The sequence below is a fragment of the Clytia hemisphaerica genome, unplaced genomic scaffold (assembly GCF_902728285.1).
Source record: "Clytia hemisphaerica strain Z4C2 unplaced genomic scaffold, Clytia hemisphaerica genome assembly, whole genome shotgun sequence".
Classification (NCBI taxonomy): domain Eukaryota; kingdom Metazoa; phylum Cnidaria; class Hydrozoa; order Leptothecata; family Clytiidae; genus Clytia; species Clytia hemisphaerica.
Window position 1 is genome coordinate 332,372 of NW_027104053.1, and position 124,966 is coordinate 457,337.

At 35.4% G+C, this 124,966-nt stretch overlaps 5 protein-coding genes and 2 long non-coding RNA genes across 7 annotated transcripts in view; 2 read left to right on the forward strand and 5 right to left on the reverse strand.

Annotated features, from left to right (window-relative positions):
• Positions 1-2,050, forward strand: part of LOC136811973 (uncharacterized) — a 7,956-nt gene extending 5,906 nt beyond the window's left edge. Inside the window, exons 5-8 of the mRNA XM_067068580.1 lie at positions 66-315; positions 972-1,040; positions 1,515-1,604; positions 1,827-2,050. Coding sequence (XP_066924681.1) covers positions 66-315; positions 972-1,040; positions 1,515-1,604; positions 1,827-1,877 — 460 coding nt within the window. The 3' untranslated portion in view covers positions 1,878-2,050. The remainder of the gene's footprint in view (positions 1-65; positions 316-971; positions 1,041-1,514; positions 1,605-1,826) is intronic.
• A 28,678-nt stretch (positions 2,051-30,728) lies between these two features.
• On the forward strand, positions 30,729-32,258 carry LOC136811956 (uncharacterized). Its single transcript, XR_010847307.1, has 3 exons — positions 30,729-30,840; positions 31,838-31,916; positions 32,157-32,258. It is a non-coding gene; the product is annotated as an uncharacterized lncRNA (long non-coding RNA).
• Positions 32,259-57,926: 25,668 nt separating this feature from the next.
• Positions 57,927-59,414, reverse strand: LOC136811945 (coiled-coil domain-containing protein 89-like; the record flags this gene model as incomplete). Its single annotated transcript, XM_067068553.1, has 2 exons — positions 57,927-58,082; positions 58,544-59,414. Coding segments are annotated over 2 exons (969 nt in total), but the record flags the coding sequence as incomplete, so codon positions are not given.
• Positions 59,415-88,624: 29,210 nt separating this feature from the next.
• LOC136811946 (uncharacterized) lies at positions 88,625-90,961 on the reverse strand. The gene has a single exon (XM_067068554.1). It carries the CDS (start codon positions 90,959-90,961, stop codon positions 88,625-88,627), a length of 2,337 nt encoding a protein of 778 aa, XP_066924655.1.
• A 180-nt stretch (positions 90,962-91,141) lies between these two features.
• Positions 91,142-94,321, reverse strand: LOC136811947 (uncharacterized). The gene has a single exon (XM_067068556.1). The coding sequence runs from the start codon at positions 94,319-94,321 to the stop codon at positions 91,142-91,144; it is 3,180 nt and encodes a 1,059-aa protein (XP_066924657.1).
• Positions 94,322-96,107: 1,786 nt separating this feature from the next.
• Positions 96,108-96,793, reverse strand: LOC136811974 (uncharacterized). Its single transcript, XR_010847313.1, has 3 exons — positions 96,729-96,793; positions 96,380-96,468; positions 96,108-96,214 (listed from the first exon to the last, which is right to left on the reverse strand). It is a non-coding gene; the product is annotated as an uncharacterized lncRNA (long non-coding RNA).
• A 22,757-nt stretch (positions 96,794-119,550) lies between these two features.
• Positions 119,551-121,045, reverse strand: LOC136811948 (uncharacterized). The gene is made up of 5 exons (XM_067068557.1): positions 120,979-121,045; positions 120,615-120,760; positions 120,256-120,495; positions 119,665-119,821; positions 119,551-119,573 (listed from the first exon to the last, which is right to left on the reverse strand). The coding sequence occupies exons 1-5, from the start codon at positions 121,043-121,045 to the stop codon at positions 119,551-119,553; spliced, it is 633 nt and encodes a 210-aa protein (XP_066924658.1).
• Between the last annotated feature and the right edge of the window lie 3,921 nt (positions 121,046-124,966).

A 124,966-nucleotide genomic window follows, 5' to 3' on the forward strand; every position in this document is an offset into this window, starting at 1 on the left:
GAAGAGATCTTTTTTCCGGACACACTGTAGATATAGCCCTATCAATAACTTTCTTTCCTCCATAGATTCTTCTTATACGACACACGAAAGAAGTTTCTACGTCTTACTGAACTTTGTGGTGATTTTGATGATATGATGTCATTTCTGCTTATGTTTTCCTATCTTCTCGACATCGTCATGATTTGTCTTCTTTTACGTATGGTCGCATTTTCATACACCGAAATGGTATCACGACTTGTTACTTCAGCGTGGTTGATGTTACCTATAATGTCTTTGATGATATTATCAAATAAAGCGTCAGAATTGTATGATACTGTAAGTAATAACCCTTCAAAATCGAGTGACTTTTAGGACTTTTATAATCGTCAAATGTGGGTTTTGTTTGTGATCGATGCTGCAAAGTGCTAAATGAAACCAGAGCCAAAAGTAAAATATTAAAAGATATCTTTCATCACAGCAGAAAGTAGCACGAAACTCTGAGTAGTTTACTTTTTACTCTCTGTTCGTTGTGATGAAAGATATCGTTTAATCTTTTTATATTTCATCCTCAAAATTAGCCAACATACCGAGTATTAGGCTATATCTCCTGAGTACTTGGTTTAAACGGACATAAACTATATATCGTAATAAACTCTTAAACTGTAAGATTTTTATTTTATGCTACTTTTTTTACGATTTCAAAAAACGAAGGCTGAAAACCTTCACAACTTTCAAAAACTGTTGCATGCTGGAAATGTTAAATTTACAAACATCCTTATCACGGTGGTCCAGACCTCCTTCCTACTTGAAAATATGACTCCAAAGATTTTCGAAAACAAAAATAAAGAATAAAAGTAAATTTATGTGCGAATTTGCTCAGAGCCATTGATTTACTGTTTTTCAACGCATCAACTTCTAGTAGCTGTAACCTTCAAACCATATTATGATAGTATAGGATGTTAATGCCACTCAACCTTCTTTGGTAACCGTAGGGACAGAAGATGCAACGTTATATCCAAGATATCAAAATTGATAGCATTGACCTTGACACCAAGACAGAGGTATGTGATCTATGATCTACAAGTTCTTTTAAATAATTTTTTTCATACTTAATCGAAAGATACAGCCCAAAGCTTATTGACCTAAAAATCATCAAAACACAACAAAGAGGAGCCTATTTCATAGTCAACCAAGCAGAAAATTTGAGCTGTTTTTTTTTACTGTAAAGATATTTTTAAAATTTTTTTTCAAGATGATAACCCTCTAAGATTGAAGATTTCCTAACATGATCGATTATAGGACAATTCTACTAGAAGCTGTCATTTTTTTCTTCTTCATTTTTTGAAGTTATTCTTCTCTTTCCAACATACTCATACACGCCATGTCATTCAAAATTATTTCAAAAGTTACAGCCTTTTTGTGTCCGCTGCAGATTTTATTAAAACAGACTTTATTGCAGAAACTGCAGCTTGATAGAAATTTCATTCATCTCAAAAGCAAATTTCATTGAAAGATTCACACTTTTAATTTTCTAGTTGGATCTACTACTCTTCCACATGAGTAGTGAGCCAGTTGTCATGACGATTTGGAAAATGATCCCACTCAATCGATCCATTATCGTTTCGGTAAGACTAAAAGTTGATCACAAGCATAACAAAAAACATAATTTAGATCAAACCTTACACATTATTTAGAAAGGGCATCTTTCCAATATCTTTGAATTGAGAATACGGAATCTTGTCAGAATACAATTCCAAGAAACTTTCATATACTGTATGATTTTAGTTATTTAATTACTTTGTTTCTCATCTGGTTCTGGTAGATCTTTTTTTCCTTCTTTTCTTTAGATCTTTGTCAGCATTGTTACATACTTTGCAATGCTTATTTCCTTCCTCTAAAACATCAAGTCAAAAGTCAAGTGCAAGGACGATTGTGTTATTTTTCACCAAGGATGTTGATTTAATGTAGCCTTCAACAAATACAATTTCAATATTTCAAGGGAAAAAGGAACACTTTGGATTTAGATAATAGAAATATTTTATTACAAAACACACACGCATTAACCATTTAACGACTGTGTCTTTTTATTTTTCCGTGTATAAAATACCACGGCTTTTCACAAGCCGTACCAAAAAGACTGAAGACGGATTATCTCGTCATAATCTTGTTTGAGGTATTGCAGACCGATTGACCAAATTTGTTGGGTGGACACAACTTGTGTACAAAATTGTTTATACACATTTAATTTGAGATTTGTTGTTTTCATGACATTATTCATTTTAAGCATGATTTAAAGTTTTATCTAGGTCATTTTGTCTATTTGTCTACGTCATTTGTGTTGAATTTTGTTTCAAACCGAATTAGATATGAGATCTGCCGTCATGGGTTGTTAAGAGGTTTATTGATCTTTATCGAGTTACAGTATTCACCCAGTTCTGCCATTACGCCTTGGTAAAGAATGCAATACCAAAATATTTAAGAAGACACAGAGACAAAAGTTCAGAAAACAAAGCAAACAAAAAATGGTTATGATATTAAGATGAACGAAAAGTGTGGTGTGATGTAAAGACAATTGATTTGAGACAAATTATTTATGTTGTTTTTTGATGCAGCCATTGAATAAAGAATGCAAGATGAACCTTCGTCGGAACTGGTGGGCTTTGAACTAATAAATTAACGTCAATTTGTCGTCGGTTTTTGTTTGAGGGTACTTGATATGGGAGAATTTTCCAAAAATGTGCTCGATGGGTGGCATATAATGATTTTTATCCTTCTCTTTTGTTTAACCCGTTTGGCCGGGTGGACTAGGTTTGCGAGATGAAAGGTATGTCCGAGCCAAAATTCAATTGCTTTTTAATGATCTTTGTACCCCTTTGAGGGACTTTCGAGGGTGTGAAAAAAGAGCCTTTATGGCTCACACATACCCGCATGGTTTCAGCCCTCCCTTAAAATAAGGGGGACTTGAATTCTGGGCAGAATTTTTGGGAAAAACTTTTCCGTTTCTTGAAATAAACAAATATTGTGGAGACGTTTCGATTTTGTTTTTTATTTACTTACTGCTTGAGAAGAAGGGAATCTAGTTATTTTGAATCCAGTTTAAAATGTTTCACTAACACATATCAGCAGATATCAAAAGGGATGTAGCATTAGACATTAGTTTATCAACTATTGGAAGATTATTCTTTGTCTTCTAGAGTCGGTTATGCTAGAAGTTGGATGACAAGAAACTTCTTATTCTCTTTTTTGTTATGCTTATGCTGTGATTCTCGTTTAGAATATAAGATAACAATCAGTAACAGAACGATAACAAGTTATTTTTGAAAAAGTGGCAAAGATACCTAGTTGTATATAGTAAAAATGTTGATGAAAGTAATCCACCACTAGCTAAAAAGAAGAAAACACAGCAAAAGAGAAATGTAGAGACTGGCTTTGATCATCAGACGATCTTGGATACCCTGAGTATCAGAGGTTAAGTTTTCAAAGAAAGTAGTAACCTCTGAAGACAAATAATATAAATTTTATCGCGCATGTGTCAATCTAATCACTGTAGAAAAAATCAAAGATGGAGAGCAAATATTACCATATTAATGCCTAGCAGACTGTATCAGTATGCAGTTTACTATTTACGAATTCCCCAGAAACCTCCAAGTGTAGTTGAAATGAGTTTATTTCGAAAGAAATCTTTTACATGATCCCCAAATGTATAACAGTAATTACTAAACTTTTAATTATGGAAATGTCACTTTAATTGAATCGAAATAATAGACAGACTTTATGTTATGATTCTCTATCACTGACTCTTTTTACAAAGCATTGATGACTTTTTGTAAGTTGTGTTTTCAACGACGGGAATAAAAATATCGACTATGACGCTCATCCAAGATCTTGGATGGTCGTCATGGTTACTTTTGTCTTCGCTGATTGCGCGATGAATAGAATCTCGATTCGTCGGCACAGCGTAAATATATGATTTTGAGCTGTGCTTTTCACGGTAGATCTTGGATAGAATAAAGAATATGAAGACAAAAAGTGAATCAGGAAAGTGAAAGACATTCAAGGAAATTACTATCAATTACATCTTGATAAGGGGGTACTTTAGACATGTAGAACAAGATTTAAAGGGGATTGGGAAATAGGACACAGTAATTATGGAATTCCAAACTGACGGAATAGATAAGGGGTAATTTACTGTTTAAGGGGGGGGGGGGGCTGGAAAACATGGATGAAACCATGACCCGGCACCCGTTCTGCCTGAGTACCCCCGGGCCTGTTTGGCACGTATGTTTCTGTTTGTTTTGCCAAAATATGATACAGTTATTTTATAAGAAACAGACGATGTCAGAACGTAAAGTAAGTCAACGCAAAAATTCAAATCATACAAATAAAATCTGCTTAGATGACATATCTTCAACCATCTCAAAACGTAAAAAAAACATCAAGTTACCCGCTAGTTGGGACACGGTCAAAGAGTACGTACAAGACGAGCCCGCCAGTGATAGCGATGGCGATAAAAAGATGAGACAAGCTTAAAATCGACCGATAGCGAAGTAGAAGCAGACCAAACCAAGGTCCAAAACCCAAGATCAACGTCTTTCAGCCAAATCTGTTCGGGCAACGCTTTCAAAGTCAGCATTCATTTGCTGAACCCTCGTTTGTTTACCAAGTGCATCAATTGGCATCGATCAATCCACAACCACAATGTTTTCTTTCCACAACAAGCTTCTTTGACGAGATTTCCGATGCATCATCCAAGGAACACGTGCTTTCACTGAGGACAGCCTGGACATTAGAACTAAAGGAAAAGGTATACAAAATTATTGATACTGAAAATCCCACTTACAAAGTCAAAGGGAATTTAATAAGGCAAATAGGGTTTTGGGAAGAAACTTTACAAGCCAATGACTTTATACTCAATATCAGCCGAGATGGTTATCGCATTCCATTTAGATATTTGCCTCCTTCATATGATTTAGCAAACAATAAGTCTGTTTTTAAGGAAATTTATTTTGTCGAACGAAGGCTCTGTTAAGGATTTAATTATAAACATAATTTTGTTTGGGGAAATAAACCTTTCTTAACTAGTCCTTTGTCAGTTGTCTAATACTTCAGGGATAAGAGACGATTAATTCTTGATTTGAGTTATCTTAATCAATACATTTGGATAGAAAAAATTTTATTTCATAAAATCTCCGTCGATGTAATATTGGATACTTCCAAGCTAACCGACTCGGTACGACTGGAACCTAGTCTAACGGCCTAGTCCCTAGTCTAACGATCTCTTTCAATTTAGATCTCGAAGCGACAGAACCTTTCTTCAGAAAATTTTCGATCTTTTTAAACATTTTCTGAATCCTGTTATATCTTTTCAATAAATGGCTGACGACCAAGAAAATACTAATCCAATGGAAACAGTGCAACCCTCACACACTGAAAGAGGGAAATTTTTTGGAGAAATCGACCGAAAAGCCAAAAGAAAGAAGTCGAAAAAGTCGTCTGCTAAGAAACGGAAACCCAGCCACAGACCTATTTGCTTCCCAGCTTTATCATCAGCTACAAAACTACCTCTCATGGAGACCAGACCCATTTAGCAAGGGAGTAGATGCATTGCAACACAATTGGTCAATCCAATTGGGTCGAATATTGTACGCTTTTCCCCCTTTCTCACTGCTGCCAAGAGTCCTAAGCAAGGTTTTGAGGACCAATCACAAACATGGTATCTAAAACTTTTGCAACTGCAAGTTGCAAACCCACTGATTCTTCCTCAAGTCCCAAATCTTCTTTTGAACTCAAACAAGACCAAATATCCGTTAACAGAGAACAACTCTCTCAGGCTAGCGGCTTGGAAAACTTCAAGCAATCCCTTTTCGAGACAGGGACATCAGAGTTAACTACCAATCTTATTTCCAACTTGAGGAGAGCAGGTACGAATGCAAATTATGACTCATCCTGGGAGAAATTTGCTAGCTGGTGTTCTGGGAAACAGGTTGATCCGTTTCACTGCCCTTTAAGTGATGTTTTGGATTTTCTATCTCACTTATTTGAGTCTGGACTGCAGTATCAAACAATAAGTTTGTATCGATCGGCTATCTCAGCTTTTCACTCTCATATTGAGGGAAAACCAGTAGGACAGCAGCCTCAAGTATGCCAACTATTGAAAAGGAGTATTTGATATAAAGAAGCCTCCTAAACCAAGATATGCTTTTATTTGGGATGTCCAAACTGTACTTGATTTCATTAAATCCAGATGGGGTAGCTCAGAAGATCTCTCAGATAAGGATCTCACCTACTCCATTGCCTTAAGCTGGATTTTATGTATGAGTGCCTAACTTATGTCAGGTTTCGATTCGACAAACTTCATAAAGGCTGGAAAACTAACAAAAGTTCTCCAGAGGTGAAATACTACAAGTTTGAGGGAGACTTAGAACTTCTAATTTAAATGTTTACAGGGAACGTTCAAAACCCTGGAAGAACAATTCGGATCAGCTATTTCTAAGTCATGTGAACCCTCATAAAGGGGTTTCAAGTAGCACTATTTCCAGGTGGATTAAAGATGTTCTTAAGTTAGCAGGCATTTTTACATCAATTTTCAAAGGGCATTCAGCTCGTTCTGCCTCCTCCTCGAATGCGGGACTAGCTGGGTCTTCAGTCTCAGACATTCTTGAAATGGGGGCATGGTCAAATGAATCTACATGGCAAAGATTTTACAATAAGCCTATAATTACTGCTAAGGAAACTTTCCAGCGTAGAGTATTGAGTAAAAGATCGGATAAAAGGCTTTGAACAGAGGTCGTTAGACTAGGTTCCAGATCTCAGTTGATATAATACTGGATTCTTACAACCTAATCGCTTTTATGTAGGGCCTCATCATGAGGCTCTGAGTATGATAATCTACATAAAATCCCGCTTCCAACAGTACCAAGAAAGTTTAAGCGGAATCTTTTCTACGTTCACCCCTGTTTTATTGTATTTCGGCCAGACTAAGAGGAGGAAGTCGTGGAACCTCCAAGGAAGAGATTCAAGATAACCTCAGAAGAAGAGGAAAACGCCTGAACTTTACCAGAGGAAATGCTCGAATATATGAACGAACAATTTGAAAACTACATAAAGGAAAAGGATCTGAAAGAGAGTATCCTGTCACTACATCCTATTCCAAGCAATATGAGGAAAGTGAAAAAGCTTGATATATTCCTCCAACTAACTAAGAACTAATGAAGGACGCAAGGAAGAAATGCCAGTTGGACCCGGAGACAATGTATGAGGAACTACAGCAAAAGCTGTTTGCTGTAATGGGCCAGCTTGGCCGGATATGGAGAACTGTCGATCAGCAGGTCAGGGGTATAGCTGCGGAAGAGGAGACATTATCCCTTCCCGAGGCAGCAGACCTGCTAGTTCAATCCGTATTATTGCTAGGTCAATGCTCGAACACTATTACTTACAAGAGAAGGAAGAATGTCCTCTCCTCTATTCTGACTGGGGGCTCAACCCAAGTATCAGCATTGCTGAAGGATAATAAAGAAATTCTTTCCAAAAATGAGGATGGTATGCTTTTTGGGAAAGAATTTAAAGACCAGATCATGGAATGTGCCAAGGACAAGAAGAAATCAAAAGAGGCTATCGATAATTCAACCAAGCGCAGTGGAGCCACCTCTGCAGGAGGTTCAAGTTCAACTTTCAGACATCGCCAGCCCTTTCGTGGGGGCCCTCCGTCAAATCAATACAAAACCAGCAACAACAGAGGTGCCCATGGAGGGGGTACCAATCAAGATATGGCAAAAAGCATCAGCATGGAGCCTATGGTAAGAAAGCTTTTTCCTTTTCAAAAGCACTCATTTGCAACAAAAATCTGAAGTAATCATGAACTTGGAGGGATTAACTCAAGTTCATCCAGCAGTAAAAGGGATGTTTCGAACAGAAATCCCAAGGGTGCCACTGGCAGGAAGATTCAACCACTTCCTAACAGCCTGGAAAAAATTAACAGGCGACAAAGAAATTTTAAACATGGTGGAAGGATTAGAAATCCCTTTTGTATCAAAGCCTTTTCAAATAAAAATTCCTCACCAGATAAAGTTTTCTACACAACAAGAGGAGCTGGTGCAAAAGGAGCTTCAGGAGATGTTGCAAAAGGGTGCAGTAATACCTGTGACACGCAAAGAAGGGGAAGACAATATCTTGAGCAATATCTTTCTAGTCCAAAAGAAAGAAAGAAGGTCTAAAGGTGGTGAACCAGAGACCGGTGATAAATCTCAAAGAGCTAAACAAATTTCTAGTTTGCGACCATTTCAAACGGGAGAGTCTAAACTGCTTAAAAGATATTCTTGCACATGGACACTTTATGTGCAAGATAGATTTGAAGGATGCATTTTCAGCGTACCTCTTGCTCAGAACTCATGCAAATTTGTACGTTTTACTTGGGTAGGAAAGCTTTACGAGTTCAGATGCTTATGCTTCTGATTGGGCCCAGCACCAAGGTTTTTCACAAAGCTTTTGAAGGTCCCTATTGCTCTGTTAAGACGCTTAGGGATGCAGTTAGTCATTTATCTGGACGATATTCTGATCCTAGGCTGCTCCAAGGAAGAAGTGTAGCAGACCAGGAATACTGTCATTTTTGTATTACAGAATATAGGCCTAGCGAAAATAGTCCCCAGCTAAATTTTAAGAAGGTAACCTCGTCTTCACAAATCAAGATATCAAAGAAATTTTGCATGCAAATGATATTATACAACAAGATGTCATTCCAAAACAATATTACAAGTTAGCTCGGAAGTGAAGAGTGATATTTTATTTTGGACACTCTGTAAGACTATACACATTAACCAATGGTAAGTGAAAAATGAATAAAGGCGTAGAATACCTTCTTCGTTAGCCACGTATGGATTAGATTCGATGTTTTCACGTGGTGGCTCATTTTCTCTTTTGTGGTAGCTGTGATCACCAATCGCTTAAATTATAAAAGAATTAGGTATGGTGTTTTCAGACAAACTGTTGAAAGTTCGACCTTTCAAAAGGTTGTCCCAAAAGTTGTGTGGGACAGCAAAGATTAGAAGATTTTATATGTTATTTGACTGAAAATATAAGTTCAGTTGCTTAAGCCATTAAAACAATTTTTGCAAAACTTTTGACCTTGCGCCTGAGTTGAGTACTTTATGGTTGCAAATTGAACAACCTTGAAAAAGGCACAATTTGCAAAAGTCTCTGCAGTTACTAAGTCAAAAATATATTTTTTACTATAGAATTAGAATGTTTCAGCTTTAAATTATTTGAAAGACTTTGGGATAAATCAATAGAATTAATTAATGCGGAAAAAATTAATACAAGTTTGCGTAAGACTAAAGATAAATTTGTCTTTTTCCGTCGTTTCCATAATTTAATCTGCATATTTTACCAAAAGCTCAAAAAATGTATTTGTTGACATTATACTCTCAGGTAGCTAACCTAATAAACGTACATGTTTTTTATAAGCATAACGTTTATAAGCATACTGAGACCTGGATTTGATGAAAAAATAAGCATATCATAAGCATATCAGTGAGCATTGGTCATTGTACTTAGAAAGATTCATTGTTCTTTTCCATTTTAAATGGACCTTGGAAAAATTCAGTGAATGAAGAGTTTGCTATTTGCTAACTCAATTTGGTGACAGAAGAATCTACAGAAAAGTTCAATCTTATTTTTTCCGGAAAAATAAGCATACTACAAGCATAATTTGAGCTAAGCATGTTTTCCAAAAAACAATATGCTTATAAAAAAACATATCCCTCCCTAATTAATTTTTAGAAAATTTTCCACCCAGGACATTTTTATCCCAAAACCCTGATTATTAATTTTTGGAAACTTTTTTTTTGAAAGGATCCTTTAATTCTTTGCCTCCTTCTCCAATTTTTTCACATGGGACATTTTAATTACAACCAACCTGCTTATTGAGTTTTGAGATTATTTCCATCCCCTCCCCTCCCCCCCCAAGAGTTTTTGTAGGGAGGAATAGGCAGGGGGTTACTACTTTGAGAGAAAATAACCCTGGAATAATCACTTGCAAAATTAAGGACGGTCAGGGTAATCAAGATTTAGCCAAATCAAATCCTTACTGTCCCTGTTGCAGAAAGACACAGTATAAAATGCTTTATGGATAATATTTTAGGAAATATCCCTTACACAATTAAGTACAAAAGAGTAAGAGTTGAAAGCACGATGGCAAGAAATTTGTAACATTTGTTGCATATTATTTGGAACATGTTAATCATTTTTGCATTGATTAATTCTGCCAAACATGAAATTTTTGCTGGAGGTTTCGCGTAAATTAATTATTGCATTAATTTATTCCCTGAAGGTAAGTAATAATCTAGCAAAATTTAGAATACTATTTAGTGCGGCATCACCCCTTGTATTTTGACTTATCTACTGATCTTGATCAGAAAATCAACGTTCTTAAGGTATAAATTTATAAAATTAAAAATAGTAATTTAAATAAAACATGTATTTTTAGTTATTTCAATTTAAGGCCCTAATTGTAATTTTAAGGCAGATCTTTATGGCGCATTTTAAAAAAATGACAAAAACACGGGATAAAACTGGATATTGGAGAAAACATTTGAATTGAAACAAATTAAAGGGGTCTTAAAGTAACATTAAAAACAAACAAACACCAATCTCCTAAACCAATATGAGATATGATTTGATAAGATATTTTGACCAAACTATTGTTAACCACCTACTTCTATTGGATCCCTCCTAAATGCTCCAACCCTTCATTTTAATCGGGAAAAGTTATATCCCATCTAATAATAATTTTCTTAAAAAGTTGGATCCCACTTAAATAAGGGGGTTCGCACTTTGTGACGTTGAGAAGATTGACAAGGAAATTTAATGTTTAGGCAAGTTATGACAAAACAAATTATTAAAAAACTTTATAATTTTAAATGTTTTGCAGGATATAACCTGTTTCATAATCACAATATGTTATATTTCATTTTTTATAGGACACACGGTAAATGTTAAACTTTGAAAATCAAACGAAATTAGAAAACTTGGAAAGATTATTTATTAGATATAATCAATATTGAAAAAAATGTAAAAGGAAAAGGTATTCACCAGCCAGATATTGTTTCCAGTCACCTTGAGCGCAATACTTACGCTGGAACTACATTCATTTCATTATCATCACTTGATTTTTCTGACCTATTTTGGTCTTTTATAAATGACTTGGCAAAATCAGTGTCAATTTCACAACCAATGCACTTGGTAACATATGTTCGGTTGCATTTTTTACATATTTTCCTAGAAGAACAAAATATTCAAATTTCAATCAGAGAGGGGTACCGTGAAGTCGGTAACTTGTATCAGTGGAGGGGAACGTGCATAGCCATCAAATGACTGACCAATCAAAGCAGCGCAATTTCAAATTAAATGAACTGCGCAGCTCCGCTCGCAGCTCTACTCTAACTTTTTTTGTTTTGATTTAACTTTGTATTTTAATGACCAGACAGGTCATTCATTTGAGGGCTATGCATGTTAGCTGATGCAAGTTACCCGATCTCACGGTACTGTGTTTAATTTGCATGATAACTAGAAAATAAAAACTATGAACTATGCTTACTCAAATGCTTTTATACAAATAGAGCAAATCTAAAGTTTGGCAGAAAATGAATTCATGAATGTTGAGGGGATTTAGGGGATAATCTTAATTAATCCCCACCAAAATTAAAACATAAAAAAGTAATACACCTATTTACTAAATTACGTCAGACAAATGAAGGTTGCAGCTTGTAGGTTTGTTTACTTTACAAAAACTATTTAATTTTATTTTTATCGTTCTTTTTTTTTGAAAAAACGGCTTTGCATTAGCTGAAAGTAATAATAAGAAGTTTCCTAAATCTATATTCACACTATAAGTGGATTAATTTTCTCGAGAAACAGAGAATTTTCACAGGGATAAAATTTTGCGAGTCAATCTTTGACCTAATCACTTTGCTAGGAGTTTTGGCAAAAATCATTAATTAAAATTTTTCGACAGCATAATATTTTGAGAATTTCGCGTATTCAAAGATTTATAAAATTGCAGCGAGCATTAACTTTGGGGAATATTTGAAAAAACTTGCTAAATATATTCCTTGCATTAATTAATCCACATAAGATAATTGAGAAATTGCCCTTGTCTCATTCATATCATCAGGAACAGGGTCGCATTCTTCAACGACTACGTAGTCGATTGATTTTGACTTGAGGAATTCAATAACTTCATTTGTTTCTTTTTCATTCTGACATTTTGCAATCAAAACCATCTTGACTTGACAACGCTTTTAATTTTTTCTTGACACAAATACACACTACTCACACTCATTTACGCGACAGTTCGAAAAGTTACTCTCCAACAGATGTCATTTTCATTCAATTGTTTGTGTCCTTGGCGCCGAATAAAAAGGGGAAAAAAAGAAAAAAAAAGACATAATAAAAAAAAGCAGCCACGGTGAAGAGCGTTCTACAGTGGACTTTCCAAAATATAAATGCCTCTTGTTTTCGGGGGGTTAATATCCTTACATAGAATGTACTATTATACTATTGACTCCATGAATCTTTTTAGTATTTTAGTGTGTTTTATAGATACAAAAACAAATTACAAAATGGTAGTTTTTCTTTTCTATTCAGGATATAATATACTGACTTGTCACTTAAAGAAAAAAACTCAAACCCCCTGAAAGATTACACCGAAAATGCTTTCTACATATTTTTTAAACGGTCAAGTGTATGGTGTTGCAATTTGGCGTTATTTCTGTGAAAAATCTTATTTTTATTTTTTGGTAATTTGAATTCGTATCATGCTTGTGAGACTAACTTTCGATACCGTTTGCAAAGGCTATCATGAATGCGGCTTTCGTGTTACAAGGATGGATAAATTTATTTTTCATAAGACCAATCGAGGGCATGGCGATAGCATTACAGGAATGGATGACAGAGGAATCTTGGGAAATTTGGAGAGGAAACTTGGAGATATTTTATTGTGTTTCCCGTACCTAAACATTAATGGGTATACATGTTAAACTCTTATCGATATTCAATTTTTCCGAGCGGGCCACACCACTTCAGCGTTTGATGTCGGGGTGTAGCGTTGCTAAAGATTCTTTTTTTAATCTTAAAGTCCCATTTTAGCAAAAATTGGAATTTTGTTCCTTCCAGCCTAATTAGACTACAATTTCGGACTTAATCAGGTCATCGTAAGGTTAGACCACAGATCTGTAAAGCCCGAAGGGCTAGATAAGGAACTTTTATCGAAAAGTGAAGCCAAGGTTTGGAAGGATTTCCTACTAAAGCCACGTGACTAAAATATGAAATTTCACCGGTTTGAGAGATGCGAAATAGCGTTTGCCACTTGATCTTGCGCTTCAAAAACAAGCCGTATATGTATAAAAGTTGCGAAGCGATCCAGAGCCTCCCTCAATTCGCAAGTTGCAAGCAAAACATTTTAGACACACAAACACTGTATATTCAACAACATTTTTGCAGTTTTCCTTTACATTCGCTCTAGTCTTTCCGAATATCCTATCATTTGCAAATTTTTTATAGTCCCTCTCTATAAAAATGACATCTGTAGTCAGTGTAGTATTATCTCTCATTGATGAAAATGAAGCTTCAACCGTTCTATTTTTCATTTTCTAAAATAAATAGCAACAAGCAACATGCTGAATGGACCTACCTGTTGATCAAAATCAGATAAAAGTAGGTTTTCTACATTTTAATATTGGTATTAAGCAAACACAATAAGTTTTAGAACAATGCAAAAAAGTCTGATTTATTTTCTTTTATCATTGTGTAACTTGGTCGTCTTTTTTTGAAAAGTTTATGATGAAAAAAAATATTCCGAAAAAAATTACTTCAGCCACATTTTAAGGTACCTTGCACTCTATCTTTCTGACAAAAATCAGGAAAAACTAATGAAGCAATTTTGCACCAAGTCCAAAAAACCTTATTTTTAGGTAGTTTTTTGCCCAAATTTACCCCAAATTTTTTTTTCAAAATCGGGCTCCGTCACTTTTTAGGCATTGCTATTTTGTATCATTGTGCAAAAAATTAAAAAAAAATAATGAGCCGATCCCGAGAAAAGCTGCTAACAGGAAAATGGTAAAACAGAATTTCCCCCAAAAAAGAAAATTCGTATTTTACGACGAAAAAAAATTTTCCGAGAAAAATTATTTCAGCCACATTTTAGGGTGCCTTGCACTCCATCTTTCTGCCAAAAATCAGGAAAAACTAATGAAGCAATTTTGCACAAAGTCCATAAAACCTTATTTTTAGGCAGTTTTTGGGCCAAATTTGCCCCACAAATTTTTTTTTCAAAAATCGGGCTCCGTCACTTTTCAGGCATTGCTATTTTGTATCATTGCGCAAAAAATTAAAAAAAACTAATTAGCCAATCCCGAGAAAAGCTGCTAACAGGAAAATGGTAAAAGGGAATTTCCCCAAAAAAACGAAAAGCCGTATTTTACGACTAAAAAAAATTTTCCGAGAAAAATTACTTCAGCCACATTTTAGGGTACCTTGCACTCTATCTTTCTGCCAAAAATCAGGAAAAACTAATGAAGCAATTTTGCACAAAGTCCAAAAAACCTTATTTTTAGGTAGTTTTTGGCCCAAATTTGCCCCACAAAAATTTCTTTCAAAAATCGGGCTCCGTCACTTTTCAGGCATTGCCATTTTGTATCATTGTGCAAAAAATTAAAAAAAACTAATGAGCCAATCCAGAGAAAAGCTTGTAACAGACGAACGGACAACGGTCAAATTAAAGGACCTCCCGGTAGGTCCAAAAAGTTTAAAGAAACAACATTGTAAGAAGTAAGACTAAAACACTAACAAACTCAGGGCATTTTGAATTTAGAAAATAAAAACAAACTGTACCCTTATAATCATAAAGGTTGGTGAGTCCAGTCAAAACACAGATTTCATCTGCAGCGTCACGTTTACAAAAAGGAGGATATCATAAAATGAACCAAGGAAAATTTCATAATTTTAAAAAAGAGTCATTTTGCATAGAACTAATAATGTTAAATAAGGATATAATTTCCAACAAATTGCAAGAGGGAAAAACATCTTTTGCAAAACATTTTTGTAATCTGAAAGAATATGCCCAGAGGGAAAGAAAACGTATGCGGAAGAAAACTTCAAGGCGACAACAAAAGTTTTCCACATGAGACAAAACGTTTCCAAATTGACAAAAAAAGCTTTCCACATTTAAAACACAATTATATACCGTGAGATCATGTAACTTGCATCAGTAGAGGCAAACATGCATAGCCCTCAAATGAATGACCTGTCTGGTCATTAATATACAGTTAAATCGAAACAAAAATGGTGGAGTTCATCTGTTTTGAAATTTTGCTGCTTTGATTGGTCAGTCATTTGATGGCTTTGTAAGTTTCCCTCCACTGATGCAAGTTACCGGACTTCATAACAAGTTTTCCACATTTGAAAAGTATGCAAACAAAAGTGAGAAAAGAGACTGTTTTAATCTAACGTTTCCAGACTATCCAAAAAAAAACAACAAATAACTATTTAAAAGCAACAAAAAAAAGAACGACAAACCCTAACTATCAAAAAACAACATATTTTGCCGTCCCACAACCCCGACCGAAAGTGACTGTACCACCCCTACAGATTCATTATTCATCATTGTTTGTCACAGGAATTAACTACTACATGAGGTTTAAATGAACGCAAAATTATGCTTACGTATAAGTCTCTATTTGGGTGAGCTGGAAGGATTAGATGATCTACCGTTAAAAAAACAAACTTCCTCGTAACTTTCTCGTGTCCATCATTAAAATTTTACAACTTTATTACGCTTCCAGTCACATGATAAAAATAATTTGGGCACTTACCCTGGTTTCCCCTTCCTTATTTATCGAAAACACACGCTCTAGGCGCTAAGAGGCCGCACGCCGTGATGGCCAGTACCGTAGGATCGTCTAATATCGACATGCGTCTTCTAATTTCGACATAGCTGTAGGCTGGTCTTCGAAATAAAAAATCAAACATAAACAAATACATACCAAAGTTATCAATCAATCACTAAATTGTACTCTCCCTATCACGTCACAGATTGTTGAAATGTAAGAAACGTGAAGTGGTTTTTTTTTTAAAAGAAAACTTTAACGATGTAGTCACTAAAAAACTAATTAGCATGCTTTCAACGAATATGCCCAAATCACAACAACATTTTGCACGCGAGGAATTTTTTAATAGACCTTTTTACCGTGAACCGAAAATAATTAAAAGAACCCTGATGAATTTGAAAAAGGGACCGGACACGTGTGCTAGGTGCGGCGCCTAGAAGTTTAACGCGGCCTCTTAGCGCCTAGAGCGCGTGCTTGCAATAAACAATAGACCTTTTTTCAAAGAGGCCACCCTGTTGAATAATTATGTAGTCCAGCAGAAAAACAATGATAAAACCATGCATAATTATTACAATATGCATATTATTACAATATGCATGATACAGTAATTATGCATGGCTCTATCATTGTTTTTATGGCTGGACTACATAATTATTCAACAGGACGTCCTCTTTGAAAAAAGGTCTATAAGGACGGGAAACCAGGTCGACTAAGCGCGCAAATTATTTTTATCCACGTGAGTTGAAGCGTAATAAAGTTGTAAAATTTTAATGATATAGACACGAGAAAGTTACAACAAAGTTTGCATGCGTTTTATGTGTTGTGTAAAATTGCTTATAATTTGGCTGCTTTTTTTTAAATTAAAGGATTGCAATGTTTACTTCTAGTTTGATGGATGAACTTGTTTGATAAGAATGATACCAAGAATTTCAATCTTGCATGTTCATAACCTGGCAGCTCAAAATATGGCAATAATGGGTATGTTTCTAGTGGGGCATCAGAGAACGTCATAGAAATAAATAAGTGTTTCGTCACATTTATAACTGGATCATTTTCAGCACTATTTTCATATTGACAAACAAACTTCCGAAAGGCATCAACTGGAATACAATGCTTGAATAACAGAATTGAGGAAAACACACATTTCGACCAAAATTGGTAAGCCCTGTTGGACAAATTCTGTCTGGAGAAGCTGACATATTATTAAAATAATCAATTTTGCAGTACAGTAAACACGGCTAGCAAAAAATAATTAATTCGGTTGAATGGCAAACAAAAGTTGCTTCATTCAATATACGGTATCTTTTAAAAAGAAGGGCAAGCAAGGAGGATATACTCGAAGACCAAATGTAAAAAATGAGAAGTAATTTTAAAATTGACTTTCCTGATCTGAAGACCAACCAGTTACATCAAAATGCCTCGAAAATGTCAATATGAAAATTGCGTAATCAGAGAACGTATGTCTCGCTCATTATAAAAAGGCCGAGACAAACTTTCAATAATTGGATTGTAACATCGAGTTAAGTCTCTTTTGTTAAGTCACCAGGGGGTAAATAAAACAGACCTTGATACATTTATCGTTCGTTTCAACTTGACCATTTGTTTAAAACTCAACCTCCTAAATATTTGGGGTAGGTAAAATATGTACAAAGAAATTCATACTTTTCCAACCCGGCCAATCTTTAAAGAAGAAGCGAACAATAAAATGTAATTACCCTTTCCAAATAAACCTCTTCGGTGGCGAGCGTAGTCTACTCTGACGTAATTGTAAAATTTATGTAATGGGAGTTTGACATAGTAATGTAATGTTGTTTGGGGAATTATGAAGTTCTCTGGGATTTCGATTGCATTTATTCAGGTTGATTTTTTATGACTTCTAATGGTACTTTTTCTAACGAGTTTGATTACTCTGTTCTCACACTTATGTCTTTTTTTTTCGCGTCCTTTTCCGTGATTACTTTTATTTATATTTTTAAAGACAGGTTAGAAGGCATATTGATGTAACTGCCAACCAAACAAACCAATAACAGGCCAGTCACCAGTGCCTTCTTTCTTTGCTAGGTCGATTTGATTGAAATGAAAATCGAAACCAAGCCAATGACCAAAAAAGAACGATGCCAATCAAGGATCGAAGCCAAGAAAAACAGGACAAATTATAGTAAATTGTAATGATGATAACAGAAAGTAATGACTCAATAAAAATTCAAAAAAACAGCGAAGCAGTTTCTCAGAATTGCGATTCAGCCAAATTCGGAGATAAAAAAAGAGAATATCCATTTTGATGATAAACTGAAACCATGACAACGCATCTGTAGAACCAATCAGTGTCAAGATATCTCTATCGCCGTGACGTCAAACAGGATAGGGAGCATAATGGCATCACTTTCGTTTTGCAATAAATTCAAATATAACAATTTACTATAACGGAGGTAATTTGTTTTATCATTTCCCGGGATATTCTTCACGTTTGTTATCTCCTAAATATTAACGTCACGGGTCACGGAGGGTTGACTCGTTTTTCGTATCATTCTGACGTATACGTCAAATTTGATATAACGGAGGTAATTTGAGTTACCATTTCGGTGATTATCCTTTGTATTTTATCTCCTTTATATTTTGGTATCGCGCAACTCAGAGATTCGAAACGTTTTTCCCATCTCTTGCCTTATAGAGAGTTGAAAGGAATGGATAGTTAAAGGTACGCACACACGATAGCAAAACTGCTTCGCTCATGTACATTCGCTTCGCAACAATTAAATGCTAGATCCTATCCGCAGGCACGAAATTTATAAAGTCCATTTTTCGCTTCACTTTTTTTTTGCTGGAGAAAGCTTAAAATTGCATATCTAGCCCTTCGGACTTTTCAGATCTGTGGGTTAGATCAGAATCTGCTAACATAGCCTAATTTACAATAGTTCCTGACTGAAAAATCGAAACCAAACCCTAGGGCCAAAATCCCGCAACCCGGTACCCTACATAGGGACCCAAAATTTTCCAAATCGGGATATCGGGATAGAGATTGGTGTCGTGGATATGCGGGTGGTAAGAGTTAGGAAAATTAGGAAATTAGGAAAACATGATACCCCCTGGACTTGCTTTGATACGAAACATTCGCAAAGTTTTGTTATTGAGCTTATTAATGTTGATTTTATTCTAGTTATGTCACTGGTAACCACTTGCCGGATCCTAGAGGCCGATACAAGTATGGAGGTGGTTTGAATGTACCAATCAAACTAGAAATTTTAGTTGGAGAAGGACAAAGGGCATTGAAAAACGAATTAAGAAGAGCGGGGTACAATTTTCTAGAAGAAGTTGTATGAAATATATATATAGTCCTATATATAGATAAAGAAATTACTTTGTTCTTTTTCATTGGTTCTCATCCTCACAAATTTTCTTCAGCTAAAGCGGAATTATTTGCTTCACAGGACTCTTCTAAATCGAACAAATTTTAGTTTCGTCTTAGTTTACAATACTTTATAAATTCTACTCCATAACTTGTAATTCCTTAACTCGAATAAATTTGTAACCCCTGTTTATAGAAACTCATAGATACTTCACTGTTGTATATATTTCCAGTAGAGTAATATTAAAATGTTAAAATAATCGAATCCAGATGGATACTTACGATGAGGAAATTTGGAAAAGTATAACAACTTCTTTAAAATGCATCAACAAATCGAATGATATCAAGCTACTAGGACGATTGACCGACCCAACGTTTTCAATATCATGCAGATGTATGAAAACTCTAATTACAAAAAAAGAGGTCAAGAGTCAATGGGCCATATTGAAACGACACGCCGATACTAAATCACATCAATTGAAATGTGGCTGGACCTTAACAGCAGATTGGACGACAGGTAAAAAATCTTTTATATACAATAGAATCTTCATAACTTGAAAGTATGAGTAAAGAAATGAACGGTTTTGATGCAATGTATAGTTTTAGTGAAGATATTTAGTTTTCCCGTGTCAAAAACCAATTACTAAACGATTTCAGCTCCACTGGGAAATTACTGGAAATTGTTTTTATTCCCTTTGGAAATTCAAAATTGCGCTCCGATAACATCCTAATTGATATTTTGACCCAGGAAACAATGGCATTCCTACTTCCAAAGAAATTTTGTAGAAATGTTCATCCCCACTGTGGGAAGAATGTGTTGACCATCACAATCAACAGATAAATTTATATGTGTTCTTTATTTGTAGGAGCTGCTGACATTAGAGGATTCTTCAATCTCGGAAATGGTTCACGGAAGGCAGAAAGTACAAATGAAGATATTTCTCCAAGCCTTACCGATCAAACAATTCAAATTGAAGCACACAAGGTAAGAATCTTTAAGTTGTCCTTCAAATGTACGTTTGGAGCTCAACCAAATCGACCAGATTTTCTTTGGTGTCATCATTTGATCATTCATCATTCATCCACTTATGAGTGGAAAAAAACAAAGATTAAATTTTTGAAATAGATAAATTCATAAAACCATTACCGCCTTTGCAGATATAAAAGAATTTCGAAATTTCGAATAAAGAAGAATATCTGATTGAGGTGGACATTTACAAATCCGCTAAACTTCCCTCCTTGTTGATTAAGAGTGTGTCCCTTTTTTTGTTTCAGATGGCGAAAAAAATGATGAATTCGTCCAAATTAGAGAATGCATCCAATGAAGTGAACCGCCATGAAGTGGAATCGAAAGAAGCTCGATCATTAGAAATTGAATGTCAAATCGAACAGGTCGAAAGATTTCAAAAAGAAAGAAATGATCTCCGTTGTATCGAAGGAGCTAAACTTGAAGCAAAGATTTCTGAAGAACATCGAATATCGTTAGGCAGAGAACACAATAGATTGACAGAGAAAATAATGGCGATGACTCAAGATCAAAACAAGGTTTGACTATCTATATAAAAATAGCCTTACATACCTGAAGCCTTTTCTGCAGTGATTTTGTTTCGCTAGCGATTTCAGTTTTGTTTTTTCTTAGTGGGTATTGTTTCATTAAAATGCAACAGTTTTCTGTCTGTTTTATTCAAAATACAATTATACGACCCCTTGTTGAAAGTCGTAAAGACGGTACAAAATTAATTGCCGAATAAAGAAAATCAGTATTACTCTAAACAAGGCCTCGTGAAAATTCTAATCTACAATAATTGAAAACGATAATTGAATACAATTATGATTTTTTTTTCAGTTATTCGATCACGAAGCCTTGCAAAAATCAGTAGAACAAATCACACTTGTTCTGGACATTAAAGAAAAACAAGCAAACGATGAACAATTGAAACTTATCAAGTCTTTGGCCCTTATATATGAACAACAGGTTAACCTCTTATATCATAATCTACATAATTTATCAAAAATATACAAACTTTGAAGGACTCCGACCACAATTGACCTCTTTTGATAGCTTTGCTCGTAAAACAACCATTTTAAATTGTCCTTTGGTTGTAGGGGTTTTTCCCCTTTGAATGACAATTACTTCGAATTATAGAAACATTTGAATAATACAGTAGAGTTTAAATTAGTGAGAGATGACAACTTATAAAAGTGTTTGTTTTATCTTCCATCTTCAGAAAATGGTATACGGTACCAAAAAACTTATCCTGGGAGTCGAAATTAAAGAAAGTCTAATGATCAACAAAGGAGTCGACAAGCCTTACAAGAAAGACGTCATTGAATTGGCCTCGAAAATAACCGCCATAAAGTCGAACCCACAACACGAGACACTGTACAATTTTGTTCGAGACATTTTTTACAATTTGGAAAAGAAAACTGGAAAACGCTGGACCGAGTCAACACTTTTTGCCACTGTCTTAAATTATGATGGTAAAAAGATAGCTACAATCCTTTCAAATGAATTAAGTGGACCCTCGTCCCAGACCATGTACCGACAAGCAAGAATGTCATTTTTACTTCCAATGAGCATTGAAAATAGGGCTTTTGCGTATGCCTCAAAATTGTACCAGCTATGGGGTTTTCCAGGGCCTTTCATTTTAGCTGTGGATGCAACAGTCATTGTACCAGCATTGAGAATAAGAAATAATCAAGTGATCGGTCTTGCATCTAATGAAAAATTTATGGTAACGACTGCCGAAGATATCATGGATCTGTTGCACGTTCGAAAGATTGGAAAAGCAAACCAGGCCAACCTATTTCTCTTGGTACCGGTAATTGACAATATTCCCTGGTGTATCATTAGCATTCAACCCGTTGTCAAAGGTAAGAAATATTTCACCAACGCGTTTGATTTTAATACTAAATACTCCTAAATACGAAACTCTATAATATACTAATTGGAATTGGAATTGCAATTTCCCGTCAAAAGTCCCATATATCTTTCTCCTTGGAGGAGATTACTTTATATGCTTTATGTAATCTAAATCATCTTCAGACGGTAAAGAATTCGATTTTGTTTTACTCTTTTGAAATATTGATTTATAGGTGAAGATTGGAAAGAAGTCAAAGATTGGTTCGATTTTTCACCAAAAATGGCAAGAAATCACCAAATTGATATCATTGGTTTAGCGGCAGATGGCGATTCAAAGGTATATAGTCTTACACAATTCATGAATGAATAATCGATTTTTTTGCATGGAGAAGTCACAAAGTTGTTGCTAAAGGATTCCTGAATTTTCATTTTAGTATCGGAAATATTTCATAAGTACATTCTCCGCACTGCGTGAAAAGGCAACACTACCGTCTCTTGATCTGATGATTCAAACAGAAGAATCACTGGCTCCATACATCCCGTTCTCGGATTGGAAACATCTCATTAAAAAACTTCGTAACCAGTTACTTAACATGAGAAGAACATTAGTGCTTGGGAATCATTTGGTTTTGCTAGAGCATCTCATGCAATGTTTTGAAAAGTAAGCACAGTATTTTTTATTTTTATATAATATTATTATTGTTATTTTGATTGATAGAAATAAAAATAATGAATAACATCTGATCATTTGAACCTACAATCTTTCGAGAAATACATTGAGATTTAAGTGCATTTTAACGTTTTTCAGAATTTGGAGTTCGGGCGAGAATTGCTATTTTAGCACTTCAACTATCTTCCATTGAACATTTCGATTTTAGATGGGTTTAGTGGCTTCTAGACTAAATTCCAAGCCTCATTGCAAATTTGAGCTTTTGAATCCACAGATCCTAAGGTCGTAAGTCTTTTGAAGTCTAATGTTTGAAACCGTACTTTAAAGCACTTAAAAATCACTTGTGGTTTTAAAATTCCACCGGGAAGTCCCTTTGTCTCATATTTTTCTTGAGAGACTGTAGAAACAAGAGTGACATTCAAAAGTATACTAGTACAAGGTCAACTTTCTTATCTATAGAAAGAAACTTAAATCGGGTTTATGGAAAACATCTACGTTCGGGACAAACAAAACGTAGACGCTGCAAAACGAATACTGAATCCAACCGTCAGAAAAACACTTTCAGAAGAAGAAAATGCTGGGAATCAGAAGAATCTTGGAGCGAGAGTTTACCTGAAGATTGGCGCAGGAATCTTAGATGCATACAATGACAATAAGCTTAGCTTGAAAGAAAGAATAAAGAAAGCATGGGCAGCTGTTGTCTTTTTTAAGTAGGTAATTCGTCCTTTGAGCAGTTAATAGTCAACCCAGGGGGAGGCACTTAGGCAAAATGGGTGCCGCATATGTGCGAGCCCAAGGATCCCTTTTTCAGAACCTCGAAAGTATCTCAAAGAGATAGAAGGACCATTAAAAAGCAAACTGAGTCTCTGTAAGAGTCCAAAATTCACAAAAAAAATCTAAATTCCTATCCTTGCATTTTGAGAGAATTCCCAAATTAACCATTTTTTTTAAATAATAGTTTTCTATACGGTGGTTTATACTGGTACAAACTCCCAGCTGGCACAAAACGGGTCCACAGAACGTTCTTTAATCTAACGTCCATGTAATGTTATTTGAACGTCGAAACAACGTTGGATGCTAGCTGAGACGCAGGTGTATTGTAGATTTTATTTCAATGAAATTTGAAATAAAATCTTTAAATACACCTACATTGCCTGAACTTCACGCCAGCATAAAACACCGTGTAGCAATTGATGTATACTTATATTATTGAACTTGTAATTTCGTATTTATTAGATTGTGGAAATGGTGCTGGTCAATGCAATGATGGAATCAATGGTGCTGGTCAATACAATGATTGAAACAATGGTGCTGGTCAATGCAATGATTTGACAGCTTTAGTGTATCAATGATGTTGGTCAATGCAATGATGGAATCAATGGTGTTGGTCAACACAATGCTGGAATCAATGATGCTGGAATCAATAATGGTGGTCAATGCAATGATGGAATCAATGGTGCTGGTCAATGCAATGATGGAATTAATGGTGCTGATTGATTCCATCATTGCATTGACCAGCAGCTTTGATTCCAGCATTGTGTTGACCAACACCATTGATTCCATCATTGCATTGACCAGCACCATTGATTCCATCATTGTAATGACCAGTTACATTGATTCCATCATTGCATTGGCCAATACCATTGATTCCATCATTGCATTGACCAGCACCATTGATTCCATCATTGCATTGTCCTGCATCATTGATTCCAGCATCATTGATTCCATCATTGATTCCAGCATTGTGTTGACCAACACCATTGATTCCATCATTGCATTGACCAGCACCATTGCTTCCATCATTGCATTGACCAGTACCATTGATTCCATCATTGCATTGACCAACACCATTGATTCCATCATTGCATTGACCAGCACCATTGATTCCATCATTGCATTGACCAGCATCGTTGATTCCAGCATCATTGATTCCAGCATTGTGTTGACCAACACCATTGATTCCATCATTGCATTGACCAGCACCATTGATTCCATCATTGTATTGACCAACATCATTGATTCACCAAAGCTGTCAAATCATTGCATTGACCAGCACCATTGTTTCAATCATTGTATTGACCAGCACCATTGATTCCATCATTGCATTGACCAACACCATTGATTCCATCATTGTAATGACCAGTTACATTGATTCCATCATTGCATTGGCCAATACCATTGATTCCATCATTGCATTGACCAGCACCATTGATTCCAGCATCATTGATTCCAGCATTGTGTTGACCAACACCATTGATTCCATCATTGCATTGACCAGCACCATTGCTTCCATCATTGCATTGACCAGTACCATTGATTCCATCATTGCATTGACCAACACCATTGATTCCATCATTGCATTGACCAGCATCGTTGATTCCAGCATCATTGATTCCAGCATTGTGTTGACCAACACCATTGATTCCATCATTGCATTGACCAGCACCATTGATTCCATCATTGTATTGACCAACATCATTGATTCACCAAAGCTGTCAAATCATTGCATTGACCAGCACCATTGTTTCAATCATTGTATTGACCAGCACCATTGATTCCATCATTGCATTGACCAGCACCATTGTTTTCGTCATTGCATTGACCAGCACCATTGATTCCATCATTGCATTGACCAGCACCATTGATTCCAGTATTGTATTGACCAGCACCATTGATTCCAGTATTGTATTGACCAGCACCTTTCTTTCCATCATTGCATTGACCAGCACCATTGATTCCATCATTTCATTGACCAGCACCATTGATTCCATCATTGTAATGACCAGTACCATTGATTCCATCATTGCATTGACCAGCACCATTGATTCCAGCATTGTGTTGACCAGGACCATTGATTCCATCATTGTATTGACCAGTACCATCGTTACCACTTTTAGTAACAACGGATAATTGCTGGTAATACAATCATATTGACATCGATTCTATTCCATCGGTACTACCCTGATGTCAACTACAATTTCCAACTACTCGGCTCAGATGGTTGTGAACAAGTTTTTGCAAGACTCCGTGGCTTTGTCCGAGGAAAACCAGCATTTACGATGCTAGAAATGTTGGATTTTGCTGCCAGGTAGATTTCTTACCTATATAAAAAATAGTGCGTAATTTTAATTCGCTGCCAAGTGTGTTTCCACAAGCCAACAAGAGTACCACATCGTTGACCATCACATCTAGTATAATAAAAAGAAAGCTAGTGTTTTGTTATTTTTGCCTGCTTTTAGATTACAACGGTTAAATGAACTAAATGTGAAACCGATAGCTGTAACACAGAAAGAGAGCCTGCCAAATATTGAAGAACTGATCAAAGAGGGTATGAAAGAAGCAGAAATCGAGGTATTTCTGAATGGTATTAATAACCTTTGTTCCTCGTCTCCATGACAAGTGCCCTCTAGAGACCTAAAAAAGAGGGAAATATATTGATATATCAAGATGAGGATTCCAACAACTTAGAAATTTATATCTTCTACAAGTACACAAAACTGTTAAAAAGAAACGGCCATTTCAAACTTTTTATGAAAGCAAACTTATACTTTATTTTTTCTAAATTGTCAAGGTTGTATCAACTATAAGAAGCCTTGGAATGGTAGAGGATCTTATCACTGGCCGCTACTTGTAAAACAAGGAGATGACATACTTCTGAAAAACATCACGTATCATGGATGGAATATCAACTTATCAACGCCTGATCAGCCAGACGAAAACGATGTTATTGATTTTGAAATTGATGATATTGATGATGAAACCATGGAAGCCCAGGATAGTATTGTGGAGGATTATCTAGAAGATTTGGTCACTGTTGCGTCAGAACTTGTTATTGATGGTAGGCAAAACAAATCTTCCATTTGTCGTTTGTGCTATAATTATCCTAAAAACGAGAAGTTGGATATCAGACTGCATTCAAAGAAAAGTCTATAGCCTTTTCTTATTGTTGTTAGCCAAAGATTCTTTTAATCAATTTCGCATCGATTAATTGATTTCAAACTTTGTGAGTTATGAAACATAAAAACCCTTAGCAAAATTCAAAATAGAAAAAAAACATAACACATTTTTCTTTAACGATATTTCGACGCTTAGGTGTCTTTTTCAAGTTCAATTACTTCTAGTTGGGCACATTTGTCACAAACACCTAGACTTGGCTCAAATAACGGAGTATTTTTAAAATTAATTTTTAGCAAATACTGAAGAAGCGAATAAGCCTTCTCAATCAAACGAATGTTCACTTGCTACTAAAGACAAATACCTTCATGTGATTGACGAAAAAATAAAAAAGAAAGACGAAAATCAATTGGATACAATGTGAATTCCCTGTGTGTGCGAAATGGTATCATTATGAGTGCGTTGGTATCAAGTTTAAACCGAATGCTAATTATCACTTTGATTGTCCCGAACACGACGGAAACAGTAACCAATTGTACAGAGTGAAGGTTTCTTCTACAGATGTGAATGTTTTGGCAGATGAAAATGAATTCACTTCTCATTCCCTGCAACGTGAAGTATCTGGCAGGAATAAAGGTGCGTGGCGTCCACGATACGTATTTTGGGAGGGGAATTATTACCATATTTCAAGATTTCTTTCACTACAAGCTGATAAATCGTATACACCTGCCGCTTCTAGAGCAGAACGCTAGAAGTCAACAAATACGACCTCTTATTTTGATAAGCTTGGCATTGTGCATAATGGTTTGGGGCTGGGTGAAATTATCGTGTACCGCAAAGACAAAAAAACTTGCGCCGTTGGTTTTGTTGTTTCGGATTGCTCAGAAATTTGGTGCGAAGGCAATTCACCCGACTCTATCTCTAGAGAAAGAAAAGAAACTCGATAAAATTATTTTTACGTGCCACGGTATCGAGTTCAAAGGAAAAAAGGCCATTTTTTCAATGCCCCTTGTGAAAAACATTGTATTAGTTAATGGCCAGTCATTTATCTCTAAAGTAAACTTAACAATGGATGCTGTAATAGAAAAGAAAACTCTAACTTTGTTAAAAAAGTACAAAGTAATTTGAATACTTCACATACTGGAGTCGTTTATAATGCATGTAATATAGTAGGCATTATATGATAATACGATTATTGTTACGGGATTTAGTTTGTATAAACTAAATACTTCAGTGCACTTTCGCTAATTCGCTAATTCTTTTATTTGAATCTCTCTTTAATTTGAATCAAATTTCAGTCGGAGAAGAGATATAAATACCGTAAAGAGATATCTTCGTAGAATACTTTCGATAATTCGAATCTCTCCGTATTCGGACCAATCAGTCCGGACCTATGAGATTAGCACCCGTTTGAATGCAAATTGGCGAGAATCAACTTTTATTATTTTGTTAGCTGCATAGATACTTTTTGATGGTTTAAATCGATTTAGATTTTAACGTTTTCACTACACTGTTTCTAATCCTGTAAATTTTGTTTAAAAGAAAACTTAAATGAACTCTAACAAAATAGTTGAAAATACTGAATATTCACTTTATTTTTCGAGTCCTCATTTTATCCCCTCTATTCTAAGGTCCCACCACCCCGCTTCTTAATTTCGGAATTTATGTTTGTGACCCCTAAGGCCGATGGTCGTCGAATAATGCTGAGTCCAATCGGGAAAATCCCTCATTTTACTCTAGCCTTTATTTTAGCCTTAATTCACATTATCAGGGGCTTTCATCGAGTTTCAAGCTCGTAGGGCTAGAGGCGAATCTTTAACCCTTCTCAGGCAACATAAATTGAACCACTTATTATTTCCCATCCAAAACTCATCATTAAGACGGATTATATCTAGTGGTTCCTTTGTTTTAGAGGACTACGCTTGTTGAAATCCAGCGATAGATTTTAGTTTTAATCTGGCGTTTGTATGAAAACCACGCGCGGGCGTTTTGGATGGGAAATAAGTGGTTTCATTTCCCATCCAAGATTCTCGACTCTCCCTTTTGGCTAGAACTCAATGAATACCCAGCCTTCTAATTTGTTAACAAAATTGGTACCTCTCCTATACATTTGTATACCTCTTCGGGTAGCTTATTCTTACATTCCGGGATTCACTGAGGAAACAAGACGCTAATTATAACCTCGAATAAGGACAAAACGATGATTTTTGGCACTGCAAGCGATCATATAGTCTGTACACAAACCCGATTTCTATGGATATTTTCAAAATTCATTGTCGTACTACACGTCTTTTTTTTTTTAAGAAACACACTTTTAAGAAACATGAGGCTCAGAATGCCTAAAAACTAAGAAACATCTAAGAAACATGCTGAGGCTGAGAATGAGAAAATAACATTTTTTAATTCGTTTTTTTTACGAAACTTCCAATCCAGCCTTCCATGAGCGTCATGCTGATTATGTCAAAAAGTTTAGAAACATGTAAGGAACATTTAAGGCTCAAAAGGCCAATTTCTTAAGAAACATCGAGGCTGCTTGGTAGAACTAGTTTCTTAAAAAAAAAAAAACGTGTACCTTAAGGGAAGAAATTTTCACGGAACAAATTTTCGCGGAATTTAATTTCGCGGTTTTTCGGCAAATCCGCGAAACACGACTATTTTCAGGATTTAAAAAAATCACCCGAAAATTGGTATTTTTAGGGCAAAATAGGCCATATTGTGAACAGAAAATTCTCTCAAGTACCGCGAAATTAAATTCCCGCGAAACTTCAGAATTTTGAGCTGTGAACCGCGAAAATTTCTTCCCGCGAAAATTTCTTCCCTTAAAGTACGCTACGATATTATCGTGAGATACACTCTGCACGGCAGTTTCGTAAGCGAATCTTAAAATCGGGCGTGTTTTGACTTTCGATTTTCATAATGGCGGCCGCCCACGTTCGCGAGGCTATTATTTAGCCATGATTTTGAGCCATGGAAAAGGAAATGTTTTCAAATCACCCGAAGAAACGTGAATGATTCTTTTCAAGACATCACTTTCCTGTGTTCAGAAGCAGAAAACAGAAATTGAAAAGAGCAAGTCAATCTGGAGAAAATCCAATTTTATCAGAGTACATTTGTTTGGGCAGAAGAATTGGAGCTTCATTGACCATTTTAGATATGGAATTGTTTAAAACAGCGAATTTTCCTGGCTGGGTGTCATACATTTCTGGAAAGAAGAGACATGAAAGCAACAGCTGGAGAAAAAATGAAATTTGTATCATTTTTTTACAAGAAGTCACTGGGTTTGGAAGATAGGTAACTTTCCGCCAAACTTATGGTGAGTATTTAGAAACTCCTGTGCAAGCTCAGTCCTAACAAGCCTCCAATCTGCTCCCAAAAGTTAACTGAGTCTACTGCAGATCATTTAGAAATATTAAGATAAGCTCCAAAAATGTTTTGAATACTTATCTGGGTAAAATTTAGTACTTTAGAGGTCATTTCCCTTCATCGCTATGCGATTCTTGTACCGGCGATGCACCCAAAATTAGTTCTTAAGTTGAGTATGACACCCGGGACCAGTCCGGTACTTAGACAAAAGGGGAATATAATGTATAATGATATGTTTAGAAAAACACACACCTTTCATGCTATCTATCAACTGTTAGTTGATCAATATTTTGATAATAAATACCATCCAGCGAAACGATGGGTCGAATACCGTAAGTCTAACCCTCGTCTAATTCCAACACCCTTCTTTAGAGAAAGGAATAATATTAAAGTTTGAATCACTAATTGAAAAAGGATTATTCCTCTCTGACCACTAAGCAAAGATGACAATCAGGCATTCACTCAATCAAAAAGTAAATTTTCTCTTTCACGCAAATTTTTAATTCCCGCATTCACAGATTTGTTTTTCAATTTCCATGCGTTCACGCAACCAAAAAAAACACATTCACAAACTGCTGGGGACCCCTTAAGCCACACGAGATAAAAACATTAACTAAAGGGCCTCCTTATCCATTGAATATTTGTGAAGGTACTGTCTAATTTTGGTTATCAAGGATAAAGTGAATAGAAAAAAGTCAGTAATAGTAACTTTTCCTTCTTAGGCTATGGATGTAAGAAGTTACAACTCCACTTTAACCTAAACTAACAACCCATCACGTCATACGTTATTCAAAGTCTATCTGCAAGGATTTTATCCTTGTCTTAGCAGTTAAGCAATACCTTTTGGGTAAGAATAATTTTGAAATTATTTGAAGCTTATATTATTGCTGTAAGTTTTTTCATTTTGGGCTTTTTTCTCTCATGTTCGGTCATGTACAAAATTCTGATGTTTATGATCAACAAGAAGCCCAGAGGGCATGAAGGCCCAGCGAATAAAAATATGAACTGACCAGAGGGGATTGGAACCGGGAGCCGCTGACACAAGCCATAGACGCCTTAGACCATTCGGCTATCTCTTATTTACAACAATGTGAAATAATTCATAATATTTAATCTTATATACAGAGATGTTAGTTTTTTTCCTAACACGTGAACAACTGAACTGTTCACATGATAGAGAAATGTAAAAACAACTTTTTTTTAAAAGAACATCTTCCTAAAGAGAAGAAGGTTTGTTACGGTTATTTCTGTGTAAATCACATTGTTTTTCTTAAAACGTACTACATCTGTTATATTCTTATAGTTTTAATAGTTAATTGTATTTTCTCCTTTTATGTTTTTAACCAATAAAGACGATTTCAATTGTTTTTTACTCTGTCAATCATGTTCTAACAGCCAATCAAATCGTTCACAATATGTACTAGCCTGTGCTGTGTTTGAAAACGCGTATCGCCTAGTAAATTGTTTCACACTGACACCGGGCAGAATGCTAATGAAAGGCCCAGTACGCTAAAGCTAGCTGGGCCAATAATTATGCATTCTATTTCATAAAATACCAAGTCATTTTTACCAATTAGAAGGCATTTCTTGAATTTCAGATTACTTTTATATACACAGATGTGTTCACCTACCTCTATCTATCTATATATTTAAGTAGTAACAACATGTTCGATAGAAAAGTGTGCAGAGCAGAGTGTCTGAATCTTATTTGAATAATATAGCTTCTTAAAATGACAGGATAGTGATTTTAATCTTTTATTCATATTTCAATGGAAAAAGTTCCGGTGTGGATGGAAAGTTGTTGCCTTGTGTAAAGCTTAATGCAATTCATATATTTCTATCAGGTTTGATCTTGATGCATCTACAATCGAACCAAGTGGAATCAATTTATTATCGGTCTGCTACACTGACAGACAACAAATGGTAAGATTCCTACATTTTGTACTAAATTTGATCTCTAAGTATGGTTGGTTTGTGTGCCTCCTCTGTAGCATGAAAATAGCACAAAAATTGGTTGGAAGTGGTGTCAATGATTTAAAAAACGACATTATCTTTTATGAACCCCCCTGGTACATATGATTCTTTAAAAGGTTACCCCACTCTTTTTTCATTTTGTCCTCACTTTTAAGAAGCTTGTGATAATTTCATTTATTTAATTTTTAGGCTTTCTGATGAGCTACCATCTACCACATGTGGAATCAGAAAATATTTTGGTGTTTTGGAAGAAGTTGCAATTATAATAAACGATTTGAATCTTGACGAAAATGTTATTCATGTTATTGTTCTTTCTGTATATATCTAATTTGAAATATCAATTGCATGAAGAAAAAATAATGTCCTTTTATGTGTCACAGTACTTGCCTTCTTACCATCAAATTGATTTCTTTCTTTTACCACAAACGTCCTACTGCATTCGTCTACTTTCCTGATATTTTTGGATATATAAAAGTTCGAATGATAATTCTTATCTTTGGTAAGATTTAAAAAAACCTTCTCATTTTCTAACCAATCAAATTTATCTATTATTAATCCAGAAACAGAATATTAAGGCCACTGTGTCCATTGTTTAAGTTTCATAAAAAATCATAGTTGACTCACTATAGTAGTTTGAGATAATGCTGCCCTTTTTGAAAATGTTTTCGCCTGCAGACCCTTTTCATCCCTGATTTCTTAGTTTTTTATGATTTGGCTAAAACATAAGGAAAATATTTTTCTAAAGAAAGTATGTTTTCGCCATGTTTCGTAAGAAAAGTGCTGGTAGTGGGTATAATTTATTGGCTTTAAGCCTGAACCCGAGTCCTGAAAAACTGCAGATATGCACCTTACACCCCCCTTGATTATTAAAAATTCACAGTTTTCTCCTTTTGACTCCTCATCCTCACCCTTCTACACTTTGTATATGTTATGAGGTATTTGATTAAGTTGATTTGATCAAAAGATCTAGGTAATTGAAAATAATCTGTGCATTGTTCCCTGGTAAACCTTTTTTTTCAGGTGTTTCTCAACCCCCCCCTCACTGATTTGCTCTTCACTGGCTGCTCCGTGTATTTTGCTTAAAAGTTCCACATTCATATTTTGAGGGCAAAAGTAGCAGTTTTTGGCTCATCTTGTAGGTTATTGTGATAAATTGTGGGGGTTAAACCAAAGAATAATGCTATTTCAACGCGATTTGAGTGGGTTGCGGATCAAAGAAGCCGTTGCAGTGCCACATGTAAACAAATAAGGCGACAAACAGTGGAATCTTCTGACAAAACTTTCGTGTTTTTATTGAAATGGTTGGTGTAGAACTTTCGAGATAACTTTTAGAAAAAAAATGATACAACCCTAATTCTTTTTGCAAAATGCAGCTAAAAGGATGGTCTTTCAGGAACAGTCAACACTTTTCCCAGGAAAATTCGCTTTTTTTCTTAATCGGTCAGGAAAATGATGAAAATCGGCTGAGCGCCCATTTACGTCACTTGTTAGCAAATCCTCAATTTCCAAAGGAAAAAATGAGAAATTTCCAGATTTTTTTGCATATTATCATGGCTAAGGGCTTTAATTATGAAAAGAAACAAAAAGATTTGCATTTTGGTTTGATTTATAGTCTTTTTTCCACCAAAGTGGAGGGTAAGTTGGCGTGACAGCCGCCGGTTTTCGAATGAAGTCATTGCATTGTTGTTTACATTTTGAAATACGCGCGAAATTCTAAAGATTCGCTCCGCGCGAGTTTTGAAACTGCCGTGGGTACACAGAGTAGCGATCATACACATACAGAAAATTAGCACAATCGATTTTCATCGATGACAATCGATTTCAATCGATGGCTAATCGATAATAATCGAATTCAATCGATGAAAATCGATACCAATTGATAATAAAATTTTACGTTCCTATCGATTGGCCATCGATTAGTAATCGATCGATCATCGATTACGAACGACTTTTATCGATTGACATCGATTAAATCGACAATCGATGTTATCGATTGGGTACGCCTGGAATATAGGCATTAGACCTTTGAGATGATCGCCATAGTCTCATACAGTTAGTCATGACAAATTTTGGTTGGTTCATTTTAGCTGCTGTGCGTTTTATTTTGTTTCAAAGTCTTGCGAACTTGATTCAGGTAACTCTCATCCTTGCTGTTGCAAATACATCCTGTAGATGACTAGACAGGAACCCGTCTGCGTATTTTTTTTAAATCTGATGAATACTTGACGGGTCAGAGTTGTGAGTCCGATTTCGGACTCAAAAAAATTACAGCGGGAAATTCGAATTTAGCGCTGTCCTCACTTACTAAAATAAAAACCAGATTTTGGAACTTGCGCTTTCTTTCGGAAAGTGTGATCAGTGAAACAATAACAGGATTTGATTGGCTGTGTTTTCAACCGTCATTGGGATATGGGAAATTCAAACTGTCAGCCCATACCATGCTATATATTTCGCCATCAGTTTATAGAATAAGAAATCATAGCATGGATCTCCAGGCTAGTAGATGACTGATGTTGTTTTTTCTGAAAGCTAGATTTCCTAGTGTGACTAACTGTCATAATAGATAGACACAGAAAATCTTTTTGTTTTGGAATATCTGATCCTTCTCTACTCGAATAAAAAAAATTACATGTTTACAATCCGATTTTGCATCTTTGTGGAACTTTTCATCCAAAGATGCTCATTTTCCTTTCCGTTAGACCAAAAACACTGTTTTTGACAAAAATTAAGTGTCAGGTTTTCGCCAAAAGCGTAAAAAACACCGACATAAACATCTTACAGTTGACAACCAACAAATTTAGCGAAGAGGTAAAGTGAATTTAAAGAAAGTTGAGAAATAAGTGACGCTCAAGCACATTCTAGAAGAGAGAGATTAGGAAAAAAGATGATAATCGGAAAGTTTGAAAAGTTGGCCTAGAGCCCGGTTCGGCGTGCCGTATCTGAGTGGCCCCGAGACAGTATAGTTAAGTTATATGCACTGAATAATAATTTAGCCTCTGATCCAAAGTATTCAAATGAGATTCTGCTTCCGTGAAATTCCTCTTTCGTTTTCCATGATTCCTGCGGAACGGACATAATTAAGAGCTTGAGAGAATTCCTTTTATATTTTCTCATCAATTGTTTTAATAGCATTGTTTTCTTATACATTTCAATTGTTTGTGACATCAAGACATCATCGTAATACAACGTCAAAGATGACAGGTATAATTATGTAATGTTGAGGTGAAACTATATTTAAACTTAGTTCATTTACTTGTAGCTACTACAAGCTAATTATACAGAACATTGCCTTTTACAGCTAAGTTTTAAGGCATGACATTAAAATATTTCAGAACCAGATCAATCAGGTCGTTCGTTCAAGGTGTCAGACAAGAAAATGATAACAGAATGAATCAAATAAATCAAGCGCTAGTAGAACAACAAAAGAAGGTGGACGAGATTGAAAGAGCTGCAAGCACAAAGCAGGGAAATAATATCCCAGAAGGGGTTGCCCCAGTTCGTGCTCCGCCAGAGATTGTGACCTTAAATGCCTCAGAGGAGGCTTCACAGCTGGCCCTCCCAAACGGCGACAATGTGTTAATTTCAGGATCAAACAGATGGTTTGGATCTATTGATGGGCGACGCCCTTCGAGCTCTGAGGGAGGATCATTTTCTCAAGAGGGAACATCAACTCTTCGCAATGGAGCCAGCTCAGAGAAGGAAGATGTCCCGGTCGTTGAAGAAAGTCAAGAGTTTTGGCAACAGGCTGCAACAAAGGGTTATGAGGATAAATCCAAAGCATGTGGTCAGGAGATTTCCTCATCACTGGCTTGTGCTGCCAAGGTGTTTTGGCAAAAGCCTATGGTACCTGAGACACTCAAAGAGATTTGGTCAAACCTCCCATCCTTTACCAGATCAGCTGATGTTAAGCTACAGGAGATCCAGAAGACACATGCTGCTGCAACCACAATGATCCTTAGAGCAGCATCAGACATTACAGAGGCTTCAAAGCAAAAGGCTGATCTAAGCTCGGCGGTCATGGACATTATTATCACTCTCAAGATTAATCGAGGTTGCAGAAAGCATAATGAGCCACCAAAGGTCTCTCAATGTTGTACTACCTCCTCCAAGGAAAAGGAGACATTCAACCCCAACACAATCTATTTTGAGCAGTAAAAGTCCAAGGGCAATGGCAAGTGCTTATCCCATTTACACTGAGACAAAAATTGAGTTAACACCTAACATTACAAAGTTATCAATGGCTAGCATCTTAAAACCCTTGAAGGAGGATATTCAAGCATCCCTTTCCCCAGATGACAACGAAATTTCTCCTTCAGTCAACATATCGCCAGTGAATACATCAATCTCCGATGAATATGAAGCTTTTTTTTAAATAGGAGCAAAAGTATCTGTTCGTTGGGATAAGATCAAGGTTGGAAAACGTTTTGCGCTTAAAGTAATATTTTTTATTAATTTCTTTTTTAATTTAGGTATTGCCTCTCTTAAGACAATTCTGCAACATCACAACTTGCCCACACAAAAAACTGAAGACCAATTAGTATTGGATGTATGTCTACTCAGGAGTGGCAGAAAACATGTGATCAACAAAGAAAAGAAGCTACCACTCTCAAAATTAATCGAGGTTGCAGAAAGCATAATGAGCCACCAAAGGTCTCTCAATGTTGTACTACCTCCTCCAAGGAAAAGGAGACATTCAACCCCAACACAATCTATTTTGAGCAGTAAAAGTCCAAGGGCAATGGCAAGTGCTTATCCCATTTACACTGAGACAAAAATTGAGTTAACACCTAACATTACAAAGTTATCAATGGCTAGCATCTTAAAACCCTTGAAGGAGGATATTCAAGCATCCCTTTCCCCAGATGACAACGAAATTTCTCCTTCAGTCAACATATCGCCAGTGAATACATCAATCTCCGATGAATATGAAGCTTTTTTTTAAATAGGAGCAAAAATATCTGTTCGTTGGGATAAGATCAAGGTTGGAAAACGTTTTGCGCTTAAAATAATATTTTTTATTAATTTCTTTTTTAATTTAGGTATTGCCTCTCTTAAGACAATTCTGCAACATCACAACTTGCCCACACAAAAAACTGCAGACCAATTAGTATTGGATGTATGTCTACTCAGGAGTGGCAGAAAACATGTGATCAACAAAGAAAAGAAGCTACCACTCTCAAAATTAATCGAGGTTGCAGAAAGCATAATGAGCCACCAAAGGTCTCTCAATGTTGTACTACCTCCCCCAAGGAAAAGGAGACATTCAACCCCAACACAATCTATTTTGAGCAGTAAAAGTCCAAGGGCAATGGCAAGTGCTTATCCCATTTACACTGAGACAAAAATTGAGTTAACACCTAACATTACATAGCTATCAATGGCTAGCATCTTAAAACCCTTGAAGGAGGATATTCAAGCATACCTTTCCCCAGATGACAACGAAATTTCTCCTTCAGTCAACATATCGCCAGTGAATACATCAATCTCCGATGAATATGAAGCTTTTTTTTAAATAGGAGCAAAAGTATCTGTTCGTTGGGAAAAGATCAAGGTTGGAAATCTGGCTGGTTTGTTGCATTTGTGCAGGATTATGATATGATGAATGATTGGATAAAGGTTGAATATGCAAGTGAAGAAGGACATTTATATAAAATCGAAGTATCACAGTATCTGGAGAGTAAAGATTTGAAATTGAAAAGTGGTGTTTTTTCAAAATAAGAATTTGAAAACTTTCGGATGACATTAAATCAAGATTTATAAATGATACGTAGGATAAAAGGTATAATGCTTCAACATATAAGTGGATTTTAGAAACAAAAATTATATCTCTCCATGAGAACCATATTGTTTTATATAACAAGTATACCGTCAACAGCCCTATCTTTTCATTTCGCTTCCTAACATTTCCAGTGTACTTTACAGAATCTTGAAAATAAATACTTTTAAAAAACGAAACGTTGACGGTACTTTTTGTATTTTGGAATATAAACAAAATCCTCCCAACTTTAAAATGGAGGATTTATTCTTACCTTATTGTAGGCTACAAATGTGACTAAAAATTATACCGTAAGATGCTCCAAAACCGACCCCTCTGCTCTAAATCCGAACGCTGAAAAATTTTTTGTAAATTTTTGGAAATATCTTGAAATTCAAGGCATAAATGAAAATTTCAAAACAAAAGCAAGTACCAAATAATTTTGGCAAGAAGATAATTGTAAACAAGCTTTAATTTACTTTGTAGAGCATATGTCGGAATTTGAACCTGGGAGTCGGTATTAGAGCATCTTACTGGATATAACATTCGTTCAATCAAATTCTAAATCAATTTGTCATTTAAAATAGGTGAATTAAAACCTTTTGACGCACAGTATGCTTGCTTTAGTTATCATGCACGGTGACGGTTTAAAAAGGTTCATTATATAATTTATATCAAAGTTTTCATCATTTTGATGATGAACAGTCTCAATGCAAATCTATCATTAAAAAGGGAAAAAAAAACTGTCAAGGCAATTTTTGTTGTAAATCTCAACAGGAAAAGATTATTTTAAGTACAATTTGCCCATCAAACCTTCACTGTTTTTAATTCCATGTCTGTTTGTTTTAGAGCTTTTTCTAATCATAACAAGCTGTTATAGTGGATAGTGTCAAAGGCCTTCATCCAGATTTGGAAAATGATGAAATCGAAAGTATGTTTTTACATATCAAGTTTATTAATAGTACTCAGTAGTACTCATATTTTAATCAGAAAAAATTTAGCAAGAGAAATTTTAACTCTTCATTACCGACTCATATAAATCTTGATTTTGCGTGGATTTATTTTAGCGAATTGCTTTTTCGAAAAATTTAGGGTGGATTAACTTTAGCAATTTGTCGATTTGACATGTTTCAGCAAAATAAATTCTAGTAAAAATGGCACTAAACGCTTAAAATTTCTCCTGTCCTTACTCTGCTTTTCGGCCACCACCATCACCACTTTAATAATTCAAAAAATGTAGGCTCCTATATTAAAAAAAAACTGCTTTGCCCCCCAGGAAATTGATTTTTTCTTTGTCTTCTGACCTATAATCTTAAAATGCACCTGAAATTACATGTGGTCAATATGTAATTAATATTCATTTTAGACACCAGCAAAGTGAATGCTACGAATGTGAAATTATTCTATTTAAAACTTAACAAAACTTTATTCTATTAGATGCTGTGGGAATCAATTTCTGCTGAGAAGACCCCAAATTATTTAGCAGATTGTGCCAGTACCTCAAGAAAAGAAACGGTATGGATATTATTTATCAGATAAGGATTCTTTCTGATTTGTCGAACTTGTAGAGTAATTTATTGTGCTTGTAGCAAATATTGATATCCCAAATACGTGAGGGGATCTAATTTTGTTGGGAATTAAATTTGGAGATTGTTGAATGTTTTTTAAACTTAGAATGGTTATAAATTCAATAAAATATCAAAACTTCTCCCAAGAATATGCCTTTAAAATATTTTGTAGAATTTAATTTTGTGATTGATGGCGTAGTAATCTCATGGGTTAAATTTGCCTGGAAATGCTTTTAGAGAAATGACAAAATATCTCCTCTATATTTTTATCGTATTATGCTTGATATTTTCTCTTGTGTTTCATTCAAAATCTTTCTTTCAAAATTTTTTATTTAGCAATTCAATGATGTCTTCCTTTCTTTTGTTTTTAGAAGCTTAATAGACGCTTGATGACCCTCAAGAAATTTGACGTGGATCAGCCAACGAAAACGGCCATCCAAACAGTCTTGTGTCCAGCAATGATGTCGTCTGAAGACGAAGACATACAAGATGGTGAAAAATCCTTTATAGTGAGAAGGCCATCTTGGAGGGCGGAAGGGGTGGCTGGTGTTTTTGAAAAACTGGATCAGTTACACAAAGACATTCACGGTACAGATCCTTAAAACGTTGTGATGGTCCTCCCTCTGACCGCCAGGAGCCTGTGTGGTCAGATAAAATTAAGAAAGCGATAGATTATTTTAACTAATTTTCAATTAATTAAAACAGTCTATTGTTTTCTTGATTTTATCTCGATTTCAGGTTTTCTGAACGGTTAGGGAATATACAGTTTTTGTCAAGGAAAAACATGAATTTCTGAAAACTCTCTACATCACTCCTTTTTGAAGTACTTTTACCTGGGATGTTTGGACTGACTGTTCTTGTGTCAAATACCATAATGGAGCTAATTTTGGCGAATGGGAAACTTAGGCAATTTCGATAAAAAGAAAGGTGATTTTGGTTTGAATCTATAAAAATTAATTTTGGGGAGAACTAATTTGGCGAGTCAGCAAATTTTTGAATTCGGTGAGAACTTAGTTTGGCGAGGTAGAGATTTTTTTAAACTTTGGTGAGAACTAACTTTCGCCAAAATTAGTCCCCTTAAAAGGTAGACTTTTCTTCTGCAGAAATATCATATGAAAAATAAAAATATGCTAAAAGAATATCTCGCCCTTTATAGTTTGAGCTAAGAAAACTTCACCCTCTGCAAAAAGAAACACTACTCTGATTAAAAAAGCCTGTACGTACTCGTTTTGGTTGTTTTCGTTGCGTTGCCCACGAGTATAACCAAGCCAAGCTTGGAGCTAACAAAACTAGGGGTATCTCTCTTTTCTCTCTATCCTAGAAATCACGGGTTATATTAGCTTTGTCAATGCCAATATTATTAAAATACACTCATTTTTTCTATAAGTATAACGTTTATAAGCATACTGAAGCTGAAATTTCCAGAAAAATTGAGCATACCTTGAGGCTCAGCCAAAGAGATTTTTAGAATCATAATTTCCAAAACTTCAGAAAATAACAGAAGAATGAAGACAAATTGCACACAAAATTGGTTTTATTTTGTTTAATCTCTTATAAATAACACACCTTGGTCTCTAAAGAATGTACACTTTCTAAGCATAGGGTTAAGCATAAGTCGAGACTCAAAATTGAGCTTTACTTAAGCAGTGAGCTTCAGCCGAAATTTACCGTATGCTTATAAAAAAATGAGTGCACCTGGTTTGTGAAAGTTCCTTTCCTTTGTCAATATTTTGAGTAATGTTACTGAACGTTTTTTTAATTTAAAACATAACGCTTATAAGCATAACAAGACAGGGACTTTGACTCGATTACAATGGATTAATTGTTATAGAACAATAGCAATTTTAGCATACATGTTTTTTTATAAGCAAGTGTATGCCCCTTGGTCAGGCTCGTGTATGCTTAAGTTCTCAAAGCATCCAGGCATAACTTATGCTTAATATATGCTTATGAATCATGCTTATGATTCACCTCGAGCAAAGTTTTTAGTGAAATTTCAGAAGTTTTGTAAAAATTTGTTCAGAATTTGGGAGCAGTGGAATGTAAGAAACCGTGGACAGTCTTCTTTTCACTTGACCTCTGCCAAACCTTTCCAAGCAGATAAAAATGACAATTGGAAAAATATTTCAGGCTGACGTATATGCTTATGTTATGTTTAGGAATTCTGCAAATCTTAGCCTTCATATGCTTATAAGCGTTATGCTTATAAAAAAAAACATGTATGTCAAACCTCGGCTTAAATTACCTTTTGCTTAAAAAGAAAACACGTGCAATTCATAATTTGTCATATCTGTTATTTGTAAACGATAATTATTTAGTATTATTTTATTTATAAAGTTCACATTCACGCATTTATGTGTAATTATTTTCAACAAAATTCATAAACTATTTGATAACATTTATTCATAAATAGAAAACTTTTGCAAAAGAAACATGCATTTTGAATTAATTTTATCCCGCATTTTAATACTACATTGTCATTCTAGAAATAATTACCCTAAGGGAAGAAGTTCTTTCAAGTTAAATTTGATAGATAGATCTCACCGATGACATTGTTTGGAGTATCAACTACTAAAAGAGCAAATTAATGCCGAATCCGATTGTATATATCTGAGTTATTTGAACGACACCGAAAATGAAATCTATTCTGAAAATCCAATATCCGATAATCCAAATTTATTCCTTTCCGAATACCGTAAATGCCATAATCCCCGAAACCGATATCCAATATAGGAAATTTGTAAATAGCCAGATATCTGCTATTCCGCGTGTATTTCTTTCCAAATACCGTAAATGTAATGTAATCGTCGAAACCGATACTCGACGTAAGAAATTTGTAAATATGCACTACCGAAATTGCAAGATAAGCTATAAATTTGACAACCGATATTTGAATAATCACAGACTCTGATAACCGATACTTGAATAAACAGGATTCCAAAAATATTTTCGCATATTTTCGCAACATGCGATAACAGCCCTTCCCGGAATCAGAAATGTTACATTTACGCAAACAAAAAAGAAAGCGTAAATATGAACTTCACGCTTTTTTTTATCGTATAACAGACATCCGATAGAAACATATTTTATGCAGTGAGACCTTATTTACCCCTAACCCTAATATTAAGAAACATCCACGAAGCAGTTAGAGAAGGGGATGGAGAGCGCTTGATGAATTCATACAAGATGTCGCTATTATATTTCAAAGCTACAAACCATTATAAATATGGCCTTGCAATCCTTAAGCTACTGACGACTATCGAAAACAAACCGGAAAAAGCTTTCAAATTGATATGGGGTCGTTTCATAAATACGCGTGGGTATCGAGGACGCAATATTTCGAGGGATCTCCACCTCGAACAACTCAATAAGTTCCTTAAGGAGCTTATCAAACCACTCGGTAGTAACATCAACGAGAAAAATGCTGCCCGAATAGCATGTACAATAAAAAATTTGAGGGAAATTGTCACTAATTTTGAAATAAACTTAAAAGTTAAAGAAAACAGAGGCTCTAAACGAGCAAAAGCTTCAGTAAATGACATTAAACAACTAGCCACGGTATACGATGAGGCTGAGGTATTTCGTAGAAAAGCTGGCAGGGAATATGAATCATTCCCAAAATTTGACAAAAAAATCCTTTCAAAATTGAAGGATAATTTCATGACCTGGGTTTCACGTAAACAGAGAAAATGTTTTTGTATTCAATGATGAGGAAGAAGAGCTCGAAGAGGAGGACCAAGACTCTGGTACTAAAAATGAAACTTCTGATGGCGAATTTACTGATAGTGACACCGACGAGGAGAGTGACAGTGGTGATAAAATGACCTTTTGTCATATTGTAAGAATTTGTTGGGAAAATCGAAAAGCTTAGAAAGTCTTTTTGTACATATTTTTGTAACTAGTATTGGGATAACTCATTCGTGCCTAATTGTAACAGGGTCTTAAAAGCAGATGTGTTAAAAAAATAAAATAAAAAACGTGGGTCATAATAAAATAAATTTTCCAAGTGATTATCTATAGAAAAAAATTTGTTGTTTTGACTTTTTTGGGACAAACGGAAATAATCAAAATTTCTTAGTGCTAAAGACACCTCTACAGTTTTGTACGAATAAAAGGGTTAAACTTTTCCCTCTTATTTTTAATATTGATAAAACCAGTATTTCAAAGAAGGAAAAAAATCAACTTAATTCATTATTGTCCCTATCTTTGGCATTTTCACTTTTGGATATTTTCTGTATAAAAGATGGTTTGAGCTTTTTCAATTGATTTAAGTTGAATAATAAAATATAAAAAATTAAATTAGCAATACTAAGTTAAAAAAAAAACACTTATCATATAAGTCAGCATCACTACTTGTATCAGTGAATACAGCAGAGGCAAGGGAATCGTTGTCAGAAAAGTACCTCTCTGTTTCTAACAACATTCAAGCTCCAAGTCATTAAAAACCATGTTCACAATTTCCAAAATTTTATTTATTGTTTGGTCTCCAATTATTTCAAGACTTTGTTTCAAAATTTGCTTTGAACCAATAATTTCTAAACTTGCCACAATTTTTAGAATCTTTTCATTAGTTAACCCAGTTGCTATTTCAGGGGGGATGCACAAACCAGTCGCCATACTTTCTACATAGCCATTTAACAAATCTTTCACCAAGTCTCGTTCCTCCTCAGATACGTTTCGAATTTTTTCTTCTGTTTGTCGTTTGATAACGTCTTTGACCTGAGTAAAACAAAATGCAATATTCCATATTATTTGATACACCCAATAAATATGTCGCCCACCATGGCGAAGAAAATTTTCGACTTTTCACCCTTATTTCACCCCTCTAAACGGTATATATAAGATTTTTCAAAGTAAAAAAAAAATACTTTGCAAAATATTGGGGGGGGGGCATGGCCCCCCTGGCCCCCCGGTGACAGGAGCCATGTTGGCATAGCGAATGGCTGTCTCCACGACGAGAACATCTGCGTCGCCCTTACTTTGACAAGTATGGCAATCTAGATGACTTTGATGAGCCTGTCTATATTGGATGGATTCGAAAGAAACAATTCTCTGTTATTAGTGACCTTTGCCTCCTTTGAAATTGTAACAGTTGCTGCGGTTTTTCAAGAACGACGATTGTGCTCTTGTGTTTTGATTGACATATCATCTTCGTAACCATCGAATACAGTACGTCTTTTTCACGTAATTTATATATTCGTCGATATGGCTTCATAGTTTGTTGTTTGTCAAATGACTTTGTGTAGTAGGGCACCACCATCGATAACACAGACATCGTGAGACTTAACGGAACATGTATTTTCCTTCTTGATGAAATGATTCCGTAAAGTTGACTTCAATGGTTTGCGCATCATTCCCAATTTGAAAATTATTTGTTTGAAAAAATGACCCTGTGACCCCACCAAATCTGGACAACCCTCACATCTAGACATTAAGAGAGGCGTCAATTTAGAAAAAAAGACTTTTTCAAAACTGTTATTCTTATAGTCTGTTTACGATAATTGTGCACTCTAGTTCCCTATCACGTGGAAACCACTGTCAAGGGAAATACACATGAAGACCGAACGGATTGCGTTCTTATTATATCGTGAAACATATAAGAATCACTATAAAAGTAAACTTCTCTTATTTCAGTTGAAGACGGCGAAGACGATGATGCAGAACTTCTTATTGTACCATGAAAACTGTCTCTCCTTGACGATTTCAAAACATTTCCTGAAGGTCCAGATGGTCTTAAAAGTCTTAAAAGCAAGCGTCAAGGAGAACAGCACAAAAATCAAGTTCAAGTTGTGCTAAGAGATTGCAGTAAACAAACATGCAACTTCAAAGAATTGTTCGATCGCCATAAAATACGGGATAATTGGCTGGTACCCTTTGCAGTCGAAAGGAAACCGGGGACAGTCAAATCTTATTTATATTTGTTGAGACTTTAATTTGTGCAAACAGAGAGGCTAGAACTTGTTTTGAAACACCTCGATAGATGCCAAGAGTTGATCGACACAATGGACAGCTAGATATCAACTTATCGGAAAAAAACAAAAGGCCAATCAGTGGAAAAACAAACTGAAACAGTTTCAGGTAAGGCTACGGCTATTTACATTTACGTACTTTAATCATCCCCTTTGTAGTGACATGAAATGATCTGTGTCTATCTTGCGTTAGCTGTTTTAACTCGTCGACATTCAATTCATTGTCTTCCTCGATAATGGCCTCTAGTGTCTGGAAAGTTCTTCGTCATTGGGGTTCTCAAAATAGAAGTTGAGAGGTAACTTCGTTCCTCCTTCTTATGAAAAACTTGGGATTTTTCCATTGTAGACAACTGCGATGGTTGTACCTTAAGGGAACTTAAGTCTATGTACGATAAGTATGCAATCTGTTCGGCTGTGGAAACCATGTTAGTGTATTTCCCTTGAGAGTGGTTTCCACGCGATAGGAAACAAGAGTGCACACCTATCTTGAGCAGACTTTAATTTTTGCAGAACTCATTTTTGCGGGTAATAATTTTCACGTTTCGCGAAAATTAGCAATCAAGCGGGCAATCAAAACTAACTAGCCTGTTAACTTTGACAGCGACTGTTTCATCTTTTTTTGTAAAAGATTGCTGCCAGCCTAAGTTTTCATGTCGAAGGCTTTGGCTGATATACCCGTTCTTGTAAGCATAATGCACTTACAACCATACCAAAGCTAAAAAGATTAATATATGCTTTAAAAAGTATGTATTTGATTTAGATGATTGCAGTACATTTCAAATGGTTCAACCTTTTATATTCTAAGGTATCAGTCGTTAACCACAAAACACTTGATTCAAATGGTCCAGCAAATCTAGTGTTTATCCCGGAGCTGTACCACGAAACTGACAACTACATAAAATACACGCGCAATTCCCTCGACGGGATTTCGAAAACAAAGATATGTCCTGTGTTCGTCAGCTGGAATGGCAACACAATTTCGTCCAGCATGGTGACGACACAGATGAAGGTTTATTGGGGAAAAAGTATACGGTTCACGGAAAGAAACCCTGAATTCAGTGCCACGAAGGCAAGAAAATTTGCTGTGACGAAAACACATTAAAACAAGCCAGAAATGAAATCGAACCTAGCAGTGTTGATGTCCCACAGCGAGAAAACTGCTGCTAAAGTTTATCGCTTGAGTGAGAAGAACATAAATGCTTTGGAGACATCAACTTCTCTGAGAAAATTAATTAGGGAGATTCCTTTAAATGCTAACGACAATCTCAAAAAATGTTTTGAGAATTTTTTTGACAAAAAAAGAGCAACATGGGCGCTCATTAGAGAGGCCCGTGAAAACCTTCTTGAATGGTTACGTAAGCTTAGTGACCACGAGCTTCGCAATAAAGTCGGTTAGTGTAAAACGCAGGTCACAGGTTGCAGGTCACAGGTCGCAGGGCACAGGTCAACAAAGTGCAGACCGGAAAAAAGATAATAAGATCATAACATATAGATTACATAACATCAATACAAAAAAGTAATGCATGTTATCTATATATTATAGAATGACAATTGAATAGAATAACAACCTAGTGACACTTACTTACAAAAATAATGAGAAAGTCATAAAATATGATGCCTAACAAGACAAAAACACGAAAAATATTTATTATACAAAATGTGATGTTGATAGTGTGAATGGATGTAAAATGGCACCAATCAGAAGCTTGTGAGGTCCCTAAGAGATTGGTTTTAGAAGGATGAAATTAATTTTTCATTCCATTGTTATTTTAATGACTTAATGACAATTTTTGACAAAAATATTGACAGAATCACAAAAATCATGTCTTACAAGAGGAAAACACCAAAAATATTTAGCATACCGAATGTGATGATAATAATATTGCTGGGTATAAAATTACACCAATCAGAAGCTCGTGAGTTCTCTGAGAAGTTAGTTTTATTATATGTAACCATCATATAACATTACAAACATTACAATATGTAATATATTTTCTGGTCTGCGTAATATCAAATAATTAGCTTGATTTTCTTTCCAAGTTTCCATTTTTTGTACATTATTAATGAACATCAATGCATACATTTGAACTTGCAGACTTGCCAAGTACGCCATCATAGTATAAGAAAGCCTCGGCTTTCTTATACTATGATGCCATTATTTTCAGCTCACAAATCTGCTCAAGTCTGATGAAACATACAAGTAGTAATAATTTTTTATTGCAGACTTTCAAGTATGATTTGTCTCAAATACAGACTTGATCAGACTTGGCCAGACTTCAACCAAGTCTGCTGAAATCGAGTTTGCACTTCCGAATACTAAATCAAGTCTGAAACTTTGAGTATGCATTTGAGACAAATCATACTTCATTTCTCATACTTGATGCAGACTTGTGCATACTTCAGTTATTTTCTTAAGGGATAGCGCTTTCACAGCATTAATCTTTGATACGCATTTTGGCGGGACGCTAGTGTGACTAACTGTCCGAGAGTAAAATTTCCCCCAAAAGTCAAAATTTCCAAGGCAAGAGATAGTGAAGTTACATGCACTGAAGAAAATAAAACTAGCAACTAACAATGACAATCTGTAACAAAAACTTTGGAAGAAAGAAATGCACAAGACTCAAAAGGAAATGATAAGCTGAAGACCAAAGTCTGAGATCAGGTGTGGTACTTTAAGCATCTCCTGCCACTCTACTAGAGTCACCCGTTAGCTTAACAAAAGGAAAGAAATTAGAACATAGGCACAAAGTTAAGTACAGCAGAAAGGGAAATGTTAAAAAGTCGGCCTAGAGCCCGGTTCGGCGTCCCGTACCCGACGTACTCAAGCGGCCGCCCCAAAGAGAAGAGGGGGAGGAAATGACAAAAATGGACAACCAACAACAAAAAATGAAATAAAAAATGACGAAAAAGGTTAATAAACGACAAGTCCAATATTTTTTTGTAATTTTATTTGTAAATAAGGAAAACTTCTGACAGCTGATTCTTACAGGGGAAGAATAAGAAAAATCAACATAAAAGGGCTTGCGGAACGAGCGTTCTGTTTTCGCAAAGCAAAGAAGTTTCAAAATGTTTAAGAAATCGACAACTCCATTATCAATACATAATTTAAAAAACAAACTAATAAGACCTTTACATTTCACCAAGAATTTATTGCCAGTGAGTCATAACAATAATTTCAAAGAAGAGGATGTTGAAAAAATTAAAAGACAGATAAAAAAGTCATTTGTACTAGATTTTGTACGACCCTGCCGATTCACCGGACATTCCGGTGTTGTTTGTCCGGTTTCAAAAAAACCGGAAAAATCACCGGACACAAGTGTGTGCATCGGAAGGGAAGTTCTGTGTTTGCCGTGTGATTGGTTAAAACATGACGTTTTAAATGCCAAGGCGACTTTTGCACCTTGTTGCATTGCGAACAAGTTAAATCCTGTGTTTTCTTCTTTTGAATACTTTTCCTTTTTTCTTCGATAACATTTCTCTTTGTTGTTGTTTTCGCGGGCTCGTAATCGCTATCCACCTCTACGATTTCGACTTCTTGTGGCTCCGTCACCTTAATAAAATATAAAACAAATGAAAATAAAAGTATTTCTGAACGTACCTTAAGGGAACTTAATTAGCGGGAACTAATTTTGGCGAATTTGGCGAATTTTGCCTAAATTCGCCAAATTCGCCAAAATTAGTTCCCGCTAATTAGTTTCCGCCAAAATTAAATATTTTGGTCACTCGCCAAAATAAGTTCCCGCCGAAATTAAATTTTTTGTTTCCTTATCTAAATAACCCCTGAAATTCATCAAAATTGCTCAAAATAAGGCAAATGGAACAGATTTACGCTGCCATTCGCCAAAATTAGTTCCCGCCAAAATTAGAAAAAATCACTATTTGCCAAAATAAGTTCCCGCCAAAATAAATTTTTTTTAAGATTTTCGCTGCTCGCCAAAATTAGTTTCCGTCAAAATAAGTTCCCTTAAGGTATGTTGAATTTTGAATCAAATGTTAGTACGGCGTATAAAAGAAAAGATTTCCATAGAATTAGAGTGTTGCCTGAATATCTTAGGGACATCTTAAAGCCATTGACCTTTTACATAGTTATGTTGATTCAGCAGATTGAAAATAATTTTGTATTGAATAAAGAAAAATGTAACGTAAATTTAACGTAACAATAATAATTAACTTTTGGAAATATAATTTAGCTTACTTCTATTGAAATTTCTATTTCGACTTCTTTTGCTTTGGACGATCCCGGTTTGTCTGACATTTTCTTGCTTGTACGTAGAAACTTGCTGTCTCCTTTGAAAGGGAAAATTTAGGCATGTACGACATGACCACAGTTTATAGTTTAGTTCGGTTTTATCTGTTACACCGGTACATGTGAGATGGAATGGATGGAGATGATTACCTATTTTACAATGAATGAATTGATTTGAGGTTATATCTTCATTACATTCATGACATGGTTGGTTAACTGGTTTTTTATAGTTTGAGTTAAAAGTCTCTAATTTTAGTTGGTTTGGAGTTATATTGAGAAATGGAAGTTCATGGGATAAGCAAGCTTGACAAAAATAGGGAAGTGGTGAGTTAGCAAGCTTTTTATAATGTTTCTGGTTAATTTTAATGCATTTTATGTGTAGCCAGGTAAAACAAAGTTCACAAAAAACTCCACTATTGAAAACAAGAAGATCACACACATGACATACTGAAGATTCTTTCAAAAAAGAATTTGAGGGAGGGTTAAAGGCCATTGGGTCCAGGGGAGATGCATATTAAATGGTATCTATTATAAGTCAAGTATCTCATTTTTGTCCTGCCTTTTTAGGTACAAGTTCATCAATATCAACTTCTTCTCGAAGCATAAGCTTTTCACTTTTATGCTCTTTGTTGTAAGTCTTCCATGCGTAAGTAATGCCATTTTCGGTGATAACTCTATCATATAATTTGGACCTTTTCAATCCGTCCCATGCTTTCTTGAAAATCGAACGATTATACTCAGTGAGGCTCTCGTTAAAATAAATAGAATTGTTAACATTAAACCCAATATTTGAAGTTTTCACATTTTTTAAGTTCCATCTGGCATTCCAAGCACCCAATTTTATCGTATTCCATATTTTCACCTAAATCACTGTCTTTGAACCGACGGGTACAAATTGTAATAAAACATAATGCATATTGCATAATGCATCATAGTATTGTTTAATTTACAGAACGATTGTATATTTTCTAAAACTCTCCTTTGCAGAGGCTAAAACCGCGAAAACCTCTTTAGAAGAATTTTTCATATTAAAATAGTTGTACGAAAAAGTTTTAAAATGTTTTCCTAAAAAATAATATTTTTCAATGACGACATAAAAAGGAAAACGGTTATTAAATGAATTAAAAGATTTATTAAAAGTGACAATGAATAGAATTATTTTCAGGAATCGTAACCTCTTTGTTAAAGTTCTATTTTTCGATTTCCATTACGCAATCGAGAATTTTCAACATTTTTCATCAAACAAAAAACAGTTTGCAAAATATGAATAATATACCATTGATTTTCTTGGTGATAAAGAGATATATTTTAATAATAGGTTTACGAAATTTTACGTGATTGAAAAATATTCTAGGACTTAGATTCCAGGCTTCGAAGAAAAATCTTTAAAATGTAAAATTAGGGTCCTGGGTACTATTTTGGAAATGAAAAAGCATGGAAGAGAAAAGCATCATCATTTGAACCTAACAAACTTCACTTGGACAAGGAAAGAAGATCACGACCGTCATGTCCATTTTTAAAGAATACCAAAAACTATTCGAAAGAATTAATCAACAAATTTTAGAATTTTTGACCAGCTTGGTTTCATGAAAATTTAACTCGTCAATTTAAGGTGCACCATAAATTGACGAGTTAATTAACTCGTCAGTTTAAGGTGCGCCATAAATTAACGAGTTAATTAACTCGTAAGATTAAGGTGCACCATAAATTGACGTGTTTTCCGAGCCTCTTTCACAAGACATAATATTTACTTTTCGAATCCGAACGAAAGAGAAAATATTCGAATCATAACAACAAAGGCTTTTCCGTCAGCATTATATAATAAGAAGATGCTTTCTCAAAACACAAACATTCGAATGTAAAAAGGTTCGGAGTCTATTTTCTTTGATCTAGCTTCCGGATGAAGACAGCTCTTTAATTTACATTAGCATTCACTTGGTTAATACTTTGTAAGAGGGAAAACCCGTTGAAATTTATTAGCAATTGTTCGTAAAAATCTCTAAGAAAACCCAGAAAGATCTTGCTTTAAAATTTACGTTTTCGAGTTAGAAAAAGTACTTAATATACGGAGGAGATATTTCCGTGTTTTTTCTACATTATACTACGTTCTGTAAAATACAACTGTGAAAATTAAAATGGCGACAAGCATTTTCAGTGGATCATGGATTTTCTTCATCATCCAAAATTCAAATTTACAGCTTTCTACCCTTTATTTTCTTTAGAAAATGGTATATTTGTTATGTTGAAAGTATTGTTTTTCAAATTGTCCTTATTATAGCTTCTAAAATTGACATTTTTCAATTCATGATGTCATCAAGCGTCTGACATTTCGAACTTAATACGTCATTCGAATGTGCTTTTCATATCATATCAACTCCTTATGTGAATTGCCCCAATATCTCGAGATAAATTTAATTTCAGTTACACGCTTTTTTTATAAGAATGTCTATGACGAAAATGAACAAAAAATTAAAAATACGGCTAAGAATATCAAAATCATGGAATTTGGCTACTAAAGATAAGAATGCTATTTTTAGAGCATTTTCAATAATAAACTGTCAATTAACCCCCGAGGAAGGCTCGCTCCTTTCACAAAAATGCTCTTTTAATGCTTGAGACGTAACCACTCCTACTATACATTTTCAGTCTTGCGACACATTAAAAATAAAAATCGAACTTGTGTTTTTGCTTAACTAAAAATTAAATAAATGTACAAAATTTCTATTATAAGATTTCAGGAACATACATGACAAGTCCAACCCTCAATTTCGTCATCTTTAATGCCAACACAGCATTTGTGGAAAATACGGACCTCGCAAAGTGGATTCTGACACTTAACTATGGAGTCCAAATTTACTTTTTGATCACAAAAACATATCGAAATGGTATCATCACGGAAATCGTCAATACACTCGTCACAAATCCACTCGCCAGTTGGAACAGATTTGACTTTAGCACATGTGATGTGATACCATCTGATTGCACACAATTCTTCTCTGCTACATTCAACTAAGACTTCGACCGATTCTGAAACAGAACAAATTAGATACCGTAAAGATTCGATTAGGCGCCCTGGGCGCTAATTAAATTTTTGATTTTTTTTACCAGGGCGCTAATTGGAAGCGGGTGCTTAATAGCTGCTGGGTGTGAAATAATTTTTTAACACACGAAGCAAATAAAAAAAAAGTGATTACGATTTTATAATGTTTTTTCAAATACAAAGACAGAAATTTCCTGTTTATACATCATAGATTACTTTATTAAAGATAATAGAAACAATGTCTGTACCATGTTATACCGATGTTCTTTATTTTTAGAATGAAACGGGAAAATTCTCGAATACGCACCCAGTTTCTCGGGACCTTAAGTGCCAGTATTTAAAAATCAGTTTGACAGATGCCAAAAGAAATCGATATTGGTAGGAACATATTTTGGCCAATTTATTCTGCCAAATTAAGTTCCCGCCAAATTTTGTTATTTAAGGTAAAAACTTACTTTTTCTCCCGCAGATACACAAATGATCTTTCCCGAGGCAACGTGGACAACGCCATTCTCTTTGGGTTCTTTCTTCAAATTCACACAGTCAAGATGATACCAAGATATAGGGCATGTGGGTTCGGCACATCGCACAAAGTTACCCCCAAGTCAACCAGGTTCCCGACAAAAGCAATATCTTTCCATGTCACCCTGTTCATCTTCCACATTATCCTGTGGCTTTACACCCCTAGGATATTTCGTTTTGACCCTTACGTGTTTATCTTCCTCTTGATACCAAGTCTCAGCAATGTCAACCTAAAATAAATAATTGTATCATTCAGGATCTTGAACTCTTACGTTCCAAATAAACGAGGGATTGGAAAATTTTAAAAATTTTAATGAAAGGGGAGGGGGAGACCCCATTGCCGGGGGTTCGAAATTGTAATTCTTGAAACCCCCAAATAAGGTAAATATATAGGCTAAAATCATGCTATTCACAGCAAAATAAGGGACCTTCTCTTAAAAATTAATAAATGGGGTGGGTCCTAACAAAAAATCCCTTGAACCATCTTTTTAATTCTGTCGGGGCAAAGGTAACAAAAAAATGAAGAAATTTTCCCCAAGGAATAATCTATAAAATGGGGTGGGGTGAGCGTAAGCAGTAAGTGCTTATATTTTAATTTTTTCGAAGAACTTCAAAAATGCTCGCCAAAAATTTAAAAATTTTCAAAAGACTTTTGGTGAAATATTTTTGTTATAACTGAACGAAAAATAAATAAATTTTTCTCAAACCAAAATTTGAAATTATGTTTTCCCTAATTATCGTAATAATGTTCTCAACGATTGCTGACCAAGTAAATTAAAGGAAAATCTCTCACAAAAATGGCTTTCAGTCGCTAATAATTGCAATTTAGGGTAACTTTGAGCATGTTTTTTATAATTTCATTCAAAAACAGGGGTGGTACCTAAAAATATTATTTGAAAACAGATCATGAATGTCTTGTAGTAACTGCGTGCCCCCTGACTTAACGGGACTTAATTGGTCATTGCACAATGTATAGACCTTATTGCATTTATTGATTTTTCTAAAAAAGCAAGGCATTGTGAGATTATAATGGGAGTATTACAATAGAAACCTCGAGGGGATTCTATTGTAATCCTTTGGGATTCTTTGGGAGATTTGACCTAAAAAGATTAGCCTGTCTAAAATCATTGACCTTTGCACCTTTTTTGATATTTATTAGCCATCCGATATTTTTTTAAAGCCTTGAGATGTTTATAATTGTATGTTGCAAGTAATGAATTTCGGGATATCAACACAGATGATTATTTGTTTTAAAATCAATGTATAGTAATGACTTAAAACTAAGAAACCTTTCACTATCAGACAAAATGTTTAGAACAGGAAACTATCAAAATATGAATATATTCTACCTTAAATAAAGGATGCTTGGCTAAAAGACTATCCATCCCAAGCACTTTGAAATCGTTTATTATGTCAGTGTCAACTTTTTCTAGACGGTGTAACAAATCAATCAAGCTCCAATCGTTATCAAATAAATTGGGATGGGACTTCTTTGTTGGAGTCTTGGGATGATTCCAACGACTTGCTTTTGGCTTATTTCTCCTGTTGGAGATGTTACCATTGTTCTCCACCTTCTGTTGAGCAATAAGTTTTGAAGTCCTGTGAAGGTATTCGAGGGCTGTAAATTCATCATCGTTACCAAATAAAAACCTTAAAATAGATTTAGTGGTAAAAAACAATATGGTGAACACATAAAACGCAATTGATCGATATGGTCATAGACCTTTTTAAAAAGGGGGTGGTACTAAAATCTCAGACATAATGACCTTTAGTGACATTGTGGTACTGCAAAAAAGCTCAAAAACTATTTTAGTACCACATGTTACTAAAATACCAAAAAAGGTGGTCCATCGAAGAAATTTTTGAAATTGTTTTAGTATTTTGTACTAAAATCAACCAAAATGGAGCATTTTTTAACAATTTTGGAGAAAAAAATTCGATTTCTTTTCGGAATTTTTTCCAACTTTTTCTATGAAAAAGTTTTGGGAATTTTTCCAACATTTTTTATGAAATAGTTTTCAAGATTATAACAATTTACTAAAAAAAATGGGTGGTATCTATGTTAAATCTGGTTAAATTGCTCTAAATCATTTTGTACCTGTGTACTAAAATAACACTTGAAAAATAGGTGGGGGTATGTCAAAAATTAGTTTTGAAAACAATATCTTACCAAACAGAGCTGTAATAATTCTCAACTGGATATTCAGACCATTTCCACGGCATGAAGGGTAGACTTGGAAGAAAAAGCTTGAACGTCAGGGCAAGATGAATCATTGATGAGCACTTGACCAGTGTATCACGATAGAGTTCAAGAGTAATGGAACACGATTTCTTTGTCAGCTTTGATGATTTGATCCACAAATCCCATAGATGTAAAATCTTTAAAAGATGATCAAGGATGTTTTAGACATTTTTAAACCTTAATTTTCAGCTCCATTTTCTTCCCTCCTGTAAATTCATTTTTTCCTCTTCGTTAATTTGAGGCTTCAGAATTAATTTTAGAGGTCATGTAACTTGTCTGAACTTGCTCTAAATTTTCAAAGGTTCCAAAAAATCAAGGTAATAACTTATTAAATGAAGAAACTTTTGCAGAAAGAATTTGGCAGATTAAATTTTTTGAAATTACGATTCCTATTAAATTAATATATATTTGTCAACCACAAGTTAAAATAAGTGTTGGGAATAATATACCTTACCTTGCAAACATAGTAACAATATGCAATTCGCTCAATTGTACATAAATCATGACGCCACCAAGCTTCAAACCCCAATTTCCCAACATAGAGCAAGAAATATGTGGCTTTGCCCCAATGAAGTGCTTTCAATCCATTCAAACAATTTTCTGATATAAGCCTTTCTGCAGAGGCCTGCTCTGTTTTGTTGTTGATATCGATATCTCGTTTTAAAAGGCCATATTCGGGACCCATTTCATAAACATCAACTATTGACTGGAAAGTTACAACATAATTTCCCAAACGTAGAGGTTTCGTGGACAACACAGATGACTTTACCAGCTTTCTCAACCAATGCATCTGGTCCTGGGTTACAATTCTTGGCAAACCACCAATGAACGGGGCTGACATTGAAAATACATCAGTAAGGCATGGTACAGTGAGGTAAAATTTGATACCAATAGTTTCATCTGGGCAAAATGTTTCTGTTGGCTTAAAAGGAAGATGTTGGCACTATTTTGATCGTACAATATCTGTAGACTTGCGTATAAAGTGGCATATTTGAAAATCAGTAGGTCGTTTTACAGCCCAACCATAACTTAAGGACTCAGCAAGAAGGTTCTCACCGACACCAGCAAACTGGTCTTTCATTTCGTTTTGTCCTAAAAATATATGCAGAAAGAATTGTTACACTGGGAACTAACAAATAACAAAAGACATAACACGTAATAATAATACATCATTCACTATTTTCCATAAGAATATAATTTATAAGCATATTAATTTTATGATATACTTGCGTACATCTATCATACTTTCACTGATTGTGTTAAAAAACCTCTGTTAATTTCAACCTGACTTAATTTTACAAAATAACAATACAATGACTCAGGTAGAATGTACTTTAAAAACAAACAAACTTTTGCACTCAGATTTTCTTGAAATTAATACTACTGATAGTAGGCCTTGTGGGTGGATCACATACTCAAAATTTCAGCGTTCAAGTCCCAGCGTTTCAAAAGTTATAGCCTTTTTAAAAATGTGTAAAACGCAGACCAGCAATTTACAGACCAGATTTTCAAATGCTAATAACTCTCTCTGTAATGATGGTATTAGCATGAAATTTGGAAACTACTTCCAAATCATACTTAGATTTTGCTGAAAGTTGAAAAAAAATATTTTTTCTAATAGATTGGATTGGATTTAAATTTTGCAAAAACTGTCAAATTTCCAAAAAAGAGGTCTTCAGATTCTAAAGTGTCATACACCAAAAGAAAGCTGAGAGTCTCCTCTATTCAACAAAAAAAAAAGTTTCTTGGACATATTTTCCTATCTCATTCTATTACGTTTAAATTTCACCAGAAAAAGCCAATTTTCCTTAGTAACCGCTGCTATTTTGCCTAGGAACCCCTATTTTGTAAGCTTAAATGATTATTCAGTATCAACATCAATATATAAAAAGCTGATAATTAATGTGGAGTAATTTTTTATTCAATAAAGCGCCGCGTTCACCAAAACAAGTATTTGTGCCGAGATTTTGTTCAAAGAAAATCAAAATAACGCAAGCAAAGCTGTGATAACTTACTGAAAGAAGGAACATAGCCAGCCATGACAAGCATCTACCTTCTAAATCGCGAGTCGCCATCTGCTACAAATTGAATAAGTGGAACTCCATAAAAATTTAACATTTTCATGACATTGTTTGCCAAAAATTGATGGTCTTGGTGTTGAAGGTAGCGATTGTTGGTGCTAATTAAAGCCACTTCTTGAACAGGTAGATTTTTACAACAATTTGAAACCATCATAGAGTAGACATATGTTGAAGTTGGTCTTCCAATGTTTTGTGCCTCTAGAAATATCTGATCAATACACGCTTTAGCATCGGCCAAGTTTATTTTGGGGTTCGGTTCGATGATCTCCACAATGATGTTGTCAGTCCCCATTGATAGTCCTAATTTCCAATCGGTGTATGTTTCAAATTGCACGAAACCAATGTACCCTGAGACAGTTTCTACAACACCGTAGACTTTTTGATTGGTCTTTGTGTCCTTCTGAATCTTAAGACCAGAAAAGAAATTTGGAATGTCAAATTGTTGATCAATGTTTCTCAGCATGAGAAATCGAGGCATTGCCGAATATCCATACACACATTTATCCTCTTGATTGAATTGGATCGATGGCTCTCGTCAATCATACAATTTGATACAAAGCCAATGTCCTCTAGTTTTGATACTGTTGATGATGATCATGGGATTGAATGACTTTTGAGGATAGGATCAATGTCTCGGATTGTCATCATATTTTCCTTTTCTAACATAAACCTGCAACTTCTTTCAACAGTTCCTTTAGAAAAAAAAATCAAAAAAATTTTACATTGTGTTGTATAGTCTTTTGAATAACTAATTACTCCGCAGCAGTTACCTAGAGACAAGATCATTTATCAACTTTTTTCTGGCTGAGGGCAGATAATTTATGTGAGTGGAGTGGTCAATAGTGTTGTGTTCACCTAAATAACTAAGGCCTAGCATAATACTACAATGAACTAACATCTTGCATATTAAAGATGAAAAAGATATGTCATAATTTGTTTTGAGTTGTATGAACGACTGATTGATTAGAATAAAATGTTATCTTGTTTACCTTTGATTCGTTCTCCCTTAGGATGAAATTTTTTTTTGGCATAAGTTTTATCGGGAATGAATACAAATAAACTCATGGAAATGGACCTTAAAGGAAGACAAAGGACCTCCATGGGGAAGTCCAAGAAATTAAAAAAAATTTCTAGCAAAGAGAGCATTACTTACGCCAAGAAAGGTTGAACGAATTTCTTTCAGTTGGTCCTCCCCAAATTTCTACTGTTGAACGCCATGGTCCATTTAATGTTTCGCTAATTCGATTGAAAACTCTATGTGAGCAATTGTGGTACATGTCCAACCAAAAATCTTGTTCCAATACAGAAAATGATTTCCTACCACTTGTTGAATTAGAAAGCATAGATTTGATGATAGCCTTTCTCATGTTGTTCAGCGAATGTTCTTTGGCAGATAATGCAACCAACAAGTCTCTCACCAAATCATGTTTCATGACATTGTCCAATTGAGTCTTCTGTTTTTCCAGTTGTTCTCTGACATATCTATCACTGTCTGCCAATCCTTTCAATTTTTCTTCAAGTTTTAGTATTTGAGCTTGGAGTGATTCAACTTCTTCTTTTTCTGACCTCTTCAAGTGCAACACTTCAAATCTTAGGTCCAAATTTTCTTTACGTAAAGTCTTTATTTCTCCTTTAAATAGAGACTCTTTGTCTTGGGAAAGCTGGGATTGTTCGTGTGTCGATTGTTCGTGTGTCGATTGTTCGTGTGTCGATTGTTCGTGTGTCGATTGTTCGTGTATCGATTTTTCGTGTGTCGATTGTTCGTGTGTCGATTGTTCGTGTGTCGATTGTTCGTGTGTTGATTGTTCATGTGTTGATTGGCTGGTTGGATGAGAAGAAACTGGCTTTGGAATGGATCTTCCATTCAAAGATTGAAAATATGAAGTCACACATTTTCGTTTCGGGTTTTGGAGATTCTTCGTCTGCTCTTCTTCCAACTTCTGCTTCAAGGAAGGTCTACCACCTTTCTTCAGCTTTCCTAAATAACAAGAGATACTTTGATGGGTGATACCTACCTGGATATAAAATTAAATTAACCCCTAAGTCTATTTTTGCACAAAATCCATGGAATGAACCCCCCAGCCTGCAGGGGGGGGCTACAACCAAATTCTTCCTGAAAAAGGCTGGGGGCTGGATTTTTTTTAATTTCAGGGGGTACCTATGATCTCGCACTTTTTTTATCACATTAATTTAAATCTTCACATTTTAGTCATCTTGTTAGATGTTTTGAGTCGAGAGTTCTTGCAATATAGTTTTTTGTTCAACTTGGAGAGGGAATGTTTGTAAACATAGAATTTTTTTTCATAGCAGTTATTTGTGGGGGGGGGGGGTGGGTTTAGGCAGGGCTGTAGGATTAGGGACCACTCACGGTAATACACGACCCACAGCATGTCCGGAACATGATGGGGCCAGTTCGGACCCTGTTCAGGTCACAAAAAAGCATGACTAATAAATTGGCCCAAACATTTGATTGAAATAAGACAGCAGTGTTGTTAGAAAACTTTCGAAAATCTAGCCCGAACATGGTCTGAACAAGTTCGGGCCTGCGCGGGCCATTTTTCAAAAAGTATTAATCCAGAGGCCTGAAAATGTTCGGACCATGCTGTGGGTCGTAATAATACAGTATAACTATTTTCAAAAAAAATCACCCCATGTATTTGCCCAATGAAATTGAGGGATTTGTTTTGACAACTTAGTCTCTAACTCTTCTAGCTCTGGTCGGTGGACTTTTGAAAAGAAATTTTAGTAAGTTTTCTCAGAGGTATATAGGCTTACCATTCATAAATTTTAAAAGAGATATGACTGGTGTAGTTATCAAAAATGTGATTGATAATTCACTTGCCTAAATTACACTCTATGCTATTGAATGACAAATTATTCCACATAAAAATTATCCGCCCTCAGCCAGTAAAAAAGTGATAAATGATCTTGTCTCTAGGAAATTTCTGTGGAGTAATTAGTTATTCAAAAGAACGTTGCGTTCCCCAAAGCGACTATTGCCTACCCACATCAGTCTGTCTGTGCAAAATCAAAACATTGAAACCTAAAATTTTCTGTAGATTATACATATAAGAAAAGGGCAATGGATTCGGGTTGATCATCATAATGATTAGCCAACATGCATATCCTTATATCCTGAAAAAATTTGGAAAAAGACATTACAACAGGGGATAAGAGGAGAAAATGGAAATTTTTCTTACCTTTTCCAGGTATCATTGTATTTGCCTGTATTTCTCTATTTCTCTCCAACAGAAAACCAATATAATAAATAACATCATTCACCAGCAGAATATATATAATTGCATTTTAATATTGATGTTTGAAGTCACAAAAAACTTCGCAACATGCAAGTGGAAATGAAGTGGTAATTTCAAAAAACTAAGCTTTGGAAAGCACGACGTTTCACCTTTCTCAGTTTCTCGCCGGAGTTCCTTGGTTGTAATTACTCAGATAAAATATCCAGCTTTTCGAGACTTTAGAAAACAGTGCTCGTGACCACGCATTAGCGTATTCATTTTAAGAAAAGGCCGTGTGGACCGCGCGGTACCACGAAAGCCCGCTGGAAAAGTGCGCACCGGACAGTCGGGTGTAGTCCGGTGCGCACTTTTGAAATTTACTTAAAAAATCACCGGACACAGGAAAAACAACACCGGAATGTCCGGTGAATCGGCAGGGTCGTGATTTTGTAATACTTTTGTAGTAGTTTCAAAAAATCTTCCTGGAAAAAGTATAAAGATATCTGCTCAATACAACTTTTCACAAGGTAAAATAAAAAAAAATAAAATAAAACTGTAAAGAGTAACATCGTAGCATGGACGTGGACTTAGTAACATAGGGGGTTACAGTGGTATTTAAAAGGGTAACACAGAGTATTTCATACAGAGCTTTTAAACTGAAAATAATTTGATGAGTTTTAAAAGATCCTTCTAGAATTTTTCAACAAAGGTATCCTGTGAAAAAAAGACCCTATTTCAATCATGAAGTCATAAAAACAATAACATATTGATGTGTAGTTTTGTAATAATTTAGTCTTTCTCCTCATTGTTTTGATTCTATAGTTTTGAAATATTACAATAAATGCGGACTTTTTGATAGTTTAGGATGTCATAACTAAAAGTGGTAAAGAATAAAATCCATTTTTACAAAAATATCACTACTTAATAAATTAACTACTAGTTTTCATTCATTCATGCAATCATGCAATGACTTCAAACCCCTTGAAACATTCCAATATTTAAACACAAACAGTCCTCCCGAGGGGAACCAAAGGGGTTGAACAGAGACATGACATATCAGTGATCATATCAGTTCTTCGAAAAATAGTGCACACGTAAAATAGGAATAGACTACGAAAATAAAAGGTCCAAATCCAAGTGCGTAGTGTAAAAGAAAATAGATATATACAAGATGAAAGACTAAGAAGAGAGAAAATCTGAGAGCGTGCGCTGGGCATGCAAGCGCTGCGACAGAGGCATGTGGAGGTACAGATATATAGCATCTGATTTCCAGTCACCCATCACTGCAATCGTGTCAAGTGGGATCCCAGCCTCTAATGCAAAAGAGGCTCCTCCATGCCGAAAATTCCTGAGACGAGGAAAGCCCAATGTTGGAGAGATGGTTCCGGAAAGAAAGCATGAAGTCTCTGTTGGTGAAAATCCTATTTGAGCCATAAAACGAGTCCCTCCAACAAAAGGCCTGAGCTTGGGGTCCCGCCCCAGGGGTCAACTGAAAAGTGTGGTTTACAGCCGAAACAGGACAAAGGGGAGAAGACATGGCAACCAAGGGTATAGTAACAGTGCGTTGACCCAGCTGCATAGTCTTGCTCCACCTGACCCTGATGTAAACTGTAGAAGGATCCAGGGTGAAGTCAGACCTGACAAGAAAGGTAGCAACCTCGTTCCCAGGGCCTGATTCTCACTTTTTTATAATTTTGATGGTCGTTTCGAATCGCCCTGGCAAAAAAGGATTGAGATTCGCTGACGTCAGCGAAAAAAAAGTTGAATTTCAACTATTTTTTCGCAAGCTTTCATTTTCTGGAAGATAATTTTTTCCTGCTGTTACCGTGGTTGCATTGACGTCACAGCTACTAAGAACCAATCAGAGAAGTAAATCGATCAAAACATTAGCTCATCGATGGTAGATGTGTATAAGTTTCTGTTCATGCATTTTTGGCCCTCCTCTAAAACGTTGAAAAAATGGCTGATGCCAATGGTAATGGAAAGATTGATAAGCCAGGCACCAGGCTGATAGAAATGGGAAGAAGGAAGCATACAGGTGATAGATGGTTCATATAAGAAGGTAAATGCTTTTTTAAAAACGGGATCCATTCATACTTGAAGTCAACACTTTTCATGTCCATGTATGATATTGAAGGTGGTGAAACTATAACCTTTTTGTACAACAAAAAAATAACAGGAGTTGGAGACTGTTAATTTGTTCCTCTAAAAACTTGGAGATTTCGTGTGAAAGCCATGTGATTTTTATTTTTGAGGAAATTGTTAAAAAATTCCTAAAAACTTGTAGAAAATGGTCTGTTTGTTTAGTTTAAGTTTAAACTTTCTTGCAACTGACAAAGGCTATGATATCTATAAAAGGTAAAATTTTGGGAATTCCCAGTACTTATCCCTGTAGGTTTGTTTTTATACAAAAATTTTCAGATTGAATTTGTTGTGATCTTAAGGTGGCAGAAAAACTCTGAGATCTGGAGATATGGTTCAAAACTGTGAGCCTCACAAGAAGTTTAGATTTAATTAGTTAAGAAAAATGTAAATGAACAATAGATTACTCGTAAAGATTTTGGGAGCTGATTTCTGATTTTTTACGTCTTTATTAAATGTTTCACTTTTATCTCAATTCAAATTGTTTTGACTTGGGAATATGGAAGATTTTTATTGCCAAAAACTGATAGTTTGATATCTCTGATAATACAGTAGAGTAATCCATTCTTGGTTTTCTTGTAACTACATTGCTTGACCAAATCTACGTGTATTTCTTCTGAAATCAAGAAAAAGTACCAGAGTTTGTTTGGCAATTGTTTGTTTCAATTTATCTGAAAATTATCAAGACAAGGTGAAGCTTGATGCTGCAGATCAAATCTGTGTTTAGACTGGACTCACCAACCTTTATGATAGACGTTAGGTGATCAGGATGGTCCATTGAATAACTAATTACTACAGCACAAATTACAGCTACTGTTGCCTAAAGATGAAATAATTTATCCTGTTTTGACTAAGGACAACTCGTGTATATATGATGAAGTAATTTCCCTTATTCAATAGAACATAGTGTTAGCCTAAAGGTCTATCATAAGGGTACAGCCTGTTTATTCTGTTATTGAAAATCTATTTTGATCCAAAAGACGCATCAACGTGTAAGTGTATTTTACAAAGAGGCTTACAAATTTTGTGTCTTGACACTTAATTGTGTTGTTAATTCTAGTGATAGAAAGAAATAATTTTCAAAATATTCTTGATACGAGGTTTAATCTTTTTTCACTTTTTATCCTATATTATATTACAAAAGGATATGATGTTCATAATTGGGCATGTAAATTTTTTCTGGTGCTATAAAGGGCCTTTTAGAAAAAAATCAGGCAGGTTATTTTGGAATATTTTTATGTGAGTCAAACTATTTCTACAGTAGGAGAGAACTTAGCAAATCAAGCACATGCATATGTCAACAAGCTCTTTTCTGATCTTTGAAATATCTTACTCCACTGTTTTCATTCAGAAAAATCTTTTTACTTCTCCAATTCTCAGAATTCGAGGAAATTATAACACACTGTAAACTAAAAGAGCCCATATATTATGGATGAATAAATCACTCTGATTAAGAACAAGTTTAATAGCAATATTTTTCGCAGGAACTATGTGGAACTAATGCGTTTTTCGGTGTCTACTCTTGTGTCTAATTGTAGGGGTTGTTGGAATAAGCAGGGGAGTTGGTACTTTGGGAGAAAATCCACAAAATGGGGAGGTCAATATTAAGGGATTTTGGGGTGGTTTTCCCAAAAACCCCTAGGAGAATGAATGTTTTGGTTTGGGACTTTTTCAGGAAAATTTCATAAAATTGGGGTTCATTATAAAATGATTTTGGGGGGATTTTTTTCCCGAAAAATTGCAAAGTGACCTCCTTTAAGCGCAAAAGAGTACTGCAAAAATTAGTTCCACGGAATACAATCTTTATACTAAAAATCCTCAAAAGCCTCTAGGAATATGAAAGGGTTTGAGCAAAAAGTGGGTGGCAACAGTGAAAATCATTTCCGCAAAATGTGCCAAGTAAAACCTCAAAGTATTTTTTTGTAATAACTTTCCGAAATTGAGGTATCAGAATTTAAAATTTTTTTAAATGGGTTATTACAGGACAATAGAAGGATCCCACATGCCAAATATTACAAACCATCTGATTACACTTATTATGGATAAGACTCTTCCAAATAGGCTAGAACTTTGTCTGCAAAGTAGCTATTTTTTCTGATAAAGAGCTTAAATTGCTGGTTTCAATTTTCATGCAATGCTTTGAAATAAACTGACTTAAAAAATAATATTTGCGAGCAGATTCTTTTTAAATGCACACATTTGTTATGCTTTTATCAAAGAATTATTGCAATACAGACTGTATCTTTATAAAGTTAATCATAAAGACTGGTGCGTCCAGCCAAACACAGATTCGATCTGTAGCTCTCACTGCACCATATTAAAATTATCCATGCCACATTGTTAGCTTTTTGAATTATATAATATTAGTGAAACGGGGACTCGGTCAGAAGGCTGTTTATGCAAACATAATTTGCAGAGACCCCCTTTATACCCATCCATCCCCCTTTCTGTGAAGGAATTTTATCCCCCCTCCCTTTCTTACAGAAAATCCGTTTTGAAGGAAACTTGCTCTATGCACCACCAAAATTATTTAAAGAGTACAAAGTATATGCAGCCATTACAATGAAACTTTGCTAGTTTTATCAACCTACACTTTTGCCATCAATCACATTTATTCTTTTAAAGGGACATAAAAGTAGTAAAATATAAACATTGTGCGAACCACGTGTCATTAAAGAGAACAATTAAAATCACGTGTCCAAAACAAACTTGTAAAACAATTGAACAATCAAAATTAGCCATATTTGGTTTGATTTTTTATTTTGACATGTGACATTTGTTTTCATTTTGTATCCGCTGCATACAGTTTGTTTACAAATTTCGCAAGTCCTGTAAGTCCCTTTAAACAAACTGACCATATTTGTATATAATCAGATTGGCCAAAATTTTCAAACCCCCTTTATTATTTTATTTCCCTAAATTCTCACCCCACCCCAGTTTTTTTTGGCAAATCCTGGTACTGTGCCCCCTAGAAAAGACCCCCTGGAAAGACCCAAGAAAAGTTGGCATCCTCTTTTAATAGGGGGTAAAAGGGGGTGCAAACTACGGGAAAATTTGAACATGCAAAGCCCAAGAATGTTCAATTGAGATTTATTGTCATCTCATAAAATTGTATAGTCAATAGTGGCAGTAGCTATTAGTGGCAGTGGCCCAAAAAGAAGCGTGCTTGCTGTCAGAAAGTTCCAAATGCTGCCGGATGCGGTAAAGAACATCAGTCGTAATAGGAAGTCTAGGCACTGGATGGGATCCGTTGGTGCGTTTGATACCTTTGAGAACCGAGCTCAAAAACCAATTATCTGCCAAGGAATTAACCAAACCATAGTCCTTGTGGAGTAGGCCAACATAACTAATGTAGACGCAAACTGACTGGGGCAACAAAAATCGAGCCAAGTAGGCAGCATACAAACAAAGATGCACCGTAGAAACAGGAGCGGGTGAGATGTTCAGCATGGAGCAAAAACGGAGGTAGGTCTTACGGTGAGTACGATAGGCCTTGTGTGTATTGGGGGCTAATGTAGCCTGTCGATAAAACAAAACATCGTTCAGGAGCGAAGACGCGATGTCTTGCCCTAAAAAACAGATGAGAAGCAGAGTCTAGAGTGAAGCAGCCCCACCAAAAAGAAAACGAGCAAGGGGACATGTGCCCCAATGCTGCAAGGTTCACAGAGTTAGGACCGTACCAGTAGAGCAAATGTTGAGCAAAGGCCTGAAGGTGACAGGGAAAGTGGAGACGTGAAATGTGGTCCGCAAGGACATTAAGTTTACCAGGAACATGAAACACCTTGATACTAAAGTTGAAAGTAGCTAAGAGCCAAAAGGCGTCTCTCAGGTGGGACATCATGTCTGGATCCTTAGTGGTACCTTTGTTCAACATTGCTACCGCTGCTGTGTTGTCGCAGTGAACGTGGACCACCTTATTCTGAAGAAGGGGAGCCCATCGTTTCAGGGCAAGGACAACACATAAGGCCTCCTTGTAATTGATGTGAGAACCAGAAAAGGGAGGAGTAGAACCAATCTCCTTGAAACTCAGCTCCGATACCCGTTGAGCTTACATCAGTATGTAGGTCAACAACCGGGCGGGGGTCATGAAAACGACAGAACCCATTGAAGACCTCCAAGAACTGAAGCCACCAATCAATATCCTTGAGAAACTCCCCACTAAGACGACACTTTGCAGATTGCTTCGGCAGAGTGTTCATCAAGTCCAGGATCCTACGAAGAAATGTCCTACCACCAAAGACAACCTTACAGGCCCAATTTAAGCGTCCGGCTAACTGCTGGAGTTGTCTTTTGGTAGTCCTCGTTTTTGATCGAAAGGACTGCAAGAAAACCTTGAGGTCGACAAGTTTCTTTGCGGAGAGAGAAAGGGTTAACTTAACCGGATCAATCTCTACTTCCAAGAATACTAATTTCTGACAAGGGGGTACTAGTTTGGAGGGGCTGAGTGTAAATCCCAGCTCCAATGAGAGGCTACGTAAGGTCATATAAGCTGCCTCACACTCCTCTTGGGTTTTCCCGATTACAAGAAAATCATCAAGATAGACAACCACATCCTTGAAACCACGACGGGACATCATGCGGCGGACCGATTGAGTAAGACGATGGAATATACCTGGGGCACTACTGCCTCCAAAGGGTAAGCGAGTATCAACAAAGTAGGTAAAGTGACCATCTCCTGTGAACTTCCACTTTAACCCTAGAGCATCATGGTTGGCCGGGTGTACAGGAACAGACCTGTAAGCACGACGAAGGTCAACTTTGGCAATAAAATAGTCCTTCCCTATCAGTTTGGTGACATCATTTAAGATTTTGAAAGGACTGCTTTTCAACAGAAATGTAGGAGTTAACTCCTTTGCCCGGAGGCATTGAACAGTCATGAATAATGCGAATGTCATCAGAATCTGGCTTTGGAACAGCTCCAAGTGCACTGACAATTGATGGCTTAGAATTAACAGCAACATAATTACCGGCCACAATCTCCTCGAGGATACTCTTTAAGGATTGGACCAGTGGCAGAAGAATAGTTCTCCATCTCCACTGGAGTGAAAGAAGAATCTGAGGGCAAGAGCTGAAATCCATTTCCGACCCCTTCGAGAATGAAGGCCCGATCTGGATCATCCCTAAGTTCCCTCTCCCAAACAGAAAGGACAAGCGGAGATGAAGACAAAGACAACGGAGAAAGAGGTCATTGGCCCGGAGGACCTACCTCTAAAGACGAGTGAAGGCACCCTTGGTGATTCTTCCCACAGGCCTGCGAACCAACTTTCCGGTTGCAAACATGGAAGTACTTACAAGGGGACCTTTGACAACCTTTTTTGCTGTTGTACAACCTGCATATTTCTTCCCCGTTTGGAAGGCGTGCAACAATGAAGGATTTCGAGTTGCTCGACTCGCCGGGGTTATACGATGAGTTATACCCAGCCCCTGACGCAGTAGATTTCGCAGCCCAGCGCGGAATAAGAAGAACTTCGTGTAGGTGACTATGATCAGTACTCCATGGGTAGCCATATGTGTGCTGCAAAACTCGAAATTCATCATCATAATGCAGCACAGACTGCCACGAGCATTTAGTCGCCATTTCAAGAACCTTCACAGAGGCAAGGTATTCCCTAATCTACTGCATGGAGGGAAGCTTACTTGAAAACAAAAGTTCATAAAAAATTCTAAGGTCAGCTATGTTAAATTGTTCTACTGTAACAGACGACAGTTTCGGTTTTGTATCTTGCAGAGAAAGTTTTAGAACACAGTTATTATCACTTGCAAACACTTTTTCTTCTTCTGAAGGACGTAGCCTCGAAACAAAATCAACTATACGAAGAGGCTTACCACGAGTTGGATCATTCGTTCTTGTTGGACGTAGCAGGATCTCGCTTTGGTTGATTGTTGGACGTTGAGGATGGAGAGTGGATTGTAAATCGAGATTCTGTTGGGTTCCCACTAAAGGTGAAGGACGGATGTTGTTGTAGTTTGGGGAATCCGAAGGAATGCTTGATCCAATCCAATAGACGTTTGGGAGATTCCCTGGCGGGCGGTTGATATGGGCGCTAATTGTGGAGCTGATGAAGAAGGGAGGGCGTTTGAAGATTGGGCGGTTGAAACTCGAGAGGGTGCAGCTTGTCTACTGGCTCTCAAACGAAGAATTGCCAGTCGTTTGCTTTCAATTTCTTCGGCCGACCTTTTTTCTTCCTCCTCGATATCATGCCTGAGGGTTTGTTCCTCATTTTCCAATAAAGATAGTTCTTCCCTTAGCATATCAATTTGGCTATGGGCGGCAGGAAGTCCACTTCGCTCATCCAAAATGGCAGATCTTCGTTGTAGCTGCCGTGAATCCCTTGTTTTTGGACTGGATTCAGGCGTAACGTTCGGTGGTGAGGCTGACATCCCTGTGCAATTTGGTCCAGGTATGCCAAAATCATGTCTTACTCTTTCAATGTGACACCCAGGGCATTTTGAAGCTCTGGCAGATCTGGATTCAGTAGACTTTGGTGACAGTTCAGTGGAAGACATATTGATGGATACAATTAAGGATTAGCAGCAACTAAAATCAGTAAGATTGTGATGATAGTAGTTGATAAAGTTAGCAAATTATAAAAACAGCAGTACAGCAAAATGAAGAACTGAAAAGGACTGGCCAGGTACCCTGTTCTGCTATATGTATGGGAGTCTGAAAGAGAGGCTAAATGGGAAATCTGAGCCCAACAGGGCAGATACAAATCAAAACAAACTGATGTATCTAAATTCTGATATACCTACATATATCAGACACTATAAGGCAGCTATCACGAACCTCTCCGGATGCATTTCATTTTGCCAGTAACATGTTCAAGAATTTTGAGGAAAATGCTGTGAAAGAGCTTATTTCATTTTGAAATTAATTAAAGTGTTTGAACTGAATAATGACCACCAGCAGCAGTGAATTTGAAATTTTCTACTACTGACTTAAAAAGATTAAAAATAAAATGGAAGTGTATTTTCTGATTGCTGCCTAAGCATGTAAAATTTAATGTCATTAAGCATCACATGTCACACACAAAACATCACATGTACCACCAAAACATTCACAATTTGTCCCCCTTCTTGTGTTGCATTATATTATACGTAGCTACATAATATTAATATTGAATCTTGCTGGGAATCTGGTAATGTTTGCGTTTGCTTGATCTCAAACTACAACATCGTTGTCGTGTTGAATAATAGACCTTATTTTTCTAAAAAAGCGATGTGTATTAAAATAGAATTTCCTCGAGGAGTTCCTAAGAGATATTATTTGTAATACACTCGAAACAATCCCACAATGCTTTTTTAGAAAAGTCAAAAACTCTGATAAGGTCCATTAATAAATAATGTGTCTGTTCTTCGCAGCATACCTCCTCAACAAATGTTACTGACCACAAACACCCAATATTCGATAGCGTATGCATGATCTTAAAAGCATTTACTCAAATACACTTAACCGTGTATAGACAACATGACAAAAAAATCATTGTTCGGCTGAATGTAAAGTTTAACCATGGCATGGCATTTCCAATTTTTCAATAGTTTTCGATGAGATCAATTGATGTAGTAGGAATGGTTACTCCAATCAATTGTCACAAAAATGTGCCATGCAGTATGGATGCCACAAGGTAAACAACCATCTGTCAAACCATTGCATTTATCGAAAATTTCAAGTTGACAACAAAAGAAAACAGCCACACACATTGTCACATTAGCAAGTGGATGGTAAGACAGCTCTCCTCTCCCAGAGGAAGTGGTAAAAAACCTCAAAAATGATACTCGAGTAAAATTTCCAATAAGTGTGAACAGCAGTAACGTTATTTTACAAGCAAAAGATGCCTTCCAGCCTAAGAAATCAGCAGGATCCTGCCTTGACAAAAATCGCCATCTTTGTTTCGCAAGTCTGCAAAAGTGAAAGTAGCAGCAACGACATAAAAACAAACATCTCGCACTTCACAGCGATTCTTGTTTCCGTTTACGCCGTTCCGATTCCTTCGATTAAGAAGAAATCGGTCACGGCAAGATATTCGCGACTCACAGGAAAATTGCAAGGTCAGCTAAATTTTCCGTACAAGCTGAAATGTAAATTTCAACCACCAATCAGTTGAGTGTTTAAAACAAAAACGGCAAATATTGCCGAAAACGGCAATTATTCAAAAGGTAAAATGCTAAGTCAGCAGAAAAGTAAATAGATAAAATTTGCCGTTGTCGTTTTAGCCTAGACCACGCCACTGCCAAATTAATTCGAAAATTAAAGTATAACAACAAGAAAGAGTCATTCATTGAATCAGAAAAATCTACTGTAGCAATGGATTTCAAGAAAATATTTATTGATAGCTGTGAAGAGTTCAAAGCAAACGTGAAATCAAAGGTGAAGGAACACAACAACTTCAGGGTTTCTGCAGAGGATGTGGTAAAGAAAATCCAGAACTATCCCATCCACCGTCAAATTTTTAGTCGTGTTTTAAAGTTGGTCAAATTAAGACTTTGAGATTGAGTTTGAAGATATTTGGAGATGGTATAATTAGGGTCAACCAGCATAAAGATATTTCAATTGTTGTGCCCCTTTTTTATGCTACTGTTGCAACGCTGCAACGCAGGACTTAGATCGGGGAGATTTGGTTCTACCAGTATGCAACCTTCTGCCATTTTCTGAGCACACTGCTGCTGAGGAACAAAATATTCAGGTATTTGTTCCTAGCAGCTGTGATAATGATGAACTCGGGGAAGGAGGCGAAGTCTCCCTCTTTGATCTTCTTCCTGCGTGCCCAGATGTTCTCCCTGAAAATCGAACACCTGGGTATAGCATCAGCATGTCAAAGGGTGACAATTTCACTAGCGTTAGGGAAGGTCATGGTTTGTTGGTGGGAGATTTCCTGGTTGTCCGTGGTAAAAACTATAAAATAATGGAGATACAACCAGATGATGGCTGTGCCTCTATTTACCAAAAAGAAGGCTCTCGTAACATGGTCTATGTGGATAGATCTTTTGAAAATAACAGTGAAAAACAGCCACTCCGTTTCCGTAAGATGATTTATCTTAGAGGTAAATTAATTTCTGTTTCTGCTTCAAGTCTGTCAACTTTTCGTGGCATCGCAATCAATTTCAAAGACAGTAGAAATAAAGATTATAATCATGGCGTCATGGAACTGAGTTTTAGCTGCGCTGTATTCAACTCGCTTGGGTACTACACAAGGAACTTGGCAATTGCGGAGGCTGATATTTTACAGTAATCGTGAAATGGGGTAAAATGCAATTGGTGGAGGACAGTAGATATTCGTAAAAAAATCACCTACATACCATAATGACGCAGTATATTCTGTGCACAAGATTTTCTTTTCTGTTTTCCTCGACAATTGTATTTTACCAAATTTGACGGCGAAAGTTTTGTTTATATTATGTATATAGATAAGTGCTAAGGACAAGCTAAGGACAAACTTAAGGACAGGCTATTGAATGAAACACATATTTTTAAATGGGATTTACTTTGAAAACAGGAAACTTTCATTAATATCTTTCTTCGCCCTTTTGGTTTTCAAATTTTGCATCGTGTGTATTTTAAATTGTCATGGTTAAAAATTTATGATAGAAGTTATTGTTTCTCCGGTAATTTTTTTTGATGACTTTTTTCTTATATTACCATGTAAGTGAGACATTCAAGGGAGGGTAACTTTCAGCAAGATAAGCTATATATAATGACAAGTTTTTCCACTGAGTTGTTTTTCTAGGTCAATAGCTAAATACAGTGTAACTTAATGTTTCATTTTGCAGTTGTAGTTTTTTTTAGATTTTTTAGATATTTTTCAGATAGAACAAAAGGTTGCAGCTTATGTTTTTCTAAGTTTGGAACCAGTTTTAAAGTAAAAACAAGAATGAGTTTTGTTTACCTCTTTTCTTTTACTCAGTTTGTTAATCAATTTTTTAAACTTTGAAAACTTTTATTTTGAATTTTCACTTTTATACTTTGTTTTCCAACTAAGGCGTTGTCGTGCTAAAAGGTGCTTAGGCGCTTTATCCTATCTGAATTATATAGTGGGGGACTGGAAGTCTGAATATGTTTTCGGGAATTTTCAATAGGTATTTGAATTTAAACTTTCTATTGCCCCTCTTCACAGAAAGTTTTTAAAACTTTCTTTGTTGAGTACAAGAGAAAGCGACCAATTCTCTCTATTGATAAATTCCACTCTATACTAAGCCTATTTTTACGATATTTTCAATTTTTAGCAAGAAATATTTTGAGCAAAAAATGACTGAATATCCGAATTCTGCATCAAATTTAAAATAGTCCAATTAATATACTTGTTTAATCATGCCCTGGCCACTAAGCGAACTCGCCAGAGTACAGATACTTACTTTATTTATGATGAAATATTTTATAAAGATTCATATTTTTGCTTAGTGAAGGTCTGACCCTCGTCATGAAGTATTTTGAGTTTTTTTATTTTACTATATGTAAATTTTGCCAAATTATGCTTTTTTAAGTGAGATGAGAAAGTAAAATTTGACTGTGAGAAAAATTAAAAAAATAAAATATTTCTTACATGGCAAATTACGCTAGGGAATTTTGACGGAAGATATTTGAAATGCAGTATTTAAAGGCAATGGAAAAATTGCTTTCTTTGTTAAAATAGACGTAGCGCATCTAAAAAAATACCTCAATGGAACCGATTTTAAAATAAATAATTGTAGGAATAAGGTAGAAATAGAAAAAATAACAATATCATAAATAAAAAAATACTATCATTTAATTCAATTTAATTTTCCTCGTTTTCTGACTCAGGAAAACTTTCAATTTGGGGCTGTTCTGGGTGGTTAGGACAGTTCTTGTTGTTTTTATTGTGACCTGGAATCTTGCAGACAGAACACTTCTTCTTGTTTTCTGTAAAAATACTCTCTGGGTAGTAGAGCTGCTTAACGCGAAGAACCCTTGTAACTGTGAGGAATCTGTCCTTGCTTAAATTTGTGCTGTCCATTTCTAATGTTTTGATCAATTTATTGAGATGCTCACCAGCATTACAATTGAAATAGCCGTAGCTCCAGCCAAGTGTTTCCCCATAAAATTTTATAATTCTACTCACATGATCACGCAAAATGTGTAAATAAGGTTTTCTTTCTGTACACTTGCCGAGAGAACATCTTTTAAATGCGACAAAAAAAATTTCTGCGCGTTCTTGAAATGTGCGCACACGGTTCTGATTATATGTTGTGGACCGTATGTCTTTGGCGAGATCACGAAACATCCGATAAAGTTTTATGACAGTTTTCATTTTCTGAAAACTCTTATCTCCCAATTTTTCGTTTGGCTTTAAAAACATCAAAATAAACTTCTCTATATTCAATTCGAATTGTTTACAGTCCCTGCCAATCATCTTCAGAGTTGAACTCCCATCATAGTATTTTTTTTTACTGGATATTCAAAAATTAGTTCAAACATTACCTTAAGGGAATAAATTAATGCGAGAATAAATTAATGCGAATGACACCTCAAAAATTTTAAGAATTGCGGGATTAAAAATGCGGATTAGGGCCAAATTTGCATTAATAAATTCCGCATTAATTAATTCCCTTAAGGTAACTATCCTTTTTAAATCTTAAAATTTTTGTTCTTTTCAGTGTTTATTGTGAAGAAAATAGGGGTTCAGTCAATAACTTATACTAATGAGAAAAATATAACCAACTCTAAAGTTAAATCTGAAATGCCTTAAAACTCAAAATGATCTTAAATATAATTTCATGAAAATATACCTTTTAAAGTAGGAGTTTACTTGAAGTGCTAGAAAGTGGCACCCTATTTGACGCAAAGCATCTGGGATGACCTCCTGTTGCTTTCGATCTGTCACCAAATCAAACAACTAATTCCACAGGTAACGTTGATGGGCCAAGATTAGGTGAAGACCACATGGAACCACAAGAAGCAATTCAAAGCAGTCGAGCAGGGGTTTCGCCTAGAATAAAAATAAATTTTATTAGGCTAAGGATATCATACAATTTCATGCTCGCTAATTTGTACTAGTAATCACACGTTTTGGAGTACAATTAACGATTAAAATCACAAGTAACAAGGAGAAAATAGCAATCTGTCTGAATCCGAAGAACGAGGATCAATACAATCACTTTCTCTTTGTTACAAGTTATTTATCGTTAAATTGTACGACAAATCCTGCGATTCCTGGTTAATCGTCAACGTTTTAAAGCAATGAATAGTCATAAAATTGAAAATGAAAGCAAAAATGCAATTAGTTTGCTTACATATTGACCGTAATGGCTTTGTTGAAAACTTGTGAAAAGTTTTGTCCCATGATCAGGATGTTCTCCCAAAACATCGATAGCTTGCTCCCCTGAAAATTAAGGCAAGAAGTAATTAAAAAATTTAGAAAAAAAATTAAAAAATTGCATTTCGCAGGAACTAATTTTTGCTTTTTTCAAAATTAGAACCCGCAAAATACAATTTTTGCTACTTTTATTAAAAAAATTGATCCCCTAGGAAAATGAACGAAATCTGTCCAAAAAAGGCAAAACCGTGAAAATTAATTCCCGCAAAATGCGATTTTTTAATTTTTTTTTTCAACAGCGAAATTTAGTTCCAGCGAAAATTACAGCAGTTTTATTGCTAAAGATAATTGAAAGAAGAACTGAAGTATTTCAAATGTGATAAAATTTATAGAATTGAGAATTGGCTGAAGTTGAACCTGCAAAAATGATATCTCCAATGGTTTGTTGTCTTTCTTGATACTCTTTCTCTAGCCGCAAACGTTTCTCCTCTTCACTCTCGTTTTTCTTCACAGGTCTGTCTTTACCCCACTGGTCGATATGCATTTTGCAATAGAAGCACTCATACAGACTCGTGCAAGAGCACTTTCCCAAAATCTCTTTCACGAAACTGAGATCCGCACACAAGAAAGGAATAACATTAAACTTTTCCCAATTAAATTCAAAACCATTGAAGAGCAGATCTTTTATTTCACTGTAGTGGAGTTTTCCATGTATGTCAAGATTTTCTCTCGATTCTGAGCCTCGAAACAATGATGCAATAAACTGACCATACGGTGAAAGGAGTAACTCAGAATTATTAAGAAATGAAAAAGACATCTGCTCTGTAGGAAATTTGCTTGCAGCTCTGTAATTGTCACCTGTGAGTCTAATAAATAGCGTCTTGAGATTTGGATCCAAGTGACCATAAAGAGAACTATTCAACTTTTTAAGTTCATTGAAAAATTTATTTTGCACTTTTGCATCAAAAAATACCATTGTGTTAAACCAAGGCTTGCTTTTCAAAACAAATTCAATGGTGCTTTTAACATCACAGCCACAAGACATGCATTCATCTTCAGGACAACAACAGTATCCTCTTACAATTGGCCCTAAATCTAATGCCTGGATGTATTTTTGGGTGCTTTCATGAGAAGGAAGTTCCACACCATGACATTTAAAAATCCTTTTAATGTTATTGTAACCTCTTTGAGATAAATCTGAGCGACTCGTTATCAACTCGGCAGAATGAATTTCAGTGAAAATTCTTTTGGGAGGGGCTTTGAGAAGTTTTTTCTCAAGTTTTCGTTTGAAAACATCATTATCATCTATTGCATTCTCAACAAGATCTGGTTCCTTCTCCAACAAATAAGACACGTAACCTGAAGAAAAAAAATTACGTAACAAAAATGGTACTGGTTACCTGGTTATTATAATTTGGAGGCAGAGTTATTCATATATAATTTTTAACCTCAGTTAATAGGAAAAACCCAAAAGGAAGTTATATACCTGAGGAATCCCTGCAACAAAAAAACACAATCTAAACATTAGTTTTTTGCATATATACCTGTCTCCTTGTAAGTTACTCTCACATGTCTCAATTAAACGTACAACTGTACGTTTACTTTTTTCGAGCTGAATTTTCCTGCCTGTATATACCTTATATACCCACCTTTATACTTTTTCCCCTCCTCTATGTTTATTTATTGTGACCTATACATCACCCAGTTTTTCAATAATAATGACCAAACAAAATAAAATTCAGTTTTTCCTTTTAGAATACTCACTTTTTATATCTCCAAAGCTTGCATGTTTGACTACATTGTTAATCTTTTCATTACGATTATCAGCTGACTTTTTCCTTTTAAAATCTTCAGTCGGTCCTGCATTACGGTGCCTTATGCTAACAATATCTTGAAGTGGCTTGTCCTCGGCAAATCTGTTCTGGTTCAACTTTTCTGGATGACTCAGTGCAGAAAAAACTTCTTTGTAATAAAAACCAAAAAACTCCTGGCCTGACCAATTCTTTGTCCCAACTGGACCAATATGATTCAAAATCAATGTTACTGTTTTGCTGATGTTCTCTGTTTCTACGACTTGTTTTTCAGTTTCACAAATGAACAACGGTAGTGTTCCGTTAGCTTTGATCTTACACGTGACCAAAACATGCTTACCTTCTTTTGTTTAAACTCCACGATGAGCGGTATACCCATCACGTAAAAGATAACGCACGCCATCTTTATAACGCTCATAAAACGAGGAAAACTCTCCCACAACAACCTTGCCAAAAGTCTGCACTCCTAACCAAGAAAACTTTTCAGTCATGTGATACTGACTGAACTGAGGAATGGGAGATGAACAATAATTACTTTGACTTTTATCACTGCTAGCATTATGAGATCTGCGCTTTTGACTAGTTGCTACAGTGTTCAGTAGGATTTCGGAAACATGTTTGCGGTCAAATCCAAAAAACTTTGTTCCTGACCATTTGTGCGGAGTTGGCACTTCCAGTTTTTGAAGAATATTATTGGCAACAACTGTTGAGTAGAGGACAAATTCTTCACAGTGCTTAGTGGAATCAATGTTGCATTCATTATCAATTCTATAAGCAGCTATTGTGAATGTTGGCTTTCCGAGAAAACTTTTTTTCACAGTACAGTCAAGTTTGTAAAGACCTTCTTTTCCTCGCACTACTCTGGCAGCTGTATAACCATCAAACACTGGGATATTAGCTGCAGTTACAGACCACACTTTAGGAATTTGGCCAGCTCCATCCTTGACAGGAACTCCAATAGAAGTTACTGCTAGCCACATAACATGGCCCTTTTCTTTTTGTAAAAATTCCTTGAGTTTTGGGATGCTGTTCATTTTCAGATTTTTAAATATATTCTATGATTAGAGAAGAAAAAAATATTAAAATACCTTCATGGATCTTATAAAGTCGTATATCAAATGCCTACAGAGCATAATAATTATAAAGTGCGAACATTCCAGCAAATCATAAATACAAACAAAGTCACCTACATTTTCCCGGTCAACACCGCTTAGGCAGCCATTTTGAATTCATTTTCAAAATATTTTCAAATTACCGGCGGAGCGATCCAGAGATCCCGAGATCCCTAGAAATCCCCTTTCAGATCGCGCAAAAAACAAAGGAATAATTAGTTAATAAAAGCATGAATTATGTTAATAATTTCTTTAAACCAATCATATAGAGTAGAGTTTGTTACTATAGCAATAATTGATAAATACGGATAGTTAGAACAGCGGAAAGAGCCGGAAAAAAATAAATATGCAGAAAAATTACGAATCCAAAGTGACGCGCGCTAAGCAAAGGCGCAATCTCGGTAAATCGCCGTGCTTGATTGGATAGTCAAACTCGATATAATTTTAAAAACACTTTTATTTTATAAAATAAAGAAAAGTCTACTTTGCTCGGGATTTTTTCGGTAGCATTTCTCGAACATATACAAATTTACGTCCCGTGTATGCAGATCTTGCCAAAGGATGCGGAACGCGCGTTTGAGCTGAGGATCAAATCCTGCGAGGCTTGGCGTACCAACTCTTTCAATGAGATTTGCAAACGAAAATTTACTGTTAATTATAAATTGTATGAGAATTTTCTCTAAGCAAACAAGAAAGAGCACAGCCAGTTGTTTTAAACATCATATATACGCAAAAATTTCTCTAGCTTGAATTCCCCTTTAGGCACTCACTGAGGAAAATCATTTAATCTAAAAAATCTTGAATCATCTCTTTTCAGATGAAAAAAGCAATATTTAAATCATGTCACGTCTGCAGGAAAGCCTGTTCAATAGAAAGGGATTTAAACTATGTGGATTCAAGAGGAAAGAAATTCAATCCACGTGATGAAATCAACAATCTGTCGCTTAAAATAAGAAATTCAAGCCCATATGTATGTGAAGATTGTAAGCGTCTTAAAAGTAGACAAGACAGTAGACTAACTTTTGAAAAAACAGATAAATTATTGAACGAAATAATAAATAACTATCCAACAACAACAAATAAACCGGTACAAGATCAGATGTCTTCTCCTATACAAGTACCAAGTGAAAATTTGCGCCCTTCACCTTTTTGCCAATCAAACTCATAAGAAATTCAAGTCCATATGTATGTGAAGATTGTAAAAAGCGTCTTAAAAGTAGACAAGGCAGTAGACTAACTTTTGAAAAAACAGATAAATTATTGAACGAAATAATAAATAACTATCCAACAACAACAAATAAACCAGTACAAGATCAGATGTCTTCTCCTATACAAGTACCAAGTGAAAATTTGCGCCTTCACCTTTTTGCCAATCAAACTCGGTTACATTACAGAATGACTGCTCTTCAACAGATTATCACCTCTATAGTGCAGCATTCATCGTACACGGTGAGAAAAATGGTATCATTGTTTAATGTTAGATAACAATAACAAACAGATACATGAATTATAAAATTGTGTGCTACTGTAGATATTTTCTTGTCATTGCTTTGATCCTCGAGTTTTAAAATTATTCAACATGGCATCGTTTTTACAAAAAGATTTAAAGTCAATTAATTTGAAAGACATGTAGATGCAACTCCTTTTGTTTGTAAAATTTGTAAATAGCGGCTTACCGGTTTCCTTTCCAGAATTCAATACTCAGACTGAAATCCATTCGCCTTGCTGTTTCACATCGTACTCACTATCGGAAACTTGTCCAGTATGGAACATACATACATACATAGGTGCGTCCGATTCTTCAATTCGGTGACATGACGAAATTTGTTTTCCAGATGTGCCTGTCTGCCATGACTGTTTTTAACTCGTTTTAATTGAGTCCAGTGTCAGATTGGATGACGTCCTTTAGAGTAATGTTTGGGCGTCCTCTTCTTCTAGATTCTTCAGGCGTCCAGAATAACAGTGAACCCGAGGGTTCATTATGTCGAAAGACGTGACCAGCAAGTGCTAGACGCCTTCTTTTGATGATATTTGATAAATTGGGAATTTGACCATAAAGTTGTTCATTGGTCAGGTGTGCTCTCCAGGAGACGTTTTTTACTCTTCTCAACATTCGGGTGTATGTCCCATCAATTTTCTTGATCAGGGCTTTTGTCATGGCCCAAGATTCACATCCGTATAGCAATATTGACTCAACCGTAGATTTGAACAGACGTATCTTTGTCGAAGACTTGATACGCGAGCACCAAACCCTTGTAAGTGAGTTAAGGGCTCCCCAAGCTTTGGCAATACGCGTGTTGATTTCGCGTGTGGTGTTTGTGTAACCACCAAGGTAGACGAAATCATCAACCTTTTCTATGACGTCTCCGTTCAATGAATGAATGAATGGTGTTGTTTGATGATGGGTTGATGTGCATAACCTTTGTCTTCCCAGCATTCAGAAAAAGACCGATAGTCTGGGTGGCGATCTCGACTTTGTGGAGAAATGCCTCAGCTTTGTTAATGGTATCCTCCATGAGGGCAATATCGTCGGCAAAAGCGAGTTCTGGTAGAAGTTCAGGAGGGGTTCTGCGGCTTCTCCTTCTCTTCAATGTTAAGCCATCGGTTGGACCAATAGTTGTTCGGAGTGCGTAGTCAAGACAAACAATAAAGAGGAAGGGAGCCAGGGGGTCACCTTGCAGGACTCCTGCATCTATCTCGAAGATATCAGTGTTACCTTCTGGTGTTATGACGAGGGCTGACGTGTTTTCATACATAACTTTGATTGCAGATACTATCTCGGGTGGAATTCCATACGAAGCCAAGATTTTTAGCATCTTTTTCCTATCGATGGAATCAAATGCCTTTTTAAAATCAATGAAGGTGATGATGGCTTCTTTTTTGTGATTTTGCAACTCTTCCGTTATTCTTCTCAGTGCTAGAAGATGTGAGGAAGTTGATTTACCAGGGCGGAAGCCGTTTTGGTTTGGTCTCAGCAAGGTGTCAATTGTTGGACGAATTCTGTTAAGAATGAGTCGGTTGTAGACCTTTGATGCAATTTGGCTCAAGCTTATACCACGATAGTTTGTGCATTGAGTAAGATCGCCCTTTTCGGGAACTGGGACGATTCCGGATATTCCCCACTCATCTGGGCGTACTCCGTTGAAGGTTTCAATGCAGAATTGCCTGAGATATTTCTGCGAGTTAGGTAGCTTCCAGACATCTAAGGTCAATCCATCTAGACCTGGAGCTTTATCAGATTTCATTTCTTTAAGAGCTGTCGTAATCTCGTCCTCAGAAAATTCACCAGTTTTAATATCTGGGTTGATTTCGAACTGCTTGACTGCTGTAAAATCATCCGAATCATTGTTTCTATTCACAGAGAGGAGGTTTTGAAAGTGATCTTTCCATACTTTAAGGCGATCTTCTCCTTGAATAAATGTAATTGATCTCTTTTTCCCAGACAGTTCTTTGATCAAATTCCAAGCATCACGGGAGCTGTTTTGGTTCCCTTTTTCAAATTCAGTAAGAGTTTGATTGATCTTTTCGTCTTCTAGTCGATCATACGTCTGGCGTTGTATATTCTGATGGTGTTGTACAGACTGCACTGAAGCTCGAAGGGTGTTTGTGCGTGCTGATACCATGTCTTTGTGATCAACGGCAGGGGAATTGCGTTTTTGGCGAGTAGGTAATTTCTCTTTTCCAACATCGTTACAAATAGAGACGAATGATGAATAAGATTTTTGGGCGATAGGTAAATCGTTGAACTTTGAAGAGATGGAATTATCTACTGCGACCGCAAGTTCGTTATCGTATCTCAGTGCTTTCCAAAAAAGATTTTTAGATGGTGCAGTTTTAGGGGCACGAAGACTCAGTCTAATTTTAGCTGAAACGATATTGTGATCACCACCAATAGTCACGGATGATGTATGAGCTTGACAGTCACGGAAGCTGTTTCTCCAACGTTTTCGGTATAAGATGAAGTCGATTTGGGCCAAGTGACCGGCTGGATGTCTCCACATCCATAGTTTTCGCTCCGGTTTCTGGAACAGTGTGTTGCCTGCTAGAAGGTTGTGTTCTTTTAGGAATTCTTCCATCAATTCACCATTTCGGTTGGCAACTTGATGATAGGAGAATTTGCCAGTTATCCGTGCATTGAAATCTCCGCCAATGATGAGGTTGCTGTGAGGAGGTACGGTTGATATGACATTGCTCAATTGCTCGTAAAAAGTTTCAACTTCCTCAATCGAAGCATGATTGTGAGGTGAATAGCAGCTGATAATAACCGTTTTTGGGTTACCACTGAAGGTAGCAATCAGGATGCGGTCGTTCACCTTTTTGATGGAAGAGAGTAGTGGTAGTAAAGATTTCTTGACTGTGAGGCCAATCCCACCGATTGTGGCGTTGATGTCGTTTTTGTACGCTGATGCTGTGAATAAAATGCTTTTACCAATATCATAACTAATTAGTTCAGGGTCGTTCTCTTTGTGAAGGATGCGGTGCTCTTGGATACAAATCAGCTGCAGGTTGAATTTGTTAATGTGAAGATCAAGTTCATTACGAGCAAAATTCGAATTAAGCGAGCGACAATTTAAAGTCCCAATGTTATAAGATCTTTTTAATCGAAAGATCCCTTTTTTGGACGAGAAGTCGGAGTTTGGCCGTCCATTCAGATTTAGGCCAGACTCGTCATCAGTAGCCGTTGAGCTGACACTCGACCTATTCAAGGGCAGAGAGTCACGGGCTTTAACCGTGGTGCTGTTTCCGAACTTCATCATGTTTTCTAATAGCTGGTATAGCTGTGATGCTTCGCTAGAACTCTCACAGGCGCAGTGTCTTTCTTGAGAAGAGTGAAGTTCCCCTACCATTGACCATAGTATGGTTCATCTGCCAGGCGAACGAGCAACAGGAACTGGAACATCGATTTGTAGATGACCACCCCCTGAAGTAGAAACCATTCCTGCCTCCCGAATTGAGTATCACTATATTCGTCAGGCCTCTCCCCTTCGACCTGTTCGGTTAGGTAAAACCTGCCAGGAGTAAACTCCCGCCGACATAGCTCTCCGGATCATTAAAGCACGCAAGCAACCCCACCGCGTCAAGGTTTAGCGATAAGGGGTGAATGAAGTATGGAAAGGATCATGATATTCCATTGAAGAGAAGTATTGCATTTGAAAGCAAGAAGGTGCACCAGCAACATTTGGAGGAGTGTACTCTTACTGGAGATGAGGTATTCTAAATCAAGAAATTTATATTTAAAAATGTGAAAATATATATTTCTTAGCACAAGGCACATAAGTCGTGACGAGAATTATTTTAAAATACTCATGGAGAGAAAAGCAAAATAAAGAAGCTTGGTAGTCTAAAACATTATTTTGTCTATTTGTGTTCAGTTATCCTTGCTTGAGGGACAAGATATGAATGGTACAGTTGGTAGAAAGAATTTTGACAATCTTAAAAGTAAGCATTTCAATAATTCTCAACAGTTTTAGGATCTGTAGCACCAGAAAATCTCTTTACAGTGTGTAACGAAAGAAGAAATCTTTAGCCTTTGCTACCAAATTTCTTTCAATTTTTGAATTTCAATTGTGATTGATAATCCAATGTTTTTTACTGTAATACCTATCAAAATGTCTCCTATTTAGGTTCCAGCCCAACAAAAGACACACAAGCTGAAAAGAATGTTGATTTAATTAGAATTTTATTTAAATATGCTAAATATATTTTGTCTATTTATAGAACCAAGTCCTATCAAACCTGTTAACGAAAGACAAAGTTTATATGAAAACAATGATAAAGAATATGAAAATGGTTCTAAGGTGAACATCAGTCTCTATAAAATTTCTGTGGGAAAATCTTTTGACATTGGTAGTTTCAAATTTCAGTTTTAAATATTCCATTTGGAAAACCAATTGATTCCATTCATTTTTAATGATATTAAAAATTTTGTTGTGAATTTTTAGCAGGGAGCAAAACACTTTTTAACGTTCCTAAAAGATGAGTGTTTTTGACAAAAAATAAGGGGTATTTAAAAATGGTTGATTTTTGACAAAATTTGCCAAATTCTCCAATTCGCTTTCTAAGGTATTCCTTTTAGAAATATTTATTTAAATTCGATTGATCCTTTTAAATTTAAAAATATCACTCACACTATTTTAGACGGTGTTTGATAATGTTGATGTTAACATGAAGGTGAGTGATATGACTGAAGATAACCAAAATATTGACTACCACGATTGCGTTAAGGCTTATGTCATCAACAGAGTTGGTTGAAATCATCTAGATACTATGAATGAAATTAGATGATGTTCCAAATGGAGAATTTCTATTTGACAAAGATGACCATAAACAACAACGAGCCAATTATATCACATTGGTGCAGCGAATCCTTGTCCAAGACATTAAATGCCTAAGATCAATGGAAAATTCAGTTGTCAAGCATATACCCCACAAACATTCCAAAGAAATGTCGAAAAAATGTCAAATGGTATGTGCATAGAATTTGAATTAAGTTAAATTAGTTTGAAAAAATATTGAAAATTGCATCTGAAAATTGGATTTTAAGAGTAGAGATGGGGTTATCCCTGTACATGTGACATAAGAAATATTTTTAACATACAGCTGAAAGAAATTTTACACCAGTAAAGGTAAAAAACACTAAGAAAAGCTCTTACATATATTTTCATTCAGAATCTCTTGGGCATGGTTTATGAAAATGAGAATGATTCTGACGGAATTGCCCGGATTCTGAAAGATTTTCAACAATATCAACCCAAAAGTGTGATCAATGATGAAACCTACCTTGGAGCTCTAGCTGTTGTTGGAGACCAATTATCAGTTGAGCGAGCCATCAACTCTCAATTTCAAACTGCAAATGGATTTACCCCAGAAGAACGACTGGATGGGATGCATTTTGAAATTGCAGATTTCCATACTGAGATGAAGTTCATGCAGGTTGGTTAGAACTTTTTACTATATTTTCTGAAACGCAAAATAATCATCTTCAAGTATCAGTATTACAGGTTGCAACAAGCTAATATTTCTAAATATTTTAAGGTTTGCTTCAATCATTTCTGCTCAACAACTTCCACAGATAAATGCACCTTGGGAACAGATAAGATCCTCATTAATCGAAGAAACGTTGTCACTGAAGTTAAGAAGAATTATGCTGCTTGCAGGCAGTTTTTAGAGGTATTAAATTTCTTATTTCAAGATTTGGTACAAACTGCCAAATCAAGATTTTGTTGATATTTAAGTTCCTTAGCTTCTCAAAAGTTTGTAAAATTCAAATCAAACCCCTAGAATTCCCTTCTTAAAGGTGGAATTAGATGCTCGCACAATAGCTGCAGCTCTTGTTGAATTGTCAATCAAAGATGTTGAGCTGCCAGCAGACGATGACAATAGAGCCAAACAGAAATTTTTGAAAGATCTAGCTGAGAGAATTGTGGACAAATATATTTTGAAATCTGACCAGCTGAAAGATTTTCTCAAAATGAAAAATTTGCAAAAACAGGTATTCAAGTTGCTTTGAGAAGAAACTCTTCATAAAATTTACTGGAAAGTTTCAAAAGATTCTAGCACACAACCAAAATCAATATTTAAATCATTTATTCATGATTTTTAGAGATTTCTAGCTAGGTTTGCATTTTTTTCAGCAGCAATCAAGTGATACTGATGAGACGGACGAAAATGGTCGTTTTAAATGTCGATACCCTGGATGTAAGCAGGCGTATCAAAATAATGGGAAATTCAAAAGAGATCACGAACTGAAGGTATTTTCCCTATGGCTAGATTTTTTTATCAACATATACCTTAAGGAAACTGATTTTGATAAGGAGAAAAAATGATCAAAAAAATTTAATTTTTATTTAACTTGGATAGCATTTACTACTTTATTCTGTGGTGGTAAATATATAATTTTGATTATGTATATAAAGTACATAATAATCCTATATCATAAAAACAATGTCCCATACACATAAAAAATATATTCATTTCCATAAAACTATAAAGTATGAATATTGTGATTTTTTCACTGTAGAAACATGGTTGCTGCAAAGACATCAATTGAGAATGATAAAAGCAACGATGACATGTTCAATTATCAATGTAGTGTTATGGAATTCATAATCTTAATTAGAAATTTCAAAGATGCTATCAGTGAAGGAGATGGTGACCGAATTATAAGATCATGGAAGTTCACGCTACCATACATGAAAGTTGATGGAGCAGGAAGTAGGAAGTATGCAGTGGAAGGCTTTCATCTACTCTGCCAAGGGTAACTGCACTTTTATCAGAGCGAGATGCATACAGATTAGTTTGGAACCGGTCTGTCAAGAAAAAAATGGTTTTGGTAAGCAAATTTTTAATAAAGATAATTAACCTTATGGAACCAACTTTGACCAATTCTAGTAGGCAGCAAAAACCCTGAAAATGTTTTGATTTCAAGGTTAGAACTTTATTTTTAACTAGGAGGACTGTCAATTCATTTTCTTTTTCAATCAAAAATTAGTATTTGACATGAAAGGCAAATCTTTTCTGAAAGCTTGCTTGGCATGGTAGGTTTTTTTTGAGAGAAATACCATGATGGTAAAGAAAAAAGTTTCAAATTTGTTACACGGCAAAAAATACTTAGTTTCCGAATCATTATTACTCCGGATAACATCTAGTAGTCTAAGTTTTCCTAATTGTATTCCTTAGATAAAGCGAACTTCGTAAATTAGCAGGAAACGTACCCCTAAGTTTTCCTATTTCGGAAATATTTAACTAAGTTATCCGATGTCGCCTAACCGAGTTTTACAACTTCAGAAATATTTGACGAAGTTATCCGATGTCGCCTAACCGAGTTTTACAACTTCGGAAATATTTGACGAAGTTATCCGACGTGACTTAACAGAGTTTTCCATCTTCAGAAATATTTGAATTGAGTTTCCCGATGTCGTTTAACTTTAAGTTTCCGGATTTTTCCGTAGATGTAAGATAACCGAAGTTATCCGATTTTGGGGAACATTACGGATAAAATACCTTATTTCGCCGGAAAACTTATGATATTTTCTGATATCAGGAGTTTTCCTCAGTTCTAATAACTTTTCAAGCTAATGATAGCGGAGTACGGATATCTTTGTTTTAAAGGTATAAATGTGCAGTGAAAATGACCAATAGAAAAACTAATCTTCACGTGACCATAATTAATTTGGATTGCTGTCGGCTCTCTCGATTAGGCAATTTTAAGCGGAAAAGAAAGTTTACTAAAGTATGTAAGATGAGTTTTTCCACACAATGTAACACGAGAAACGTTTGAATAGTATGTCATTTTTAGATATATCTTTAGTTGATTTTATATTAAAAAAGTTGTAAATATTAGTTATATACATTGTGTTATTGTTAAAATATAATAATGATTTGATGTTATAAATATTAGTTATATATACATTGTGTTATTGTTAAAATATAATAATGATTTGATGTTATAAATATTAGTTATATACAAAAGAAATACATGCGTTAATCCATGCTGTTAAATAAAAAATTTTACGAGGCAGTCTCTTCGATTGGCTGAATAAAGATGCGTGGTAAATTTTCCGACGGCTCTCGTGTCGACGGTGGACCATCCACACGATACAATAATTTGCCACTCCGCTCCGGCTCGATCCGTTTTAAAAGATTTTCAAACTTTTCACTGCGCCAGGTAAGTTTTCGACGGGTGAGAGTTTTTATGATTTTGTCGTCAACGTCCGAATCCTCGTCCGTGATCACATCTCCAGATATAGAATTTATCATCTCCTTTTCTTCTTCGTCGACGTATTGTAACAGACAGGTGTTCACCAATTTTGGCAAGCTCTTTGCAATCTTTCAAAGAATGATTCAAAACTAAAATAGAAATACAAAAGAAAAATAACTAACTTGAACAAAAACAAAAGTGTGAAATTGACACGCCTACTTGTGGAAAATCTAAGTTCTAGCGATAATGTATAGTATATACAAAAGAAAACTCATGTAAGTTGAAAATGTAAGTTGAAGTATAAATTGAAAATATAAGTTGAAAGAAAAATGTAAAATATATAAGTTCTATTTACCAGCATGCCAGGAAATTGATATTGTGATGGTCCTGAACACAAAAGAGCTTGAGCTTGAAGTTGAACAAAGTTTGATTGATTAGAGGTGCTAGGTAGCTTAAGAGCTAACTGACATGAATGATGTAGCCATCTTGAATTGATTTGAAAATTGAGTTTGAGAGATGTTAACTCCTCAAAAGCTAGTTGACAACTGATGACAAAAAACAAAGTGCTGGTTTTGTATCAAAAAGCAAAGTGGACAAAAATTATAAAAAACAAAGTTGATATGTAATAAATTATGAATAAATAAATTATTTTTTGTGTATAAATTATATAAATTATTTTAAAATTGAATTGTGTGTAAAATGCAGAACAAAACAAGGGACAAAGACCAGAACAAAGTGGACATGCAAGAAAACTTCCAAAATGTGTCTAGAAACTTAGGAAAGCTCTGTCCACATGTGGCAAAAACATAAAGACACTGAAAAACACAGAAAACTTAAATATGTATATTTTTTGTAAATTTTGAATAAGATAAAAACATTTTAACCAGACCAAAACATAATAAATGAAATTTTGCATTTCATGAATTTCTTTAGTTTACACTGCCCGGCCGGCATATGCAAAATTTCAATTGCTCAAGTTATCAATATCACTTATAATCAATTCATGAAATAAAGGCAATTCATCCACAGGGTGTATCATAACCAAACCACGTACTGCACGAAAGGTGGTACGATTGAAACTTTCTGTGTGGTTACGATATTCGACTTGGCACCTTCGAATACGATCATCCTTGCTTGTTTCGACGCTTTTGATTTTTCCATATTGATATGTGTTGCATAACTGGCTTTCCTGCTTTAGGAAAAGTACAATATCACCAACTTTCAAATTAAATGTGTTATCAAACCATTTTGGCTGATGCATAAGCTTTGGCAGATGAACGGTCAGCCATACTTCAAACCAGGCATTGAATAGCTCCTCATTTTGTTTGAGAAACTTGTCGGGTTTTGAGGTGATATTGACAGGAAATGAAGGACTCCTGTTATTGTTACGACCTAACAGAAGTCGGTTTGGAGTTAAGATGTCGGAGACTTCAAACTCTGAATGTCCATAGAGGGCCAGTGGTGCGTCGTTGATGGTGTTTGACAGCTGGCTGGCGACGGTTTCCCATTGAAGCACGGAGAAACGATACTTGTCAAAGTTGATGTTGAGTGATTTCTTGATTTCCTGGATTTTCCGCTCCACCTTGCCATGCATGTGATGACCGGATACAGGACAGGTTTGAAAATCGACAAGAACATCTTGAAACAGGCGGTTTTGGATATCCCGAAAGGAAAGTTTAAGCGTTCCGCATCCCTTGACTAGTTGACTTCCCTCGTCAGGTAGTAGGTACTTGGGATATCCAACTTCGCTGGCAAATCGTGTAAATGATAAGATGAATGCTGGCGTACTATAATCATCCATGATCTTGATCTTTGTAACGGATGTTGTTGTGCAGCAAAAGATTACCATCCATATTTTGATTGTGGTACGTTTGTGGAAGTTTGAGTATGAAGTAAATGGTCCACACAAATCCACTTGTGTTGAATAGAATGGAGGGGCGATGTTCAAATTGTTGTCTGATATTGGTCCCATTTCCACATTGATTGTTTTCTTTGCAATGTATCGGCATCTTTCACAGCGTCTTCGGACGAGTTTGACAAGATCACGACCATCAATGATGTAAGCCATTTGAAGAACATAACGGAGAACAGTTTCAACTCCAGCATGTTTGGCAACTGGATGGTTCCAATGGACATGATCGATAACGCTGTAGGCAATCGGTGAGTGTCTGTCCACCAGTGGTACGAAGAATGATGATGGGGTGAGGTCAAGCATTATGTTGGTGAGCTTTCCAGTTGCTGTCACATTGTTTGTAGATAGAATTCTGCCAGTGTAATGTAAGATTCCATCCTTCATTGTTGAGATTCGTTCATACTTCTTTTTCAATGAGAACGCTTGTACTTCCTCTGTTGCTTTAGTGAAGGAGTATTGAAAAGTTGATTTTTCACATGGTTGAAGAGCGATACGTGACAATCTTTTCTTGCGACATGCAAAGTTTGATACAAATTGAAATATCGTGCTCATGATTGCCAATGATTTTGTCCAACCATACTTCATTGGGTTCACAAGGTACTCTGAGAAGTCGAACCGTTCATTTATGGACGACAAGTGGATGGATGGAGGTATAGTGATTGGATCAACAATTGGGAGAATCTGTTCTTTCTTTGCAGCTTTGAGTTCTTCATTTGTGAGTTTGACTTGATCGACAGATTTCACGGGGAAGGTATCCTCAGGATCATGCATCCAATCAAACCCGTTGAACCAAGTTGAATTTGATGATACATCAGAAATGGTTGTACCTCTCCTAGTTCCAATGTCTGCGATCATATTTTCGGTCGAGACAAACTTCCATGATGCTAGTTCAGTGAATCGGTGGACTTCAGTAACACGACTGCGGACCCATGGCTTTAGTTGCTTCTCAACACCATTGATCCAGAACAAGGCAATTTGGCTGTCTGTCAGTTTCAAGCTTGATTTGAGGTTTGATCCAAAGGCTCTTCTAACGACTTCTCCAGTGTGTGCGTTGAGAGTTGCTGCAAAGAGTTCACCTCTTGGTTGAGTAGTTCCATCTGGGATGAGTCTTGAGCGTGCGAAAACAAGTTGGCATGAAAACTTCCCACACTTTCTCTTGAAACGTGCGTAGATTGCAACACATGCGATGTTTTTAGAAGCGTCTGCTGTATCGATTGAGTTGATCTCTAAATTGATGGCATCCTCTGGTACGATTGCACGTCTGTATTTTATTTGGGAGATTTCTTCCATCATTTTGAAATGTGAGTCCCATATTTGTCGAAGATTGTCTGGGATACGATCGTCCCATCCAATGCCAAGATCAACAAGGTGATGTAGATCAAGCTTCATTGCGGCTGTCAGTGGTGTGATTTTCCCAGATATGTCATAGAGTTCAGCTACTTTTGAGACACATTGTCTGCGAGTGAGGTTAAGTGGTACATCATTGATTTTGACAGGTTTCTTGCCTCTGACTTTCTTGGCAAAGTTTAGCTCGCTGACATCTAATGACACAACATCTTCTTCTGGATATCACTTCATTCCTGCGACACCAATGCTTTCACCATCTGATGTCAGGTCTGGCTTTGGTTTTTGGTGGGAGAATGTTATTCCTTTGAGTGAGAAACCTCCACGATTGACCACGATTTCAAGTTCATCAGTACGTTGAGTGGCAAGCTCCATTGACTTCTCACCGGATAGACAGTCGTCAACATAGATATCCTTCATGACGATTTTAGCAACTTCTGGGTAGTCTTCAGAGGACAGTCGTCCGGTTTCCCTCAGGGCTCGCTCTGATTGATTACCTGATGACTTCACACCATAGATCAATGTCTTTATGACTTTCTCTTTTGGGATTTTGGTTTTGTCAAGTTGTTCCTCCCAGATATATCGTTGTAGGCACCAATGATGTTCACGAAGACGAACTGAATTATACATCTTCCTAATGTCAGTGTGGAAGGCTGTATGATGTAGCGACCATCGTATAAGAATTTCAACTAGTCGGTTCATGTTGTTGGTTCCCTTCGCAAGGATGTCGTTCAGACTGTATCCTGAATCAGTGGGTTGCGATGCATCAAAAACGATTCTGCAGGGCGTGGATAGAGAGTTTGGCTTCCACACAGCTCTCCAGGGGATGAAGTTGACTACTTTGGTGTTGGATAGCATCTGTTGTTGTTGTGGTGTTAAGTTCTCCACGTAATCAACGTAGCCCATTGATTGTAACTTGGCTTCTGATGCGATGACATCCTTCTTGTCTGATGGTTCCTTGTCCAACTTCCTCAGTTGTTGGAAGTATACCTTCAGTGCCTTGTGTTTGTTGTTGACAAGTTTTGTCTCAGGGTTGTGGAGTAGTGGCAGGCTTGCGTGTGAGATACGATTCTTTAACTCAACTGAAACAGATTGATTGATTAAGTGTTGCTCCACTTCTTCTTTCAGGCTGATGGATTCGATTGATTCGCTTATCTTGCACTCTTTACAGTCTCTGCAGTGAACACATCGATATGTGATTTGACTTCCGGCATTCTCAGCTTCTTCAAAGACTTTGCTGTTTCTGGTGACGAGTGCTGTTGGGTGTTGGTCGTCAAACTCCAGCATGAGGTTTTGTTGGTGATCCTTTTCAACTTTGACGTGAATTAGGTCAACTTCTGGAAGAGTAGTCAGTTGATGGCTTGATAGTTTACGATGAGTTGCAAGGAATGTATTCATTTGGTTGACTGCAATGTGATGCTGGTTGATGATGTTGAAGGCACGATGAGGGCCTCCTACAACGCCACGGCTGCCATCGCTGTTATTGAACAAGGATTGGAATATTGTCAAGCCGGTTGTCAGTTGGAACACTTCCTTTGGATGATATCGATGATACTTGATACCTAGCATGATATCTACTTCCCCACCAACGGATGATGGGAGTGATGGTAGGTCATCTGGGTTGCCTCCAGTCTTCTGAAATGCTGAGATGATATCCTCCTCCACTTGTTTGAGCTCATACGTGGGGAAGGTTGACGTGATCTTTGGAAGACAAAGTCCTTTTAATTGTGCATCATGACCGTTGTGTAGTGGGATGTTGACTTTGTAGGATCCAGAACTGTAGGTTTGAACGTTACCAACACCTCCAATTGGGATGTCACCACTATACTCTACCTTGGCTCTCTCACCAAGACGTTTGACAGCATTCTCCGAAATGACCATGTCACTACAGCCAGAATCGAAGAATATGGTAAATAGCTGACCATCAACAATAACTGTTTGTAGGATGTAGATTGCATCATTGTCGTCATCATTGTCAGTACTGTCAACATCTGATGGTTGTGTAGTCTTACGTCTTGAGTTGTAGGACTGAGTGTCGATATGAAATACCAGTTTGATGTCTTTGGAGAATTGTTGAAGTCTCGTTTGTCGTAGGATGCATCTTTCTTTGAAGTTCTGAAGGACTTGGTGGCATTCAGGCGTTGAGGCATGGTCTTGGCAGACGAGAACATGCTTCTTGACGTCGAAGTTGTCGTGAGATGGGTGTGGACAGGTGAACTCGCGTTGACACCGTCCCTCCTGGTGTTTTCCTTTTGATTGTTGAGCGCCTGGAAACAGACACTGTGTGCAGTAACCCTTTTGGCGTAGGGTGTTGAATCGTTGGGATGGCTTCATTTGGACGAATTCTGGACATGAGAAATATTGTAATAACTTTGAGTTATTGGGTCCATTTGTCTGGATGTGTCCTGTTGCACCACAGATGAAACACTTTGTTTGGATGATCGGATTTTTGTAGTCTGTATGGTGTGAACTTCTACCACCTCCTGATGGTCCTTGTTTGCCATTCCCTGGTGTTTGTTTACCAGTATCGCTTGTTGGTTGAGAACAGTGTAACAATTTGAGTTGTTGGATTGAGAGCTCTGTTTCGAGGAATTTGATAATCTCCTCCCGTACATCTGGCTGATCGAGTGTTTTTCCTTCAAGAAAAGAAAACCATTTGGTTTGACGTGCATCATCCATCAACTGATAGATGTCTTCAAGTGTTTTCCCATAAAAGAGAAAATTTTCAATTTGATGTTTTCGAGACAAGTTCATTGCATCACGCATAAAGTTAAGCATGCTACTGATTGTTTCAATTTGCTTCTCAGGATCACGATTACGCCATAGGCGGGTTGCCTTGTTTAATGTAGAAAGTTTCTTTGATAGAAGAAGTTTCGGATCACCATATGACGACTTTAGTCTACGCCATATTTCATCAATGTCATCAACTCCTTTAACAAGGGTAAGGGCTGGGCCTTCAAGATAGTTGTTCTTAATCAAATCAGGAAGGTGAGCAGTTGGTGTTGATTTAGCATGCAACTTGTCGAAATCAGTTTTAAATGAATAAAAGTCTGAAGATGAGTCATACCCTTTAAACTTGCTTAGTTTAATGTTCAGTTTGGATGATTGAAATTTTTGTTCTTTGGCAATCTCCTGATGTTTGAGTGTTGCTTCAAGGTTTGTAACATACATGGATTTCGAAACAACTAGTGCATCATATGAAGTAGTGACAGTTTTGATCTCATCATTTGGAAAGTTATGTTGACTTAGAAGGATTTTCTCCATCTGTTTCGAAAGATTGTTCATACTCTGTTGATTAGCAGAAATGTTGCGTTCAGCTAGAATAAGTTCGTCATAATTAAATTCAGCTGGTTTCTTGTCGAAGACTGCCTTGAGCGTTTTGATGGTTCCCTTAACCTCCTTCATTAGGAAGTCAGAGACAAGTTTGTTTTGATGAGCATCTTGTGTTGGTTTATCGATAGGGCGTACTGATTAGCGACGACTATGGATGCGCTGGATGATTTCTCTTGTGTTAGTAATTGCATCATTGAAAACTTTAAGGAATGTTTTTTCATATACATCCTCATCTGTGATCACCTTTGAGAGTTCACTGTGGATTATCTTCAATCGATTACGCATTTTCATTAGATTCTGAAGCACATCTTCAAGTTCATTAAACGACATAAATTCAATATCGTAATCCATACCGAAGTCAGCAATGTCACTGCAAAGGACGTTATGTTCAACGGAAAGTTGCTTGATATCGTGATCCATTGTTGATTCAGTTTGTTCTTGGAGTGATAAAGTTTGAATGAGTTTTGAAAGGTTGGCGTCAGTTGAGGATGTGTCACTCTGATCACTCTCATAAAGGCTTTCGTACAAATTGAAAGTAGTTTGAAGTGATGACTTCTCAAGGTTGGTTTCACTATCACTTGATGTAGGGCTTGTTGATACAGTTGGTTGATTGGGTGGTAATCGTTGACCACTATTAGCAAATGATTTGTAATTGATTGGTTTGGTCGCAGCTTCACGTTTGCTACGGCGCATGAAGATGGTTGGCTGTTTTGAATGTAACAGACGGGTGTTCACCAATTTTGGCAAGCTCTTTGCAATCTTTCAAAGAATGATTCAAAACTAAAATAGAAATACAAAAGAAAAATAACTAACTTGAACAAAAACAAAAGTGTGAAATTGACACGCCTACTTGTGGAAAATCTAAGTTCTAGCGATAATGTATAGTATATACAAAAGAAAACTCATGTTGAAAGAAAATTGAATGCCTGAGTTTAAGTATAAATGAAAATCTAAGCTGAAAAATGTAAGTTGAAAATGTAAGTTGAAGTATAAATTGAAAATATAAGTTGAAAGAAAAATGTAAAATATATAAGTTCTATTTACCAGCATGCCAGGAAATTGATATTGTGATGGTCCTGAACACAAAAGAGCTTGAGCTTGAAGTTGAACAAAGTTTGATTGATTAGAGGTGCTATCAACCTAGCTTAAGAGCTAACTGACATGAATGATGTAGCCATCTTGAATTAATTTGAAAATTGAGTTTGAGAGATGTTAACTCCTCAAAAGCTAGTTGACAACTGATGACAAAAAACAAAGTGCTGGTTTTGTATCAAAAAGCAAAGTGGACAAAAATTATAAAAAACAAAGTTGATATGTAATAAATTATGAATAAATAAATTATTTTTTGTGTATAAATTATATAAATTATTTTAAAATTGAATTGTGTGTAAAATGCAGAACAAACCAAAGGACAAAGACCAGAACAAAGTGGACATGCAAGAAAACTTACAAAATGTGTCTAGAACCTTAGGAAAGCTCTGTCCACATGTGCCAAAAACAGAAAGACACTGAAAAACACAGAAAACTTAAATATGTATATTTTTTGTAAATTTTGAATAAGATAAAAACATTTTAACCAGACCAAAGCATAATAAATGAAATTTTGCATTTCATGAATTTCTTTAGTTTACACGTATTGCCTCCTAGTTATGAAAAAAAAAAAAAAAAATACATAAGTAATTGACCCGTTAAAATGTTTACCCAAAGAGGACAGCTACATGGCAGACTCAGCGTTGCTTTTGACTGCATTAATTCACTTTCTACACTTTGAGTTATATACTTGGGAAAATGAAAATAATCATCTTGGTATGCAATTAACAATTAGGGAATGTTATATTAATGTTTACCTTACTCGTCTACCATATCGACGATTTTTCACAATTTTGAGTTTCAATTCTTCTTCTGTGAGGGTTTCTTTCTCCTTGATGCCTCTCTTTAAATTATTGAAGTAGCGATTGCACGACTCTAAAGGAAAAGATACCATATTTTGAAACAAATGAAGTTTTTCTTTTGGTCACCAATGGCTTAAATGTAGAATAGTTTTTCTATCCACTTTATCCAAGTGCCAAAAGTTAATTAATAAAAAAAGAAAATTTCCGAAAGTAAAACTAAAACAATTTAAGTTCTTACTATTAACAACTTTCATTGGATAATCGTTGAACGGGAGTATCTCATCAATGATTTTCTTTGTAAAACGTACGTTCTCACCGGCATCAAATCTGTAAAAGGAAGATTAATCTAATTATTATTTCATTAAAAAAACTTAATCTACTGACCTCAACCAAAAGGTGGAAATGAAACAACATTATTTTAAACGATATACAGAGCCAGAAGCAAGAAATAAATAAAATAATTATCAAAAATTAGTGAGCAGCATAAGAGTTTTTTGTAGAAAATTGCCTCATGTCACACTAGTTTTGGACTTAAGATTCCAACCCTGCTTGGGTTTAGAAATAATGACAATATGAAAAACAAATACCGTAGATTAAAGTTCCATTCATCTTCTTCCCCCATTTTGGGCTTGACTGCTTTACGCACCTTTTCCTACAAAAATTAGGAAACTAGATTTAAAACTAACAGAAGACTACATATTTTGTATTTATTTCATTATTTTTTGTTTTGTATTTTCCATTAAAAACCAAACGTTACTGAAAGTTGAACGAATTGTGCCCCTTGGTAAGTTAAGGCAGATTTTTGGGAAAAGTCCAACAAAGGGCAATTGCTTTAAACAACCCTGACATAGTGGGAAAGAATGCTTTTGAAGAAGATCAGCTAAGACAAGTTAGGGTTAAGCATAGGCACAATAAAATTGATTTACAGAAAGATCAGGAGGTATTGTAGCATCACTTCCTTGAGCTTCACCAGGAATAGTTGCCATCTGCTCGAGGTCATCCATTCGCTTTTGAAAAGCTTGAATGATTACATCTTGATCTTTTATTATCTTCTCCAGCGCAGTGAACCTTGCATCATTCTTTTCATGATTATTCTTCACAGTTCTGAAAGAGTAAGAGCAAAAAATTATCAGGAAAAGGGTACACAAATTAAACTTGTTTCATGCAAGATAGCGGGATCTAAATGAACAGTTCTAAAATTAGGCGTTTTTGTTCAGGACCTTTGTTTATAACATATGGCTTAGTTTTGGTATGGACTTCTAAAAGTGCAAAATGATGAAAATTTTTGCTACACAATGCTTGAAAAACAAACGAAAAAACGAAAGCGCAAAGAATAAAAAACCCAGTCTCAGATTGTTATTCTATTGATTATGATTACATAATTGAACAATTGGAAAAAGGTGTAGAAATTATTAAAATTTTTGACTTTATTTAGGAACAATGAGCGAACGATAGTGAAAGTAAATATTGCTTGACATTCAAAAAAGGGAAAAGGGTCTACATCCTAAACGTCAATATGATGTTCACCGTGGCAACATAAGTATGGATGTCATCCCTAAAAGAATTTACCAATAGTGCTTGTAAAATTACCAATGAAATGGAAAGAGCCTCTACCAAGAAAGTAAAATAATACCTTAGCAGGTTTGCATATTTACTGGAAGACTTTGACTTTGGGGTACTTTCTGATGTTGCACTACCACCACTCGTATTTATATGATCAGTAGACAGTTGGAGAATTTCTTCAATCTCACGATCTTCAACTTCAAGGCTGAAAGTGTAAGAATAGTATCATGTGATTTGGAAGTAAAACATTATCAGTAGCTTTCAAGAGTGTTTTTAAAGTTTACTTTGATTTCATGCGTTTTTATTAATTTCGCCTTAGCGAAAGTATTACGATAGGCATGGTGCGGCGGCGATATCGGAAGAAAATTTAGAAAACGAAAGTACTTGATACGGTGGACGAACTCACTAAAATCAATTTACAAATTACACGCTCGTATTACCACGGAAGATCTTCGCAGGTTTTCTTTGGATTACGTCATTATATCTTTGTGTCTTTAGCTTCGCAGTTTTGATTTTTCTTTATTTTCTTATAAGCATATACTTTATAAGAATCAAATCAATAACTCTTGATAGACGGTGATATACCTTTCGGTAATTAGTTCTTACAAAGTAAACAAGGGATGGGGCACAATATGAGCACATTTATTTTTCTTATAAGCATATACTTTATAAGAATCAAATCAATAATTCTTGATAGACAGTGACATACCTTTCGGTAATTAGTTCTTACAAAGTGAACAAGGTATGGGGCACAATATGAGTATATTTATTTTTCTTATAAGCATATACTTTATAAGAATCAAATCAATAACTCTTGATAGACGGTGATATACCTTTCGGTAATTAGTTCTTACAAAGTAAACAAGGTATTGGGCACAATATGAGCATATTTATTTTTCTTATAAGCATTTACTTTATAAGAATCAAGTCAATAACTCTTGATAGACGGTGATATACTTTTCGGTAATTAGTTCTTACAAAGTAAAAAAGGGTTGGTGTACAATATGAGCACATTTATTTTTCTTATAAGCATATACTTTATAAGAATCAAATCAATAATTCTTGATAGACAGTGACATACCTTTCGGTAATTAGTTCTTACAAAGTGAACAAGGTATGGGGCACAATATGAGCATATTTATTTTTCTTATAAGCATATACTTTATAAGAATCAAATCAATAACTCTTGATAGACGGTGATATACCTTTCGGTAATTAGTTCTTACAAAGTAAACAAGGTATTGGGCACAATATGAGCATATTTATTTTTCTTATAAGCATTTACTTTATAAGAATCAAATCAATAACTCTTGATAGACGGTGATATACTTTTCGGTAATTAGTTCTTACAAAGTAAAAAAGGGTTGGTGTACAATATGAGCATATTTATTTTTCTTATAAGCATTTACTTTATGATAATCAAATCAATAACTATTGATAGACGGTGATATACCTTTCGGTGATTAGTGGTGATATACCTTTCGGTAATTAGTTCTTACAAAGTAAACAAGGGACGGCGCACAATATGAGCATATTTATTTTTCTCATAAGCATATACTTTATAAGAATCAAATCAATAACTCTTGATAGACGGTGATATACCTTCCGATAAATAGTTCTTTCAAGGTAAACAAGGGACGGCGCACAATATGAGCATATTTATTTTTCTCATAAGTATTTACTTGATAAGAATCAAATCAATAACTCTTGATAGATGGTGATATACCTTTCGCTAATTAGTTCTTACAAAGTTAACAAGGGATGGCGTGTAATAAGTGCATATCTATTTTTTATAAGCATATACTTTATGAGAGTTTTTAAAAATTAAACAACAATTGTTCTTTGTTAAATTGGTCTTATTTTTTTAGCGATTTTAAGCCTCGTTGTTCTTGTTGTTGTAAAATTGTTTCATCAAGGCTCGATGTAAAGTAGATTTCAGATTAGCTTCATCTACTTCTTGTTTTTCCCATCTAGTTCAAATTCTAGGCGAAATTTTCGACTTCAAGTCGTCTTGTTTTACTTTTTATCGACTTGCTATCTTTGTAACTTTCATCAGTGTTTCTAAGTTCACTTTTTGACTTGCTATCTTCGTAAACTTTCAAGGGTGTTTATAAGTTCACTTTTTATCGACTTGCTTTCTTCGTAACTTACAAGAGTGTCTCTAAGCTCACTTTTATCAACTCCTTATCTCTGTAACTTTCAAGGGTCTTTCTAAGTTCACTTTTATCGCATCGCTTTCTTTGTAACTTTACGTGAAAGTGACCTTCTTTTACCTACTCTCTTTCTCCATAACTTTCAAGACTGTATGATTTTAGAAAACTTATAGACTGAATGACCGACAGGATTTAAAGTTTGACCGACAGAATTTCATCTCAGTCCCGACATGATGTCCGATTGACTAAAAATATTTATTTGCAACCCTGTTTACAGTCTTTAATGCAGCCTTGAAGAATGAATTTCTTAGAAATTAATATAACAACATCAAATAGAAATAGTTATCAGAAATATAAAATGTCACCGTTAGTGTTGATTCATATTTCATCTTCCAATTTATTCCTGATTTCTTTTAGGCTTAACAAATGGATTTGAAATGGAAGATGAAAGCATGACATTTGAAATCCCCAGTGATGCAAATGGCGGCTCAAATTATGAAAGTGTCAGTTCCAACAATGAAAATGACAGTTCAATTGATGGAAGCGAAGACTCTTCCAGTGAGGTAGGAAAAACAAGTTATTTGTCAACCTTTCTAACCTTAAGCTGGAAAAATTTTCTCATTTAAGCTTTCTTAGATATTATGTTTCCATTGTGTTGAAACTGAAAATTTTTAAAATTCCTACTTGCTAACTTATTGAACAGTAGTCATGGCTAGGGTAAACAATTATCTTCAGTCTGGTAAAGTTTTTATAACATGGTAAAAAAGGCATATGTCAGCATATTGTTTTAGTAATTAAGAGATTTCTTGCCAAAATTTCATTGTTGCGAAGAACAAAGTTTTTATCTTAATATTTTCATGAAGAAGAAACGTTTGCTCTCAGACAGCAACAGAAAGTCAAAGAATTGTCACCACTTCAAAAGTGCCTGTCGGTTGTGTTGCGGATTGTCTTCTTATTTCAAGTTCACACTTTCATTTCAAATGCATCTATTGTTATTAGGTGCTTTGCGATCAATTTTCCTTTTCATCATTTCAATGTTTGGTTTACAAATGCTTCAAAGATTCGTAGATGTTTTTGCAACAACTTTATACTCAGCCTATAAAATGGCTGGCATGTCAGTTGATGACTTTGAAAAGTGGGTTGTCTGTCCAAAGTGCAACTCTCTTTACAAATTTGAAAAGTGTTTTGTAGAAAGAGATAAGATAAAAGTATCAAAAAACTGTTCTTCTAAAGTGTCGTTCAAAAAGGATCAACTCTGTAATACAAGACTGTTGAATTCAAAGACTGGTACAAATGGTACCAAAATCTTGTATCCTCGATAGGAATACTGTTCTCGTAAAATCAGCACAACAGTTGAAAAATTTCTTGAAAGGCCAGGTTTCGAAAAGCTGTTACTTCAGAAACGAATTGTTTCTGACTCGGATGATGAGCTAAATGACATATATGATGGTAAAATCTGGAAAACATTTAAAGGAGATGATGGGCAATTGTTTTTTACTGATCCTAGAAACTTAGGTCTAATGATGAATATAGACTGGTTCCAACCATTTAGTAATTCTGAATACAGTCTTGGAATAATATACATGGTCATTTTGAACCTTCCTAGAAAAGAACGCTTTAAGTATGATAACCTGATTGTTTGTGGCATCATACCCTGTCCAAAAGAACCTTCTTTACATGTTAGCACTTTCTTGGGTCCAATTGTTGATAACTTGCACACCGGTTGGAATGGTGTTTTACTGAATGACGATATCACGCATGGAAAAAGTTTATACAAATACGCATTGATCAGTTTATCAAGTGACATCCCTGCAACCAGAAAATGTTGTGGATTCCTTGGATTTAATGCAAATCTTGGTAAGTTAAATATTTTAGGTAAAAAAATTTGCTTTCCCACTTATCTTTCTCAAAAGAAATTGAAATAACTTCGAGTTTTGAGCTTATCCTAAGCATTGAAAACTTAAAAATCCCATAAGATTATTTTTTATTGCCATACAGGAAAATCTAATTGAAGCTCAATATGCATAGCATAGTTTTCAGTCTTAAATTTAGGCTTAATTGCTGTATACTTAGAATCTTTTTCCTTTAGGATGTAGCAAGTGTTTCAAGAGATTTCCAAGAGGAAGATTTCCTAACAACAAACCAGACTACTCGGGGTTTAATTTCAAGAAGTGGATTCCACGCACTGGGAACATTCACAAAGCATATCCGCACTATTGGTTGAAAAACAGGCTTCCAACAAAACTTCCAAATGTAAATTGGAGAAGAAATACAGTGCAAGATATTCAAAGCTCTTTGACTTACCATATTTTGATCCAATCACCATGCATGTAATCGATCCAATGCATAACCTCTTGTTAGGTAAGATTTTAATCTTTCTTAATTTCAATCTGAATATAATTCAATAAAGATAAGAAGAAGAAGACGAAGAAGAACAAACATTAAAAAAACGAAGCCCTTGTATTGTATCCTTTCATATTTTAAGCAGATCAAGATTTTGTTTAAGATTTTAAAAACAAATGTTCCTGCAAGCCAAATTTGTTTCACCGCGATGATGAATACGTGAACGGGCTTGTCCAACAGTGGTGCTCTCAGCTAAAAGTACTGTGTGATATTGCCAAGTCCGAACCGCAATCCGCCTACGTAGCTTTCATCGCTGGCTTCAAGCACAAACTCACATACCACATCCGAACAATCCCTGATATGCACCAATACCTTGCACCTTTCGACCTTATCCTCGACACGATATTCATTCCAGCTATCACCGATGGTCACCATTGCTCCGCCGATGAGCGCCTTTTACTATCACTGCCACCAAGAAAAGGCGGTCTTTCAATCCCTATCTTTACCACGTGGTCAATAACAGAATTCTCCAGCTCACAGAAAGTAACTTCCAACCTGTCCAGCCGAATAAAGAACCAAAATGCAAGCAACGTCGACATACCTGACGACGCTAAAGTCAAGAGAGAAATCACCAAGTCGAAGGAAGATCGAGAAAACGATACGTTGAATGTACTTAGGGAGAGGATGAGCGTTGAGCAGCGAAAAGCAAACGAACTCGCTTCTTGCAAAGGTGCTTCAAGCTGGTTGACGATCATACCGGTTGAAAGCGAAGGCTTCTGTCTGAACAAAAGAGAATTTGTTGATGCCCTTTGCTTGAGGTACAGATGGACACCGAAATACCTTCCGATCAATTGTGCATGTGGCCTTCGATTCGATGTCGACCATGCCCTTTCGTGTCCGAAAGGAGGTTTCATCCACCAACGCCATGACGAGATGAGAAACCTCTTGGCCAACCTCCTTTCACAAGTACACACTGACGTCTCCATCGAACCTCACCTACAACCTCTAACTGGAGAATCACTACCAAACAGCTCCAACAAAACAGACGAAGCCCGACTTGACGTGTCAGCCAGAAGTTTTTGGCAAAGGGGACAACTTGCATTCTTTGACGTAAGGATCACAAATCCGTTCGCAAAAAGTCACCTTAACCAGAAACTTCAAAACACATTCCGATCGAACGAACAAGAAAAAAAGCGGAAGTACAACAACCGAATCATCACAGTCGAGCATGGTTCGTTCAGCCCGTTCGTTATGTCTCCGTACGGAGGACAAGGAAGAGAAACGGAAATGATCATCACGACCCTTGCAAAGAAGCTCTCAGACAAAAAAGACATTGAATTTGGTATCATGTTGAATTGGTTGAGAACTAAGCTCTCATATTGCTTGCTACGATCAGCTATCCTATGCTTACGTGGATCGAGAACTGTTAGGAAATTGAACATTGATATGAATGAGATTGAAATTCATGAATCTACTAGGAGAAATTTTTAGTCAATCTCTTTTATTATTCGTCGATTTTGAGATTATTTTTTTCAGACTTTTGCATTATCGTTAACCCCTTGTTTTGCACCCGGCGTGACCGCAAGGTTATGCCACTATCCTTATGATGTTGATTTGTGATACTTGATTTGTTTGCCTCTTATTATTCGTTTTTAACTAATTTAGTCTTATAATATTTATATTATTTTCAAACTGTCCGGTTGACGATTTTGTTTCACCGCTTGTTTCAATCTCCTCTCGAGTGACTTAGGGCAAGTCTCAGAAACCTAACAGTTTACCCTAAGTTTTCGCTACCAATAGCAGCCAGATTCAGAGATCCACTTAGGGCTCTAAAGTACCTCTATACCTTAAGGTTTCAGGACCCGGTTGTGACGTAATTAAATATTAACCTAAAAATTAATTATTAAAGAAATTGTAATCATGACGTCATAATTTGATCGAATTTGGTGACGTCATGAATCGTATAATCGCTATAATATTAAAAATACATGTCTAATCTTTCCCAAATTTGAACCAAAGATGCATCTAACTGAATTGTAACTTTTTGAAAAAAAAAATTTGGAAAATTTTGATGATGTCAGCAAAATATTGCATTTTTCGATTTTTTGCATTTTTTGCTGACGTCATCAAAATTTTCAAACAATTTTTCTTTGAAAAGTTTGGCACCATTAAGATGCATCTTTGGTCAAAGTTTGAGAAAGATTCCAAATTTACTTATAGAGTTAGAGCTAATTTACGATTCATGACGTCATAATTTGGTGACGTCATAATTCACACTTTCTTTAATAATTAATTTTTAGGTTAATATTTAATTACGTAACAACCGGGTCCTGAAACCTTAAGGTATAGGTCATCTAGAAATACAAAAGTGAATCCCTGAGAATGGGTGCTATTGGTCGCGGATTCGGGATTTGTGATTTTTAAAAATCTAGACACGCCCTAACTCACCCGAGCTATGAATATTTTTATTTCCACTACTTAGGAACAGGGAAACTCCTCATCAAAATTTGGTTAAAAACAGGGACAATTACTGAAGAACAGCTCTACAGAATTGACAATCTACAGCAACACATTCAAGTTCCACATGGTCAAACGAAACTCCCAAGGAAAATTTCGAAATACTACAAAAGGTTAAAGGCAGAGGAATGTAAAGCCTTTGTGCTTGTATACTCCCTCTATTGCTGCAAAAGGTTGCTTGGTAGAAGAAAGTATCAAAACCTATACAAATATGTTCGTGCGTGTAAGATACTCTGTCAAAAATCCATAACAATCAATCAAGTTACACAAGCCCACAATCTCCTCAAACTCTTCTTAAATGATTTTGTTAATCTTTGCGGGGCTGAACATTGTACCTCCACCTACACCTTAAAGAATGTATTGAAAATTTTGGGCCTGTTTACTCATTTTGGTGTTTTTCCTTTGAGCGCTTCAATGGCACACTTGGCAGCTACCACACCAATAATTATAACATTGTCAGCACTTACATGAAGAAGGTTGTCTTCCATCAATGTGTTAAGTCCTTGAATCACAGCTTGTATTTCGCCTTTTTCAAGTCAAAACCCAATGATATTGTTACTCTTGACAAAATTCACAAAGAAAGATATCATTTTTCAAATGACGATCATGCATTCTTGACTAGCTTGTTTCCAGAGGGGACAAAAGTGTCAAGATTTAACAACATGCCTCAAATTAATGAATTTTAATGGTTGTAGGTACACATCAGTTGAACAGCGAGGAGGAAATTCGCCTGATCGTTTTATTATTGCCCCAGCTGTGAATTCATCAACTGGAGCTGAAGAATTTCGCCCAGCTGAAATTGTCAAACTTTTTAAGGTGGAACTGCTAAGACAAGACGGTAGAAAAGAAGTTGACCATATTGCTGAATGTCGCTGGTTTGTCCGCCATCCCTACCGAGAGGAATTTGGTTATGGTTGTCCGATGAAAGTTTGAAACACCATATATGAGCATTGGGATTTCAACGTTTTCATAAAATTGTCAAGTTTTCGTTCAAAGTTCATCGCCGTTCAGAAAAAAAGATGTAGATTTTTCAAAAATCATCCCATGTACAAGAAGAGAAGACGCACTGAATCAGATACTGTAAACTTTGTCCTCCCTGTGTAAAGAAAACATATATTCCACTTTGCTGATTTTTCAATATTACAATTTTGTCACTTATATAGACCATAAGTCATGGTATGAATTTTTAAATCATTTGATGACAGGTTTCAGCTTTTGGATGAGTTATGCTACACTGAAAAAAAAAACTTTCAATCGCTCGGAATTTCCTTCAAAAAAATTCAATAAACTATGATATTGCCCAATTTTGTTAAATTTTGATATGCCCAGTTAAATTTGACGTAGTTTTTTAATTAAAATCTGCACTAAAACGTTACAAATAATCCTACACTTATGTACCATTCTTATTGTTTTTGGTTAATGTCCAATTCCGATCATTTTTATGCACCTCGTGTGGTGTGGTGTTTTATCAGCAATGTTCAGTATTGAAACAAGTAATATTTATCACTCTTTGTGATCAATAGAAATAACGTCAATAGACAGTTGCTTTTCCCTAACTCCCTCTCTCCCTTTGTCACTGCCTACCTACTATTTGGAAGGCCCTAACTTGCTATATTGAAAACTTTGATTATGATTTATTTTCTTTATTTTAATTTTAATTTGTCACTTTGGGGAAATTATATTTTAAAAATTCAAAACGGTGATAACAAACCACCTCTAGCTTGTGTCTTACTTGGACAGGAACTACCTTAAGGGAACTAATTTTCGCGGTAGCTAATTTTTGCGGAACTAATTTTTGGGTGTCAACCGCGAAAATTAGCTACCACGAAAAGTAGTTCCCTTAAGGTACTTTTATAATTACTTTAAAGGAACCATCTCTTTTGCAATTTGTCAGACTACATTTTTTAGCTTCGTAAATGAATATATTTTCCAGCTAGCGGTTCAAAATTCCAACAAGTGTAATTAAAACTGTTTGAATCATTTCGATATGCCTTGAAGGATGGTGTTTTTAGTGTAAATCATTAACAAATAATATTAATTTCCTATTATAGCAATAATAAAAAAAGCAATAATAAAAAAGAAAATGAATCGTGATACACTGGTTACTGAACTTTTGGAACTGCTGCCTAGAGGTAATTGCAAGAAAGATAAAAAAGTCAGTAGAAGAAGAAAAAGACTTGCTGCTTCCTTGGAGGTTTGAAAAATTGTCTGATCATTACATTCAATATTTTTTAAAGTATACTTTTCACAATTTTTGAACTTTTTAGTAATTGACCAGTAGTACCAGTTCTAAAGTCTTTTTCTAATTTTTAATGATAATGATACCACAATATCATAGCTTATATTATGCATTTTCTTTTCTACAGAAAGATATAGACCAATTACTGAAAAGTGAATCGATTGAAACCATTCGTGCTAAATTATGGAGCCAGATCTACCAGAAGTATCGACTCAATAAGCAAATAGCAATACCCGAAATAATCGCAGAGGGTTTACAAAGTAGCGAGAAATTGGTAAGTAACTTGCCTGTTTAAAGTCACGGTTTTGACTGAGCCTGACTGAGCCGTTTTTATGTTTTCAGCATTAAGCCTGAAATTGTTCTGTTCTAATTTTCAAGGTAAATTCTAGGGTTTTTCTTGCCCCTACATGTTTTATCCCCTTCCACCCTTGATTTGCTCATAGATCAGCTATTTCAGGCTGTTTTGGAATTATTCTTATTTTTTGTCATTTTTGAGCCTCATCATTTGTCTTTGTAAAATTATTCTCATTCCACCTTAGTCATGTCAAAAAAATAATGTTCAAACTCAGCAATTTTTTTGTGTGAAACCTAAATAAAACTTATTGTTATATTTTCCTCATTCCAAATTTAGGTTGATGATCCTGATCTCACAGTTAATCGTTTCGAGTTGCAAATCTATGAGAAAATTGCTGACCTCATTCACAAAGAAAAACTGCATTCCAAACTTGGCGTTAATCTCTCAGCCCGCTCAGCTCAGTTGGGAGCTGCTGCAATATGTTGTGGGATAACTGGTTTTGTTAATGAAGAATTGTTTCGGAAAATCGATATAGAGATCATTAACTGTAATGATATTACCGGAATATCATTTGTGAAAGATATAAACATATTTACCATTTTTGATGGATTCTTTGGGGAGAATTATGTGACAGTTAAAGAGATAGCTGATTCTTCCATCATACAAAATTCAAGTCACTCTATTGTTTTAACTAATGAGCTGAAACTAATGAAATACCTTGGTCCGCATCAAAATTTGATCATACCGTATGGACTCACAAAATTACATGGTACTGCTGGACTTGTGTTGGATGGTGATTACAGATTTGGTTTTAATCGTTATTTCCAAGCACACAGTCCTTTTGGAATCTTAACCGTTGGAGCCCTGTTTCGTGACATAGCTTCATCAGTCGAGTTTCTTCACCTGAAGAATGTTATTCACCTAAATATAATAGAGGATTCATTCGTCTTGAAGTTTGATTTTGCTAAAGAACGGTACTATGCTATACTATATGATTTTTCGTGCTGTTGCTTTGTATCAGATGTTAAAACTCTAACACCTACTTTACAGGAGAGATTTAAAGCAACAAATCATCTCCCAAATGAAGTTTTGAAAGGCAAACAGAAACCATCACTTAACTGTGATATCTACAGTGTTGGTGTTATGATGTCACACTTTTCAAATAGATTAAGTACTATGGAAGAACAATCAATCATTGACCAAACTGCAATCAAACTCTTGAACAATACAACCCAATATTTTGATAATTGTCTTTATGATTTTTTCAAGTTTGTTTAAGGTGATACACCTTTTGGATATTTCTCATACTCTTATAACTGTGTTAACTGTTCATCTGCTCAGATCAAGTCTTGAAAATCTTCTCTTCTTTTTAATCCTTTTTTCAAGATAACCCTCGTTTAACCCTGATTGACTGAGTCTTGGTTTAAGAACCTCTGACTTTTTTTTGAAAATTGCACCTGGTGAATTTTTTAGGCTTAATTACTAAGTACTTAATGTCATTCATGTATGGTCTAGTATTTATTTTTATTTTAGGACTTTTTGCTGTAGTACAATTTTTTTATTGATTTTTTTACCATGTGGCTATTCATTATTGAGCAAAAGTATATGAAACTGAATTTTCAGAGCCCCTCGTTATTGATTTCAAATAGATTTGTGTCCGTCTTTTAGAAAATTCTTTAAGAAAAATCTTACACTTTAGAACTAAAACATGAAAACTGAATTGGGCTCTTCCAGCAAAAATCCGTTCATGGGGGGTGGAGGATGAATTGTCCAGGGGTATTGAAAAAATGCCAAAAAATTACAATGTCCAGGGGGTAAATTCCAATGTCCAGGGGTAATTTTTTGTGTCCATGGGGTTGATTTGATGTTTGTCCAGGGGTATAACCCGTGTCCAGGGGGTTAAAAATCAAAATGTCCAGGGGTAACTCATGAAAAAAAATAATATATCCTCCACCCCCCCCCCCCCATGAACGGATTTTTTCTGGAAGAGCCCATTCCATGAATAGTTTACCAAAAACTTAGTTCATTTATGATATTGGAACGCATTTTTAAAGCACTTGAAATAGCTTCAGAGGGTGACTTTCGGGTTGACTCTAAGGTGATTTTCATGTGTTGTTTACCAAAAACTTAGTTCATTTATGATATTGAAAACGCATTTTTAAAGCACAATAGCTTCAGAGAGTGACTTCGGGTTGACTCAAGGTGATTTTCATTGTTAGTTTACCAAAAACTTGGTTCATTTATGATATTGAAACGCATTTTTAAAGCACTTGAAATAGCTTCAGAGAGTGACTTTCGGGTTGACTCCAAAGTGATTTTCATGTGTAGTTTACCAAAAACTTAGTTCATTTATGACATTGAAACGCATTTTTAAAGCACTTGAAATAGCTTCAGAGAGTGACTTTCGGGTTGACTCCAAGGTGATTTTCATGTGTAGTTTACCAAAAACTTAGTTCATTTATGATATGTTTGGTTTTAGCGACTTTTGACTCAAACCTTTGACAACTTTAAAAGAAAGCCTTGCAAATCTTTGAAAAATCTTTTACTGACCATTAAAAATTGAAAAATACAAAATGTGCTTACACCAATTTTAAGCTTGAAAATTTTTAAGAGAATTTGGGCCTGGATTTTGAACAAAATCTTTAGCAACTCCAGACCTGACTCGAAAGATAGAGTTTCTTATAAAAATGTGTAGGGTGTTATAAAATGATGCATTGTCGATGATTACTCCCATTCTAAATCAATACCCTATAAATCCAAAAGTGGTCGATGCCTGGTTTCGAGGTCAAATGTTTACGCGTGAAAAGTTTTTCAAGAAAATCTTTCATTTAAAATGATATTTTATCTACCTTATCGGCCCTTTTTAAGCCGTCCCTTATTTAACGCCGGCCCTTATTCTGCCACAGGCTAATTTTGGGCCTACGCCAATTAGCGCCGTAAATAACGCTAAAACTTAAAGATCAATATTCAGACTACAAAAACAGTAAATATTAACGAAAATTTAATTAAAATGTCAACTTTCGGTAGTAAACTGTTCAAAATTCCATTGAAAATCACTGATTTTCATGAAATTTTGGATATAGAGTAAAAAAATGTGATAGTTTCAATTTTTTAATTATGACTAAAATCCTTTACATTGAAAAAAATGGTTAAAAATTAACGCCGCTTTAAGTAAAAGTTGCAAAATTTTGGCCCTTTTAACACCGGCACTTATTACGCAATGAGCCCAAAAATAACGCCAATAAGGGCCCATAAAATGATATTGTTACTTTGCTGCTTACCCGAGTACGTAAAACTCAGTTATTCTCAGTTTAACGTATTTAATTACCCAACTCATTACACTGAGTTTTCCGAGTACGTAAAACTTTGTCATTCTCCGTATAACGCATTTAAATTATAAGGAAAAGTAATACGGATATATCATAAGTTAAGCGTAAATGGCTTAAAATAGCTTTATTGTCAAGCCTGAGTTATACGATTAAATGAGAAGTTATGCGTAATTGTTTAACTACAGAATACAATTATTAGGAAATCCAATGAAAACTCAGGATGACCTCAGTTTTCCGTAATTCTAATAACTCATTATAACAGCCTTTTTTTGTCGTGTTACTTTCCCTTTTCAGGTGGTAAAATTCCTTTGGACATGGGTTTAGAGCACTTGATTAAAGTTGTCAAGTTGCTGAAAAAGAGACTGGACCACATCAAACAGATGAAAAAATTCTTGACAAGTATTTGAAAGCATTGCCATACAATAAAGAGCTTCTTCAAAACTTTGATAGACAATCAGCTATACACCAAAGATCTGGTAGACATGTAAAAGCCGCAAACACGAAGGATCGGCTCAAAATCAGACTGTTTGTATTGATTCAGAATGTTTTTATGGATGAGAATCGGTGTCTTGCTTCTTAACGGATTCAGAATGTTTGTATGGATCAGAATCGGTGTCTAGCTTCCCAATGGATTCAGAATGTTTGTATGGATGAGAATCGGTGTCTTGCTTCTCAACAGATTCAGAATGTTTGTATGGATGAGAATCGGTGTCTTGCTTCTCAACGGATTCAGAATGCTTGTATAGATCAGAATAGTGTCTGGCTTCTCAATGGATTCAAGATGTTTACATGAATTTGAAGCTTCACACTGTTCCTTTTCCATTAGTGGCAAATGTTTAATTGGGTAATGTCCACAAAAGGTACACATGACGGATGGAGATCTTTCGTATACATATATTTTACAACCACATATAGTTCATGCTCCTCTGAAGTCCCCATGTTTGTCTTGGTTCATTATCAGTTCTAGGTTATGTAAAAATCTTTTTGAAAATTCTATGAAGAAAATCAAGATATTTTAGAAAATCAAAATTATCTTTTAAAAGAAATAATTCACACTGCATAAAACTATCTTTGAAAATTCTATGAAGAAAATCAAGATATTTTAGAAAATCAAAATTATCTTTTAAAAGAAATAATTCACACTGCATAAAACTATCTTCTTTCCATTTTTGAAAGCCAGAAAAGAAATTTTTTTCGAACATCAAATAAAAAGATTATGCATTTCCGAATCCTTTTTCAGAAAAATTATCCTTTCCAAATTTTGAAACAAAAAAGAATTAGTTTTCGCGATATCTAAAATTGAGAAATGTTTGTTTTTCGATTCGATGGAAAAGTAATTATTTTCGGACAATTATAATAATTTAAAGGATATATTTTCTACAAAAAAAAAGTATAAAGGTTGTTGTGTACGGAAATAAACTGACAAAGCTTGGAACTTCGATTGAAGTGAATAATACGATTGTTCAAACTGAAAATTAACAATAATGACAAAACTAAGTGACGAAATATGACAAGAAAAATGACAAGAAAATTGAACAGAAATTGACTAGAAATCTTGAGGAAATTGATCAAATTGACCTTAAAAGTATCATGAAAATCGCACAAGAAATCTCTTGAAATATACCAAAATTAATGAAACCTAACTTAAGCTTAAAGAAATTGATTTAAAAATAATCTAATTCCAGACACCTGTGCCAAATAGGCTGATGAACAGAAAAACACAGAGAGACAAAGGCAAAAAGCAGAAAACAACATACCAGGTAGCCAGTATGTGAAAACTGTGAAAAACTGTGCACAAAAGTTAAGAAGTGAATTTGATTTGATTTATGAAAGAATCTATGAAAGACCAAAACCGGTTTTTTGACATTTTCTCGAATTTTTATCCTTATTTTTCTCTGATTTTTTTGCAGAATGATGCGTATTTGCAATGCTCAAAACATGACCGAGTTGGATTTTTGACCAAAAAAGCCGGAAATTTCCGTTTTTGCATATTTTCATTGGATTTTTTCGTTTCATGTCTTGGATTTTTTTCAAACAAAAACATCATTTATAATAAGAATGTTCACGATTAAGCATGGTTCAATTTTCAATGAAACTGATTCTGATACAGGAACTTTCTAAAAATGGCCAGAACAGCCGAGAATCGCCGGAAATTTCTCGAGTTGCTCTCGTATTATTCTGCATTTTAATACTATTGTTCTCATTTTACAATTGTCTTATTACGTCAATCTTCAGGTAGGTCCATTCAGCATGTAGCTTGTTTTTTGTCATTCAACCGTGTTGTGGCAACATCTTTCCTGTTTCCAAGTTTCCATGAACAATAAGGATTAATTTTTGAAAGGTATGTTGGTTTCTTCTGGCCGTCAAAATAGATTTACCTCACTCGCAGACAAACACAGTGAAAAGACTGAAGTGAGGAACAGAAAAAACAGGAACAGTTTGTATACATGCATCCAACTTTACAGGCACATGTTCAACTTTTTCGCACTTCAACCTTTTTATTTAAAATTTGTCATCTTTACCCCTGCGGACGACATAGTTTTTCGTAAAAATTAGGGCCTTGGAATTTCCATCCAGACCCCTGTGCTCGTTAGGATCTATCATCGGGACAGCCTGATGACAGATCGAGATGTGATTGATTGTTTACTTATCGATCCGGGCCTCATGATTAATTATCGATTACACATCGATCTATCATCGATCTTTTATCAATCATATATTGATTTTATCGATTCTTTCTAAACCAGACAATACTAATCAAACGGTCGATTATGATCGAAGTTATCAATAATGATTGATAATAATCGACGGTGGTAAATGACCACCTATCGATTTTATCGGTGATAGAATACTCACTCGACTCCAGATTATGGCATTTTCTTCGACCACATCCAGTTTTCTCAATCATTTCGATTACTTTTCGATCATATTGAATACCTTCGATTGTATTGAGTACTTTCCAGCCTTCGATTTTACCAAATATGTTTCCAATAGCAGCGCGTCAAAATAATCTGAAACCAAGTTTACTTCGGCCAATTAAAACAGGCGATTCACGCACGAAAACCACTTTCGTTTTCTCCGACCAATCAAAATGCGCGATATGAGTTACTTGAGAAAACCCAGGGTGAAGGCACACAAAATGGCAGGGAAAATGGCTGAGAAATAAGGGGGTCAATCTTTATGGCGGGGCTTCTTTTTGCTTTGGTTTTAGGTCAGTTCTTTTGGTTTTTCTTAAAGATATATCATATAGTAATTGGTTATCGAAGTTGTCAAAGTTATCGAAAATAATCAATAATAATCAAAGTTCTCAAACGGTTATCGAGTCTTAAAAGGGTTGGTTAGGACTGGTTAAGGAAAGTGATCAAATACTCACAATTTATTTTGAAATTTTGGTACTCGACATTCAATTGTTAATCGGTAAGTGGTTGTTCGATTACTTCGATAAGTACTGTCTGGTCTAAAGATCGAGATCTATCGATCTACAATCGATATACTCGATTGAACTACTAACTTGATAAATAATCAGCAAAGGATCGATACTCAAGACTTTTTTATGGCTGAATCCTCTATCAATCTCCTATCCGGATCGATAAGTAATCCATCAGCATCAATCACATATCGATCTGTCATCAAGCCATCCTGATGATCTATAGGATCGATCACATAAGTCTGGTTCCTTCTTAAAATTTAAATACTTTTGTAAATTACACTTTTTTAGAGGAGGCATTGGAAATTCGATGTTTTTCTCATTTTTCAGAGAAAGTCTTAGAAATCCCAGGATTTTTAAAAATAATTTTGACTTAAAGTCTGTGTCGGGGCGCCCCCCCCTCATTTACAGATTGGAATAGCAGACATTTGCATAAGCTTTGGAACAGGGGCAGGGATACCCAATTTTCAATATTTTCAGTGCACAAATACAATGTGGACAGCCCCAATAGTGGTTTAAATTTTCTTATCTATCGCGTGGATACAAAATAGGGGATGCATAAGATTTTTTATATTGTTGCTATACAATCAAAGGTCTACAGTATTACTGGTATTTTATTGGTTTGATTGTCGTTTGACTGGCTAGTTTAAAACGCAGGTCACAATTTCTCTTAAAAGGAAGTGTTAATAGAGCAACAGTACTCTGAGGTCAGAAAGATCATATCATTTAACCCAGAATTCCCTCTCACCAAACCATTTTCAAAAAGTGACCCAAGAGGGGGAGTGGTTTTGAGTCTGCCCTAAAATTTAAGAACCTTTGTTTTAATCACAGATGTATCCAAAAAAGCAGTGGCACAAAACAAGTCAGGAGAAGTTTCAACTTTGGCAAGAACTGAGTTGGGTGCAATCAGTGAAAAAATTACCACCCTGGAGAGGGTTTATTTTCTAACAGATACTAATAATCTTTTTGTTTTCTTTACAGTGTCCTGGTCTGCTCAATCAACCTTAAAAGCATAGGCAACAGAAGGTCAATACTGGTACCCAATTTGAGGTGAGTTCTCTGTCACTTTCTCAGATTGAAGTGGAAGAAAATACGTGATTCTAAATAATCACACTTTTTCCAAAAACATACCTGACCTTTACTATGAGCGAACTGAGGCCACTTTTTTCCTCTACTCTTCAAGCCCTACCAGTTGGTCATATTAGATATGAGAATTTCGGACCCTTGATGACCATCTCAGCCCACGGACCCCGTGGGGCCCAAACTGGACCTGTTTGGCCCGTCAACCCTGTGGATTTCTAAATCCTACGTATCAGTGGGAATAAAAAACACTAAGAGAATTTTTCTATTGAAAGGTGGTGCGACAGCGAGTCATGGCCTATTTCCCCATGATTAGTCAATCATATTCCGAACCCCTTCAAAATAGACTTTAAAATGCAAAAGAGGGGGATCTGGGAGAAAAAGCTTCATAGAAAGGAGATGCAAAAACTATTTATGCTATATGATTAATGAAACTCCTTGGCAGTGATCAAATTAAGTAATTATTCTTTGTAGGGGGGCTCAATTGCATAGAATCACATCAACAGATCAATTTTGTTTAATTTTAACACACCCCTTTTAATTGAAGATCTTGAAATGTATACATTTAATATATTGATTTTTTTCTGTTTTACGTATCATTGCATCATCATCATCAGGTGGAGTGCAACAATAGTATAAATCAGCGAACTTGCATCTATTCAGCTTTCACGGATTTACTTTGAAAACTCAGCTAATCTTGAATCTATTCAGCTTATACGGATTTACTCGGCAAACTCGTTTAACTGTTACACTGATTTATTCGGAAAACTCGGCTAAACTTGAATCTACTTGGTTTACTCGGCTCAGATTTATATAGCAAATTCTTACAGCTTACTCAGCCAATTCGAATTTGTGCGAGTAAGGACTTCGGAAGCGAAAACAAACTAGACATGTTTTTAGACTCTGGGCCTTCATGCCCTTCGGCCTCTTGTTTCTTATTTAATTTTGGATCACTGCTTTTTTTACTTACACAAACACAGAAGAGATCAGGCAAACCCAAGGAAGTGCCTTTAAAAGGTGCATTATTCTTCTAATATTCTACTGTGTTATTTTTATCCAAAAATTTAAAATGTCAAGAATAACGTTTTGCAGTCCAATATTATGGAATATATGTAATAAAATAGATTTTTTACCGATGTTTTTTTTTTATGTTTTAATTCATCCTTTTTTCTTGATTTTAGATTTAAGTGAAAAAGACCTCGATGAGGTAGCAAGAATTTACTGCCGAGTGAGTAAATTGAAGCGTTCCATCATAGACCAAGCGGCATTTGATTTGGATATAAAACTGAACCCGACCCTAAAGGATAAAGCTGCAGTGCAAGAATTTGCCAAGGCAGTTATAAACAAGCGCTTGACTGCGAAAGACAATGTTATTGTGTTTGCTGATTAGAAAGGGCAGAAGACTAATTAATTTAGAAAATAATTGTAAATAAATCTTTATGTACTCGTACTCTCTTTGTTTAAACTTTTCGTGGCTTTGAACCATTTTAAATTTTACAACATTCCTTCGCATTTTTCTCGTAAATTCACTATTCTAATTTCGTTGCAATTTAAATGATAGATGTGTACAACATTATCTCGTCTCGAGGAAAGAAATTTTTATGAATCGTCAAGCTTTGTTATTGTTTTTTGTGAATGTTGTAAGTATTTGTCTACAGCACATTGTATGTTACTAATCAAATTTATTATTTTTGCTAACTAATTTAATTCTAATTGAAGATAATATTTATAAATTTCTACGCCACATTGTATTAATCAAGATTAATTATTTTTGCTTACTAATCTGATAAGATTTTTTTATTTATGCTTATGTTACATAACTTTTTAATTCTAATTGAAGTTAATATTTCTAAATTAAATATACTGTTGAAAATTTAATGACCAGATTTTTTCCGATCTACCACAATTTTAGCCATTTCTTAATTAAATGAATATAGATTAATTTCCAATCATATCAATTTTCTTTAAAGAGGTCATCATCGGCTTAAGATAGCTGCAAAATTTTCAAATTTCCAACCTTGATGGGTCAGAGCCTTTTCTATTTAAATCGACTATCTATTTTCCGTCCCGCATTTTCAAGACCTTACGTTGGAAATCACGGTTTTCTTACCAAAATTTGACAATTTCGCAACTTGGAAGATGTGTGCTATCCAAACTTCCGACCTTGCGTTTCGGATTTATTCCAATATGAATATTCAAAACAAGCCGTATATATATAAAAGTTGCGAAGCGATCGAGGCAGGTCACTAAATTCGCAAGTTGCAAGCAAAAAGATAGAAAGTATTGAATGAGCCCGATAAGTTCTTTTTTCTAACGTTATAGGGGTCTCACCAAACAAAAATGATTTATACCTTTTTACATGAATATAAGAATGGAATTTAACGGCCTTGAAATTAACATGAAACTTCTCAATGCCTGTTAATTCACTTCATTACACGATCTTTCATTTCTATCGGTACGGTGCTTCATTCGGTGATGATCAAAGTTTTTGATGTCGTCACACATACCGAACAAGATGTAAAGACTTTTTGAAGTACTCGATTTGAGGGTGTGTGACAGGTCGTGTTTGATGGTATTTACTGAAAGAATAAAATAATTTTTGAGAAAACATTGCAAAAATAATCGTTGACTCGATATTTTTAGCATTAAATAACTTTTAAACAGAAGTAATCTTAAGTTAACTATAGTTGTACACATCATACAATACACCTGTTTTTGCTTTTAGCCAATGAGATGTTGTTTACTCGAAATTTTGGTGACTTTTTTATAGAAAGCAGCTAACCGTAAAAGGTGTATTTACCTGAACATTCTGGTCTCTCGCTCTCAACATTTGCAGCAACCTCAATGATTTCCACGCTTTCTTCTTCTTGTTCTTTCTCTCGTTCTTGTGGAGGACTTTCTTTTCTTGGCTCCTCAACTTCTGGACCATCGTCTTAGAAAATTAAATGTTATAGGTGTGAATGAGTGGTGGATATGCAGGTTTAATATATTCTCCATTTTATTAGAAATTTTTATTAGAGATTAATGAATCACCCTATAGTATTTAATTATGATCCTCCCCACTTTATGGTTTTAGTTATGATTATGAAAAAGAAACTAATATACCTTCGTCGATGTAGCTGCTATCCAATAGTTTCGCAGCAACGCCGTTCCTTTTACACTCTTCCCAGTCTTGCTTCAAAGGCTCGTAAAGCTAAATTAAAGAAAAATAAAATTTGAATCAGAATTTCGTACTTTGTACTCTTTTAAAAAGAGATTTATCAGATTTCTCAACTCAATATCACTTTAAGACCTCCTTCATTTTTATGACTGATTATGACCTTCATTTTCAGAGGGAAAATCACAAAAAAACACCATCTCTAAATTATAGACCCCCTAAAATTAGACACAAAAGAGTAAAGGGATTCATAATCACACTTCCGATAGAATCACACCTCTGACTGGCCAGGGAAAAAATGAGCGAAGTACCAACAAAACAGTTTTACACCCAAAAAATAAAGTTAACTTACTTCATAAAGCATTGTATCAGTAAAATCCTTCAACCGTGGACCTTCTTCGCGAAAATCATCTTCATCTTCACCATCCAAAAATTCGACATAATTGCCGTATCTTTTCCACCAAACTCCTTCATCGTGTTTCAAAAAGTCACTGATTTGTTGCAGGAAGGCACGCCAGTCTTGACTTTCGAACTCACTTACCAAAAACTTTGCATTTGAACCACGTTCTAAATAATAATAATAACAGCTTAGCCATTCAACATAAAAATATCTTGTATTATAGCTATGTTCTAATCATCTTAAAAGAAGGCGAGATAACTTCCCTGAATTATTTCAGTCTTTACTGAATAATTGAATTCTAAACTTATAGTTCAATTTACCTAGGCCTTTAGCAGCTTTGCTAATTTTGCTATCTACACCAGACTTTCTTCTACCATTTCTCTGTTGAAAATTTTTCTCTGCTTGAACTCTAAAATTACAAAATCTACAATCGAAACTTACATTCATATAAGCATATGTCACTTAATATTTCTTAATAAATACAAATAACATCAAAACCACTTTCTGAAAGTTTTTTATTTCTCTAGGCTAAACTTTTAAAAAATCACTAAGACTTAAAAACGTAAAACATTGATAAACTCTAAATTTCCACTGAAGAATTTATCTTTGTCTGAAATAACGTAAAAGTCTACCTTACTATACCAACATCACGAACTGATTCTACTGATCTTCCTGATGTGGCCAGCCCTATCAATCGCAGCGTTCCAAATAGTCGCTCTTCACTTTCCGTGTGGAGAGATGAAGGGGCGACAATTCTTTGAACAAAGGCAAAATGATCGATGATTGAGTGATAGTATTCACCATAAAACTTAGATAATTTTGGATATTCACCAAAGATTAGCTTACACCTCATACTATGCAAGAAATACATTGTATAGAGCCTCAAAATTGAATTTGGAGATCGTCTCAGTTCAGGTTGGTAAACAAGCCTAGAAATCTCAACCAGCGAATAAGTTAAATCAGAAACTTCGGATGGAAATTTAGGTTTCATTTGACGGTGAACAACAATAGCAGAGAAACGGAAGTCAGTTCCACGATATTTGTCCTTTCGTCCGAGAATAATAGCGACCTCCTTTTCGAACTCTTCCTTTAAATTTGTAGGGAGATGATCTGGCAAAAGATCCCATAGATTGCGTATGTGACCCTTCAAGTCGTGGAGTGGTTCACTCGGACTAATCTGAAAAGAATCATTATCATTGTGGGATAAACATGGAAAAAAATGGAACTTTATTGAGTAAATGTATAAGTTATTGATATTCATGTTCCATTTTTTTCCATTTAGAAAGTGGTCAATCTTAAATAGAATACAGTAAAATACATATAATGACTTTCAAACAGAGAGAAATCTTCATAACAAATTAAACAGAATAAAATTTTGTAATGTTAGTTAATGTTAGAAAATCTTCATAACAAATTAAAAAGAATAAAATTTTGTAATGTTAGTCAGTTTGTAATCAGTCAATTTGTCCTGGATGAGATTCGAACTCATGTCAGGACTTGTGTCCTTGCTCTACCAAATTAAGCTACCAGGTCTTATAGCTAGCTTATGGGAGCAATTGATGTCATGTTATGTCAAGTAAAGTTAGTGTCTGGTAAAGTCAAATCTCAAACCTCATATTTTGATGTATTTGTCTCTTCTGTTGATATATTCACACAACCTTTGCATAAAGCAGGAGGACGCACCAGGCCAGCCATTTCAGTCTTTAATAGGTGTTCCAGGTAGTCCTTCAGAAGGCTTGAATCTTTTTCCAATAGATTTCGGTCCATCACTTCATTAAAAAGATCTTGAGCTTTTAAATTTGAAAGCGGATTCATCTCATTCTCCTGTCTACCTCTTCGAGTTTGTGTGAGCTGAAAGTATCAGTGAGAAATGAGAAATTTAAGAAAAAAAACTTAAATGAACAGAAAAATTTAGCTTTTACATTGGATGCATTCTTACAAATATTAACGGAAAATTCAATGGTACATACTTTCTCCCTTCTCCATTCTAGTGAAGTCAATTTGTATTTGTAGCCTTTGCCAGGATTATTAAATTCAAACTTTGGACATCCACAGTGGCAAGGATAGTTTCCACCAATACTATTCCCACTTTCAAATTGCAGCTCAGGGTGGTCTCCTACAAAAGTCAAATAATTGATTAAGGGTAATTTGATTACAAATATATCCACAAAATTTGAAGGAGATTTCCAATTTCCTCATCAATATATTTCAAGAATATCCGATTAGTCTTGTTTTATTAGCATCTCAACTTGGAAATATGCTTAGGATCATGCTTAAATATTTCAAAATTTCAGCCTGACCAAAATGTTAGGCTTATAAATAAAAAGTGCATACCTTGGAAAAATCTCAATTTATCCTTCAACTCGATACCATCTACAACGAGAGGGTCAGCCATCTCCATGATTTCCTCTCTTCTTTTTGAAACAAAGGAATATTTTTCTTCAATGGTGTCATTGCAATGGGCCAAGATGTATATTTCAGGCTGCTCCACTTCACTTCGCACGTTAACTATTTTCTTTTTCATCTGCAGCATCTAAATTAATATTTTTTTATGTAATAGATACAATATTTAACTTAAAATATAGAAAACTCTGAACGAGAAAAACATATCTCATATTGTACAAGTAAAAGTGTGATAATTGGTTTTCAACCTACACATTAAATGAATTATAAAATTCATAAAGCAGATTTCTAAAAAGTATATGTGTGGAAGAGTAAAAAGTTCCAAAGAAAACTATTTTGATAGTATACCTCCTGATCAGTGAAGAAGATTTTGCTGTCATACAGAACTCGTGTTGTGTAAACAGTAAATCCTTTGCTAAGAGGCGATGAATGATCCCCCCAAACAATGAAGTGACGAGTATAAGAAACCATTTCACCCAGATAACCTATTGTAATAAAAATGCAACAATCCTAAATAAACCCAGTCACAAATCGTTTTTGAAATTTCAAATCATAACTAAACATAAAAATTCCAAATATAAATTCTACAAAAGGTCATCGACTTTTTTTTCATTGTAAGGTTTACCTTTAGACTTGTGCTCTTGATAAATCTTCTTTCTAATTTCAACCAGTGGAATAGCCCTCCCTTCTACCGTAAATGTTTCCACCTCGATATCTCCATTCTTCTTAATCTTGATTTTTTTGAATGTTTTTGGCTCCAATAGTTCACATTGCAAAAACTTTCCATCTTCAACCATCTTAACCATTTCTTTCCTTAACTTTTTGTAGCAACGGGGTTGAGGAAAAGATATGTCACCTCCAGCTTAAAGAAAGAATTGTTATTATATTTGATATATCTTTTTAGAAATCATGCAGAAAAAAATTGCCTTAACATTTTTTAATCATTTTATTAGCACTATTTAGTTACACAATTTGTAAACTATGAGGGAACAAGGTGTTTTTTCCACCAAATTAACTTTTTGTTAATTATCGCCGAATTTTAATAAAAAGTATGAAAATTGGTATCAATTTTATAAAACTTGCTATCATACACAATTTCTTCTTTGCTCTTCGAGGATTTCTTGGTCTTTCAAAATTGTTCACGAATTGATCCAGATTGACTCCTTCTTGTTGCAAAAATTTCTTACACGTGACATTTTTGGTAGTATGTGTCATTCCATACTTTTCGGCAAGTCTATTGTAGCTTATCTGTAAATAAAGAGGTTAAGGTGATACAAAGTAAAATATCAAAACTTAAAACTAGGAAATTGCTCGCTGTTTTGCGAAGAATTTTTCTCAAATTGAAAATGAAGTTGAACAATAAAGTAAATTTGAATGAAAAGCAATTACATTATCTCCAGGTTTCATGGTGCTCACTTCAGCAAGTAATCCAGCTCGATCAAATTTCACTTTATGTGGACTTGGAGCATGTTTTTTCCGCTTCACCAGACCTTCATCTTCCTTCAATTGTCCTAAATAATTAAAAGTATTATCGATTCAAGATTCTTTAGTCACAAAGGAATAAACAAGCTTTGGACTAAACTGAAATAATCTCTTCATCGTATTTTTCAGTTTATGGTAATCTTGTTGGAAGGATTTGAAGGTACACAACATCTAACCGTCCCCTTAAAGTTTTATTGAAACCCATACTAGATACATTTCATTCCATTTGCTATTAACCTCTTCCAAAACATCACGACAAATTTGTTTCTCCATTGAAATTGTTGGATGATGAAACGATGGAAGATCAATGGTTAACCGCGAGATTGGTGTAACAGGCGTTGAAAGTGATTGGTTTGATGGGACAGTCATGGTGGTATTTCGAGGAGAAAATAAATGAGGTGTACTACTTGTATGGTGTAATGATGGATTTAAAATAACAAAGTTTGATGGACCAGCCATTGGAGTGGAGGGAGTTATGTTTGAATTTGATGGAACAGCCATCGCAGTCGAGGGAGTAACGTTATAATTTGATTGAACAGCCATTGGAGTTAAAGAAGCAATGTTGACGATTGAATTTGATGGACCAGCCATTGGAGTTAAAGGAGCAATGTTGACGATTGAATTTGATGGACCAGCCATTGGAGTTAAAGGAGCAATGTTGACGATTGAATTTGATGGACCAGCCATTGGATTTAAAGGAGCAATGTTAACGAATGAATTTGATGGACCAGCCATGGTAGATTGTGGTGACAGATAATTGTTAGAGAGAGGAAAAGAAACATTTGTTTGCATATTATAAGATATATCAGATGCAGATGAAATACACGGAGTTGGCAAATTCTCTGAAGAGTTTGGTAGATTAATATGTTTACAAGGACCACAACTGAAAAGTGTATGTAAATGTTTGTAATTCTCATCAAGATTATTCCACTTCTCAAGTGTCATTTGATGGCTATGCAAGTTTCCCTCCACTGATGCAAGTTACCCGACTTCACGGTATACAGTAAGAACTCCGATTTCCATAGGAAAAATGTACGATCAACTGCTCTAACTTGGAACGATTGGTCAAAACATCCGGGACTGTTGATATGTGGCCTATATTTTCACTTTCTGTTAAATCTCTTTGACAACAAATTTGTTTTGATAACTCCACCAAGTTTATCAATCATACTTTCTGTCATAACATGTCACGATAACTTTCACTGATAATGCGCCCTTTTTAACTTTTTCGTTTTCATTCAAAATGGGCGGACGCAGATTAGAGAACGCCTGCACCCTAACCGCCTGATGGGATTAACAAATAAAGAGTGTGTAATTTGATTATTTTTGGCTATACTGCTGTAGTTTTGATGAAGCTGTTTTATAGCCTCAAAAAGGTTTTACTGGTGGCTATTCCCATTAATCTTTCTGTCCTGACATCTCATCTCTAACTATTTTTGTCCCTGGATTTGAAGCAATTAGGTTCCAATTAGACAAAAAGGATTTATCTCAGTCAAAACAACAAACAAAGATAGCATATAGATAATAGACCAGACTTTTTTTGTTGAGTTGTTGACTTGCTTGTTACTTGATAATTAAGGTACATTACAGCATCCAAACAAATTTACAAGGACAAATCTTCCATTCATACCGATTTCATTGTTGAAATTCTAAAGATTAAAAAATATAGCCTTCAAACACTTCAAAGTAAGCAAAAGTACAAACATATCTATTTTCCACCACCACCAGAAAATTCGTGAACATTTTTTTTGAACGATAATCTTTTTAATGTTACGGCAGACGAAAATATTTCAGACGGCAAGAAAGCGCGGTTAGAGTTCTAAAAGTTACTATATTTAGAAAACATTACGTCATTTTCGCGAAAAATCAGAAATCCATGAAAGTAGGGCATTAGCGCCGATACTGGGTATAAAAACTAGTTTACGTGAAACTAGACCGAAAAACGCTCCTTCTAGTTGGTGTTACCTAATTATTTTCGATTTCTATATGCGTTTTTTTTTAGTTTGAAGTGCCGCAAAAAAATCGACTTTTACGGAAAAAAATCAATAATGACGTCATAAGCGCGAAAATAATTAGGTAACACAAATCAAGTGAAGAATCAACCTGTGCTGGTCCCTAATCAATCGTTGTTTTATTTGATATCTTTAGATTAATGCCCTCCAAAAATTATGGTAATTTCGTCCCATTTTTGAGACATGCCATAACTTACCCGAGAAAAATTGTTTAAAGATAATAAATATAAATATCTAAGGCAACCACTTAAGAAGATTTGCGAATCTAAATTGAATAGTGCAGAGAACTTAGCATTACATAAGAATTTGAAATCAGGTTACCAAAAAGGCTGGTTACCCTTTTTGGTAACCTGATTTCATAAGATATACTGGTCGAAATTTTTGTCTGATTTTTGTATTTAAGAATTGTTGGAATAAGTTTACTT

What these genes read in the sequence shown, in the direction of transcription:
- LOC136811946 (XM_067068554.1), bottom strand. Translation starts at nt 90,961, where the DNA reads ATGAAGCTTGATCTACATCACCTTGTTGATCTTGGCATTGGATGGGAC.
- LOC136811947 (XM_067068556.1), bottom strand. Translation starts at nt 94,321, where the DNA reads ATGAAGGAGGTTAAGGGAACCATCAAAACGCTCAAGGCAGTCTTCGAC.
- LOC136811948 (XM_067068557.1), bottom strand. Translation starts at nt 121,045, where the DNA reads ATGGAGATGGCTGACCCTCTCGTTGTAGATGGTATCGAGTTGAAGGAT. An exon ending in TAGAATGGAGAAGGGAGAAA is followed by an intron (nt 120,496 to 120,614) that starts GTATGTACCATT and finishes TGATACTTTCAG; the next exon opens with CTCACACAAACTCGAAGAGG. An exon ending in ATATCGTGGAACTGACTTCC is followed by an intron (nt 119,574 to 119,664) that starts GTTTCTCTGCTA and finishes TGAGATTTCTAG; the next exon opens with GCTTGTTTACCAACCTGAAC.